At 42.3% G+C, this 144,179-nt stretch overlaps 1 protein-coding gene across 1 annotated transcript; it reads left to right on the forward strand.

The window, feature by feature from the left end:
• Nucleotides 1–7,825: 7,825 nt before the first annotated feature.
• STON2 (stonin 2) lies at nucleotides 7,826–115,711 on the forward strand. Its single transcript, XM_065871488.1, has 6 exons — nucleotides 7,826–7,943; nucleotides 9,768–10,052; nucleotides 35,562–35,756; nucleotides 106,927–108,765; nucleotides 113,799–114,001; nucleotides 115,628–115,711. Exons 1-6 carry the CDS (start codon nucleotides 7,856–7,858, stop codon nucleotides 115,709–115,711), a joined length of 2,694 nt encoding a protein of 897 aa, XP_065727560.1. The 5' UTR covers nucleotides 7,826–7,855.
• The last annotated feature ends 28,468 nt before the right edge of the window (nucleotides 115,712–144,179 follow it).

Below are 144,179 nucleotides of genomic sequence, written 5' to 3' on the forward strand. Positions count from 1 at the left end.
GCTTGATATTATTTTGTATGACTGTACTGAGCACAATTCTGAGTGCTTAGTAGATGCTCAGTGTAAGTTTGTTGAATGTCTTATTTTAGAAGAAAGTTCTAAAGAAATACAAAGAATTCACATAGTCTTATTTTTTCCCATTCTTCCTTTCTTCCCAGTTTTCCTTTTGACCTTTAGATGCTTTTCCTTAACCAGGAAAAATTTGAGGCTTTACTTTGGAGTTTGGAATTGGCACCAGGATCTAGTTTAAGATGTATTTGCATAAACCCCTGATAGCAGGCTGGATAGCATTTGTCAGTAACCTCAAAACCCAACAAGTGGATGCGGAGATTTTTAAAGTAACTGTCTAGTTGAATACATATGACAAAGAGATATAGAAGGAAGATCACTAAATTCTCAGATTTAAATAACCTCTAACCAAGCAAGAATTATTTTATGATATTTTATAGCATAGCTAACCTAACAAAATAGAACATTGTCCCAGCTCTGAAGGGATGGATTTAATCCATATGGCTATATGAAACCCTCCTTTCCTTCTCATATGATTTATAAATGTTCTGTAAAACTTCTTATTAATATTTCCAGGACATCAGTATAAAATCACCCTAGTATAGATGATCCGCACTAGTGTCTTTTTCTTTTTTTAAAAATGAGCACAAGTCAGTAAGGAATGTTTCAGGGGAGGACTTTCAGTTCTTGCTATAACTGGTTAACAAACTGGTCCTTCTGCAGTAAACAACCACAAAACCAGGCAAAATGTATCAGGCAACTGTTTTCAGGTATTGGTCAACAGAAAGCACGGTATTTCCGTCCTGAGTGAAGGAAAACTCATGAGGTGAGCCTGATGCTCACCTTGGCTGTCTTCCAGGGGAGGGTTTCCTGATGGCAGCGGAGTATGCTAGAGTCTCAGCTAAGCACAGCACTCCTGCTGAACTAAGGAAACACAGATCTGAGTTTGGGACAATTGAAGCAGCTAGAATCCACAGGGCAGTGCACTAGAGAGGAGAGGGTTGCATAGGGCGGGGGGCGGGGGGGGGGAACGGGACTCCCTGGGTACACTCTCTGGGTGTACCCAGGGAGTCCTTGGCCGGGCTAGAGTGCCCATGAACAGATCGAAACTATATGAGATTTACCAAAAATGGCGGCTCCAGGGTTGAGAATTGGACAGAGATACTAAAGGTCAAGCAGCTGATACTGAGGGACACTGGTGGTCCATCCCAGAAACAGTGGAAAACCCTTTTTAACACCTTAATAATATCCCAAGCATCCAGAAGAGACACAGAAAATCTGTGTCTTAGGGGCAAAAGTCTATGCTTTCAAGCAGGGTTGGTAAATTTTTTTTTTTAATATAAAGGGCTAGATGGTAATTATTCTAAGCCCTGTGAACCATTCAATATTTCTCATACCTACTCAACTCTGCTATTGTAGAGCAAAAGCATCCAAAGACAACATGTAAATGAATGGGCATGGTTTTGTTCCAGTGTCACTTTTTTTTTTTTTTAACAAAAAAAGGCAGGGCTTCCCTGGTGGCACAGTGGTTGAGAGTCTGCCTGCCAATGCAAGGGGACACGGGTTCGTGCCCCGGTCCGGGAAGATCCCACATGCCGCGGAGCGGCTGGGCCTGTGAGCCATGACCGCTGAGTCTGCGCATCCGGAGCCTGTGCTCCGCAACGGGAGAGGCCACAACAGTGAGAGGCCCGTGTACCGCAAAAAAAAAAAAAAAGGCAGAGGGCTAGACTTGGTTCATTGCTATAGTTTGCCAACACTTGCCAACAAAGGCCTACTTTAAATCTACCCTGACAAAGCTTAGAGCCAAGTGCTGTCAAGAAAAATTGCAAGGGAAATTGAGTTTGGAAGTTGAGTCCTGCGGTAGTTAGAGGAGGTTGGGGAACATCTTTGACTTTGCAAAGATTCATCCAACAAAGTGGAAGACCAAACTTATGCAAGCCTATGCAAGATCAAGGTGGGCAGACAGTTTGACTTCTGGCAAAAATCAACTCTGCAGAGGAAGATCAAATCTAGAATGTCTTCATGTATCCTCAACAATTGTTAGGTATGCAAAGAAACAGGAAAATATTATCCATAGTAAAAAAAAAAAAAAAAGTCAATAGAAACTAATCCCCAAATGGTCCAGATGTTGGATTTGGCAGACATAGCTTTTAAAGAAACTATTATAAATATGTTCAAAGAACTAAAGGAAAATATTGTCAGAATGAATGAATATAAAGGCATCTCAGCAGAGAAATAGAAACTATAAAAGAATTTAATTTAGTTTGGACTAACCACATTTCAATAGTTACCTGTGTCTAGTGGCTGCTGTTGGAATTGAATAGCACAGTGTTAGATCAAAGAGAAAGGGGAATGGACAAGTTGCCCTATATCCAGGTTGTTTCCCAAGCTATCTTATACATAGTGTTTATTTATTTTTTTAAAAATTTATTTATTTACTTATTTTTGGCTGCGTTGGGTCTTTGTTGCTGCGCACGGGCTTTCTCTAGTTGTGGCGAGTGGGGGCTACTCTTTGTTGCGTTGTGCGGGCTTCTCCTGTTGTGGAGCATGGGCTCTAGGTGTGTGGGCTTCAGTAGTTGTGGCACATGGGCTCAGTAGTTGTGGTTTACGGGCTCTAGAGTGCCAACTCAGTAGTTGCGGCGCATGGGCTTAGTTGCTCCGCTGCATGTGGGATCTTCCTGGACCAGGGCTCAAACCTGTGTCCCTTGCATTGGCAAGCGGATGCTTAACCACTGCACCACCAGGAAAGTCCTACATGGTATTTAAATTAACCTTTCTAAAACATTTGCCAGCTCAGAAGACCTGAAGAAGCTACCTACTATGTGGTAAAACAAGTTAATTTGTCCATTCTTTCATTCATTCGTTCAGCTATTTACTCAATAAACATTTCCTAAATGCCAGACCCTAGTCAAAGAGTTGGAGATATCCACAAGAACAAAATCCAGTCACTTTCCTCAGGGAGCTCACAGGCTAATTGACATGACAGCCATATTAGCAAACAGGTTCATTATCATTTGATAAATGAGAGTAGGTAAGATACTACCAGCATACAGAAGACATGGTGGATAAGGAACAAGTGGGATTAGTGGGAGTCAAGGAAGGGTACCGTGTATCAGAGTTCTTCATTGCAAACAACAAAAACTGACTCTGGCTAACACAGGAGGAAAGGAGCCACTGGGGACTTTTTAAGCAGAGCTGTGGCATGGGCATCTTCAGGTTTTAAGCAGACCACGCTGGCATAATTGTTTGGATAATAGGTTAGAGGGGATAATGCTGAAGGCAGGGAGAGAGGTAATAGACTAGTAACTGTCTGAATGAGAGACATTGAGGGGCTGAACCAAGGCAATGGCTGTGGGAACTGAAAGGGTAGTTTCAAGAGTTCAAACTCATCCTAAAATTGAGAACTGTCACTGTCCCAACCCCTCCTTTTCCAGTGCACTCAACTCACTCCCACCCTCTTCAGATAAACAGAGCGTAACTCACTGTGAACTAGACATGCCATTTCTGCTCCTTCTTCCTCGAATGCCTTTGCCCCTCTGCTCATTTTCTCAGAGCCCTCCCTTCCCATTTAAGATGCAGCTCATGACCACCTACTGCTCAAGCCCTTGGTAGTCTCTTAACACCCTAACTCTATAAGGTTGCTGTCATTGTTTTGATGGCTAACTTGTCACAATAGGTTAAAGAGCCTATTGTGTTATTATGTCACTGTCATACCTCCCTGCATTCTACTGTAAGCTACTAGAGGCTAGTGATGCCGTCTCAGTCTTCCTTGTACTGTCAGGCCCTAGAATGGGTCCAGCACAGAGTACCCAGTACATATTCCTGATGATGCTGGCCCCTGGCTCTGTGCGACACATTAGGGTCCTGTTGTGGCTGATAGCTTCCATCACCAAATTCCTGCTCAGTACAGTCTGAGGAATGTTTATCTCCCATAAGCACCTCTCTTGGGTCACTGTCTGCTCATAGACTTTCACCAACTTCCCATTTCCCACTGAACTCTTCTCCTCAGCTGTTAAGGTCCATCAGTCCATTCTCCCCACATTTCCCCAGTAGATACCTCAGCAATCATCAGACTGACCTCTTTACTGGTCCGAAAACAAGTCCCATGAAGGTCTGATTCTTAATTGTCTCTTAGACTAACCCCTGTCCCAAGGATGTCCTTACTCTTCCCTTCCAGTATTTCAGAACCAAGGATATCCTTCAAATCCAAAAACCTGCTTAGTCCCTTATGGTTCCAGCCCTTGCAGATCTATGACCATACTGTCACGGCATTTCTGGTGTGTCTTCCAGCAAGCAGCTGTTCCCAGATTTGTTGTGTTTGCTGTCCTGAGCATCTTCATCTCCACAGCTAGATTGCAAGCTGCGTGATCGCTCAATATCCCAAGGGTGCCAGATAGGTTTCTGGACACCTAGGGCTCCTGAATGCATATCAGAAGATTGGCATAAGGCAGAACTATTTCTCGGACTCCCATCTTATCAGTCAACTGCATTCTCCACCCGCCACCCCCACCCCCGCCCCATTTTAGCGTGTAAGGGAAGCCGAGGAAGTGGCAGCCCAGAGACTTTAGTGAGATTTTTAGTGTCTCGTGGTCAGCACTGCTACTGATAGTGAGTCACTGCTCGTTTGTGGTGATTCTAAGCCTCACTTTATGATTCATGTTCTAAAAACGGGGTGAGGTTTTTACAGAGAAACCAATTCCGTTGTGAACGTAGCCTCACAATGATCAGGTTCCTCTGAGGGCTTCCAGCTGCTCGCCCAGCACTCCTCAAGGTCAGGCATCTCAGGGTTCACTGGATATAGCTGTTTCATGGCAGATACCTAGAATCCATTTCACAGGGTTATGATAGGCAGTTCCCAGTGATAAATTTGTTCCCCCAGCCTTTCTTGAGACTTTTTATAGTCTGTAACCAGCCATGTCTGGATCTGGGATGGGCAAGTTGAGGAAGGGTAGATAAATCTTGGGGGCTCTTCTTTTGTTCATACTTCTGAGTAGTAGTCTTGGTTCCTCAGCCAGAAAGCGCTTGCATCTATAAAGAGGAAGTTGAGTGCGTGACTCCGTTTAGCATCTGGGAGAACTGCTCTAAAAAGCACTGAAAAGGGAAATCACTAAAATCAGAATGTGTAAGTGACAGAAACGGGGTGGTTTTGTGAAATTTGTGTTCTGGTCCCAAGACTTCGACTAGCAAACAGTGTACCTTTGTGTGAGTCATTTACCTACGGTAGCGATGACCATAGTTGACATTTATAAAGAGCTTGGATTGGGGCCTGGCATACAGTAAGCCCTCTGTAAGCTCACCTGCTATGATCATCATCATTGTTACATAGGGTTTTCCAGTCCCAGTACTAAGCACTTGGTGTATGTTATCTTATTTAATCCTTAAAATTATGACATGAGTTTTGCTGCAGAGGGGTGAGCTGAGGCTTAAAGACCATACAGTACTCAAATCCAGACAGTGGAACTCCCGAGCCCATTTCAATCTCTGTTGTTACTATGGCTGATTTCTTTAGGCCTCAGTTTTTTGGGGTTTTTTTTCCATCTGTAAAACTTGAGAGCTGGACTACTGGTCTTTAAAATCTTGGAGCTCTAAAATTTCTAGATATTTTCTCCATTATTTTCACCCTTTTCCTTCTCTCCTTCCCCTTCCCCTCATCCACCCACACTCATCCGTGAATTTCGCTGGATTCATCATCATGGGATGGGCAGGAATTTTTCCCCATTGAGCTATGATGCTGCGAATGTCAGCACGTGGACTTGTAGTATTGTGGCTTTGTGGTGGTTGTTGGAACTGGTTTGCATGCTGCTGTTGTTGGGAGAGGGGGAATCTGACTCTTCAATTTTACTGTCTTATCTTGGCCTGCAGCTATTGCCACATTGAGTGATGCTAACATTTGACGGGCTTGAGAAAGGCTTAATGGGAGAAGCCCGCTGGAATCAGCTCTTTGGGTCCGTGGGCCCTGCCTGGTTCTCTGGTGAGATCTGGTTTGGAGCACTCACTCTCCAGGCTGTTAGCACATGTCTGGTCCTGTGATTGGTAAGGATCTTAGGAGAGGAACTTGGAAGAGAGGTTTCTGGGCTTTCCATTCTGTGCACAGCTTGGATTCCCTGGCAGATTTCCAGTGAGGAGTTTCACCCATCATTTCATTATGGTTCCATTGTCATTAATGTTTGTAAAGTACTTTAGTTGGTGGTAGTCTATATATATTCTCTCGTATTTTTCTTTGTGGCTATGACCCAAAGATTAGAGTGTTTCGGCATCAGAAGACCTGGGCTCAAGTGTTGCATCTGTTACTTCCTAGCTTGGTGCATCTAACACACCTGCTTGTTATGACCTCTACTTGATCATTTTTTTGGTGGTCTCTTACTATAGAATAAAAAGAGTCCATTTGTCACTATCCTAGGATGTGTGAATTCTTCCACTTAGAAACTTGGGAGAAACATCTTAGAATCTTAGGGCACCAAACAAAGGCTTTGAAACAGCAAAAGTGTTGGATAAGTCACTTAAGTTCTCTCAGCCGAGATTTCTTCCTCTGTGAAAGAATTATAATAATACTTACCCAACTACAATAGCTATTCAGTCAAAGTATGGTATGAAAATAGGTTTCTGAAAATTATAGATTCTGTGGGAAACATTACTTGTTTTTAGGAAGCATCATGCAACAAAACTAATTGTTTTAATTACCAAAACAAAAGCTATTAAATGTTCCTATTCTCTTTATCGTTAGCATAGATTATTTACTGCAGATAGTAACCTGTAGTAAAATTTCAATGTTTTCTTTTTATTGTGCACCAGCTAGAAGGCTATAAGTTAAATTATTCTAGACTAAAGTGAATATTGTGAGTATTCAGTTAATAAGAACTGATGCTGTTCAAGGTGGATAGTAGCTCTTATGTGGAAACATTAATTCAGATTTTACTAATTCATTATAAGATCAAGAGTTAGGTTCCAGTTGTAAAAAGACATTAATTGTACAAGCAGTATTATGAGTCTATTAAGTATCCTTACATGGAACATAATTGCAATGTGGTTAAAGGCTAGACTTTTACATTCTAATTCAAACTGTCCTAGAGTGAAAATGTGTTTCTTTAACTCACATTTTCCACTAAAGTAAATATGCCCTACCCCCTTACTCCAAATGAATAAGATGACTCCTTTTCTGTTTTTCTTGATTGGTAAATCATGCTTGGAGATACCATCTGGAGATGGTTGGGTTTCTGCCAAAGATTTAAATCAGGCTTGCAAAGAGCTACCTGCCTAAGGCAACAAACTACACTGATTTAATAGGAAAGAACATGCTTTTATTTTGCCATCTGGTAAAGGAAAGTGAAAGCACTTTGAAAAATTTTAATATTTGTTCTACAATGATGGCCTTATAGATAAAAGTATTTCCAAAATATAGTAACTGGGAAAATTGGAGAATCTAATTGCCAAAATCTGCGTGATTATTTATGTCTGATTTGAAGGCACATACAGAGATCTTGATGCTAAAAGCAGATATTTCTGTAAGAGAAGTGAAGGCAAGACAGGGCTAGAGAAAGGTAAATAGGTTGGAAACGACCCAGACCTCCTTGTGGGCAGTGTTGAAAGCTCAAGACCTGTGTGGATTGGTTATAATGTGATGGTTATCCCTTTTAATTTTTATTTTTTAAACAGATTTCCACTTGGCAGATTAACCAAAGGCAAGAGAGGCTAATCTGTCTACGTTCTGAGTGCCACTCTCCGCAAGACCCCCATAACAGACCCCAGGCCCAAGTCCACTGTGCTACCAGACCCCCACCCCACCCCAGGCATTGCTCTGGGGTCTGCCTGAGGCCAGCAGTGTGAAGATGACCAGCACCTTCCTAGCATGACGACCTTGGACCATGTGATCGCTACCCACCAGTCGGAGTGGGTCTCTTTCAATGAGGAGCCGCTCTTTCCTGTCCCTTCTGAGGGTAAGGAGAACTTCCATCGCCTAAGTGAAAAGATTAACAAAGAACCACACCTGCTTGTTATGGCTTCTATTTCATCATTCTTTTGGGGGGGATCTTGATACGGGAAACAGAGCCAGTTTGTCACTTTCTTCAGGTCCAGATTCCTCCACTTAGAAGCCTGGAGGAAACATCTTAGAACCTAGGGCCCCAAACAAGGACCTGGAAACACCAAAAGTATTGGCTGCTTTCTTCCAATGACCATTAACTTCCTATTTCCAAAGTACTTTATGCTCAGTCTTTTCGGTTATTATTCCCAACAGCAATTCGGATTGTCTCAGTTTTTAAAGCATAATTGTCAAGAGTGACAGGAGCTGGAGCCAGATCCCTTGGACTCAAATCCTGGCTCCATTATGGATGAATGATGTGTCCTTGGGTGGATAATTGATTTAACCTCCCTGGGTGGTGGTTCATCTGTGCAGTACGGGTAATCACAGTACCTACCTCAGGGTGGTTGTGAGGATTAAATGAATTAACATGTAAAGTGCTTACAGCAGTGACTGGCACATGGAAAGAGCTCATAATTGTCACCCGTGATCATGATGAAGGTGGCTAGATTGACTTCTGGGGAACTGTGCTGAGGGATGAAGGTCAAGGTAGGATGCGGGAGCTATTTACAGAACCACGTCAGCTGCTTCTGTTCCATGGCCGCTGCTACTGCCACCTGAAATCGTCCCAGCTTCATTTACAGCACCTGGAAAGTGTGAGTTTACAGGTGTGCTGTCCAATACAGTAGCCATGTGGCTATTGAGTCTTTGAAACGTGGCTAGTCTGAATTGAGATGCGCTATAAATGTGAAATACCCACAGTGAATTTTGAGGACCTAGTAAAAGTTAAATGTTTTATTAACAGTTTTTATCAATTACATGTTGATATTACACATTTTCAACATGCTGAGTTGAAATACGTGTTATTAAAAGTAGTTTTGCCTGTTTCTTTTTAGTTTTAAAATGTGGCTACTAGAAAATTTAAAATTCATATATGGCCCACCTTTTACTTTTTTAGGACAGCGCTTATCTAAATAATTACATTCAGGTAGACCTGTTTGTTTGGCTAGTGATGGGAGAAAGGAGTTTCACATCAGTACTTTTATTTTTTAAACATTTTCATACAGTAAAATTGACCATTTTTGGTCTACAGTTGATGAATTTTAACACACGTATAGATTTGTGTAATCACCACCACAATTGGGATCTAGTTCTGTTATTTAAAAACAAATTTTTGAAGGCTATTAAATGTTCCAGGACCAATGCAGTGATACAAAAGCTAGAGGAAGGGCCTCTGTGCCATATTTAGCTGGTCATTAGTGCGAGGTTTGCACATGGTGGCCCGCAGATGTGTGTTGTTTGGACAGTGCAGAGTTTGAATTTGAATGTTTTTAGTCCAGACAGAAGCTCTCCTGTTGAGCCATAGTCTCCACCATTCCCCATTGCCTTTTGCTTTTCTAATTTGACCTAGTTCTAACTGTTGCTTGGCCTCTGTAGGAATTTTGTTTGTGACCCCTAAGCACTGGAGTAGATGGTAGGATAAGAATAGTGAACAAGACTCCCAGTCTCAGCCTGCATGGAGACTGCTATGGACATCTTAGGGTATAGTTTTTATACATTTTAAGGTAAACACTCTTTAAGCATAGAGGCAGGTGGGCATGGCTGTTTTTCTGCCCTCACACCCTGTAATGGTGAGTCCTTTGATCACTGCTTGCCTGTCCTTTGTTTTTCCTCCACGAGACAGTTCTGAAGAGTGGCCTTCCTCGCATGATGTGATGGTAGTTTCTGGGATCTGTTTCAGGGGGCACTGAAGAGCACCTCCCAGGACCATCGTCTTCCTCAGACCAGTCTGAGATCTCTTCTGGGGAGAACCGTGTGGTGGATGGAGGCTCTCAGGACCTTTCCCCCTCAGAGCACGATGACTCTTCTGAAAAGATGGGCCTCATCTCTGAAGCGGCCTCCCCTCCCCTGAGCCCTGAGCAGCCTCCACCTGACCTGGCTTCAGCCATCAGCAGCTGGGTTCAGTTTGAAGATGACACACCCTGGGCCAGCACATTACCACCTCATAAAGAAGCAGGTGGGACAGGTAGGACGGGTGGGGGGCTGTGCTCACCAGGGACGCTTTTTCATGAGAGGTCTGAAGGGCTGCCAGCATTCTGTTTTGCCTGCTCCAGAGCCCTGAAGCAGTGGAGGGAGCAGACAGAGATCTCATCTGGCTTAATTCTATGACACGTTTTTATTAACATAAGCATGTGGAAGGATTTATGTGTTCTGGGCCATATCCAGCCTTTTACCCTTGCCCTGGCTGTTAATTTCTCTTTGGAAGTATGCATATTTATTCATCTATTATGGACTAGAATTCTGTTTACTTAGTACCTAAATTGTAAGCTCCTGTGAGTAAAATGAATGTCTCTCAAAGTGTGGACCACCAGCCATCTCTAATAGAGTCACCAGTTATACATAGATGTTCTTGTGTCCCAGACCTTTAGAATCCAAATCTTCAGGGGTGGGAGCTGTCATTAATGGTCAGTCTCTTACTTTGTGGCATTTAAATGGCCAGAAGCTGCACTGGGAAGCTGAGTGAAGCCAAGGGAATGATTAGTTCCTAGCCTGGTGACCTGGGTACTTATTTTATTGTGCACTGAAGCATACCAAGGGTGATTGGGATAACCTTTGGGACTGTATTAGTTTTCGATTTGCTGCTGTAACAAATTACTACAAACTTAGTGGCTTAACCAACACAACTTTATTATCTTACAATTCCGTAGTTCAGAAGTCCGACATGGGTGTCACTGAGCTAAAATCAAGGTGTTGGTGGGTCTGCATTCCTTTCAGGAGGCTCTAGGGGAGAATCTGTGTCCTTGCCCTTTCTAGCTTCTAGAAGCTGCCCACATTTCTTGGCATGTGGCCTCTTCCTCAGTCTCCAAAGCCAGCAATGTTGCATCTCTCTGTGCCTTTCTTCTATAGTCAAATCTTCCCCTGACTGACTTCTGCTTTCTTCTTCTGTTTTTTTTTTTTTTTTTTAAATCTGTATTGGAGTATAACTGCTTCACAAGACTGCACTAGCTTCTGTCGCACAACAAAGTGAATCGGCCACATTCACACACATACATCCCCACATCCCCTCCCTCTTGAGCCTCCCTCCCACCCTCGCTATCCCATCCCTCTAGGTCGTCTCAAAGCACGGAGCTGATCTCCCTGTGCTATGCTGCTGCTTGCCACTAGCTATCTATTTTACATTTGGTGGAGTATATATGTCCATGCTACTCTCACTTCACCCCAGCTTCCCCCTCCCCCACTGTGTCCTCAAGTCCATTCTCTATGTCTACATCTTTATTCCTGCCCTGCCTGCCACTAGGTTCATCAGTACCATTTTTTTTTTTTATTCCATATATATGCGTTAGCCTACGGTATTTGTTTTTCTCTTTCTGACTTACTTCACCCTGTATGACAGACTCTAGGTCCATCCACCTCACTACAAATAACTCAATTTCATTTCGTTTTATGGCTGAGTAATATTCCATTGTATATACAGGCCACATCTTTACCCATTCATCTGTTGATGGACATTTAGGTTGGTTCCATGACCTTTCTATTGTAAATAGTGCTGCAGTGAACATTGTGGTACATGTCTCTTTTTGAATTATGGTTTTCTCAGGGTATATGCCCAGTAGTGGGATTGCTGGGTCATATGGTAGTTCTATTTTTAGTTTTTTAAGGAACCTCCATACTGTTCTCCATAGTGGTTGTATCAATTTACGTTCCCACCAGCAGTGCAAGAGGGTTCCCTTTTCTCCATACCCTCTCCAGCATTTATTGTTTGTAGATTTTTTGATAATGGCCATTCTGACTGCTGACTGGTATGAGGTGATACCTCATTGTAGTTTTGATTTGCATTTCTCTGATAATTAGTGATGTTGAGCATCTTTTCATGTGCCTCTTGACCATCTGTATGTCTTCTTTGGTGAAATGTCTGTTTCCTCTTCTGTTTTTAAGGACCCTTGTGATTACACTGGGCCCACAAGTATAATCCAGGATAATTTCCCCATCTCAGGGTTTTTAACTGAATCACATCTGCAAAGTCTCCTTTGCCATGTAAAAGGACATATTTACAGGTTCTGGGGATTAGGATGTGGACATCTTTGTAGGGGAGCATTATTTTGTCTACCACAGAGACCTCTTAGCAAAGCCAGGTTGATGTTTTTCTGTTGGTGGGTTAAATGTTTTGCTAGCTTTGATGTTTAAAAACAATTCCTTTGCTTTTCAAACGTGTTTTCAACATCAATAAAAATAATTTTAAGAAAATATAAGGCATAATTCTACTGTATAACAAACATTTCCATTTTTACATAACAATTTGCACATTGATACACTTTTTCACATTTAAGCATCAGATTTCTCAGTGAATTGTTGGTGAGAAAGCCATGACACTCAAAGCAGCATGGATGAAATGACAGGTCCAGACAGGCTTCCCAGTCTGGCTGGAGGGAGGACGTAACCTTTACTGAACACCTAACACAGTAAGGCAGTGGGCTGGCTAATTAAGCATTTGTGCATTTGAGGGAAAGTTACTGAACACAGGGCAATGAATCAGTACAGAAGTATGCTTGTTTTCAGTAAGTTACATTCATTAAATATTTATTCTCTCAGACACTGTACTCAGTGCTTTACGTCATCTCATGAACTCTCTACAACGATCATATGAGGAAGGTATATTTAATATTATATTCATATTACACATGAGAAGACTGAGACAGATAGTGGTTTGGGAATTTGCTCACAGTTGTATGCTAGGAAGTGGCAGGAGAGAGCTTTACTACCAGGCAGACTGGCCCCAGGATCTTTGAACAGCCTAGGGATGCTGTGTGTGGTATGTTTGCCTTAATCTTCCTGCTATTGCTATAGTTTCCTCTGCTTCCTCATTCCCCAGAGGCAGGGGAGGCGAGGGATGGGTTGTCCTAAAATGGCCCTGCTTTCAGATCACTGATTATATTCAAGGCATTCAGATTCTTTTACATATTGTTCATACCTTACCTTTAGTTTCAAAGATCTCCTAATTGCTTAGTACTGTTTATATGACAGATGGATCAATTTGCTTTAACTCTTCACTTATTTTTGCAAAACTAACTTTGGAGTAAGTCATAATTATGTTGCCCCCATCTGACTGAGGATTTTAGCTTGTTATTGATAATGGTTTTGACCTTTAATGGTTTTAACCTTTAAATCATTAAAACCTTATCCTTTAAGGCAGCAGTTTTCAAAGTGTGGTCTATAGATCTCTGGAGTTTCCCAAGACCCTCTCAAGGGATGTGTGGGACCAAAAGTATTTTCATAATAATTCTAAGATTTTTGGGGTCTTTTTTACTGTATTGGCATTTGCATTAATGGTGTAAAACTAATGGCAAGTAAAACTTATGGCCACTGTGTACACATAGTAAAAAAAAAAAGTCAATTTCACATAATATCCTTCATGAAGTAGTAAAGATTATTAATTTTATTAAATCTGGATTCTTTTTTTTAAAAATAAATTTATTTATTTTATTTATTTCTTTTTGGCTGCATTGGGTCTTTGTTGCTGCATGCAGGCTTTCTCTAGTTGCGGCGAGCCGGGGCTACTCTTCATTGTGGTGCGTGAGCGTCTCATTGCGGTGGCTTCTCTTGTTGCAGAGCATGGACTCTAGGCATGCGGGCTTCAGTAGTTGTGGCTCGCAGGCTCTAGAGAGCAGGCTCAGTAGTTGTGGTGCACGGGCTTAGTTGCTCCGCAGCATGTGGGATCTTCCGTACCAGGGCTCGAACCCGTGTCCCCTGAATTGGCAGGTGGATTCTTAACCACTGTGCCACCAGGGAAGCCCTAAATCTGGATTCTTAAGTACATCTTTTTAATATTTTCTGTGACAAATTGGGAAATATGCATAAAACACTTGTGTTCCATACCAAGATATAATGGTTGTCTTGAAGAAAAATGGCTATCTTGAAAAAAACTGGGTTTGAAAAATATTTTAATTTAAAAATTAAATTTAAAAATCAAAATTACTTAAAAATTATTTGAGAAAGTCAAAACAATGCAAAAAAAAACCTTGATGAGCAAAATATCAGCATTTTAAAGACAAAATTCAACCAATACCTTCATGACTGCCACCCTGCACCCTAATCCTAGCCCTGGTTCCAGTAAAACTCTATGTACAAAAATAGGTAGCTAGCCTGTGGGCCACAGTTTGCTGATTTTATATTTTTTAAATACTGTATTTAAAATGTTATTTGATTACTAAGTTTTTTGGTACCCTTTTAAATTTTGCACCCGAGGTGAGTGCCTCACTTGCCTCGCCCTAGTGCCAGCCTTGCACTGCACTAAGGATATGGGATTCATTGATATCACTAGAGAACAAATCAAGAAATGACAACTTCCAAATGTGTGAAAGCATAATTGTGGCCTGAAAACTGCCCAAACGTTCATTACAGTTCCATCTGTTTCCACATATGAACATTTAACTCAGCTCTGTGGAGATGGAGCTCTCTGCTGCAGGAAGAGCCTGTTGGCTAGTTTCCCAGCAGACGTGAGGCCCAATGTGTAGGGTCAGCCCCACCTCAGCAAGTGTTTCTAACCCAGGGACCCAAGAACCATAGAGGACTCTGCAGAGCATCAGGGTGGTAAAGAAAATGGTAATAAATCCAAGGCTCCTATCTCAACTCTCCTGCTGATACCCAATTGCCCATCAAGGAACCCCCCAAATAAAGGACTGCCGGGTACATCCCTCATACCCAAACTAGCCTCACCAACTAGGCCAGCTCCCTCATGGGTTTCCTCACACAGACTGTGTTTAACAATAAGGAAGAGTGAGTGGTTGGTAGAGCTAAGGCCAGGTGGTAAGCAGGAGAAACTAGGCTTCAGGTCACTCAACACAGAAAATGCAGGCAGTTCCATCCTGGAGGCTGTTGAGCAGCTCAGATTTTAAAAATTTGAATCCAAAAGGTTTGAATACCTGTGCTGTGTCAATGATATCACATACGTTAACGGCAGGCATTACACCAAACTAGTGCAGTGTGGACAGCAAGTATCTTCATGGTGATAGAGACAGCCTGAGGCTTCTTGCAGTCACCGCTCCCTGCTCTATTCTTTGGATAATGCTAAGTTTTCCTGGTGTGGCAGGCCGAATAATGGCCCCCAAAGACATCAGGTCCTAGGCCCCCCGGAACCCGTAAACTTTATCTTATTTGTAGAAAGGATCTTTGTAGATTGATTATGTTAAGGATTTTGAGATAGGGAGGTAATCCTGGATTATCTGGGTGAGTCCTAAATACAATCACATATGTAAGAGGGAGATAGAGGGAGAATTTGCCCTCACAGAGAAGGCAATGAGAAGGCAGAACAGAAAGGGATTTGAAGATGCTGGCCTTGAAGATTGGAGTCGTGAGGCCACAGCCAAGGAATGCCAGCAGACACCAGAAGCTGGAAGATGCAAGGAATGAATTCTCCCCTAGAGCTTCTGGAGGGAGCATTGCCTTGTTGACATCTTAATTTTGGCCCAGTGATTCTGATTTCAGACTACTGGCTTCCAGAACTAGGAGAGAATAAATTTCTGTTGTTTAAAGCCACCGGGTTTTTGGTATAGCAGCCATAGTTAATATATCACGTCTCCAAAATCTTAAAATGGAACCAGACTGAGAATGAGTCAGTCTGGGCTAGTGGAGCATCTCTAATAGTGCAGGCCATTTACCAAGCAGATGTTCTGTGCTAGCCACTATGCGTCATCTCCAAAGTTTGCAGCCCTTTACAAACTTTTTAAAGTTTACACCACCATGCATGCAGATAGTGAAGTTCAGCCAGAACAAAGGTTCCATGGAAACTGATTTTCGGCTTCAGCCCTCTTCCCAGTCACATAAGTATCACCCAAACAAACGGACTCTTTCCTATAACAGAGTTACAGTTTCTCAGTTTATTTCCATTTTCCTCACGTTTGTCCTATTTGCTTCTAGCAAATGCCTAGCACCCTCTGGTCAGATGTCTTTGTGTCAGGAGAAAGGGAAAAATGTGTATCTTGGACTCATCCCATGCAGCCTCTCTATGAGTATCCTTTTATGAGAAAATCATCGTGGCCTCAGAGAAATAGGTGGGAAGACGACAAAGGAGGACTGATTAGTGACATTCCTAGTCTGGATTCCTGGAAGCAAAAAGTGGAGCCTTACTCAGCCAGCTTTTTTCATACCTTAACATCCTGGCTTGCAAAGAGAAGGTGGGAAAGAAATGATCACACACACAGGAGTGCCTAGGTAGAAAAATGTTATCTGGGATACTCCTTTCCCCTCCCCCAGTCCCCATTCCTCCGCTCCTCCACAGTTTTCTTGACAGAAGAAAAGCAAAACAAAACAAAACACCAAAAAAACCCACAAAATAATTTATCTTTTAAGTTGTACCACCTAAGAATAAAGTCAAGGGGGCATTGGATTTCAGCCTGGAAGGGGAATGTGCAATTTGCCTTCATTAAAATGCAGGAGGCTGTAGGCATGGGGAGTAAGGGACAAAGAGACTGTCATTAGTGTTAAATCTCTTGTTTTTGTGGCATTAAATGCCAGAAGGTGCACAGGGAACTTAGAGAAGCCAGGGAGTAGTTAGTCCCCACCCTGGTGACCTGGCTACTTTTTATTGTTCACTGACACATACCAAGGGTGACTGGATAGCCAGGAGTAACAGTTAGAGGGGAAAACAACTCCAGAGATGCTTAAATCCATCAAGGGAACAACTTTCTTTTGAACTTCAACTAGGGCAGGGTTTGAAGTGAGTAAGTGCCATCATGGTTGGTCTGGGAAAAAAGGAGCTACCTGATCTCCCTCAGAAAAATATGAATAAAATCAATTGAGTGACAGAGCCTTTCTATAACTACATATATAGGAAAGAGAGCTGGCACCAGTTCTTTGGACCTGAGGATACTAGGAATGAGAGAGCATATAAAATCATGCCTTTTGATTCTTTTGTAAAAATTGTTTCTTCCATTAAGACCCCTGAAATTTGGTGAAGGCCAAATGTGGAATTCACATATCTGACTTAACAGGACCACTTTGGCTCAGGCTGTGTTGATAAATATCCTCTTTTGAAAGATTTTTATTAGAATCTTAACTGTCAAACACTTAAACTTTGGACTTAAATTAGCACAAGAATACTGTTCACACCTCCAGTTTGAAGATGCTGTGTGAACGATCTGGGTTACATGGTGAAAAATGTCAAAAAACTTAACTGAAAACTTGTTTGCCAAACTCTGAACTAAATGCACAGATATTCTGTTAAACCATGAACAGAACCAAAGTTTTTTTTTTTTTTTTTTTTAACCTTATGGTGGATCTATTCAAATTAAAATTGAATCTTTATATTGTTCTCTTAAAGAAGTATTTTTGAGAATGAACCTAAACCCAAGTGTGTTTTATTCACATTGGTTCCTTTAGCAATAGTGTTTCTGAGGTTGCTTAGTTGCACAAAGCTTTCCTAACTTAGTATTTTGCCTGCTCTGACTTTAAAATTCTACCGTGCACCAGGAATGTAGTAGTTAGCTTCCCTGTCACCTAAAATCTTTACAAAGATTCTCTCAGACCCAAGGCTGATTTCACAGATGTGCATTTTACAAGTGTATGAGTATGCTTAGAATATGTTTGCAAATGCATGCAAATTGACTGACAGAGCAAAGGTCATTCCCAAATTAAAACAAAACAAAAAAATTAAGGCCCTATTATCAACATGAGGCTTCCTGTTCACTCATCATGTTATGCGCTGACCTTCATCCAGGGACATGGCAGTTTTGTGGCAAGGCCAAGGCTGAATTGGACCCATTATGCAGATACCGCAGGATATGCATAATTACAAACATAAAAAAAAATTTGATTTCCGGAACATTTGTCCCACAGCCCAAGCAAAACACTAGTATTCGCTTGTCCTTCAAATGTCTTCCCTCACAACTTGGAATGAGGCCTTCCCATTGTGTCTGGGGAAGCTAATTATTTGGGACCAGAGAAAGAGCCACTTGTTTGGGGGAGGACCAGAGATGCCGTCAGCCATTTAAGAGGGAGGCAGGGGTGACAGCTGAGAGACTTAATCCTGAAGAAGACTAGTCCATTGGTTAATTTCTGTTATGTTTTTCATTCTGGCTACTGGGGGCGGGTGGGTGAGTGGTGGATGGGGGTGGGATAAGATCCCAGCCATTTGGTGAATACAGAGACCAGATGCCCTGCATTTGACATGCATATATATTTCTCTCCTCAACAGAGGAGGTCTTATTTTCTTTTAATACCTTAAATTATTCTTCTCTGCCTTTAAATGTAATTAATGACCTTTCTGGAATCCATCTCAGACCACGATGCACTCAGGAATGAATTTAACAGAGCCCTTCTTCCTCAGGGGTCTGCCACCTCTCTGCCCCTCTCCACTGAGCTCTCCACTCTGCTCCAATTGTCACCTCTCCAGCTGTTCCCCAAAGTGCATTTCTGCTCTTACTGTCCCCTCAGCCTTTAAAGCTCTTCCCCTACATTTTCACTCAAAGCTCTGCTCAGCATCACCTCCGTTCACCAACTCCCTGCTTTTTCTTTTTTTTTAGATAGATAGATAGATAAATATTTAAAAAAAAAATAAAATAAAAATGAACTTGCATCCTTCTGGGTGGGAAGTGTCCCTTTTTGATGGAACAGGGAGTTTCTCTGTGTTCTGGGTGAGACTGGGTGCTCTGGGAGCAGTGTTTTGGGGGGTCCCTCCTCAGACAACGTTCAGGGCCCAGCTGCCCTTGGGGAGGGGTAGCTGAGCTATCGAAAACCCCCCACTCACCCCATTTTCAACTAGAGCTGTTCCAGCCATGCTTGTTTCACATGTTGGACGTCTTAAATGATTTCGTTTGAAGAAAGAAATATTTGGGGTTTAAAAAAAAGGGAGAGAGAGAGCTGGAAAGCCACTCATCTGAGGAAGAAACACTAGGCTAGGAATCAGGAAGCCTGGTTTCTCTGCTTTTTCTGGCTTTATATGTCTTTACAGCCCATGTCTCTACCTTAAATTAGGTTGTATGCTTATTTGTTTACTGTCTCTCTTCCCCACTAGAGGAAAGGGACTTTGTCTCTCTCACTTACTCTTTATCCCAGAATACGGTGCATGGACCTTAGTAGGTGCTCACTTTGATTTATTGGATTAATGAATGAAAAGGTGAAAGATGTACATGAAATCTAAAGCAGAAACATTATTGTTTATGTGGGCAATGAGCGGCTAGTAGAACTTGAAGGATGGCTTCCTCAGTGAAGTGAATTTTTTTTTTTTTTAATAAGCAAACTATAACAGCCTCTTCAACATCATGCCTTTCTCTTATCAGCTGGTTGTTATCATCAGTTTTTGATTTTCCACTGTTATGCACATCGTGCATGTATAAACATACCACATACATATACATAGATACACACATACACAGACATACGCATGTAACATGTACTCATACACATACATTTACATATACGCACATATAACACGTACACTTACATATATACACATACACACATACAACATATACGCCTAACATAACATATACATATTTTATTAAAACTCCAGAATTCTCCTCTTCCAAAGAATATGCTAGCTCACCCAGGGAGCCGTGTGGCCTATCTCACCCTCACCCTCAGTGTGGGACACAAAACACAATAAGCTGCCCAAGCATGCATTAATTAACTGGTTCATTCATGCAAAGAATATTTAGGTGCTGGGAATGCAATTATGAGAAAGTTGGACACCGTCCCTCTTCTCCCCAAGCTGAGGTTAATCCAGCGGTCGGGCAATCTATTACCCATGAAGCCTTCTGGGGTGAGCAGACGCTCTTCTGAGCCAGTCCTGGGGCAGCTGCATTGTATTGCCAGCTATGAAATAGCGTGAAAGCCACAAATGAAGAGTCGAATTAGATCTATTTTGTATTCATGGATGGGCATGTTTACGGCATTGGAAAAATCACTTAGCCCTAGTGAGTAAACATCCAAGTATAAATAAAGGACATGACATCAAAATGTATATAAGTATTTGAAGTTTTAGTCTACCCAGGATTCCAAAGTATAAAAAGAGAGAACAGTATTTGCTGTATTGTTTCAGCTGACAACTTGTAAGTTTATTATTTATTCAATCAATGGCGCTTTGAGCCCCCACTATTTACCAGTCACTGTTCAAGGCACCGGGGATACAGTGGGATATTCCTGCCTCATGGAGCATCCATTCTGCTGGGGAAGCCACACCAGAAACACGATCAAGAAGTAGATGCAATGTAAGTGTGTTAGATAATGTAAGTGGGAAGAAGAGAAAAATGAGGCAAAGAAAGGGAATAGGGTGAGGAAGGATGTGAAATTTTACAGAAGGTCAGGGCATGACTCTCTGAACAGTAACTTTTGAGCAAAGACTTGAGGGGAGTGAGGAGTGAGCCTTGCAGAAATCAGGGAAGGAGCCTTCTAGGAGGAAGGAACAGCAAGTGACGGGACTCTGGGGAGGTGGTCGTGTTCGTGGGATGTGATTGGAGTGGAGTGAATTAGGGAGAAGTTCGAGAAGAAGATGAGACAGAGAAGTTGAGGGGTCTCAGACCATGTAGGTTCTTGAAAACACAATGAGGACATTCTCACCTTTACTGTGGGTGAGATGGGAAGCTGTGGGAGGGTGTTGAGCCAGAGGTGTGGTGTGATCCCACTAGGCTTGCACAGATAATTCTATTAAGACTGTGTGGCTGCTATGTTGAGAGCGGACTGAGAGGACAGGAGACCAGGGGACAGCCACTGTGATGATCCAGGAGAGGATGGTATCTTGGACCAGGGTGGTAGCTTGAAGATGGTGGGAAGTGATTGGATTCCAGGTATATTTTGAAGGTAGGACTAACAGAAGCTGGGATGGACCAAATGTAAGAAGAATCAAGGTTTCATTCTGAACATCTGAAAGGGTGAAGGAGCTGGTGTGGAAGGGATAGTAGGAACTTAGTTTCTGACTTGTAAAGTTAGAGATCTATGTCAAGATTTCAAGTAGATTTGGACATAAGTTTATGTCTGGAAGTAATAACGACCACTTAACGCTTTTTGAGTACTTCCTTTGTGCCAAGCATTTTTCCAAGGGCTCTGTCAGTATTAGCCTATCCCTTTATGAGACGGGCACTGTTTTCAGCTCCATTTTACAGGTGAAAACACAGAAGAACAGATGTATTAAGTAACTTGTCCCAGGCTACAGGGCTGAATGTGAACCAGGCAGTCTGGATCCAGAGTCCTTGTGCACAACCTCATAGGAAAGGAGAGAAGGCAGATTTCTATCTGTTTTTCACTTTATTCCTTGAGGGGTGGATACGGCTCTGAAGCATCGTGATGATAGCAGCCTGCTGTTCCGCCGGCCAGGCTGTCGGAGGTCTGGTCCCTGGGAGAAGAGTCAGCTCCAGACCCAGTACTTTCTCTCACCGTTCAACTGATCTTGTGGCCTGAGGATAATCAATTCAGAACCTAAGTAAAATGATTTATCCAAGATTTCTAAGCTGATAAATAAAGTGTATGAGACCAAATGAGAACAGTTTGTAGGATGTAGGGACTTTGCCTCTCCCAGCTGCATTATTCTTAGTTTCTCTTTCAAGGGAAACTTTGGAGTTTTATCTAAGAAATGTAAAGAGCTAATGTGAAAATACAAATAGTTAAAATAGCTTCTTTTCTTGAATAATTAGTCTTTTGATATGTGGTCTTAACAAGCTTTATTATCTACCAAATAAACACAAAGGAACATATTTAAAATGTGTATTAAATTAAAAGGACGACAGTACAACCCACCACCCAGTTTAATAAATAGAACACTGTCATCACCCAGAAGCTGCATATTTCCCTGCTGATCATGACATCCTTTTTCCAGACATCCTCTTCCCTCCCTCCTCTGTCACCCACTTCCTGGGTTTTGTGATAACTGCTTTACTTCTTCTTTAAAAAATATTTATTTATTTGGTTGCACCTGGTCTTAGTTGCAGCAAGCAGGCTCCTTAGTTGTGGCATGCGAACTCTTAGTTGCAGCATGCATGTGGGATCTAGTTCCCTCTCCAGGGATTGAACTGGGGCTCCCTGCATTGGGAGTGAGGAATCTTAACCACTGTGCCACCAGGGAAGTCCCTGCTTTACTTTTCTTAACAGCTTTCCTACCTACATATGCATCGAGAATGACATAAGTGAATTTCCTCTGTTTTTGAACCTTATGTAAGTGGAGTAACACTGCATGTATTATTCTGTGGCTTGCTCCTTTTACACAACATTATTTGTGAGATTTTTCCATGTTATTACCTATAGGTATAGTTCCTTTAGTGTTTATTGCAATGTATTCCTTCTTAGTAATATTCCACAATTCATTTACCCATTCTATGAGCGATGGATGTTAGAGTTTATTTCTACTTTTCCGCAATTAAGAACGTGCTTCTGGGCTTCCCTGGTGGCGCAGTGGTTGAGAGTCCGCCTGCCGATGCATGGGACACGGGTTCATGCCCCGGTCTGGGAAGATCCCACGTGCCGCGGAGCGGCTGGACCCGTGAGCCATGGCTGCTGAGCCTGCGCGTCCGGAGCCTGTGCTTCGCAACGGGAGAGGCCACAACAGTGAGAGGCCCGCGTACCACAAAAAAAAAACCACAAAAAAACAAAAAAAACGTGCTTCTATGAGCATACTTTTTGTCTTTTCTATGAGCATTCCTATCGTGGTGAACAAGTTCAAGTGATTCTCTTGTATGAAAAAAAGTTGGAGGGGAATTGCTATGCTAAAGAGTGTGTTTATTTTCCACTTTCTCAGATAACTTTAACATCAACTCTTTTACTACAGTGGTTCCAGTTTACTCTTCTACCAGCCACATATGAAAGATGCTGCGGCTCCACTTCCCCGCCTACACTGGGATAGTCATGTTGCACTATTTTTGTCACAGGGAGGCAGGGAGAGAGGGAAGGGGGAAGAGTAATGGTATCTCATGTGGTTTTAATCTGCATTTCCTAGATTACTAATGAGTTTGAGTTTCTTTTTTTTCCTTTTCTTTACTTTTTTTTTCATTTAGATTTTTTCTTTCATAAAATGCCTAGTGGCGTATTTTTTTGTTGAGGGTATTTTCCTTTCTCTTGCTGATTTCTAGGAGTTCCTTGTGGATATGATGTGTGGCAGATATTATCTCCTACCGTGTGGGTGGTCTTTTGACTCTGTGGTGCCTTTTAGTGAAAAGTTCTTAATTTTAATTATATGAAATTTGTTTATTTTTCTTGTATGCTTGGTACTTTCTTTGTCTTGGTAAAGGAAGTCTTTCCCTACCCCAAAGTCATGACCATATTAAGCTATATGCCATCTAAAATGCATCTTATGTAGCCTTTCACACTTCGACATTCAATCCACTTAGAACTGATTTTTCTGTATGGTGTGAAGTAGGAGTCTAATTTCATTTTTTTCCATATAGTAGTATTTTCCCAATATTATTTCTGTTGTTTTATTTATTTTAATATATATTTACAAATATATTTATATTATTAAACATTTGATTTCATTCATATCTAAATAGTGTATTCTGCTTAATATGACGAAAAAACCATGCTAGGATTGTGATTGAGAGGCAAAACTCTGTAATCCAATTTAGGGAGAATTAACATCTTTACCTCATTAATTCTTTCAGTCCCTAAATATAGTATATCTCTCCATCTAATAAGGTCTTCCCTATGGTCTGTTAATACACTTTACAAGTATCTCCTCTGGGGCCTTGCCTATCTTCTGTTAAATTTATTACTATATATGCTTCATATTTTTTGTTGTTGTTATAGATGCTCTCTTGTTTTCTTGCTGGTTAAAGACTTTTAAAACTTTTAATACTTTTGCTTTGCAAAAGACCCTGTTAAGAAAATAAGGAGACACTCATGTATGCTGGTGGGAATGTAAAATGGTACAACTTTGGAAAACAGTTTGGTAGGTTCTTATAAAACTAAACATGCAATTACCATGTAACTCAGCAGTTGTACTCTTGGGCATTTATCCCAGTGAAATGGAAACTTATGTTCATACAAAAATCTGTACATGAACATTCATAGCACCTTTATTTATAATAGCCAAGAACTGGAAACAGCCCAGATGTCCTTTAGCAGGTGAATGGTGAAACTAACTGTAGTACGTCCATACTATGGAATACTGCTCAGCAGTGAAAAGGAATGAAGTATTGATATGTTCAGCAACGTCAGTGAATGTCAAAGGCGTTATGCTGCGTGATAAAAGCCAATTGTAAAAGGTTACATACTGCATGATTCCATTTATAAAGCATTCTTGAAATGACAAAATTATAGAAATGAAAAACAAATTAGTGGTTGCCAGGGGTTTAGGAACAGGGCATGAGGGGAAGAGGTGGGATTGAATATAAAAGGGCAACAGGCAGGATCCTTGTGGTGGTGGAGCTGTTGTGTATCTTGACTGTAGTGTGGATACATAAACCTACATGTTGATGACATTACATAGAAATAAATACAACACAGACACGTACCACATGTAAAACTGGGGAATAGGAATAAGACTGGTAATCTTTTCTCTTTGCTAGCTCTTAAGATCTTCTGTATGTCTTTGGTCTTGCTGTCGAAAACTCAGCCTCTGTGCACCAGTGCCGAATCGAATTTCGGAAACAGAGTTTGGGGTGAAGTAGAAAAGAATAGCTTTATTGCTTTTCCAGGCAAAGGGGGACACAGTGGGCTTGTGCCCCTCAAAAACTGTGTGTCCCAACCTGGGGGGATTTGGTGACGACTTACAGCAATGATTCAAGGGCAGGGTTGCTGATAAGGATCAGGGTGTGCGCAGGGCCTGCACCCCTTTAATCTGGTCTCAGGTGGTCTCTTGAAGAGTTTCTCTGGTTCCTTTAATTGGAAATGAAGAATGCTAAGTCTTCCATTTGTAGGGGGTTTTAGTTCTGTAAAGAGTTCAAAGATATGTTTATGTGTATCCCTGCCCCAAGGCTGCAGTACTGTTTCTAGACTGTTCCTCCCTTGTCTCTGCAACCCCTCCCTTCCCTGATTAGCAACCATTCGAATCTGCCCTGCGGAACTCAGGGAAGGTCATGGAGGCTGGAATCTATTCCCTACAAACAGGAAATGGGGGACACTGAAAGGCTTCTGTGCCCAGGAGCCCCATAGGGTCCTGCTTGGTTTCAGTCTTATATAGTTTTTTTTTTTGTTTTTTTTGTTTTTGCGGTTCGTGGGCCTCTCATTGTTGTGGCCTCTCCCATTGCGGAGCGCAGGCTCCGGATGTGCAGGCTCAGCGGCCGTGGCTCACGGGCCCAGCTGCTCTGCGGCATGTGAGATCTTCCCGGACCGGGGCACGAACTGGTGTCCCCTGCATTGGCAGGCGGACTCTCAACCACTGCGCCACCAGGGAAGCCCCAGTCTTATATAGTTTTTTTTTTTTTTTTTTTTGTGGTATGCGGGCCTCTCACTGTTGTGGCCTCTCCCATTGTGGAGCACAGGCTCCGGACACGCAGGCTCAGCGGCCATGGCTCACGGGCCCAGCCGCTCCGCGGCATGTGGGATCTTCCCGGACCGGGGCACGAACCTGTGTGCCCTGCATCGGCAGGCAGACTCTCAACCACTGTGCCACCAGGGAAGCCCAATAGTTTTCATATCTACTTATGGAGTTATTTTTGGTTACCCTCCTTGAGATACTTTGTGATTTTTTTAATCTGACAAATAAAATCTTTCATAAATTCTGGGAAATTCTCAGCCAGCATTTTTTCAGATATTGCCTTCATTCTCTCTCTCTTCTCTTTAGGAACTCAGGTTAGATATCTATGGGACCTTCTCACTCTATCCTCCATGGCTTTTACTCTCTTTCCACTATCAAAGTGGAAATACTTCGACCAGGTTCTCAGACTGGAAGTTTTTCTGACCACACAAGCAGTTTTAGCTGCAAACCCCTATATGGGACAGCTTGTGGTTATAAAATCTCGGATTTTTTTTTTTTCCCCCTCTATCTTGCACCCTTAGCATGGGTTTACTAGTGGGGGTTATTCCTAATTTACCCTTTAACTGAGCCCTTTGAGAATTCTAGCTTTAGGCACCAGATCTTCTGTTAGATTTTCCATCTTGGGTAAGTCCTAGGTTTTTTTCCCTTTGCCTTGTCAGGGAGGAAGAAATTTTCCTCTACCCTTCTAGGTTCTTCAGACTGGTCTAAGAATTAAATTAACATGAGACAGATTAACAGGAGAAAATCAAACGATTTTGATTAATGACACGTATACATGGGAGAGACCCAGAAAAACTGAGTAACTCATCTTAATGGCTGAAGCCCTCACCTTATATACCATCCTTAGCTAAAGATGAAAGAGGATGTTGAGGGTGGTGAGAGTCTTTGGTGGGAGATGACCAGGAAAAGCAGAGTATACAAGGCTGATTATGATGCAGATTTAAGTCCAAACCTTCTCCACTGATAAGAGTTTCTGGAGATTTGGTCATCCTTCTCTTGGTATGAGGTACAGCCTGAGGGACAAACCCTTACAAATAAGATTTCCCTTACAAATGGAAATTTTTTTTACAAAAGGTTACCTCTTACTTGGTTTTCAGAGTACTTCTCATGTCTGCTGTTTCTTAGAAAATGATCAGTTTAAGACAATTAATATGCCACAGAGACATATTTTAGGGTGGCAAATTCTGTTCCCCTTCACCTTCACAAGAGATTGAAAAAACTCAAACTTAGGAGTCTCCCTGGTTTGTACAAAATCCTCAGGGTATAAAAATCAGGTTGTGTGCTCTGCTTACCATTTCTGGGTTCCAGCTTTCACTCGGCCTCTGAAAACTCTTTACTTTCTTGCTTACCCTGTAATGTATTGTAAATATTGTTGTTAACGTTTTACCTAATATTTTACTTTTATTTCCATAATAGTTAAGTGTCTAATCCATGATACTGTAGGAAATGGCAATCCTGTGATAAGCTTTTACAAGTCCAGCTTTGCTTTTTTAAAAAATTGTTTTATTATTATTATTATTATTGGCTGTGCTATGCAGCTTGCACAATCTTAGTTCCCCGACTAGGGATCAAAGCCAGGACCCAGTAGTGAAAGCACCGAGTCCTAACCACTGGACTCCCAGGGAATTCCCTTTGCTTTTGTTTTTTTTCTTGGTTGTTTCTTTTTATTTTCAGTGTTTAGATTTTTTTTCCTATGTTTGTGTGGGAGTTTTATTTTAACAGTCTGTATTTAATATAGAATGTCTGTGTATAGACTGTTATGGACATAACCAACAAATCCTTACTGAGTGCCTACTTTACACAAGGCACTATTCTAGAAATGGGGATTTGAAGGGGAGGAGCAATAATTTTTCCTCTACCCTTCTAGGTTCTTAGCTGAGAAACCCCTGTGATAAAAAATTAACAAGAGAAAAACAAGTTTTTTTTTTAACGTCTTTATTGGAATATAATTGCTTTTCCATGGTGTGTTAGTTTCTGCTGTATAACAAAGTGAATCAGCTATACATATACATATATCCCCACATCTCCTCCATCTTGCATCTCCCTCCCATCCTTCCTATCCCACCCCTCTAGATGGTCACAAAGCACCGAGCTGATCTCCCTGTGCTATGTGGCTGCTTCCCACTAGCTATCTGTTTTACATTTGGGAGTATATATATGTCCATGCCACTCTCTCACTTCGTCCCAGCTTACCTTTCCCACTCCCTGTGGCCTCAAGTCCATTCTCTACATCTGCGTCTTTTTTCCTGTCCTGCCCCTCTGTTCTTCAGAACCATTTTTTTTTTTAGATTCCATATGTATGTGTTAGCGTACAGTATTTGTTTTTCTCTTTCTGACTTACTTCACTCTGTATGACAGACTCTAGGTCCATCCACCTCACTACAAATAACTCAATTTTGTTTCTTTTTATGGCTGAGTAATATTCCATTGTATATATGTGCCACATCTTTATCCATTCATCTGTCGATGGACACTTAGGTTGCTTCCATGTCCTGGCTTTGTAAATAGTGCTGCAGTGAACATTGTGGTATATGATTTTTTTTGAATTATGGTCTTCTAAGGGTATATACCCAGTAGTGTGATTGATGGGTCGTATGGTAGTTCTAGTTTTAGTTTTTTAAGGAACCTTCATACTGTCCTCCATAGTGTCTGTCTCAATTTACATTCCCATCAACAGGGCAAGAGGGTTCCCTTTTCTCAACACCCTCACCAGCATTTATTTGTAGATTTTTTGATGATGGCCATTTTGACTGGTATGAGGTGATACCTCACTGTAGTTTTGATTTGCATTTCTCTAATGATGAGTGATGTTGAGGATCCTTTCACGTGTTTGTTGGCAATGTGTACATCTTTGGAGAAATGTCTATTTAGCTATTCTGCCCACTTTTTGATTGGGTTGTTTGTTTCTTTGATATTGAGCTGCATGAGCTGCTTGTAAATTTTGGAGAGTAATCCTTTGTCAGTTGCTTCAGTTGCAAATATTTTCTCCCATTCTGAGGGTTGTCTTTTCGTCTTCTTTATGTTTTCCTTTGCTGTGCAAAAACTTTAAGTTTCATAGGTCCCATTTGTTTATTTTTCTTTTTTATTTCCATTTCTCTAGGAGGTGGGTCAAAAAGGATCTTGCTGTGATTTATGTCATAGAGTGTTCTGCCTCTGTTTTCCTCTAAGAGTTTTATAGTGTTTGGCCTTAAATTTAGGTCTTTAATCAATTTTCAGTTTATTTTTGTGTGTGGTATTAGGGAGTGTTCTAATTTCATTCTTTTACATGTAGCTGTCCAGTTTTTCCCAACACCACTTATTGAAGAGACTGTCTTTTCTCCATTGTATATTCTTGCCTCCTTTATCAAAAATAAGGTGACCATATGTGTGTGGGTTTACCTCTGGGCTTTCTATCCTGTTCCATTGATCTATATTTCTGTTTTTGTGCCAGTACCATACTATCTTGATTACTGTAGCTTTGTAGTATAGTCTGAAGTCTGGGAGCCTGGTTCCTCCAGCTCCGTTTTTCTTTCTCAAGATAGCTTTGGATATTCGGGGTCTTTTCTGTTTCCATACAAATTGTGAAATTTTTTGTTCTAGTTCTGTGAAAAATGCCATTGGTAGTTTGATAGGGATTGCATTGAATCTGTAGATTGCTTTGGGTAGTAGAGTCATTTTCACAGTGTTGATTCTTCCAATCCAAGAACATGGTATATGTCTCCATCTGTTTGTATCATCTTTAATTTCTTTCATCAGTATCTTATAGTTTTCTGTATACAGGTCTTATGTCTCCCTAGGTAGGTTTATTCCTAGGTATTTTATTCTTTTTGTTGCAGTGATAAGTGGGAGTGTTTCCTTAATTTCTCTTTCAGATTTTTCATCATTAGTGTATAGGAATGCAAGAGATTTCTGTGCATTAATTTTGTATCCTGCTACTTTACCAAATTCATTGATTAGCTCTAGTAATTTTCTGGTAGCATCTTTAGGGTTCTCTATGTATAGTATCATATCATCTGCAAAACAGTGACACCTCTTGTTTTCCGATTTGGATTCCTTTTATTTGTTTTTCTTCTCTGATTGCTCTGGCTAAAACTTCCAAGGTATGTTTAATAATAGTGGTGAGAGTGGACAGCCTTGTCTTGTTCCTGATCTTAGAGGAAATGGTTTCAGTTTTTCACCATTGAGCATGATGGTGGCTGTGGGTTTGTCATATATGGCCTTTATTATGTTGACGTAAGTTCCCTCTATGCCTACTTTCTGGAGGGTTTTTGTCATAATGGATGTTGAATTTTGTCAAAAGCTTTTTCTGCATCTATTGAGATGATCATATGGTTTTTCTCCTTCAATTTGTTAATATGGTTTACCACATTGATTTGCATATATTGAAGAATCCTTGCATCCCTGGGATAAACCCCACTTGATCATGGTGTATGATCCTTTTAATGTGCTGTTGGATTCTGTTTGCTAGTATTTTGTTGAGGATTTTTGCATCTATGTTCATCAGTGCTATCGGCCATTAGTTTTCTTTCTTTGTGGCATCTTTGTCTGGTTTTGGTATCAGCGTGATGGTGGCCTCGTAGAATGAGTTTGGGAGTGTTCCTCCCTGTGTTATATTCTGGATGAGTTTGAGAAGGATAGGTGTTAGCTCTTCTCTAAATGTTTGATAGAATTCGTCAGTGACGCCATCTGGTCCTGGCCTTTTGTTGGTTGGAAGATTTTTAATCACAGTCTCAATTTTAGTGCTTGTGATTGGTCTGTTTATATTTTCTATTTCTTCCTGGTTCAGTCTTGGAAGGTTGTGCTTTTCAAAGAATTTGTCCATTTCTTCCAGGTTGTCCATTTTATTGGCATAGAGTTGCTTGTAATAATCTCTCGTGATCCTTTGTATTTCTGCAGTGTCAGTTGTTACTTCTCCTTTTTCATTTCTAATTCTACTGATTTGAATCATCTCTCTTTTTTTCTTGATGAGTGTGGCTAATGGTTTATCAATTTTGTTTACCTTCTCAAAGAACCAGCTTTTAGTTTTATTGACATTTGCTACTGTTTTCTTCATTTCTTTCTGATCTGATCTTTATGATTTCTTTCCTTCTGCTAACTTTGGGGTTTTTTGTTCTTCTTTCTCTAATTGCTTTAGGTGTAAGTTTAGGTTGTTTATTTGAGATGTTTCTTGTTTCTTGAGGTAGGATTATATTGCTATAAACTTCCCTCTTAGAACTGCTTTTGCTGTATCCCATAGGTTTTGGGTCGTCATATTTTCATTGTCATTTGTTTCTAGGTATTTTTTGATTTCCTCTTTGATTTCTTCAGTGATCTCTTGGTTATTTAGTAGTGTATTGTTTAGCCTCCATGTGTTTGTATTTTTTACAGATTTTTTTCCAGTAAATGATATCTAGTCTCGTAGCGTTGTGGTTGGAAAAGATACTTGATATGATTTCAGTTTTCTTAAGTTTATCAAGGCTTGATTTGTGACCCAAGATATGATCTATCCTGGAGAATGTTCCATGAGCACTTGAGAAGAAAGTGTATTCTGTTGATTTTGGATGGAGTGTCCTATAAATATCAATTAAGTCCATCTTGTTTAATGTATTATTTAAAGCTTGTGTTTCCTTATTTATTTTCATTTTGGATGATCTGTCCATTGGTGAAAGTGGGGTGTTAAAGTCCCCTAGTATGATTGTGTTACTGTTGATTTCCCCTTTTATGGCTATTAGCATTTGCTTTATGTATTGAGGTGCTCCTATGTTGGGTGCATAAATATTTATAATTGTGCTATGTTCTTCTTGGGTTGATCCCTTGATCATTATGTAGTGTCCTTCTTTGTCTCTTGTAGTAGTCTTTATTTTAAAGTCTATTTTGGGGCTTCCCTGGTGGCGCAGTGGTTGAGAGTCCGCCTGCCGATGCAGGGGACATGGGTTTGTGCCCCGGTCCCGGAAGATCCCACATGCCGCGGAGCGGCTGGGCCCGTGAGCCATGGCCGCTGAGCCTGCGCGTCCGGAGCCTGTGCTCCGCAACGGGAGAGACCACAACAGTGAGAGGCCCGCGTACCACAAAAAAAAAAAAAAAAGAAAAAAGAAAAAGAAAGTCTATTTTGTCTGATATGAGAATTGCTACTCCAGCTTTCTTTTGATTTCTGTTTGCATGCAATAACTTTTTCCATCCCCTCACTTTCAGTCTGTATGTGTCCCTAGGTCTGAAGTGGGTCTCTTGTAGACAGCATATGTATGGGTCTTGTTTTTATATCCATTCAGTTAGTCTATGTCTTTTGGTTGGAGCATTTAAGCCAATGTAAGTAAATAGCTACATTTAAGGTAGCTTTTGATATGCATGTTCCTATTACCATTTTCTTAATTGTTTTGGGTTTGTTATTGTAGGTCTTTTCCTTCTCTTGTGTTTCCTGCCTAGAGAAGTTCCTTTAGCATTTGCTGTAAAGCTGGCTTGGTGGTGCTGAATTCTCTTCGCTTTTGCTTGTCTGTAAAGGTTTTAATTTCTCTGTTGAATCTGAATGAGATCCTTGCTGGGTAGAGTAATTTTGGTTGTAAGTTTTCCCCTTTTATCACTTTAAATATGTCCTGCCACTCCCTACTGGCTTGCAGAGTTTCTGCTGAAAGATCAGCTGCTAACCTTATGGTGATTCCCTTGTATGTTGTTTGTTGTTTTTCCTTTGCTGCTTTTAATATTTTTTCTTTGTATTTTAATTTTTGATAGTTTGATTAATATGTGTCTTGGCCTGTTTCTCCTTGGATTTATCCTGTATGGGACTCTCTGTGCTTCCTGGACTTGATTGACTATTTATTTTACCCTATTAGGGAAGTTTTCAACTATAATCTCTTCAAATATTTTCTCAGTTCCTTTCTTTTTCTCTTCTTCTTCTGGGATCGCTATAATTCAAATGTTGGTGTATTTAATGTTGTCCCAGAGGTCTCTGAGACTGCCCTCAGTTCTTTTCATTGTTTATTCTGCTCTGTGGTAGTTATTTCCACTATTATATCTTCTAGGTCATTTATCCGTTATTCCCCTATTGATTCCTTCTAGAGAATTTTTAAATTCATTTATTGTGTTGTTCATCATTGTTTGTTTCCTCGTTAGTTCTTCTAGGCCCTTGTTAAACATTTCTTGTATTTTTTCCATTTTATATCCAAGATTTTGGATCATCTTTACTATCATTACTCTGAATTCTTTTTCAGTTAGACTGCCTATTTCCTCTTCATTTGTTAGGTCTGGTTTTTTTTTTTTTTTGTGGTACGCAGGCCTCTCACTGTTGTGGCCTCTTCTGTTGTGGAGCACAGGCTCCGCACGTGCGGGCTCAGTGGCCATGGCTCACGGGCCCAGCTGCTCCACGGCATGTGAGATCTTCCCGGACCGGGGCACAAACCCGTGTCTCCTGCATCGGGAGGTGGACTCTCGACCACTGTGCCACCAGGGAAGCCACTGGTGGGTTTTTACCTTGCTCTTTCCTCTGCTGTGTGTTTCTCTGTCTTCTCATTTTGCTTAACTTACTGTGTTTGGGGTCTCCTTTTCGCAGGCTGCAGGTTTGTAGTTCCCATTGTTTTTGGTGTCTGCCCCCAGTGGGTGAGGTTGGTTCAGTGGGTTGTGTAGGATTCCTGGTGGAGGGGACTCGTGCCTGTGTTCTGGTGGATGAGGCTGGATCTTGTCTTTCTGGGCAGGACTGCATCCATTGGTGTGTTTTGGGGTGTCTGTGACCTTATGATTTTAGGCAGCCTCTCTGCTAATTGGTGTGGTTGTGTTCCTGTCTTGCTAGTTGTTTGGCATAGGGCGTCCAGCACTGTAACTTGCTGGTGATTGAGTGGAGATGGGTCCTAGCGTTGAGACGGAGATCTCTGGGAGAGCTTTCCCCGTTTGATATTATGTGAAGCCAGGAGGTCTCTGGTGTACTACTGTGCTGAACTCGGCTGTCCCACTTCAGCGGCACAGGCCTGACACCCAGCTGAAGCACCAAGAGCCTGTCTGCCCCACTGCTGCCTGCAGTCCCAAGTCCCTGGGACGTAGCTCTGAGCAGCTCCCCAGAAGTTTAATAAACATGTATACTCCTATATACGTGGGAGGTACCCCGAAAAAAAATGAGTAACTCCCTGAAATGGCCCAAGCCACTACCTTAAATACTAGCTAAAGACAAAAGAGGATGTTGGGGGAGGGAATAGGCCAGTTTGGGTAAGTTACCAGGTTACCCTGGTAAACAAGGGTAAGGTTGTTTTGCAGGTTTAAGTCCAGGCCTTCTCTGCTGGTAAAGGGTCTCTAGAGATTTGGACCTCCTCCTATTCCTGGTACAGAGAGACAGCTTTACAAATGGAGATTTCCCTTATAAATGTAAATGTCCCTTACAATAGGGTAACTTTCACTGAGTTTTCAGAGCTTCTCCCTCATCAGCTGTTACTAAAATATAATAAACCTAAAATAATCCTTATGCCAAAAAGGCATATTTTGGGGTAGCAAATCCTTCTGGCCTTCAGGGCAGAAGAGTGAACAATAATCACCAAAATCCTTGCCCCCAAGGAGCTTGAATTCTAGCGAGGAAGACATGGGACATATAGGCTGTTAGAGATAACGTTAAGGAGAAATAAAGCAGAGAAGGGGACTTGCATCTTTGGAGAGAATAGCTCAGGAGAAGGTCACATTTTTACGGAAAATGGGGTGTGAGCCATAAGCATTCCAGATAGAGAAAAGATCTCTATGTTTTATAAATGCCTAAGAAAATAAAATGAAAATTATCTGTAGTTTCATATTTACACCATATCACAGATATTGCTGTTTATTTATTCATTTTCCTCTTAAATCTCAGTATCTCTTCCTGTTTCTGAACCCAACACCATAATTTCGATTCTCCAGCCAGGAGGCCTGACTGACTCTATGTTTTTGGACAAGCTCCTTAACCTCTTTGAGTCTGTTACCCCCTGTGTAAAGGAAGACCACTGTCTAACTCTCAGGACCCATGGGCAAGATGAGATAACATTGGTACGAGTGTCTGACATTTCATGGGTACTCAATAATTGCTAGTTTCTTTCTTTTTTTTTAATTCTTCCTTCCCTGTCCACACTCTTTTCAGCACTTGTTTTCAGTACTTGTCAGTAAATTTGCGATCAGATTCTTATGCAACACGGTGGAGAAACCATGTGATAGGCAATTAACCAAAGACAAATTAGGAACATTAGGAAACTTGATTTTAAAAAAAGAAACTTTCCGAAGTGGTTTTCGCTAAATTTGGTGCTCAAGGTTACAGAGATAAAGCCAAGCCCTGTGCACTTCCCCCTTAAAGATATTTTTCATTGTATGCCAGGTCAGCAGTCCTAGTAGATCTCAATTTGTATATGGAACAGTCTACAGATTCTCCAGTTACAGTCAAACTCAAGGCAAGCGGAGACATATCACATTCATATGCAAATACATCTATATTCACATTCTTATCCCTTAATCCAACCTAGCTCTAATTTTGCAGTGCAAATTGGTAAGTTTTCTTGAGAGTGTTGGTGTGCCACTAAAAATGGAGGAAATGTAAGGGTAAGGGTGAAACCGCATGTAGTTTAGGTCTGAAGGAAACCGAAACCTAGGTTTAGAAATAAAAGTAGAGCCTAGGGACTTCGCAGTGGCACAGTGGTTAAGAATCCTCCTGCCAATGCAGGGGACACAGGTTTGAGCCCTGGTCTGGGGAGATCCCACATGCTGCGGAGCAACTAAGCCTGTGTACCACAACTACTGAGCCTGCGCGCCTATAGTCCGTGCTCCGCAAGAAGAGAAGCCACCGCAATGAGAAGCCCACGCACCGCAACAAAGAGTCGCTCCCGTTCGCCACAACTAGAAAAAGCCCATGGGCAGCAACAAAGACCCAATGCAGCCAAAAAAAAAAAAAAAGTAGAGCCTAAAATCACTCATATTCTTTGGTGAGCTTATCTTTGATTTGAGGGTCATTAGACCTTAATTGTAGTACCGGTTTTGATACTGACTCACTGTGGGGTCTCAGTCAATTAGTTTTCCCTGTCTATATCATGAGTGACACTTCCTTGCCTTGTACGGCTGTTGAGATTTCATAGTGCTTGTGTTGTTTTAGTGCTTGTCTGACTTTCATAACATCAAAGTCAGACAAGCACTAAAGATAAACAAAGTACAACTATTTATACTGTATGTTTTTGGTTTTCCGTCTGTCCCCAGCCATATCATTGACCATGCCCTGCTGGACGTGCCCTTCCTTCAACTCCCTGAGGAGATGCCCTCTGCCTTCCGAGAGCAGCTGGACCACACATTCTGAAGACACCAGTAGTCCTAGTTTTGGCCCTTCGTACACAGGCCTGCAGCTCATCAGTGCTGAGGAGCAGAGTGGCCTGGCTTCCAGGGCCGACTCGACTGGTAAGATGGAGCCCCAAGCCAGAGGGCTCTGCAAATCACTTTTGGTGACCTGTTGCCACTCATCAAATCTCTGCAGCCAGCTTTGTTTGCAGAATGAGTTCAGGCATAGTCATCCAGTCAAAAAGCTAGAATCCTGAGTGGTTCAAAATTGCACTGGGGAAAAACATGCACACCGATTGGCTGGTTGGTTGGCAAGGTTATCAATACTGGGAAACCATTTGACAGTGTATCTTAAGGGGCTGTTTTCCGACTGTTCTGTACAAGTACGGTTCCCTGTCAGTTTATATTCTCCTTGGTTAACCGAACTATGTGTAATATGAACAAGGCTGAATCTTTCATCCTACCACCCACGCACCTTCCCTATTCAGCAAGAGGGAGGTTACATTTAAGCAGAGAAAAAGGAAATGTTATGTGAAGTGGAATGAGAATCAGGATGCAGCCACTGTGTCCAGAGTACAGATCATTTTGCAGTTCTGTTTTTTCTGTTGTGCCTGGATTGAGCTATGCACCAGTGTATAACATCCCATGTTCTCATTTATTACATTTCCGGTAGGTGTAGGGTGGAATGCTGGCTGGCTTTGCAGGTAGAATACGGGCCTGTCAGCAAGCACTGTATTATGGGTTGGGTTTAGGGCAGCATTGGAAAGATGTTGTGTGTGGTTAGTGTTTTGGTTATTTGGCCCAAGGGATTGCTTTCCTTTGAAAGTGATAGAGTTACTGATGGTTTCTCTGTAGATGAATTTACCCAGTGTGTCCAACAATATTTGTTTTTCCTTCTCAAAGGTGTGCTTTAGGAATTTGTCTCTGGATCCTTTTTCAAATTTGGGTAACATTTGTCCTCACGGTGTGTGCTACTGGGAGGTTCTACAAGTAAGAGTGATCCCTCTTGCAGACTAAAGGGTTCAGACAGGATTTGGTTTGGTATTTGATAATATTGCAAGGAATCCTAGTTTACGGTGGTCTCTCTCTCTCTCTCTTCACAAGCCACAGTTCTTTATTGCATTTTGTTTGCACTGACACACTCAGTTCTGGTTGATGCTCTGCGACGGCTGATCTTGATCAGCAGCTGAAATATGCCCTCATACCCCCCTCTCCACCCTGGGGAGCATTTCATGGATGGGAGCATCTTGTGGATGGGAAGTCACAAGCTGAGGTGGTGAGGAAGAGAGGCGGTGCTTGCCTCCCGTTTGCATCTCCTTGCTCTCAACCTCTTTGCCAAGCCTTCCCGTGGAGGAGGCTAAGAGCACGCAGACGCTGGAGTCAAGACTGCTCAGGTTCAGATCCTCCTTCTGCCATCGTGACCTTGGGCAAGATTCTTAGTATCTTTACGACTCAGTTTCCTCATCTGAAAAATGGCCGTAATAATAGTTCTTACCTCAGCCAAATTATTACTCACTCCAAGTGAGACAGTTTATGTACAGCGTCTTAACATAATGCCTGACACAGAATGAATGATCATCAAGGATGTGATTTCTTCTCTCTCCTGCCCCAGGGTTCTTATTGCTTTAGAGAAGTAGAGGTGGGCTCCTCACTGCAGCAAAAGTCAAGATCTCTAGGCTCAGGCTGTTCTTTCTGGTGGCCTCTTTACTTAGGTGAAAATTGCTTTAATTCCTAGAGGTTCAAATGATGAAGATCAGAGTCGTAGCCTGAACTGGACATTGTTAAGCTGTCCCCAAAGCTTATAATTATGTTTAGTATCTCCCTTTTCATTGAGAAAGCCTCCTGCCCTGTGTTGTTTTGGTCAGGTTCCTAGCAGGAAGCAGATGGTGCCCTCAGAGGGGTTTATCTGAAGAGAGTTTAATGAAAGAACTGCTTACAGAGGCAACAAGACCTAGATTCATGGAAGAGGGGCTGCCCCACAGGTGCTATGGCTATAGAAAGAACACCACCACTGCCAGAGACTTGGCATAGTGGGGAGAATAACTACCCAGATCTTGTGTTGGTCCTCGCATCAGCAGATCTTGTCGGAAACCAAAGGGCATGGAGCCCTGGTGACGCAGCCCGCAGCAGTCAGCCACCAGGCCACAGAGCAGGTGTAGAGAGGTGGAGAATGGCTTTGGAGTGAGGGGTGGTGGTGAAGCAAATGGAGAATAGCCAACACACTTTGGTCCCTACCAGGAACTCAATGTCCTGCAGGCTGAGGTCACTCCAGAGACACAAATGCAAAACCAGGACTAGAGAATGATGAGTGATGCTCTCGGTTCCCTCCTTCAGCAGGAGGCGGTTTCTGCAGCTACAGGGAGGCTAGAGGTGTGGCCTTTTAGCAACCGTCCTCTTTTGCAGAAGTAGTAATAATCATAGCCAGGACTTACTGAGTGTGTGCTGTGTGTCAGATGTGGATTATCTCTGCCTTTGCAAGAATCCTGCTGGCAGGCATCATTCTCATATCCTAGTTGACCCTGAGTCTGTAGAAGGTTAAGAGACTTGTCTAAGAGAACACCGCTAAGGAATGGACAAATCTGTGTCTTAGTCAAAGTTCCAAAGCCTTTTCCAGTGGCTCCCAAACCTGGCAGTGCCAGAGTCATCATGTTATCAGTTTGCTGTTACCTTCCAGACCTGCTGTACAGATAGGTGTAGAGGGAATACATATATATACCTGACCGGTGCCAACAGGGTGGAGTTCTGGCTTTGAAAAGCCTTTAACTCATCCTGGGTCCCAGGATAGAAGGAAGATAAGGAAAAACAAGGTTTAGGAGGACGACCAAGTATTTTTGAAGCCTGTGGCACTTACCCATCCACCCCAGCAATGGGGAATTTACAGATGCTTTCAGTTGAGCTATGGAGAGCTTCAAAGAAATTGATAAACATGGAAAAGTGCCCCCAGCCAGGTGGCTACCCATCCTCTGCCCAGCACCGGGCCTGTGGCACTGGCCAGCCTCTGGGAGAGCCCTACTTTGAGGCTGGATGTTTCAGTCAGGGTAAACTGAATCCCTCAGGCTGGGGAGCAGATTCTCATCCACCTCTGTCTCCCCTCCCTGGAGCTTCTCTTCCTCATCTGTGAAATGGGGCTGGGCACCCCTGCACAGGCAGGGTGACAAGGTGTGTGCAGAGGTGCTTCGTACAGTGCCCTAGGAGTAAAAAAAACAATCCTAATTGAATAGCCCTGTGCCTTATTTCCCTTTAGCCTGGGAAATGAGGGTAATTATTGCCTACTCCTTTATTGCCCCAAAGAGGACTGTAAACCATATGCATTGTGGGATGGGATCCGAGAGGGGCTTCGCGGTCCTCAGCAGTGAGCTGGGGTAAGTGGAGAGACGCTGCGGGGTTTCAGGATGATGGGTTCCTGTGCTGAGGGCTTGGGGGTCCTTGGGAGGACCTTCCTTGGGGAGACTTCTGTCATTTATCTGCCCACTTTCGACCCCCATGTCCTTTAGCATTGCGGAGGGAAGAAGAGGGTGAAGGGAAGTTGCCCCGCCAGCCCAGGGGTTTCCCTGTGGATGTGGCTGGGGCAGATGCTCCGCGATTCATCTCCTGTGTGGAGCGGGATTATGGTGGCCCAGGGCTGGCCTGTCTGCCTGGCTCTGTTGCTCTGTACGAGGCCACAGCAAGCCATACCTCCTCGCTGTCCTTTGCGGCAGGAGTCCTGCCAGAAGCTGGCATCCCCACAGGGCAATCCCGATTCCCAGCATAATTGTGCATGGAAAGACTCTGATCAGCCTACACTTTCTTCTCGTTTTCTCACTAAGGGGATAATTAGCAGGAGGAAGGCAAACAAATCCCAAATCCCCTCACCTTGGTTAAATCACGGGGTGTGGGCAGAGCTGGAGAGCAGTGTAGAGGTTTGCTCTGGGGTTCGGCTTTTCAGTGCAAATGGCAAAAGTGGGACTAGGCAAGATCCCTAATAGCACCCCCTGTCTCCCCAGGGTCCCCTTTCCCTAGATGACAGGCACACCCTGTCATCTTCACCAGTCACAGTAGCTCTGTAATGCCCCTAGTTTTACCTGAGTTGATAAATGGTAAGAGGGTCGAAGGAATAAAAATAAGCCTTCTGCCTTGGAAGTCCATTGCAACCAAGAGAAGAGAAAACACAAAAATGTTTACAGTAGCACAAGCTGCTGTTAAGTAGTGGGCCTCCATTTTGGTTGCACAGGCTCCGGACACGCAGGCTCAGCGGCCAAGGCTCACGGGCCCATCTGCTCCGCGGCATGTGGGATCTTCCCGGACCGGGGCACGAACCCATGTCCCCTTCATCGGCAGGCGGACTCTCAATACTGCGCCACCAGGGAAGCCCCTGGGTTTCTTTTATGCATAAGAAAGGTGTCGGTTTACGTGTGGGATGACGATGCTCAGGTGTATATGCAAACTGAGAAACTTGATGCTGGCTGAAGCACATAGCAGGTGTTTAATAGTTGTCTGTTGAATGGATCCTTGCATGAAAGGAGTGGGATTCCAGGTGGTGAGAGTCATCTGCATCCCAGACATCTGTATCCCATTTGGGTTTAAGAGTCCAGCATTTCTCCCAAGTGTGTCCCATGCAGCCGCCTAAGAAAAGCCAGGATGCTGGGGCCAACGAGTTAGGTCATGACCTGCCACCTTTGTTTTTTTAAAAAATATTTATTTTATTTTTTAATTTTCGGCTGCGGCAGGTCTTAGTTGCGGCACACGGGATCTTTCGTTGCTGTGTGCAGGCTCTTTGTTGTGGTGTGCGGGCTTCTCTCGAGTTGTGGCACGAGGCTCCCAGAGCACGTGGGCTCTGTAGTTGTGGCGCATGGGCTCTGTAGTTTGCGGCATGCGGGCTCTCTAGTTGCGGCACGTGGGCTCAGTAGTTGTGGGGCACAGGCTTAGTTGCCATGCAGCATGTGGGAATCTTAGTTCCCTGACCAGGGATCGAACCCATGTCCCCTGCATTGGAAGGCGGATTCATAACCACTGGACCACCAGGGAAGTCCCCCTGCCACCTTTGCTGAAGATTCGTAACATGTATTAGCTTATTAAAGATTTTGAAAAGTCCTGAAATGATATGGTATTTATGTATGTATCTATGTATATGTATAATTTATATGTGTGTGTGTATATATATATATATATATACACACACACACACATATATATTTATATACACATACACACATATATATATTTATATACATCTACAAATCATTTTAGTCTTTCATTAACCCATAATGCCTATCTGGTTACCTGGTCAGATCTCAAGGTATAGAAACCCAAACATACATAAATTAGCAAATTTGAGTTGGAAGTGCATGCCATTGCTAAAGTGTTGGGAAACCAGAGAAACCAGAAAGAAATATTTTGACAAACTTTCCTGGATTTACAAAGGTAGCTCTACTTTGTCTCATGCTCTGCTATACCTCTTGGCCTTATTTTAAAAATTCTAATTCAATAGACTCAGGAATACATTTTGCCAAACGTTCTTTGTATTTAAGCCCTCGTGGGCTTTAAAACAAATGTAGACCAGATGTTCTTGATTTATTTGCATTTAACTGATCACAATGGAATTCTGCCAGAGCAGTAGGAGATCCCCAGGGATTTGGGCCTCTTCTTTTTTTTTCCCCCCCTCAGAAACAAGTGTTTATGATGGGTAGAAACCTATGGACTCGGGAGTTCAATTTTTGTGACAAGCACTTTTTATATGCTTAGAAAGTTTCTGTTGTCATGATTGGTTAAGGATAGAATGAGAACAGCACCAGGGCTGTGTGCCTCTTTATAAGATGTAACATGTTTCTCTGTTGCCTGTTTTGTCATAATCCTGCTGCAGCTGGTAGAACACTAGACCAGGGGGCCCAGATTCCCAGTAAACAGTAATTATCATTGTGCATGATGGGGCTACAGGGGATTCTTGTTATTCTTAAGGCACATTTGTATTTTATGATTCTTTTTCACCTTGAATATATTTTGCTTAGAAAACAAAATGAGCTAACTTATTTTAAAATTTCTTTTGCCTAACTATGAATTTCAGTGATAATTTGTATCCCTCCTGAGTAATAGTGCCCTCCTCAAAATCGAAGAACAGTAGAACATATTTTTAAAACAAATTACATCTTTTTCTCTTTCATTAACAAATAGAAATTTGGCCCCATTTCTGTTATTAGGGTGCCCCAGGATCCTTGATGTTCTTGTTCCCATTAAGTTGTACATTTTGGATTTTTTTTTTTTTTTTGCGGTACGCGGGCCTTTCACTGCTGTGGCCTCTCGCGTTGTGGAGCACAGGCTCCGGACGCGCAGGCTCAGCGGCCATGGCCCACGGGCCTAGCCGCTCCGCGGCATGTGGGATCCTCCTGGACCGGGGCATGAACCTGTGTCCCCTGCATCGGCAGGCGGACTCTCAACCACTGCGCCACCAGGGAAGCCCTACATTTTGGATTTAAATCAGTATTTTAAAACTCTAATGATTGCTTTCTTTGAAAATTTCTTTTCAAAGAGGTTCAAAAGTTTCTCAGAAACACAAATTTTTATGGAGTAAAACTGGTATTTTGCCAGTCATTGCAAATACAGAAAAGAGTGAAGTGTATGACATCTGTCTATGAAGAACGGATAACCTACAAATTTTTGCTGTTAAAAGGATCATTATATATAACTTAAAAAATAGTTTTTAGCTATGAAACATCTACTGTATGCTAGGAATGTGTTACACACATGCACATACACATTATCTTCATAATCTTAAGAGTAGATATTACTACCCCATTTTGTAGAAGCAGAAACACAGCTAAGGAGATTAAATGATTTGGCCAAAGTCACACAACTGAAAAGGGTAGTGTTGGGATTCAGTCCAAGCCTCTCTCCTCAGTTTCCCTGCCTGGTGCCTGGTAATGAGAGGCTGGTGTTTGTGAATGCAGTGAGTTGTGGGCAGCAGTTATAGAAAACCTTCTGGGGGCCCAGCGCTGCTTCCTCTGCATCCCGGGAGCTATGTACAAACCTCCATCATGAGTTTATCTCATTGGGTGGCAGTGACCTGTTCAGGAGTCCCCACTACACTGAGGCCTTCTTGGAAGCAGGAACCACATCATATTCATTTTATATTCCCAGAACACTGCCTGGCACGTTGAACTTACGCAGTGGATATTTGTGGAATAAATTAACTATTCTGATATAGGGCTAGAAGACCCTTGTTCCCAATCCTGTTCTCCAGTTACCTAGGCTTAAGTGTATTTGCTAATTGAAATGTAACTTCATGACAGGGAAGAACTAAAAGAGAACAGATAGGTGCAGCCAGTGTGTAAATAAGACTTTTTTCCTGTGTTTTCACGTTAGCCATTTATCCAGTCGTGTCCGTTCATTTTGTTTTCCTGTTCTTATTTGGGTTTTACTATAGTCTTTTAAATTTTCTAAAAATCAATTGACGTATATGTGTGGGTGCAGTGGGGGGTTCTCTCTCTGTCTGGGTATCTCAGAATTTCACTTACCCTGTATATTCTTTGACCAAAGCAGCCATATTTTCCTTTCCTATTTATTTAGCTCAGAGAGTGCAAAGAAGGTAATTTGGAGAAAGCTTTTCTGTGATATTGAAATAGGTCCTTGTGATTATTGAACCATCTATGTAGACCAAAATCTGAGAAAGAGTGGTAGAGTTTAAGATGCTGTGCTCCATACAGATTATCTAAACTAGATATTTTAGAAGTACTTAATAAAAAAACCTGTGACCTCCAACCAGAGATTTTGCAAGTTCCTTTTAGAATTGCTAATGCACTAGTCCTGAAGAGGAGGTGACAACTGTAGTGCCTTTTATTCATTACTTTCTGTGGTGTTCTTTGTAGTGTTATGATCTTCCTTTTATAGATGACAACACCAATGCCCAGGGCCACACATTAGTTAAGGGACAGAATTAGGATTGATGTCCAGGCTTGTTGACGCTGTGCAGCTCTGCCCGTCCTGTGGCTGAGCTCTCTGCAAGGACCACTTCACTGCACCCAGTCCTACAGGGCGGAGTTTAAGAGGATGGACGTGTGGACACAGGGTGGGAAGGGGAGGGCGGGACAAATTGGAAGATTAGGCTTGACATAAATACATTACCATGTGTAAGACAGATAGCTAGTGGGAACATGATATATAGCACAGGGACCTCAGCTCGGTGAGAATGAAAATACTTCCACTTAGAAAATTAAATATGTTACTAGAGCATTTAAAAATTTCTTCTGTGCTATATGTGTTTGATTGGGGGCTGGCCTGTTTGTTTGGGGGTTGAGTGCTGGCCTGTTTGCTTTGTGGGGGAGGCCATTGTTTCAAACATTGCTGTCATGTACTTGTGATTTTTCGCTGGCATGATGCTAGTTGCTTACTCTTTGCAGGAAGTAGATACAGAGTGATGGAAAGCCATGATCTTCTGAGTTTGACAGACCAAAGACCACTCCTGCTACTCCCCTGCTTCGTGACATTCGGCAGATTATTTAACCTCAGTGACCTTTAGTTTCCTCAACTGTAGAATGGAAATAATAGTGATAATACTGAGCTTGCAGGTTTATTTTGAGGGTTCAGTGAGACCTGGAACATAAAGCTTCTGGAATAAAATAAGGAGTAGTCATTATGATGATAGCGATATAATGCGGTTTTCAGAATTCCTCATGTTTTAGAGCTAGGACTTAGTCAATGGGAGGAAAATTCTTTTAAGTTGTGGGAAAACGGCCAAGTGGAACTCCGAAGAGGTTCTCCTTTATGTCCTTAGGTGGCTAGTTTCTGTAAACCGCCTTTACAGAAAGGCAGTTTCTTTTATTCTTTCTGTTCTCATTGACTGAAGGGTGGGCTCACTCAGCGTGCTTTGTGAAACCACTTGTGTCTATGGCATTTTTCTGCAGAATTAGAATCAGGAAGAAAAGCTTCCCTGAGAAGAGGAGGGAGAGAGGGTGGGGGGAGGGGGAGGGCTGGATGGGGGTAGGGAGCCCATGCCAGGTTTACTTTCATGAGGTGCCTCGCCCCTCCTCCTCTTCAGAATTGGTTTGTTTGGACAAATTGGTTGCCTCAAGCAACACATTATTAGTTTGAGCCAGAATGTATCCCAGGAGACTTGCTGCTTTCCCTTTGCCAAGTAATTGTCCTTTTCCCAAAGAGGATGCTGGGACTGTGGAGGCATTTTCCACTTTGGCATATTTCAATCCAGTCCCCCCACCTCCCTTACACTGAGTGTCTGCTGCTTGCACTAGCATTTAGAAAGCAACCAGTTGTGAGCTGTTAATCTTTGTTTTCAACTCCAGGATTTTGTCGACCTTCCTTAAACCCTCAGTACTGGTGTCTAAGGAAAGAAGATTGTACAGGCAGACCTCGGAGACATTTCAGCTTCCCTTCCAGACCACTGCAACAAAGTGAATATTGCAATAAAGCGAGTCAGGCAAAGTGTTTGGTTTCCCAGTACATATAAAAGTTATGTTCACACTCTAGTATGTTATGTGTGCAATAGCATTATGTCTAAAAAACAAGATAGATACCTTAATTAAAAAATCCTTTGGGGGCTTCCCTGGTGGTTCGGTGGTTAAGAATCTGCCTGCCAATGCAGGGGACATGGGTTCGAGCCCTGGTCCTGGAAGATCCCACATGCCACGGAGGAACTGAGTCTGTGTGCCACAACTACCGAGCCTGCACTCTAGAGCCCACGAGCCACAACGACTGAGCCCATGTGCCACAATTACTGAAGCCCGAGCACCTAGAACCTGTGCTCTGCAACAAGAGAAGCCACTGCAATGAAAAGCCTGTGCACTGCAACCAACAGTAGCCCCCGCTCGCCACAACTAGAGAAAGCCTGCGTGCAGCAACAAAGACCCAACGCAGCCAAAAATAAATAAATAAAATTTAAAAAAAGCTTTGTTGCTAAAAAATGCGAACCGTCATCTGAGCCTTCAGCGAATTGTGCTCTTTTTGCTGGTGGAGGGTCTTGCCTTGATGCTGACTGATCAGGATGGTGGTTGCTGAAGGATGGGTTGCTGTGGCAACTTCTTAAAGCTAGACAGCCATGAAGTCTGCCACATTGGTTGACTCTTCCTTTCAGGAATGATTTCTCTGCAGCATGCAGTGCTGTTTGATAGCATTTTACCCACTGTAGAACTTCTTTCAAAACGGGAGTCAATCCTCTCAAACCCTGCCACTGCTTTATCAACTAAATTTATGCAATATTCTGAATGCTGTTGTCATTAAATACATTATCGCAAATGTGTTGTCATTTCAACCGTCTTCACAGCATCTTCACCAAGAGTAGTTTCCATCTCAAGAAACCACTTTCTTTGCTCATCTGTAGGAAGCAGCTCCTCATCTGTTAAGGTTTTATTATGAGATTGTAGCAATTCAGTGACGTCTTCAGGCTCCACTTCTAATTCTAGTTCTTCTTGCCCTTTCTACCACAGTTATAATAGTAACTTCAAAAATCACTGATCACAGATCACCATGACAAATGTAATAATGAAAAAGTTTGAGATATTGTGAGAACTACCAAAACGTGACACAGAGACATGAAGTGAGCAAATGCTATTGGAAAAAATGGCGCCGATAGACTTGCTAGATTCAGGGTCACCACACACCTTCAATCGGTAAAAAACAAAATATATCTGTATATCTTTAAATATGGTATTGGCAGAACTTTTTGTTATCGTATGTATGGTAGTGCTACCCAGAAGAGCCTGGATGAAATCCCGGGAGTTGACTGGAGTTCTGTGACTGGGCAGGTATGTGCCCTCTGCACTCCCAGTTGCTCGCATTTCTGTTCCTGAATTGCTAACATTCAGTGCGCTTTGAGGCTCCTTTTCCGGTAGTGATGGTTTGGGTTATCAATACACCTACCTTGCTTCACTCTCTTTGTGACCCTCCAGAAATAGAATTCAGGGCCACATCTTGGTAAAAAATTTATAAAATGAGAGAATATAAATAAAGTCCCTAATGTGAAGAAGAGCAGATAGTATTTTTATTTTTTAAAGGTATCCATTATTTGTGAATTTACATTTGAATGTATCTACCTATCCATTTCCCATCTTGTACCAGAAAGAATTATCCCTATGAATGGTTTTCAGGTCATGTCTGCTCAGATTATATCAAATATGAGGCACTTGCTAGAGCTGAGAGTCTTTCTGAGTTGGAACAAAGAAAAGTCATCTGGTCCTTGCTGGAAGTAATACTATGAATTTGGCCTAAGGATATCAAATATGGACATTTTTAATGGCAGTTAAGGTAATTCTGCTGTAGGTAAAAACACACTTGTTTTCAAAAAGCTTTCAAATACATACATAATTTTATTCACTCTTTATTATAGCCTGTGAGATAAGGAGAAAAATATCCTGCCTTTTCACAGAGGAGGAAACTAAGGCTTATTAATTTTCAATGATTTGTCCTCTGTTCTACTACCAATACTAATATCAGTATTAGGCATATTAATATACCAATTAATGTATGAATATGTATCGTAAAATACAGATGCTAATGACATATCAATATATTATACCTCACATATATTTAATACACTTTATATTATATATTGATATTAATAATATTGAAATAATTTATATAATGTCCTTATATAAATTATACATAGGCGGCTAGCTGCTTTAACAACTCCAAGATTTCAGTGGATTAGCACAGTTCAAGTTTATTTCTCATCCACTCGACTGTGAGTGCAGGGTGGCGACAGGGTGCTGTGCTCCAGAGTTCAGGGACCCATTGCTGTGCTCAGAGTCTCCTCTGTTCAGGTGGTGGGTGGGAAGTGGACGTGCACAATCTGTTGGCCAGAACGCAGGGCCTGGCCATGCCTTCCTGTCAAAGAGGCTGGAAAATGTGGCCTCGTTACATGCTTGGAAAGCAGAGAACACAAATGTTCATGAACACAAGAGGCTGTGCCACAAAACGTATAGAAATCTGTAGTGTTTATCTCCCCTGATTATAGGGACCCTGTTTAAGATCTGTAGACCATTATGTTTTTCCTCCAGCTTTATTGAGGTATAATAGACACACAATAAACGAAACACTTTTAAAGGGTACAGTGTGATGAGCTTTGAAACATGTCTACATCCGTGAAGTCATCGCTAGAATCAAGATAATGAACGTATCTTCCACCGGAAGTTCCTGCTATCTATTTGTAATCCTCCTTCCTCACTACCCCCTCATCTCCTGCCCCAGGCACCCACTACTCTGCCTACAAAGATCTGCTTGAGATTTTAAGAATCTTGTATAAATGGAATCATACAGTAGGTTCTGTAATTTGGCTTCTTTCACTCAACATTATTATTTGGGATTCATCCATGTTGCATAAATTCATTCCTTTCTATTGATGAGTAGTGTTTTATTGTATTGTTACACCACAATTTGCTTTATTTGAAAAAACAAACAAATCCAGCTTTTCAAAGATTGAGGACCTTCTTGATACTTCGCCTTACAGTTTGAAAAGTCTAAGAAAAGCCTTCTTTGGGCAGGTCTGAAAGAACAGCCCCAAGTCTCTCATATGGAGCATGAGTCCCAAGAAAAGAAGGACTAGACTGAGCAGGTGCTGTGCTTTTCTTGTTTCTGAACTTCAAATTGGGTGGGCTATTAATCAAGTACTGGCAACCTAATATAGACCAATCACTGTGCCCCGTGACCTTGGGAATACAGTCATCCCTTGGTATCTGCAGGGACCACAGGAGCCCCTGTGGATACCAAAATCTGCAGATGCTCAAGTCCCTTGTGTAAAATGACATAATACAATGAATACAGTCTGTGCTCCATATCCACTGTTTCTCATCCTTGGATGCAAAAAGGCCAACTATACAAAAGAAACAAGACGGTTAATCCCGTCACTTGGTAGTCTGAGGTCTGTACCATCATTTGCTTGTCCCCGACCCTGGAACCACACTCCACACTGTGTTCATCCCAGGGTGGCACAGTGCTGCCTATGTCCATCCTGTGTCCACAAACCTTCCATGACTTCCCTGCCTAAACTCTGACCTCCTTACTGTAGTATCCATGGCTCACTCTTGGGTTTAACCTAGCTTCAGTTTGTCATCTTTAGCATGAGCTTGGCAATGTGTATTAGGAGCTACTTACTAAAAGAAATATTTATTTTGTTTAATGGAAGAAATTTTTATTTACTGAAATAAATAATAACTAAGTGAAATCATATAAAGTACCTATCCCCATGCCTGATGGATAGTTCAAAAATTGTATGTTTCCTTCCCTTCTGCCCTTTCTCCCTCCCTCCACATTTTGGTCTTATCTTACCTTTCCTTCCTGATTGTCAACCACTGCCCTCTATCAGATGTGCTGTCCATCCAAACCAAATGGTTCTTTGTCCGCCACGCACGTCCTTTGCTTTTCTCCTTTTGGGCTTTGATTGACAGTGTTCTTTGCCATGGGTCCAAATAGTTCCTCCATCATGGTCCATCTCAGATGCCAGTACCTCCAGGAAGCCTGCCTTGATTCCTCATCATGCTCTCCCCAAATACACCAACACCCCAAGGCGGGAGTAACTTCTCTACCACAGCAGCTTCACTGTATCACTTACTACCTTCTGCTTTATCATATTCATTCAGAACTGGCTCATGTGCTGTTCTTTGCTTTGGGGCTTTTTCTCTTGCTATTCCCTCTGTCTGGAAGACTGTTCTTCAAGACTGTCACACATCTCACTCCCTTACTCCATTCAGGTCTCTGCTCAGTTGTCACCTCCTCATGGAGGCCTTCCCAGATCACCCCATCTGACACAGGGCCTTCTGTGCCCTATTTACTCTCTATCTCCCTACCCTGCTTTGTGTTTTCCATTGCACTTAACCCCACTTGATAATATTTGTCTGTTTCTAATTGTCTGTTTTGCCCACATGAACTCCTTGTTCACAGGGACTTTCTGTTGTCACTGGTGCATCACCAAGTGCCTGGCACATAATAGATGCTCAATAATTATTTGCTGAACAAGTGAATATTCACCATCAGATTACACTGTAGTCTCTCTCAGTGTGCCTTGAGGCTAAAAGCAGTGTCAATGTCTGATTCATTATTAGATCACCTCAAACACGTTGCTGTAATAGTATACAGTAAGTATTTGGCTGAAAGACAAAAGTCAACAGTGAGGAGAAAATTTCCTGAAGTCCACATGGCTTAACTTCAGTTTCAACCAAAGGTTATCAAGCACCTACTATTTGCCAGGTACCATCAGGTACTTTTATACACATTGTCTCATCTAAAGCTCACAGTGATGTTCACATCCTCACACTAATACTCCAGTTAGAACCCTGGGACTAGGACTTGGAACCTTGGGAATGTCCCACAGCTTCTGTAGCAACTACTCCTTTCCTGTCATTGTTACAGCCCCACCCCCTCCTGACCCATGGTCTCCCTCATCCTTGCTGTCGCTCATCATTCATCTGAGGCCAGAGCCCCTTTGCCCTGCTCCTTTGCCTTTCATTCATTCACTCATTCCAACCTGAGCCATATTGTATCTTTCAAACTCTTGTTGATGGTGAGAAAATAGTCTACGTCCTCTACCTGTACATTGTTCTCCTTATACTTTCTTGTCCTAAAGTCATCTGGCTTCCCTTCCCTGTGGCTCTAATTTCCTCAACCTTGGAAGCACTGGCATCACCTCCTTTCCCCCTGGTTACTTTCATGCCATTATGGAGCTGCCACTGTTCCACAATTTTAAATAAACCTCCATGTCCACTTCCACCATCCTCTGCCCAGGTTGTGCATGTGCATTGCTGACTCTGGCCCTTGACTGTCTTCTCCAAGCCCATCCTCCCCTTAATGTTATTTCCAGTGATGTGGAGTCCTTGGCTAGTGGAACGAGCATTGGACTAGTAGTCAGAAGAGCTCATTTGGAGGCCTCACTCTCCCACTTAGCAGTGATAAGATTTTGGGAAATCACTTGTGCCTCTCAGCCTCAGTTTCTTCATCTGGAACATGGCCATAATGATACCTACTCGATGTAACTACTTCCCAGGGTTTATTGAGGAATAAAATGAGGTATGCATGGTCAAGTTAACTTCTAAACCATGAATACTATGTAGAGGGCAGGTATTACGGGCAGTTGCCCTCTCAGCTGTCCAGTGGCATGCCAAACTTTGGGTCTCACTGCTGCCTGGAACTTCTCTCAGTGATCTTCTGGCTTCACTTTCCTTCCTACCCAGCCTGGACCCCAAGGGTAATTTTCTTCAGTGTTCTACCAACAGCCTTAGAATCTTTAGCTCTTTGACTTGCCACTATATCCCTTTGGCCAGTTCTCAATCCTGAGTAACCCCTACCACATATGTGTAACCTCTGTGCCCCTGAGCTCTACTGAAAACCAAAAAGTCTTGACTTAATCCTATTGCCTCTTCAAGAACCTTGCTCTTTCAATATCTGCCTTGCATGTTGTGTATCTGTCTCCACCACCCCCAAATTCTCTTTCTCCTAAATATGCTCCATTAACAAATAATACTCTTAACAGATAATTTATTTTGATCTTGCTTCCTCTCATGCTGACATTTTTTGATGACTTTCCTCAACTAGGTCACACATCCCCTTGTAAATTTTGGCAGGACTGACTCCATAGTAAATCCAAGAGTATTATTTATGAAACTTGCAGAACCCATAGCCGTGGTATGAATTCCTGGTCTTCCTTTAATTTAGACCTTTGTCTCTCCCTTCAGTCTCTCCAGCATGACTGACAGTCTAGCTGTATCCACAGAACCAAAATTAGAAACAGCTCTTGAGAGGTGAAGCACTGGATATTCCTCACTCAGCACCTAACTGTCCTGTCCATCTCTCTAGACCATCTCTGCACATCTTGTTAGATGGATATGACAGGAAGCATTTGGGGTGAAGAGGGACATGATTAGGGCTTGTAGTGAGACCTCTTCCTCCTCCCTTTTTCTTTCTTCTAGTTTCTTCTCTCTTCCTTTTTCCTTTCCATTCCATTAGCACACAGATGGTTATTGGGTAGTGTCTTGGAGAGTGTCTCTGGTCAGTCTTCATGCAGAGAATGGGTCACTGTCGTTAGTGCTGACTCTTGTATCTAAAATCGGCAGCAAGGGCTTCCCTGGTGGCGCAGTGGTTGAGAGTCCACCTGCCGATGCAGGGGACACGGGTTCGTGCCCCGGTCCGGGAAGATCCCACATGCCGCAGAGCAGCTGGGCCCGTGAGCCATGGCCGCTGAGCCTGCGCGTCCGGAGCCTGTGCTCCGCAACGGGAGAGGCCACAACAGTGAGAGGCCCGTGTACTGCAAAAAAAAAAAAAAAAAATCGGCAGCAAGTCTTTGTTCAGAAGAGCTGCCTGGCTCCCTGGGATGGCGCACCCGTTGCTGTAGGGTGTTCCCACTCCACGTGTCTTGCCCCCTTCCCCATCTTCCTTCTGCATTATTTCTGACTTAGGCTTGCCAGTGGTTCCTTGTGCCAGCCTCGCTTGTGGAAGTAACATCAGCCAAAGTGCTTCAGCTCCTGATAAACAAGATATGTCCCTCTTTCCTTCCAGGTGCCCAGGGAGGGTGTTTTGGCAAAGTTGAGAAAGACGTGGAAGTAGAAAGAGAGGAAGGTATGAAGAGCTTGCTTGAGGCCTAAAATCCTAGCTGTCGGCCCTCATAATAATAATAGGTGGTGGTTGTCACTGTTTTAGAGGTTCTAGAAAGTTGGTCAAGATTCTAAATTATTTCAAGCCTGGATGATGAAATTAGCACCTTCCCCAAGTCCTTTGTTTTGAAAGCTCCATAGTGTGTGGTGGGATTTGAATTGTGGCCTAATATTTAAGTAAGTGAAGTGAAGGAAAAAAGTAGTCAAGCCAGACAAAATAAGCAGTCTTTCAACAAATGGAATATTTCACTTCTCCATTATAGATGCTTCTAGATGCACACTTCAGCAGAAAGGAAGTGGGTATCAGATTTGGCCAACTACTAACGCCCTGGAGGTGGCACAGTCACTTCCCGAAGGCTGGCTGGCTGGCTTGACGGAATCGTCTCTGGCCTCACTGCCACGCGTGAACCTTGACATCCCTTCTCACCGGGGCTCGCTTAAGAGTAGAGTGAGCTGCAGGTGCTGTGTAGCATCCTTCTCACTGATGAGCCTCTTGGCTTTAGAACAGAAACTTTGACCAAGACATATTTTACCATCTGCTTCCAAGAAGGAGAAAGGGAAGTCATTTGGGAACAGGTGTGCAAACCAAGCTCTTTTCTTTAGACAGAAATGTGAATATCGTGTGACGACAAACGGATTCTCTGCTTTTTGAATGACGTACGAACTTCCTGATAAATGTGGGAAAATGGAACTAGAGAATCTGTTCAAATCTGGAAAATAAAATCATATTGATACTAAGTAGCTCAGTATCATGGAGTCTGAAGAACTGAGCATCACCGGGGACCAGAGCAGGTAGTTTGCCAAGGTCCCAGGTGAAGCTCTTTGTAAAAAATTATTTATTGGAGTATAGTTGATTTATAGTGTTGTGTTAGTTTCAGGTGTACAGATAGTGAATCAGTTATACATGTACCTATATGCACTCTTTTTAAGATTCTTTTCCCATATAGGTCATTACAGAGTATCGAGTAGAGTTCCCTGTGCTATATAGTAGGTCCTTATTGGTTATCTATTTTATAAATAATAATGTGTATATGAGTCCTTAGTATGGCAGTTCCTGCCTGAATACCTAACTTTGAAGGATGCAGTCACTAGAGATGCAGCCCATTCCATGTTCAAGCCATGTTTACTGTCTACCCACTAGTCCTTTGGCAACTAACTGCCTGGTTTGAATGCTGGCTTCCATACTTATTAGCAGTTTGACCTTGTAGAAAACACTTAACTTTTCTGAGCTTCAGTTTCTTTGTCTACAAAATTAGAACAATCATAGTAGTAATTTCATAGGATTGATAAGCTGAATGAGAAATGTATTTAATGTATTTAATACATTGCTTGATACTATAGGTGTGCTTAATAGATGTCAGTTCTTCCAGTATACTGATAACTGTTATTATCACCACGCCTTGGATCTATAAAGGATAAACCCAGTCTTTTTTCTGTATGACATCTTCTTCCTTATCTGAAAAGAGCTAAATATCCTCAGTCTCAGAAATAGTTTACAGTTCAGCTTAGTTCTACAAAGGTGACAAAAGAAGTTCAAGGCGCTGAGGTAGGTTTAATATACTCACGCCCATTTGGAGACCTCAACAGTAAAATATGTTTAATTTTCGAATAATGATGACTTTTTCCCTGGAATTTATATCCCCAGAAGAGCGATTTTAAAACGCATAAATAAAATAAGTCTAACAAGGCAATGGTTCAGTTTTCTTTGCTGGTTTAAAAAATAGTGCTTGCCTATGATGTATACAAAGTACTCTTTTTTTTGTCATTTATGTGCTTAGAATCTTGGACATTTTAGAGTGTAAATGTGACTTTTTTCAGAATCATCTCAAATCTGCAAAGCCAGCTGGATATCCTCATTTGCTAACAAATGATATCAGACAAATACGCCCATTACTTTGAGACCACAGGGGATGTGGCCTAAGAGAGCTGTTTGTGGCAGCAGCCCTGTGAGAGCCATGGACTCCACCAACCTCGCCGTCCCCAGTGGTGACATGGGGAACTTGCTCAGGAATTTGGTTTTGACAGACCCCGGGGGGCTGGGAGAAATGCAGCCACTTTAGAGTAGTTGGGGGGTTATAACCCCATACACATGTTTATGATCCATTTTATTGCTGACTTTTGGTTTTAAAGGAGGATCTGCTGTGTTGTTTGAGAATAAAAATCAATCTCAGGCAGCCATGGGGTTTGTTCCCTGGGAAGATGACAGGCCAAATCTTCATTAAGCTGTTGAGGAATGAAGGAGGGCGGGTGCTCCCTTTTCCCTTCCCACAGTGGCTGGCAGCAGTGAGGCGAGGATGTGTGGGCTCCTGGGAGCCTTTTGTTTGGTTTCTATGGCTGTGACCTCGATTAGCTGCTCTGTGTGGAGAGGAGGGAGGATGCAGCTTTTAACCCTCATTCGGCAGCTTCAACGAGGTCATCTTTTTCTCCTCTGTCCAAGCATAGAGAGGTGCATAGAGGCAGCTTTGTGGCATCATTTGAGGGTCTCTGGTCAGAGTTCATTGCTCATACTGGTGAGTGATGGATGCAAGTAGGGGAGAAAAAGGGCTAGGGACTAACAACTTTACTTAATACTTTTCTCTCCCCTCCCTCCCAATAGGGTGGAACTGTGGTCACGCAGAAAATCTATGCTGGGGTCACCAAGACAGGAGATGCATACCAGCTCTGCCCTTTCTAGGCAGCTTCCCAACCCCTGAAACAGGGTTAGTGCTACCTGAGGTGAGAGCCGCTGAATGGCGTAAGTAGAGGAGCAGATCTAAAGTACTTAGCACAGTAGCTTGCACATAGTACTCCTGTCCACATTTCCAAAGATGGGAGGGGCTAAATTATCCTGGTTGCTTCCAGCAAGCATCCAAAGCATTTGTGGCAGTCGTGAAGGAACAATAAAATTCCAGAGGCCTTTTATTTGCTCTAGCCTTCCAGTATTATACACATGGCAGTGTACACATGCGCGCGCGCGCACACACACACACACACACACACACATCCATCTCTTTTTCAGGTGCTGGTACCTCACAGGTGGCTCTTGCCATGTTTTGCCCTGTGGTCTTGGTGGTGCCATTTCAGGGTGAACCAATAGGAAATGAAGAAGCAGACCCTAAATGTGAGCAGAACTCTTAGTCATACTCTCTTCTGCTTCCTTCCTTGCCTTAACATAATCACTAGGCAACTTGTTATGGCTTGTTTTCCAGAAAGGTCCAAAGAAGTCTATTGCATCGTCTAGTTTGTAAGGCCAGCTAATCCTGGGGCATGGTGGGCTTTTGAGTGGGTGCTAACAGATGGTGTGAAAGGAGGTAATTCCTGCCCTGGGGGAACTAACCTGGGAAAATAAAACTAGCACACCTGAAATAATTAGCCACCAATTACGTGCTAAATCATGTGCTACTGACCCAGTGTTAGTGCAGTGGGGGTGAGGGTAAATTGGAGATTGGTGAGGGTACCCGTCTCCCGAGGTACCTAGTGCTGTGCCTTGTGGGAAGATTGAGCAATGTGTGTGTGTGTGTGTGTGTGTGTGTGTGTGGATATATACGTATATATATAAACTACATGCATATATACACATACACGTGTGGCAGCTTTTCCCACATCTTTTTTTTTAAATTAGATCAGAGTTTTAATTTTAAGTATTTCATTATAAAACATTATTATAAAATTAAAAGACATTTCAAGGGAAACAAAAAAAGGAGCCATCCCCAATCCCACATCCCCAACACAATTAACTTATCAAAAAGTGTAGCTCATTCTTAGTCTCTTCAGCGTCCAGCCCAGTTCCCCGGCACAGAAAAGGGGCTGAGTGGATGTCTGTGAATGGCCATACCACTAGTTCCTATACCAGGTATCTAGACAGTGACGTTACAGAGGGTGCCAGCCCAGCACGTCTCACAGGCTGAGTTCTTTACTGCATTATTGTGCTGACCTCTTCTCATAGTGTGAGGGGGGCAGTAGCAGAGGCTCAGCATGGCTAGGTAACTAGGGGAGTTCTTAGCAGCTTTTCCGTTAGGCCATCGAGCCTTCCTGAGATACAATAAATGTAGAGAGGTAGGTGCCTAGGGTAGAATGTTTCTCCCACTGCATCTGGGCAGTGTTTCTCCTTTACCCTGTAGAAGAGGATGTCACTGTTTCCCCCGCCAAACTTCTCAAAGAACATTCTCATTCCTAAGGGATCAGTGCCAACAAGTTCTGTGGCTTCTGTCTACCTGCTTTTCAAGTAAAGCAGGCTTACCTGTTGGTACTTGCACAGCTTTGAAGAGTCCGTCCTGGGCCTAGTTGATGTAAGATGAACTAAAACTGATTCAACTTCTCCTGTCTAGGACCCCCTCCCCTCACCTTTGCTCTCTTTATCCCACTAAACAGTTTGAGCCGCAAGTAGGCTGACTGGTCCAGATCTTTGGTCTGGGTTCACTGGATGTATTAGCTTCCTAGAGCTGCCCGAAAAAGTTACCACAAACTGGGTGGCCTAAAACAAGGGAAATTTATTCTCTCATAGTTCTGGAGGCTAGAAATCCGAGGTCAGTGTGTCAGGAGGGCCGTGCGCTCTCACAAGGCTGTGGGGAAGAATCCTTTCTTGCCTCTTCTAGTATCTGGTGCTATTGGCAATCCTTGGCATTTCTTGGTTTATGGTAGCATAACATCAATCTCTGAGTCCATCCCCACATGGTCTTCCCCGTGTATCTCTGTGTCTCCCTGTCCCTTATAAGGACACCAGTGATTGGATTTAGAGCCCACTCTAATCTGGTATGACCTTATCTTAAATAGATTACGTTTGCAAAGACTGTATTTCCACATAAGGTCATATTCACAGGTTCTGGGGGTTAGGATATCAGCCTACCTTTTGGGAAGATACAGTTGAACCCAGTACACTAGGTGAGCCTTCAGTGTACCTCAGGCCAAGTCAAAGGTAATAATATTACTGATTTATCATTCTTAGGGAGAAAATTGATTCTTTCTTACATCTCTAGTGATGTAATTGAGTTGATCCTGTTCCTCTCTCTTGCCCCAACCCTGTGGGTCACCAACAGTACTTATTTTCAAAATAGCCAACTGGAATAATTATCATCCTGGAACATATAATGCCCATTTCCATTCCTTTATACGATTAAATGTAAATTCATGAGCAGAGACTGTGTTTTGTTCACTTCTATGTCCCCAGCATCTTAAAGCCATCATCAGCTTGGGACAAAGTAAACCCAACGTCCCTTTATTTATTCACCCAGCATTTTATTAAGCAACTAGGTCTGGAGGAGACAGTGCTGCAGCTAGTAGTAACTACATTTTATTGAGCATCTACTCATTTTTTGGACACTGGAACAGGCTCTTTGCATACTTTATCATGAATCCTCACAGAAACCACAAAGTAGGTATTGTATCCCTATTTTATAGATGAGAAAACTGGGTGTCAAAATGTTAAACTTTGACCAAAATCATAGAACTCATAAGAATCAAGTATGAATCTGAATGATGTACTGTGGACCCGTCTTTCTCTACCCTTGGAGTGAAGATTTCGGGATGATGTTTCCCATTTGTTTTCCCCAGAAATCTAATTGAGTAGTTTTTTTTTTTTTAACTTGATCATCTTTTCAGTATAATAGATTTTAATAAAATATGTAGATAGAAAGGAACTCTGATATACTGTCTAACATAAAGCCTCATGGCCAAAAGCAGAAGTGGGAAATAGATGCTTTCATTTCAGGCAAATATAAACCTTTAATAATAATAGCATCCCAATTAATAAATGAAAAAGTAATGGGAGAAAATCACCATTTTCCAATCCGTATGAAATAATACCTAGGCACTGATTCTCAATGGCCGCTAAGAGGTAATCAAAAATCAGAGGTAATCAATATGAGTTGCCTCCTGATGGAAGTACACAATACCACCTATCAATTTGCTATTCTGTCCAGAAATCAAATATGAATTTCATCAAGCCTCTAGATCTAACTATGAATTCATGGAAACACGGGGGGGCAGAGGAACTTGTTAAATCACAACATCATTAAAATGTGGATCGTGGGACAAACTATATGAAAAAAGAACCAGGTTCTTTAACTAATAAATAGAAAGGACAAAAAAAGATGAAAAAAGAACTTTTATATTAAAAAAGACAACATTTATCAACTAATTGCAGAATTGATTTGAACAAAGTGCCAAAAAAATCTTTGAGACATTTGGAGAAATTTTAATACTTACTAGATATTGGATAATATTAAGTAATTATAGTTTTTTGCTGTAATATTTTGGTTAGGCTTATAAACAGAATCCTTATCTTTTGGAGATACATGCGGAAATGTTTTTGGATAAAATGATGTGATACTGGGAACTTGCTTCAAAATAATGCAGAGTGGGTAGGGATATAGGTGAAACAAGGTTTGAATGCGTTGATAATTAAGCTGGTGATACATATGTGGAGGTTTGTTACACCTTTCTCTCCACTTTTACATGTTTGAAATTTTCCATCACAAAAAAATTTTTAAAAACGTTTTATAATTATTACTAAAAGGAAGTAGTTCAGAGGGTCTGATAAAACAAGAGGAATGAAGGAAAAAAATCTGTGTCCATATGAAAAATAAGCTGGTCCATTTTCTACTGGAATTGTGTTCACCTACTAGTTAGTATTCTGATGGACCTGCTCTGGGAACAGCAGCTGAGTAGGCCATGGGCTGGGTGATCAGGAACAGCAGAAACAACTTAGTTCCTCTTTTAAAGCAATTGTCATGCTCTACCGCCAGCACATTTAGAACTGAGAGCAGTGATGGTCACTACTGATATTCATGCTGTTATCTGGAACTCTGCCGTTTAAAGAATGTTTCACATACTTCTTTAAGTTAATCGTCAATCACAGCCAGTGAGGTAGATGATATTATCGTCACTCGAGAGACCAGGAAGCTGGAGTTCCGACCTGTGAGTTGACCAGAACATAACGTAGCGGAGCTGGCACCCCAGCCCTGTCTCGGATGCCATTAGGCACTGCTGTTCCTTCCTTACTCCTGATCTCACAGCAGCCAAAGCAAGCATTTCTTTTAAACGTGTGCCTTTGTCAGAGCAGGGCTGTGCTACCTGACTTCTTTCTGGATGGACAGTCGTTACTGAATATAATTGAGAGTAAGAAACAATGCACTGGACATGAAGGTTATGCTAAATTAGAGGGCAGGACGGGGGACAAATACCCCCCACTTGAATAAGCTCCTACCATCTTCTAGGTGCTGTGCTGAAATCTGTCTTCTAGCACTGGGGGTGGGAGTCAAAGGGGAAGAGGGAAGGAGTTAGATCCTCCGTCCTTTTTTTTTTTTTTTTTTTTTAAACCCTTAGGGTAAAATGCATAGCATGCAGTCAACTGTAACCACATTAAGGGAATGAGAGTCTCTCCTCTTCCTCCCTTCTCTCAGTTGGCCCCTCTGTGACTTACCTTCAAGGCTTTCCTTGCTGGGGAAGAAGGATGGGGAATAAAAAGAGAGAGAGAGATTGGCAGGAGGACCAGGTCAAAGCATGGGCACCCCAAACCGAGCTAAGACCCTGAGTGATTTCCCAAACTATAGAGGTGTTCTGCAACTATGTTAGGGGGAAAAAACCTCGTGGACTGATGTTGAAGGTCTCTGGCTTTTTTAGGAAAACGTATTGAGAGGGTAAGAAGGTATTGATTCCTTTTTTCCCTAGACAGTTTTTCTAAGAGAAATGAGTCAGTCAAATCATTTCTCAAATGACCTTTTAAATTCTAAGGAGGCAAGAAAAGCTATTTCTAATTAAATATTTAATGCTTGTTCTAACTTGTGTACTAATATTATGTCAGGTTTGTGATATAATATATTCTGTGATACAATGTACGTATAGAATATGTTGGAGTCCCTTGTGTAGTCATATGGGGTTCAAATGTGTGCGCATTTAAAAATTGTTTCATGACTGAGACAGTGTAACAGGGTATGTGCCCAGAAGTGACCCACACATTTTCTGGATGTTATTTCATTAATCAGTAAAAAGGAAGGGTTGTAGGGACTAATCTCTCAAAAACTCTGAGGCATGGAACATCATTCTGCTATTTTAAATGAGATTTGTATCTCTGTTTTACAAGATCTTATTATATCTGGAATTTATAGGAAGCCAAGGTCAGGTGTTGGAACAGAACCCCCAATTATCAATACATTATCCTAAGGGAAAATGGCCCCCACTTTCTAGTGCTACTTTGAGGAATATATCGTGGCAAAGATTGGGGTTGCTGACATCATGTTTACTTTGTTGATAGAACTTCAGGCACTTACTGTGCACTCAGAGATGGCTCACTCAATCTGAAAATGGGGATAATAATAGCACATCTTCAAAGGATTGTTGCAAGTAAGGCTTCATCGAATTAATATGTACAAGAAATATGCTCGAGTGGTTGCTGCGGTGTCATTGTCATCATCGTTGTTGATCCTCACAATGGCTGGTAGTGTGGCTTAGGTCTTAGGGTCCTCTCCATCCTGTACACAAGGGTCAAGTGTGGGGTTAGACAGAGCTGGGAAGGGAATCCAGGCATTCTGACACTGAGTCACCAAGCATCCTGTGACCCACGTAGGGGACCCTTTAGTAAAGCAGTAATCCTATATTATAGATCTACCTTTTACTTTTTTTGACTCTGACTTGCTAGTAGCAATTCTATATGCTGATATGGAAAATCCCAAATACATTATTAAGTTTAAAAAAAGGTGCCAAATAACACACCCTGGTTATACTTTAATCCCAGTTGTGTTATTTTTAAAAGGGTATTCATATATGCTTTACAAACACAAACATTTCTGAAGCGGGTACATAAAAAATTCCTAACAGTGGTTACCCCTGGGGAATGGGAATGATTGCTAGAATAGGTAGATTTTTACTTTTTATTTTATATCCTTATATACTGTTTGAAATTGTTTGTCATGAGTTTTTTTATGTTTAAAAAATTTAAAAAAAAGAAAAGAAAAAGGAAGCTGTGTTAGTCTGTTCAGGCTGCTATAACAAAATACCACAGACTGGGTGACTTATTATATAAACAACAGAAATAAGTTATTTCTCATAATTCTGGAGGCTGGAAGTCTGAGATCAGGTAAGGGTCCTCCTTGTTGTATCCTCACGTGGTGGAAGGGCTCCTTTATAAGAGCACTAATGCCATTCATGAGGGCTCCACCCTCATTACTTAAGCATGTTCCAAAGGCCCCACCTCCTAACGCCATCACAGTGGGAACTGGGTTCCAGCATGGGCGTTTTGGGAGGACATCAACATTCAGAGTAGAGCACAGGGGGAGAAGAGTCCAACAATAACCCATTTCTGTAAGTGTTTCGCAAACCCAGAAGATCTCCTTGTCCCAAGTAGACAACCTTTGGGAAAGGAAACATGACACTCTAAGTCTGGAGCTAGGAGATTCACAATATATATATTAGCATACTAAGGGTTGTGAGGATCTACAGTAAAGAAACCTGCACTTTTTTTTCATCTTTATTACACCTATTAGTATCCTGTAGAATTACATTTCATGGCACAGCAGTTTTGGAAATGGTATAAAAATTTAAGAAAAGGTGACTTAGCCTTCTGTCAACTGCGAGTAGAAGAAAGGTGAGTATTTCTTCAGGAATGGTGGGAGAGGTGCCTGGTGGTCCAGTGGGACGATGCTGGGTCTTAGATTCAGACACACCTGGGTCCAAATCCTGAGTTTTCCATTCACTAGCTGCCTGAGCTCTAGCTAGGTTACCTAACCTCTGGGTCTAAGCGTGCTTGCCTGTGAAAGAGGACGAGGAATTCCTGAGGATGTTTTCAGGCATAAATGAGATAAGTACCTGGTTCTAATAGGTGTTAGTTCTCCTCACCCTTCTTCATCTCTCTATCTCCTTCTATTGTGATACCGCTATGCCTTTGTTCATGAACACCCACCTTTACCAAAACAAAATACTGAAGGATTCCCTCCATTTATATCAAAGGCCAGGCTCTCAGGTAACAAGTTCTTGCATTTTCAATGTGACTCCATTTCTAAAATCTTGATTTTCAGATACCTGTTTCAAGAATGTGCCTGATAGAGAAATTCATTCTCTAAATCGCATCTGGGTTTGCCTGCTCCGGGTCATTCCAGGCCCAGCACCAAGGTTGCCTGTTACTCTCATTTTCTGTGCCAGGATTAATGCTCAGAAACAGTGGAAACAAATTTCAGGGTTAAATGTAAAAGTATGTGCAGGAAAGCATGGCCTTTTCAGAGTAACCTTTGCATTGAGCTCTTGGAATCTAATTTCCCAAGTGTTATTTGCCTCCCCAAAGTACCCACGCTTGTGCAGATTGAGTTGAAAGTTCAGGAAGTATTAACAAAAGGAATCGGAAGCAAGATCTCTGAAGAATCTGCCTATCTGCGCCTGGCCTCTCCTCCTGGGTGTGCCCGCCCCCGTCTGGGAAGGCCAGTGAGTAACCTGCGCATTTTTTTTTTCCATCTTGGCCCTTCCCACCCAGACTAGAGAACTGAGTGGCAGACAGGCAGGCAGGCAGGCAGGCGCGGTGAGTCCTGTTCAAGCATGCATGGAGCATACCTCTACCTGCACCCAAGTCCTGGACCCCTCGCCACCCTTCCCCCGCCCCAGGAGGAGCCAGAGCCCCGGCCAGGGTCTACAGGGGGTTTTTGCCCCCCACGGTAAGGGTTGCCAGCAGTGGAACCACTTCATTTTATTTGCTTTGGTGTTGGCTTTCCTGTTCCATTGTGTTTAGATGGGAGAGTTTCTGATAGAATTGAAGGTGTTTTGTTTTGTTGATTGGCTAGTTCTCAGTGGTCCCAAGACAAAGGCATGTCTTCTCGAAGCAGGGTTTATTAGAATTTGTAATCTGATAGCCTGGCCTTGAGCAAAATTTAACCTTCTAATTATCTCTGGTTAGTATAGTTTACCCTTTGGCCCCATAGGAAAAAAATTACATTGCTTACCAGATGGGTTTTGGAGAAGGAAAAGTGGTAAGAATTGTGAGCATTTTAATACATGGGCACCTCTGACTAATTGAAAAGTAGCTTAATTGTTACCATAGCTTTAAAATAGACCAAGATGACATTTTGTCTCAAAACTAAAACTAGTCAACAGAAAGCCCTATTTTCAGTGTCCAGTGAAAGATACCAGCAGAAGGGTTTGAGTCAAAGAGTTAAAAGATAAGTTGGTTCCATTAAATATACAGGGACATGGAAGTATTGAATTAAATCTGTGGTGCTCTGGGAAGAAAAGTCAGATGTTCAATGTGGGATTCATGTGGCATTTAACGGAGAAAACTGAGATCTTTGTGTGGTGTGTGGAGAATTCTTTGAAGAGAGTCAGAAGGCAGATGGAGGAGGCTGGGAAGCAGGTTTTTTGCATGGAGCTAGTGCCAAGGACTTCTCCCTTGATTGCTGTGGGTGAGAGTAATTCAGAGCAATCAAGCGCTGCATTGTTAACAGGCTTCTGAGTTTCAAATATTTATTCTCAACACAAGCCGTTGATTGCACTGGCATGTGAAGGAATAAAACTGTTGCCTCTGGGTCCTGGCCTCACCCAAACTTTAATACCTAAGGAGATTTCAAGAAAAATGTCACAGGAAAGACAACATTTGTGTATGTGTCACGTGAATTTGGTACTATACCAGTATAGTACTGTATATTTGAGACGGCCCTATTCTTTTAACAGCCATGAGGAATTACATCGTCATTAGAGAGTGAAGATGATGCACTAAGCGATTTTGCAGGAGCACGGCCTGGGAAGCTGTAATAGAAATTGCCCAAACTGGAGGCACTTACAAGACACATGTGCAAGTTTGGCCAGTGCCCAGGTATCTGCAGAGGCAGCCCAGGTTCTTTCTTGGCACCGCTCTGCAGGCAACTGAAGGATTCTCTATAAGGAGCAACCTGTACTTCACATGTCTTGGTTTTTAGAGCAGCAGTAAACAATAGCCCTGAAAAGTACTGTACCCAGAGGGTATGAAGTCGCGGTATGTGTGTATTGAAGTGGGAAGGGGCACAGGCAAGGTGACTGTCCCCTTCTTAGATAGCATACCTCTCTTCTAAGTTTCAGGAAAGTACAGGGTGGCTTTTGCTGAGCAGAAATCAATAATTCTTCATCATTGTCATTATCACTGTTCCTGTGGTGATAATGCCAGTAGTTTGCTTTCTTACAGCTCTGGATTCCCCTTGGCTAATGAATCAAAAGCATAGATTGACTGGGGCCCAATCAGCCAGCTCATTAGAAGATGTCCAGGAACGCCACTTATTTTGTTGCCAAGTGAGCAAGAGATGGGGGTGGGAACCCTTATGATGATTTTGCCTAGAGATGCAGGGTTTCAGTTTGTGACTCTTTTCAGTGATGATTGAAAAACAAACAGATGCCGCTTCGGGCCACCTGTGGAGTTAACAGTACTGATAGCCATTCTGGGTCTCACAGGCACTTGTGCTTTGGATCCTAAGCATTACAGTATAAAAACATCGCCATTCTTACCAAACCTCCTTCTCTCCCAGATCCAGTGCTTAGGAAGAGAATAAAGTTCTGAAGAGTATGGGCAGCGTTTCTTCCTATAGAGGGCCTGTTCTAAATGTTTTCAGAACTTCCTGGAATTTCTACATAAACTAAAATGAATGCAATATCTTCTTGAATCTGGCTTTTCTGAGGCATCTTTATGGTAAATTTATCATTTCTTTTTATTTCATTGTGTTTTTCATCCACTCCTGTTTCTTAGTCTTTGAAGCAGTGATCCTACCAAGCAGAATGAAAACTGGCTGTATTAAACGGGAACCAAACCGTGCACTTGAGACAGCTTTGCATTTGAGCAGGGTCTGCTTTCTCCTACACTCTCTAAAGAGCCTTCAGGTACTACCCAGCCCTGGTCACTTCTCTGCCAGCCTGTGTTTTCTGGTTTCTGCAGCTCTTTTCTCTACCACCTCCTGCTGTCCCAGACCTCACAAGTAGGTATTTTAGGGAATTCAAGGGGAGTTAACCAAAAGGTCATGGTGATTTTTCCAAAACACAGAAAGCAGCACCTTAGTGGTAGGGATGCTGTAATAGCTGCTGCTACATCCCAGCCAGGCTGCATACATCTTAGGGCCTGGGGCAAGGAAGATAGTTGTGGATTCAGCCACTGTAGTTTAGTGCATTTCCTCAACAGTCACAGTCAGGGCAAGGGTGATGAAGTAGGGAAGTGGAATGAAGAGGGCTTTGCCAGCAGCTGGTGGCAAAAATATAATTAGCCTCAGCCTGTAATCTTCAGTGAGCTCCACCTTCCTGCTCCTCAAGACTATTTGCTACTTTTGTGTTATCTTTTTTTCTGTCATATATCTTCTGCGTTGCTTCTCCTCGTGTTAATGGTTTGGGGTCCCTTGGAGGATGTAGCCCTGGTAATCATTCAGTCACCTTTCATCTGTAGGCATATCTTCAGCCAGGAGGAGACATCACAGAGAGATCTGTCCTAAAACAAATCCTCGTAAGGGTGGCATGTCACCTAGCATCATCTTTAAAAACATCAAAGGGTAAAATAAAATGTGCTAATAGATTTCTTTTGCTTTAGTTTGAGACCAAGATCGTGAGGATTAAGATGTGTGTGTGTGTGTGTGTGTGTGTGTGTGTGCGTGCGTGCAGGCAGGAGTAGAAATGAGGAATATCAGATGAAATGTCAACCTGAGAATTTTATAACTTTGTGAGCTTAGGGTGAAAACTTTGGCCCACACGTAGAAATCACATTTGGCTGGAGCCGATATTTTTCTTCCACTAGGTTGTATAGTAAATTGATTGAAAAAATGGCCCCAATTATTTCCCTCTTTGAATCTAGACCCTTGTAATGTGATTTTGTAGCTTCTCTTACCAAGAAGTGGAGTCTGTTTCCCCAGCCCTTGAATCTGTGCTTGGCCTCATAACTTACTTTGGCCAACAGAATGTGCAGAAGTAAAGGTGTGCTTGTGTACTGGTCCCCAGCCTAGGTGTTTTTTTTTTTAAAACATCTTTATTAGAGTATAATTGCTTTACCATGGTGTGTTAGTTTCCGCTTTATAACAAAGTGAATCAGTTATACATATACATATGTCCCTATATCTCTTCCCTCTTGCATCTCCCTGCCTCCCACCCACCCTATCCCACCCCTCTAGGTGGTCACAAAGCACCCAGCTGATCTCCCTGTGCTATGCAGCGGCTTCCCACTAGCTATTTTACATTTGGTAGTGTATATATGTCCATGCCACTCTCTCACTTAGTCCCAGCTTACCCTTCCCCCTTTCCGTGTCCACAAGTCCATACACTATGTCTGCGTCTTCATTCCTGTCCTGCCCTGTCCTGTTGTACAGAACCTTTTTTCTTTTTTTTCTTTTTTTAGATTCCATATATATAATGTTAGCATACGGTATTTGTTTTTCTCTCTCTGACTTACTTCACTCTGTATGACAGACTCTAGGTCCATCCACCTCACTACAAATAACTCAATTTCATTTCTTTTTATGGCTGAGTAATATTCCATTGTATATATGTGCCACATTTTCTTTATCCATTCATCTGTTGATGGACACTTAGGTTGCTTCCATGTCCTAGCTATTATAAATAGAGCTGCAGTGAACATTGTGGTACATGACTCTTTTTGAATTATGGTTTTCTCAGAGTATATGCCCAGGAGTGGGATTGCTGGGTTGTGTGGTAGTTCTATTTTTAGTTTTTTAAGGAACCTCCATACTGTTCTCCATAGTGGCTGTATCAATTTACATTCCCACCAACAGTGCAAGAGGGTTCCCTTTTCTCCACACCCTCTCCAGCATTTATTGTTTGTAGGGTTTTTGATGATGGCCATTCTGACTGGTGTGAGATGATATCTCATTGTAGTTTTGATTTGCATTTCTCTAATGATTAATGATGTTGAGCATTCTTTCATGTGTTTGTTGGCAGTCTGCATATCTTCTTTGGAGAAATGTCTGTTTAGGTCTTCTGCCCATTTTTGGATTGGGTTGTTTGTTTTTTTGTTATTGAGCTGCATGAGCTGCTTGTTAATTTTGGAGATTAATCCTTTGTTAGTTGCTTCAGTTGCAAATATTTTCTCCCATACTGAAGGTTGTCTTTTCATCTTGTTTATGGTTTCCTTTGCTGTACAAAAGCTTTTAGTTTCATTAAGTCACATTTGTTTATTTTTTGTTTTTATTTCCATTTCTCCAGGAGGTGGGTCAAAAAGGATCTTGCTGTGATTTATGTCATAGAGTGTTCTGCCTCTGTTTTCCTCTAAGAATTTTATAGTGTCTGGCCTTTCATTTAGGTCTTTAATCCATTTTGAGTTTATTTTTGTGTATGGTGTTAGGGAGTGTTCTAATTTCATTCTTTTACATGTAGCTGTCCAGTTTTCCCAACACCACTTATTGAAGAAACTGTCTTTTCTCCATTGTATATTCTTGCCTCCTTTATCAAAAATAAGGTGACTATATGTGTGTGGGTTTATCTCTGGGCTTTCTATCCTGTTCCATTGATCTATATTTCTGTTTTGTGCCAGTACCATACTGTCTTGATTACTGTAGCTTTGTAGTATAGTCTGATGTCTGGGAGCCTGATTCCTCCAGCTCCGTTTTCCTTTCTCAAGATAGCTTTGGATATTCGGGGTCTTTTCAGTTTCCATACAAATTGTGAACTTTTTTGTTCTAGTTCTGTGAAAAATGCCAGTGGTAGTTTGATAGGGATTGCATTGAATCTGTAGATTGCTTTGGGTAGTAGAGTCATTTTCACAGTGTTGATTCTTCCAATCCAAGAACATGGTATATGTCTCCATCTGTTTGTATCATCTTTAATTTCTTTCGTCAGTGTCTTATAGTTTTCTGCATACACGTCTTTTGTCTCCCTAGGTAAGTTTATTCCTAAGTATTTTATTCTTTTTGTTGCATTAGTAAATGGGAATGTTTCCTAAATTTCTCTTTCAGACTTTTCATCATTAGTGTATAGGAATGCAAGAGATTTCTGTGCATTAATTTTGTACCCTGCTATTTACCAAGTGCATTGATTGGCTCTAGTAGTTTTCTGGTAGCATCTTTAGGATTTTCTATGTATAGTATCATATCATCTGCAAACAGTGACAGCTTTACTTCTTGTTTTCCGATTTGGATTCCTTTTATTTCTTTTTCTTCTCTGGTTGCTGTGGCTAAAACTTTCAAAACTATGTTGAATAATAGTGGTGAGAGAGGACAACCTTGTCTTGTTCCTGATGTTAAAGGAAATGGTTTCAGTTTTTTGCCATTGAGAATGATGTTGGCTGTGGGTTTGTCATATATGGCCTTTATTATGTTGAGGTAAGTTCACTCTATGCCTACTTTCTGGAGGGTTTTTATCATAAATGGTTGTTGAATTTTGTTGAGAGCTTTTACTGCACCTATTGAGATGATCATATGTTTTTTCTCCTTCAGTCTTTTGATATGGTTTATCACATTGATTCACGTGCATATATTGAAGAATCATTGCATTCTTGGGATAAACCCCACTTGATCATGGTGTATGATCCTTTTAATGTGCTGTTGGATTCTGTTTGCTAGTATTTTGTTGAGGATTTTTGCATCTATGTTCATTGGTGATATTGGCCTGTAGTTTTCTTTCTTTGTGACATCTTTGTCTGGTTTTGGTATCAGCGTGATGGTGGCCTCATAGAATGAGTTTGGGAGTGTTCCTCCCTGTGTTATATTTTGGAAGAGTTTGAGAAGGATGGGTGTTAGCTCTTCTCTAAATGTTTGATAGAATTCGTTGGTGATGCCATCTGGTCCTGGGCTTTTGTTGGTTGGAAGATTTTTAATCACAGTCTCAATTTCAGTGCTTGTGATTGGTCTGTGTATATATTCTGTTTCTTCCGGATGCAGTCTCAGAAGGTTGTGCTTTTCTAAGAAATTTTCCATTTCTTCCAGATTGTCCATTTTATTGGCATAGAGTTGCTTGTAGTAATCTCTCGTGATCCTTTGTATTTCTGCAGTGTCAGTTGTTTCTTCTCCTTTTTCATTTCTAATTCTATTGATTTGAGTCTTCTCCCTTTTTTCCTTGATGGTCTGGCTAATGGTATATCAATTTTGTTTATCTTCTCAGAGAACCAGCTTTTAGTTTTATTGATCTTTGCTGTTGTTTCATTCATTTCTTTTTCATTTATTTCTGATCTGATCTTTATGATTTCTTTCCTTCTGGTAACTTTGGGGCTTTTTTGTTGTTCTTTCTCTAATTGCTTTAGGTGTAAGGTTACGTTGTTTATTTGTGATGTTTCTTGTTTCTTTTTTTGTTTTTGTTTTTGCAGTACGCGGCCTCTCACTGCTGTGGCCTCTCCCGTTGCGGAGCACAGGCTCCGGACGCGCAGGCTCAGCGGCCATGGCTCATGGGCCCAGCCGCTCCACAGCATGTGGGATCTTCCCGGGCCGGGGCACGAACCTGTGTCCCCTGCATCGGCAGGAGGACTCTCAACAACTGCGCCACCAGGGAAGCCGTTTCGTGTTTCTTGAGGTAGGGTTGTATTGCTATAAACTTCCCTCTTAGAACTGCTTTTGCTGCATCCCATAAGTTTTGGGTCATCGTGTTTTCATTGTCATTTGTTTTAGATATTTTTTGATTTCCTCTTTGATTTCTTCAGTGATCTCTTGGTTATTTAGTAGTGTATTGTTTAGCCTCCATGTGTTAGTATTTGTTACAGATTTTTTCCTGTAATTGATATCTAGTCTTGTAGCATTGTGGTTGGAAAAGATACTTGATATGATTTCAGTTTTCTTAAGTTTACCAAGGCTTGATTTGTGACCCAAGATATGATCTATCCTGGAGAATGTTCCATGAGCACTTGAGAAGAAAGTGTATTCTGTTGATTTTGAATGGAATGTCCTGTTAATATCCATTAAGTCCATCTTGTTTAATGTATCATTTAAAGCTTGTGTTTTCTTATTTATTTTCATTTTGGATGATCTGTCCATTGATGAAAGTGGGTTGTTAAAGTCCCCTACTATGATCGTGTTACTGTCCATTTCCCCTTTTATGGCTGTTAGCATTTTCCTATGTATTGAGGTGCTCCTATGTTGGGTGCATAAATATTTACAATTATTATATGTTCTTCTTGGATTGATCCCTTGATCATTATGTAGTGTCCTACTTTTGTCTCTTGAAATGGTCTTTATTTTAAAGTCTATGTCTATTTTGTCTGATATGAGAATTGCTACTCCAGCTTTTTTTTGATTTTCATTTGCATGGAATATCTTTTTCCATCCCCTCACTTTCAGTCTGTATGTGTCCCTAGGTCTGAAGTGGGTCTCTTGTAGACAGCATATGTATGGGTCTTGTTTTTATATCCATTCAGCCAGTCTGTGTCTTTTGGTTGGAGCATTTAAGCCATTTACATTTAAGGTAGCTATCGATATGCATGTTCCTATTACCATTTTCTTAACTGTTTTGGGTTTGTTATTGTAGATCTTTTCCTTCTCTTGTGTTTCCTGCCTAGAGAAGTTCATTTAGCATTTGCTGTAAAGCTGGCTTGGTGGTGCTGAATTCTCTTCGCTTTTGCTTGTCTGTAAAAGTTTTAATTTCTCTGTTGAATCTGAATGAGCTCCTTGCTGGGTAGAGTAATCTTGGTTGTAGGTTTTTCCCTTTCATCACTTTAAATATGTCCTGCCACTCCCTTCTGGCTTGCACAGTTTCTGCTGAAAGATCAGCTGTTAGCGTTAATATGTGTCTTGGCATGTTTCTCCTTGGATTTATCCTGTATGGGACTCTGTGCGCTTCCTGGACTTGATTGACTATTTCCTTTCCTTTCCTTTCCCATATTAGGGAAGTTTTCAACTATAATCTTTTCAAATATTTTCGCAGTCCCTTTCTTTTTCTCTTCTTCTTCTGGGACCGCTCTAATTCGAATGTTGGTGCATTTAATGTTGTCCCAGAGGTCTCTGAGACTGTCCTCCTTTCTTTTCCTTCTTTTTTCTTTATTCTGCTGTGCGGTAGTTATTTCCACTATTATATCTTCCAGGTCACTTATCCGTTATTCTCCTATTGATTTCTTCTAGAGAAGTTTTAATTCATTTATTGTGTTGTTCGTCATTGTTTTCTCTTCAGTTCTTCTAGGTCCTTGTTAAACATTTCTTATATTTTCTCCATTCTATTTCCAAGATTTTGGATCATCTTTACTATCATTACTCTGAATTCTTTTTCAGGTAGGCTGCCTGTTTCCTCTTCATTTGTTTGATCTGGTGGGTTTTTACCTTGCTCCTTCATCTGCTGTGTGTTTCTCTGTCTTCTCATTTTGCTTAACTTACTGTGTTTGGGGTCTCCTTTTCACAGGCTGCAGGTTCGTAGTTCCCGTTGTTTTTGGTGTCTGCCCCCAGTGGGTGAGGTTGGTTCAGTGGGTTGTATAGGCTTCCTGGTGGAGGGGAGTGGTGCCTGTGTTCTGGTGGATGAGGCTGGATCTTGTGTTCCTGGTGGGCAGCACTGCATCCAGTGGTGTGTTTTGGGGTGTCTGTGACCTTATTATGATATTAGGCAGCCTCTCTCCTAATGGGTGTGGTCGTGTTCCTGTCTTGCTAGTTGTTTGGCATAGGGTGTCCCACACTCTAGCTTGCTGGTGATTGAGTGGAGCTGGGTCTTAGCGTTGAGACGGAGATCTTTGGGAGAGCTTTCGCCATTTGATATTACGTGGAGCTGCGAGTTCTCTGGTGGACCAATGCCCTGAACTCGGCTCTGCCATCTGAGAGGCACAGGCCTGACACGCAGCTGGAGCATGAAAATCCTGTCAGCCACATGGCTCAGAAGAAAAGGGAGGAAAAAAATAAAATAAAGTTATTAAAATAAAAAAATTTTTAAAAAGTAATTAAAAAAAGAAAAGAAAGAAAGAAGAGAGCAACCACACCAAAAAATAAATCCACCAATGATAACAAGTGCTAAAAACTGTACTAAAAAAAGGAAACAAAAAATGGGCAGACAGAACCCTAGGACAAATGGTAAAGGCAAAGCTATACAGACAAATTCACACAAAGAAGCATACACATACACACTCACAAAAAGAGAAAAAGCAAAAAATAATATGTATCTATATATATATAAAAAGGGAAGAGAGCAACCAAATTAATAAACAAAGTTACCAATGATAATATCCTCTAAATACTAAACTAGGAGAAACATAAGACCAGAAATAAATTAGATGCAGACAGCAAACCCCAAGTCTACAGTTGCTCCCAAAGTTCACTGCCTCAATTTTGGGATGATTTGTTGTCTATTCAGGTATTCCACAGATGCTGGGTACATCAAGTTGATTGTGGAGATTTAATCCACTGCTCCTGAGGCTGCTGGGAGAAATTTCCCTTTCTCTTCTTTGTTCGCACAACTCCTGGGGTTCAGCTGTGGATTTGGCCCTGCCTCTGCATGTAGGTCACCTGAGGGTGCCTGTTCTTTGCTCAGACAGGACGGAGTTAAAGTAGCAGCTGTTTCGGGGGCTCTGGCTCATTCAGGCCAGGGGGAGGGAGGGGTACGGATGCGGGGTGAGCCTGCGGCTGCAGAGACCAACATGACATTGCAACAGCCTGAGGCGCACCGTGTGTGTTCTCCCTGGGAAGTTGTCCCTGGATCACGGGACCCTGGCAGTGGCACGCTGCACAGGCTCCCGGGAGGCGCGGTGTGGAGAGTGAACTGTGCTTGCACACAGGGTTCTAGGTGGCTTCAGCAGCAACCTTAGTGTCTCATGCCCGTCTCTGGCGTCCGAGCTGATAGCCGCAGCTCGCGCCCTTCTCTGGAACTCACTTAGGCAGTGCTCTGAATCCCCTCTTCTCGTGCACCCCAAAACAGTGGTCTCTTGCCCCTTAGGCAGGTCCAGACTTTTTCCTGGCCTCCCTCCCGGCTAGCTGTGGTGCACTAGCCACCTCAGCCCAGCCTAGGTCTTAAATGGCCTTGTATACCTTTGCTTGCTCCCTTGGAATCCAGTCTAGTCACCATAGGGACAACTCCTGGACTCGCTTTCTGTGGCACTAAGACCCTTATCACCCCAGCTGATAGTGGTCTTCTACCAGACATGTGAGTGAAGCAGTCCTAGACCAGCTATCTGACCTTAGACACATGAGTGGATCCAGCAGAGATCAGACAAACTGATCCAGCTCCATAGACTCTTGAACAATAATTAGTGCTTATTGTTTCAAGCTACTGAGTTCTGGAATGGGTTATCATGCTAACAGTAAGTAATGGATACATGTGGTCATCTGGAAATAGTCCCTCTGTGTTCACTTTTGGGTCTTTTAATGTCATCACAAATGCTTAGTGCAACTCAACATAAGAGATTCAGTCATTGGATGGAGAGGTTCTATTAGGTGGGTGCATGGGTGGGGTCCCAGTGCTTATCACTATCGGCATTACTTTGAGACCTTTTTAACAACACAGACACCTGGGCCTTGTGCCAGAGTATTCAACTAAATATCTATAGATGGGAACCAGGAATCCATAATTTAGAAAGCTCTAGTGATTGGCTAAGATTGAAAACCAATAATCCAATGGTCTTGTCAATTCCTTCCATTACTGAAAGAGGTTATGATTCCAGTTCACCTGTACTTAGGCAAAGAACACTCAAGTGGTTCAGAGTTCACTACTGACTTGGTGTACTTCCAGCTGCATAAGTAAACTTTATAATCACCTTTGAGCTAAAGCACATTGACCTGGTCTTAGATTGGAAAAAATTCACAGGTGCAGACTGATGCTGGCTGGAATTGTGATTGTTCATCACTGCATCCCCTGGGATTTAGAACATGGTATGGACTCCATGAATAAATCTTGGGCATTAGGGATGTCATAGGACCCTGCTTTGAGGACCTTGTTGTGTAATGGGGGCAAAAATCAGAGATCCATTACTTGTTATGTGTTAAGAAAACAAAGCAAAAAAAAAGCAAACTGTTTAATAAATTACAGATTAATTTTTGCTATGGTGGATGTATCAGTTAGTTGTCAATACACTAATGCTGAGTTACAAGCAACCACAAAATCTCAGTGGCATCCAATAATATGCTTTTATTAACCCCCATGACTGTAGGTTGGGGTGGGGAGAATCAGCTGATCTTGACTGGAGTTACTCGGGGGTGGCTTTACTCCACATGTCCCTCATCCTCCCCCTGGGACCAGCTGTTAGCTTGGGCATGTTCTTGTCATGGTTGATGGCAGAGATACAAGAGCACAAGCCACAATGAGCAAACTCATTTCAGTCCTCTGGTTGTGTCATTAATCTGTTAACATCCTTTTGGCCAAAGCAAGTCACATGGCCAAGACCATTGTCAAAGGTCAGGGAAATATATGTTTGCAGGGAGAAACTGTAAAGTCATGTGGCAAAGGACATGGATACTGAGAGGGGTGAAGAATTAGGGCTATTAAAAGTAAGATTCCATAGTGGGGGAGTGGCATATGAGGGGGGTTGTACTTTTTCCTGCTTAGAAAAGCTGGTGAAATCATAGGTAGATCCCAGAGTAACCAAGAGGCAGAAAGTGTCCATCTTCTGAAACTAGCCTGTTCCTTGTAATGAGGAAGTAAGCATCAGACTCTTTGCTACTATGATCTAGCCAATGGAATTTTAAAGGGAAAACAATTCCTGCAGGTACTTCAGACTTGATAGATACAGACATGGCTCTGGAGTTCCAACAAAATGCTTCCATTTCCATTCTTGCTCTGTCCTCCAAAATGTCAAGGGTTTGGGTCACTGGGCTTGGCTGTGTATTTCCAGGATGGGCATTATTTGGGTGGAGTCATTAATTTATTGATACATCACACCATATCCCTTTGCTATCATCACTTTTTTCTCAGGCAAACAGAAACCAGTTTCCATCTAGTCTGAACACTTGGGACCTTTTCCTTTTTGACTGAAGTGAAAATGTACAATGTAAAAGTTGTGAGTTAAGTTTTATTTGGGGACCTTACTGAGGACTATAGCTTGGGAGACAGCCTCTCAGATAGCTCTGAGGAACTGCTCTGAAGAGGTGAGGGAGGAGCCAGGATATATATGACTTCTTTTGCTGGAAAAAGACTTGTAGTCGAACATCCAAAGATTACTGCTAATCACAAAGAACAGACATCTCAAATTAATGATTTTAGTGTTTTTCTATGTATGGGAAGATGCAAGAATCTGGGGTCATTAAATACTTTTCTTAAATATGCATCTTAACTATATAGGGGCCAGTATATCCAAAGCACAGAATGCTTCCTGTTTTTCTCCATTCTGAATTCCCCTCAGGGTTCACTGTCCGTGCATGACTAGAGTGGCCAAAGACTTGATCCTTGTAGAAGTGGATTGGCATGCACCATTCTTTTCTTTACGTCCCAAACCCTACTCCAGTGTTGCAGTGGTTAAAAGAGATTTGGGTGAATATCCCTTCCTGATGGCCCATTTTCCCTGATGTGTTTCGTGAAAGGCTTATACCCTGTGCCTCTGGTTGAAGCCAGTGTTCTAAAAGATGATTGAGGTTCTCAGGGCAGAAACCCTGTTTTACAGCGCTACTAAGAATGATAACAGAGTACTTTATTTCAGGCATTGCTGTTGATCCATGTGCCTTTGGATCTATGTGGTGTATCAAATTTACCTTTGAGGAAACTGAGGTACAAAGGTTTATGTGACTTCCCTGAGACCGCATCTTACTAGCCAATCGAAATTAGTTACCTGTCTTCTTGGTTTTTCAGCTTTTGCTTGGCAATCCAATCGATGCTGCCTTGTTTCACAAAAAGCATATGAGGATATCGTTACCTACCGAGTTCATCCTCCTAAGATAACCTGCCTTCCTAGTATTTGTGCTCCATGGGAAACAAGGAAGTCTAGCAGGAAGGTATTCAATAACATGAGATTTTACACCACAAAGTTAGGGAGAGTAGGCTGGATTTCAGGTCATTTCTAGATTGTATTTCCTGAGGTTTCTTTGTTACTCTCTCTTGACCAGAGAAATAAATTGGGGTGAAGGCTGTTTAGAAGTCCTCCCAGGGTTCTTAGGACTGTGCTTCTTTCATGTATTTTCTGAGCCCTAACCTGCTATTTCTGTTCCCTGGTGACAGGTCAGCAACTGCTTGCTATGTTCTCCAACAAACAATCCTGTTTCTATTTTATGTGGAAAACTGATTTGATTAAATAGCTCATTTAAACTAATGCTTTGTAGGAGGCATGATGTGATTGGAATATACATTACTAGTGGTATTTTTGTCAAATGAACACATGTAAACAATCAAATAATTGCAGTTGTCTGCTGCAACTAATGTATAAGCTGGTTTTCTTGGGTAGGTTGTTTCCATTCTGGTGATGGCTTTGCTGAAAACTGGTGCCTCCCATGTAACACTGATGTTGCATAGTATATTGTTATTTGAGCAGTGATTTAATATCTTATTCCTCCTCTTAACACCAAGAGCCATGTTTGCATTGTTTGCCACTGAAAACCTAGGAGCCAGCATAACAGAATCTAAATGAATGGCTGTTGGGTGAATGAATGAGTGAGTGAATATTAAGACTACAATATCCAGCTCCTAGAATAATTAAGGATTCGTCCCAGGTGGTTCTGCCCCTGAAAAGGGACAGCGAAGGGTTAATGTTCTCTTTGGGAGCTGGTGGGATTTGGATATGAATCTCTGCAGAGCTGCTGGAATCACATTCTTTCTGCTACTATAGCAACAGGTTGAGAATTCTGCTGGCATTGTGGCCTGCCTATTTTGGAGATGCCTGTGTGCAGGCGACTTCATTGTCTGGGGGACAACTGTTTTTTTTCTGTGATGTTTCAATGAAGCAGCTTCTTTGCAGGAACAAAGAGGCCAACACAAAGCAGGGGCTAAGAATCATGGAAAGGCAGAGAGAGATCTTGTTTTGATTGGAACATTTCCAATCTTTTGTCCCCTGAAGAGGTGTGAGGAGGGGAAGGAATTGACATTTAATCTGTACTCAGTAGAATCTTTTTCTCCCTTCTTAATGAGACCTCTCTTCTGAGAGATATCCTCACCCCACAGCATTTGGAAGTGAAGGAAGGACAAAGTAACTGAGAAAGAGAAGTGGCAGTGTTAGTTTTTCCTTGGTGTAGCGGTGTCACAGAGAGGAAAGAAAATAGGGAAGCTGCTGAGAAAGGTACTTAGGTGGTGTTGACTTCCCACGAGGCTTCACAGGCACTTAAAAAATGCTCCGTCTGTCACTCAGGGCTGCTGCTTGTCATCTCAGGGGTGGTGATTGAGTTTAGTGCTAATTGTAGTTCTCACTGGGTTAACGGATGAAATCACTAGACCTTAAATATCAACTTTGGATTGATTTATCACATTGCCCCATTGCTGTTATCACTTCTACATCTTGTTTTCACTTTGCATGCAGATGGGGAAATCTGCCTGGCTCACTCTTTGTTCCTGATTTACAAATAACTTTTGGTCAAAAAAACCTTGCACAATATCAAGCCATTCTTCAGAAGCAGTGCTGAGTTCTTTTTATTAAAAGTTAAATTTTTTTTTGTTGTTTTTGCTGTTCGCGGGCCTCACTGTTGTGGCCTCTCCCATTGCGGAGCACAGGCTCTGGACGCGCAGGCTCAGCGGCCATGGCTCATGGGCCCAGCCGCTCTGCGGCATGTGGGATCCTCCCAGACCAGGGCACGAACCCGTGTCCCCTGCATCGGCAGGCGGACTCTCAACCACTGAGCCACCAGGGAAGCCCTAAAAGTTCAATTTTAAAAACCTTTTATCCCCAGCCCATTACATACCATTTGAATATGGGATAAGCCCTCTATCTTTATGTCTCAGAGTCCCAACCATCACTGCCTTTAAGTCCATTGTGGTCACTGAAATGCCATTCTTGTTGCCGTGTAGTCCACAGCGTGCTCCAGGGAGCTCTGGGCTGGGAGCCAGGAGCCCAGGGTCTAGTTCTAGGTGGAGTGGCCTTCGGCAGCTCATACGAGGATTTGAATTCTATTACATGTTAAAATGAAAGATTTGGATGACATTCCTAAGATTTCTTTCATGTCTCTCCCCCACACAAAAAAAGTGGTACTCCAGTTGTTTCAGAAGCAGGAAAGCCCTTTGCTTTGCCGACCGTCTTATAATTTGCAACTCCCTTAACTCCTACTCAGACTTTGTATCTCTGTTTCAGTGTCCCTTCCTCAAGGGAGCCTACTCTGACCCCCAGGCTAGATCAGGACTGGGCATATGTTCCCTGATAGTGTGTTCTTTTCTTTCACCACACTTATCAAAGTTTGTAGTGATCTATTTCTCTCTTTCTTTCTTTTTTTCAATTAATTTTCTCTCTCATCATGAGTCTGAGGGCTCTCTGAGGCAAGCACCCAGTCTGTTTTGGTCACCACTGGTTCTGTATATTGAAGCCACTCACTAAACACTGTTGTGTGGCTGACTTAGGCTCTATGGAGAGTGCAAGGTGATTATATCACAGTCTCTGCCCTCAAGGGTCTTCAGATTTGCTCTCCCTGTTTTTCTTCTCTACCATCCCACTCCACACCCAAACTATGCTTCAAGAAATTAAAACGAAACCAAAAACCCTGGGTTCTGGTCATTGATCTGATCATTCGGTAGGTTTTCATTTTCCTTGATTGGACCGATTAGCCTCTTGTGTCACAATCCATGAAATGGAGCAAGGCCTTGGAAGGAGATATTAGAAGACAGTATAAAGAATGGAAGTGGTGGACCAAAAAAGAAGGAAAGAAAGAGAGAGAGGGAGGGAGAAAGAGATGAGGAGGAAGAAGAGGTGAAGGTAAGAAGAGCAGTGAAAACATGGGCTGTGTCTTTTTTTTTTTTTTTTTTTGTGGTACGGGGGCCTCACTGCTGTGGCCTCTCCCGTTGTGGAGCACAGGCTCCGGACGCGCAGGCTCAGCAGCCATGACTCACGGGCCCAGTCGCTCCGCGGCATGTGGGATCTTCCCGGACCGGGGCACGAACCTGTGTCCCCTGCATCGGCAGGCGGACTCTCAACCACTGGGCCACCAGGGAAGCCCCTGGGCTGTGTCTTTTTATTTAATTTGCCAGTAAGTGTCTTTCTTTTTTGACTGCCAGGCTTCACAAGCAAGGACAAGTTTCTTAAGCAGAATTCTTACCCGAAGTGTTGAGTAATGGTACAAAGAGGTTGCCACCAAAAGGTGATTATAAATACACGGAAAGATGACTGGACTCCAGAAATCTCTTTGCCTTAAAAACCAGAAAGGTACTAATTTTCAAAAGGATTGGCAGGTTCCTGTAGACCAATACTGTTATGATCAATACAGGCCAACGCATCATGAAACCAGAGCTAGCTATTACATGATTAAACAGCCAGGAGCAATTTGATTTTAAACAGCAAGCCTAGTCTAGATGACGCCAGGAGGGAAGAGCAAGAATTCCTTAGGTTGGAGGTGTGATGGATGCTCATCAGCCAGGTACAGGAGGCGTTGGGGGTGGGAAGAGATTGAATTAGAAGATACAACTCCTTTTGGTCTCAGTGAAATTTGCAGTTTGTAGGGGAGGCAGCTTCAGGGAGTTTTACTAATTAAGTTTCAGTAGGAAGCATGAAATCAGGAGCTTCAAAAAGCCAAAGCAGCCTCAGGTTATCTTGAGAACAGGTATAGAGAGAGCATATGGGTGGGTGAGACAGGTAAAGTTTCTCTTCTGATCCTCTCCCTTGAGAGTTCAGCTTTAATGGCAAAGGACAGCCTTTTCCTGCAGAGTTGTCCCTGCTTCCTTTTCTCACCAACACCCACAGACACAGAGGGTGTCGGTAGCCTGCCTTTATGCTTGGTCCAGTTGGGAGCTTAAACCCCAGCCAGACTGTATCTGTCCCAAAGCCGTTTCAGGAAGAGAAGAATGACTAAAACAATCACATGATCTCTCTTCTTTATGGGGAGGAAGGAATGTGCACGGAGAATGCAAGGAGTGCCTGTGGCTTTGTGCCTACACTGCATAAATCCTACACACACACACACACACACACACACACACACACACACATCCATTTTGCTCATTCACAGACTTAGGCGGAGATAATATGGTATATGCTGTGCTGGCCAAAGGAAATAACTGTGTTGGGTTATAACGAGCAGCCAAGCCGTAAGGCTCGTGTGTCTCACTGGGCGATATAAATTGACCACTCCTTCATTTACCAAAAATAGACACAACAAAGGTTATCTATGGATTATGGTGCTTTCCTATCTGATGTCTCCTGGCTAGTTAGTTCCAGAGAAGGTTGGCTATAAGGAGTCTCTTGGTTTCCTAGGGATTTGCCTTTTTCTAGAGCTGCTAGGAACAAATACCACTTTAACAAAATTCTTTACAAAGCAAACCCCTTGTTTTCAGTTTCGGTGTTTTCAGCCTCTCTTCAGTCTCAGCTCTGCCGCTTCCTAACTGGACACCGTGGGCATTTTATTTAACCTCTGGGTGCCCCATTTTCTTCCTCTTTTATGTGGCATTGATAATAGTATCGCCCTCATAGGATTCTTGTGAGAGGCAAATCAGATCAACTAAAAAAAGGTTTTTCACTGTGCCTGGCACATAGTATGATTTAAAAATTATTATTGTTTTTAATTCCATGAAGAGATATTTCAGCTTTTTCTCCTTTTTTCCCTCCAGAATTAGAAACACCCCTTGACATTTGGTGCTTCTCAGTATCCAGGTTTTATCCCAGTGTTGGGGGCGGGAAGGAGAGCAGAACAGAGATGGTTGGGCAGGAATGGGGGTGATGGAGACCTATGCCCATGTTTTTCCACTCTCTCCTATTCTGCTGCTCTGTCCAGTATGCTGTTCTACTTCTTTAACTTTTGATTGATTGGTATAAAACTAGGTGCAATATGTAAAGCAATACAAATTCAGCTCTATCTTCCAAGAAGTGGTAATCTCAGTTACAAGCTTGCTTTCTTCTGTTCCCCAAGTGCTTTACATGCACTTTCTGTTCCACTCAAATGCATGCACTAATGCCTGACACATAACAAGCACTCTAGGGACATCAGTGCTACCAGTTGACTTGATCATGGGAGACAGAGGTAGTCGCCGAACCATTTGGTGCTTAGAGGAAAACACTTTTAAAAAGTTAAAGAGTGGGACTTCCCTGGTGGCGCAGTGGTGGAGAGTCCGCCTGCCGATGCAGGGGACAAGGGTTCGTGCCCTGGTCCGGGAAGATCCCACATGCCGCGGAGCAGCTGGGCCTGTGAGCCATGGCCGCTGAGCCTGCACGTCCGGAGCCTGTGCTCTGCAACGGGAGAGGCCACAACAGTAAGAGGCCTGTGTACCGCAAAAAAAAAAAAGAAAAGACTCTGCGCTCCCAACACAGGAGGCCCTGGTTCAATCCCTGGTCAGGGAACTAGATCCCACACGTGTGCCACAACTAAGAGTTCACATGCCACAACCAAGGAGCCCAGGTGCTGCAACTAAGGAGCCCACCCAAGTGCTGCAACTAAGGATCCAGTGAGCCACAACTAAGGAGCCCTGGAACCGCAACTAAGGAGATTGTGAGCCACAACTAAGGAGCCCACCTGCCTCAGCTAAGGAGCCTGCCTGCTGCAACTAAGACCCAGTGCAACCAAAAAAAAAAAAAAAAGAGTAGATCAAGTATCAAACTTCCCAAGCCAGCCAATCTCTCAGGACTTTTCAGGCCTGAGAGGAAAGGATGTGAATTACTGGACCAGGAAAAAAGGCACAGGGGAAAGGAAATAGATTTCCTGTTCATCTTCACTGTGAAAGAGCTGTCAATACAATTTGGTTGAGTAGCATGGCCAGGACCCTGAGCTTCTGTAGCCCTAGTTTCCTGGCCCATAAAATAGGAGTGATAATCAAATATTTAGATTATATGTATGTGTGTGTGTATACACACACACACATACACACACACACATACATATGTACAGCACATGGCTTTAAGGCCAGGCATATAGTAAGTACTCAATAAATGTTATCCATGATTAGCTCATGAATAACACCTGGATAATTAGCTATTTAGAGGCCAGTTAGACTTCTCAGTCCTATATAATTTAAACCTCACCACCTGCCCCTGAGGCTGCCATTACTCACCTGTTGACCACAGAGGTGCTCTATCTGTCTGCAGCTCTGGTTAGTCTTGACAGTTCCTAAGTTGGTATTGAATGACCCTTTCTGAGGGTTCACAGCTATTTTTCCTTCATTGCCATAGATGAGAGAGAAAGAGCGTATGACAAGCAGGCACATCACACGGTGAGCAGACAGCTCTCTGGTAATGACTGCAGGATGGCACTGTATATTTTTATCTTTAACATGAATTCATATTTTATCATTTATTTGTGATCTCATCAAAGCAATGTCATATCCTTTGTTCTAGTCGAAGAGAGGTGGCTTACACTGTTCTCTTTCACAATAAAAAAGTAGAAGAATGGATATGAATTATAGGGTTTTAAAGACAAGACAAATTCAGGATCATCTAATGCAAACCCTTTACTTTACGGATGTGGAAATTGAGGCCTATGGGTATTAAATGGATTCTCCGAGTGGCAGAAGGACAGGTCTTCCAGCCGTAATGCAGGCCCTGAATATGTGGCCTCTTGGTTTATCACTCTTTCAAAGTGACCATGGACATAAAATGATTTGAGAGCCATAGTTTTGAAATGTGAGGGTGGTCATCAGTGGGGGATTCTCAAACAAGATGACACCTTTGACCCAGTCTCTTCCTGTCTTTGGCACATTATCCCTGACTCTCTGTAGGAAATTTACATTTACCTATTATGTGAAAGAGGCAGTGATGACAAAGTGAACAGTTCCTGTTTTTCCCTCTGAAGGATATCTCCTCCACAAACCCTGTGCCCTTAGATACAGTCATGATCAAAGCAGAGCCAGATCCCTGAGCTTCACACATGGTCCAGGGGATTGATGGTTCCACAGTGGAACGTCATCCTCCAGCTCTGCAACTTCAAGAAAGTGTCAGATCTGCAGAGCATAAGACCCAGATATTTATGAATAGATTTTCTCAAGGATAATTGATTAAGTGATTATTTTGTTCTTTTAACGAAGTAAAATTGTATGACATATGTAGATAGATAAAAAGGTATAGAGAATGTATTTTAAGAAAATATGCATTGAAGCTATAATAGCAATTGCTCAAAATTCAGGATTCAGAAAATTCTAGAATTATCCAGACTAGAACTAATTTTTCTCTCCGTCTATAGATTATTATCTTCCTTATAGTTCAGCTCCAAATATTTGGCATCTTTTTGTATAAAGCCAATAATAATAGTAATTTGCATTTATCAGGCAACTGCTATGTGCCAGACACTGTAATAAATGCTTTTTATGAGATCTCATTTAACTTGCATAGTACTGTGAGGTAGGCATGAGTTGCCTCATCTTATTGATAAGGACCCTAAGGCTCAGGGGTCAAGGTCACAAAGTTTTGTGGGTGTTTTGATGACCTGTTTCTGTTCCCACAGAAGCAGAGCAGAGCAAAATTTTAGGCAAACACCAAGGAAAGGTTGCTAATCCAGTTGCTGAACCAAATAAAGTTTTTCTACCAGAAGACCAGCCTGTTCTACCTGACTAGCACTACGCTAGAAACCAGCCCTTCTGAACTTTGAAATTCTGATTTTTGCTTATTAAATCAGCCTTTTTGTCCCTAATCCTCCCAGAGTCCCTCACTTTATATGTCCTTGGGTAAAACATGTCTCTGGGTGAATCTGGTTGTCCCTTGAGAATTTCTGTTTCCTCCATCAGTTCTTTCATTTTTCCCTTCACCACAGTTAACCTGTCTTCACGGCCTGCTTCACCTCCCACGAGTTGCTAGAGATGAACTTAGAGCATGAGTGGCTAGGCCTTGTCGGTCACCAAGAAGCCACCTGTGAATAAATATCCCAGCTTTAGTACATGGACTCTGTGATTGTGTGCTCAGAGTCCTTTTAAAAATAATTTCTGGGTCTGAGCTGGATTGAGACTGAGACAGTTTAAGTCTTGACACTCACAAATGACTATGCTAATGCATAAAAGTTGTAAACTTCTTTTCGGGAAGCCCTTTCAGAACCAATTCACATTCCATAAACAAAAGTCATTCTCCTTCCTTAGTCATAATAATAAAAGTTAAAGATATAATAGCTTCAGTTACATTATCTAATTTACCAGCCACACCCATCAGATAGACTGCTAGCCGCCCCCCCCCTTATTTTTTACTGAAGTATAGTTGATTTACAACGTTATATTAGTTTCAGGTGTACACCATGGTGATTCAATATTTTTATAGATTATACTCCATTTAGAGTTATTACAAACTAATGGCTATATATCCCTGTGCTATGGAGTATATCCTTCTTGCTTGTTAGTCCCTTCTGATGCATAAACAAATTGAGGCTCAAATAGACTGTTTTGTATTCAAGATCACACAGCAGCAAGTGTCAGAATCCAGATTTCTCTAAAAGTCAGTACTCTTTTTTTTTTTTTTTTTTTTTGTGGTACGCGGGCCTCTTACTGTTGTGGCCTCTCCCGTTGTGGAACACAGGCTCCGGACGCGCAGGCTCAGCGGCCATGGCTCACGGGCCCAGCTGCTCCACAGCATGTGGGATCCTCCTGGACTGGGGCATGAACCCGTGTCCCCTGCACCGGCAGGCGGACTCTCAACCACTGCGCCACCAAGGAAGCCCTAAAAATCAGTAATCTTAACTGCTATGTTGCATTGTCTCTTTTTTTAAAAAAGGAAATAAATTTATAGAAATTTACTCAACAGCTTTGACTCCAAGTGAGTTTTGACTGTTTTGAAAAATCAAACCCAGTTGACCTCGAGAAATAAAGATTTGCCACCACTTGAGTCACACTGAAGACAGCACTGCAGGTTCTGAAAACACTGCCCAAAGATGTAATCTGGAATGCCTAATGTTATAATTACTTCAGTGCAATATGTGTATGGCTTACCATTTTAGACTAATTTGTAGTTATAACTTCTGTTTCTTTTTTTACTTTAAATTAAAAAAAATTTTTTAATTTATGTTTTTAACATTTATTTATTTATTTGGTTGTGCCAGGCTTAGTTGTGGCAGGCCAGCTCCTTAGTTGTGTCATGTATGTGGGATCTAGTTCCCTGACCAGGGATCGAACCCGGGACCCCTGTGCCAACAGGGAAGTCTCTGTTTGTTTTTTTAAAATCTCTCTTATTAATGTTGGCCCGTGCTCATATTTTGTGAAATGTGAACGGTCTAAGAGAGCAATCGCTGAGATGATTCCCCAGACACCCTTCCAGTTTTCTTTTTTTTTTTTTGTGGTACGCGGGCCTCTCACTGTTGTGGCCTCTTCCTTTGCAGAGCACAGGCCCCGGACGCGCAGGCTCAGCAGCCATGGCTCACGGACCCAGCCGCTCCGCGGCACGTGGGATCCTCCCGGACCGGGGCACGATCCCGTGTCCCCTGCATCGGCAGGCGGACTCTCCACCACTGTGCCACCGGGGAAGCCCACCCTTCCAGTTTTAACAGTGTTTCTGTAGATTGGCTTTTCAGGATAAATTTGGTTTTTAGAAGTGCTCCTTATTCAAACAATATTCTACCCAAAGTATCGTTTGCTCTTCCATTTAAATTATCAGTGCTCGTTATTATACCTCCCAGCTAGAAGAGATAGTAATCAGCATGCTTAGGCACAGCTACAGAGCTGCCTTTGCTTGATAATTTGTTAAGGGGTTCATGCCCTATTGTACCTTTTTATTGTCAGCTTTACTGGAGAATGTCCAGTTTTAGCTAGATTCCCCCTTCTTCATTTCCCTAAGAGCCAATGAGTTGAAAATGCCATTGTTTTTCCTAATGTGGTGAGTGTCAAGGCGGAGCCAGCTCTGGGATGCCAGAAAGCTCATAGCTTTCAAAAATTATACTGGAATCATGAAAGTGTGTGAAACGGATCAAGCTATACTTCTGTGCTTAGCGGCATATATAAAAAGACAGAGAGCGAAGAGAGGAATAGATAGGATTTTTTTGTTTGCAAGAAGTAGATTCTGCCTAATTAGAAATAAAAAAGGAGGGTTTATTGAAAGGATATGGGGATTGGGGAGGAGGGTGTGCTCACAGAATTGAAGGAAAGGCTAAGAAATCAAACCGAAAAGCCAGCCACAGAAAGGACAGGAGCTAGAACAGCATTTGGGTCTTTGACAAGGACTTGCAGATGGTTTCTTCCAGTGCTACCATTGTCACGAGTGAATGATAACCATCTTCAATTTTATTTTCAAAGGAGTCGAATTCCAGGGAAAGAGCTTTGCAGTGGCTTAGCTTAGCTCATGTGGCTCCAGGAAGGCAGAGAACCTTGACTGCTTAGTCCCTCTAGGGAATCGCTAATGAGGCAGTCCCTAAAAAAAAAAGCACATGTTAAACAAGACCCCAAAAGTACTAACTATAAAGGGAAAAAAACCCTGATAAATTAGACTCCATTAAGATTGCCTGTTAATCAGTAGATACTATTAAGAGAGTTAAGGGTGGGCTTCCCTGGTGGCGCGGTGGTTGAGAGTCCACCTGCCAATGCAGGGGACACGGGTTCGTGCCCCGGTCTGGGAGGATCCCACATGCCGCAGAGCGGCTGGGCCCGTGAGCCATGGCCGCTGAGCCTGCGCGTCCGGAGCCTGTGCTCCACAACCGGAGAAGCCACAAAGGTGAGAGGCCCGTGTACCGCAAAAAAAAAAAAAAAAAAGAGAGTTAAAGGTAAGCCACAGCGTGAAAGAGGATATTTACAATAGATACATCTGACAAAAACTCATATCCAGAATATATAAAGAACTTCTACAAATCAACTTCTACAAAACAGCAGATCACTCAATCAGCAAAAGCCTTGAAAAGGTACTTCACAGAGAGGATATCCAAATGGCCAATAAACATATGAAAAGGTGTACACCGTCATTTGTCATCAGTGAAAGCCCAATTAAAGCCACAATATGATGCAACTACACATCCACCAGCATAGCTACACTGAAAAGAATGGACAATATCAAGTGGCAAAGATGTAGAGCAACCAGAACTCTCAAACACTGCAAATGAGAATGTAAACTGGTGCGGTCACTTTGCATACTCAAGGACAGAACAGTTCCACACCTGGGTATGTACCCAAGAAAAATACATGCATATGCCAAAAGACATTAAGAATGTTCACAGAAGCACTAGCTACAGTTATGCAAATCTAGAATCTATCAACTGTCTAATAACACCAGAACGGATAAATTATGTCACATTCACACAACTGAATACAATACCACACTACACATTAATCATACCACGTGCAACAGAATGAATGACTCTCGTGAATATAAAGAGGACATACTGTATGGTTCATTTATACAGTTTAAAAACAGGTAAACTAATATATGGTGTTAGGAATCAGGACAGTGGGTACCCTGGGGGGGTATTTAGTGACTGGGATGGGGCGTGAAGGGGTCTTCCGGGCTGTTGGCCATGTTGTCTCTTGATCTAGGCGTGAGTTACCTAAGTGTCTTCACTTTGTGAAAACTTGTTGAACTTTAAATGTGTGATTTATGGGGTTTTCTTTCTACATGTGTTTTATACTTTAGGACACAATTTATGAAAAGGGGACAAAATCATGAGAGGCCTCCAATCCATGCATGCCCTGGAGTAATGATGCCTGAGTTTGAACCTTACTCCATCCCTCCCTGTGTGACCTTGGGCCAGTTACTTCTTTATGCCTCAGTTTTGTCATATGTAAAAGGGAGATGATTGGGTTGTTGGGAGGATTAAATGAAATCAGGTAGAGTGCTTAAAATAGCATCAGATGTGTGTAGAAAGCAGAAAATAACTGTTAGGTACATGTATTTTGGAGTAATTGTTTCATACTAGATGTGCCAGGGGGATGTAAAAAAGTATAAAAACCCTGGCCTCAAGGAATTTATAGTAATAATTAAAAAGACAAGATACGTAAAGGAACAAATAGTTGACACTACAAGAGAGTATTGGGAAATTCCAGATGGGTGGTACACATAAGAAAAACCTAAGGATTCAGTGGGAGGAGAGATTGTCGTCAAGTGTTCTGGGTAAAACTCATATAAACTTGTGAGTGTATTGGCTACCACTGGAGCGGGGGAGTGATGAGATAGGAGTACAGGGGACTTGTTTCCTATCTGGGCGGTGGTTACATGAATGTGCTCAGTTTGTGAAAATTTAGTTATACACTTATGCACACCTTTCTGTATGTGTATTCTACTTCAGGTATGTGAAAAGGGCATTGGTTTGAAACCTGGTGAAGTATTTGACCTCAGGCCAGTTACTTAACCCCTGTGAATTTCATTTTCTTACCTATCAGCTATCACTATTACCTCCCATAGGGCTGTCCTGAGGATTAATGGGAACAGTGTATACGGAACACCTAGAACCGGTAAAGTATTTAACGCGCCTGATCTGCTCATTAGCGAAGAGGGTGACCTGTGTTAGGATTTGGAGCCTCCATCTGGGGTTTATTGCTTTGTTGGGGGAATGACCTCATGTCATTATTGTTGTTGTGAATGGAACCTGTCACAGTGCTCCAGTGCGGTGGTACAGTGACTCAACCGCTGGGACAAAGAGCACTTCTGCGTGTCAGAGCCACCGCTTGGCAAGTGTCCCTCACCACCACCGCTGGCTTCCTTTTCCTGTGTTCAGTCACAGCCACGCCTGCAAGTGAGAGTGCAGTGCCTGGTCCGGGAAATGTTTACCGAGTGCCTGCTGGGTGCCAGGCGTTACGGTAGATTCTGATGGAGCATGGAACAGTGACTAAAAACAGGGCTGAAGGTGAAATAAAATAAAGCAGAGGCCTTGCCTTCAAATAGCTTATGGTCTAGGAACAAGACGTACGTGTTTCTTCTCAAAGCTCTTTTTCCCTTCTCTTCTGATATCCTCCACTCACTTAGTACATGTTCTCATATTCTCTCTCTCTCTCTCTCACACGCACACACACACACACACCCTTCACTGAACTCCATGTACACAGGCTAAAAGCCATTTAACATGGCCTCTATCTAGTTTGTCAGTCAGCTGTGCACATATAAACCCATGTGGTTAGGAGAGGTCGGCACTCTGGTTGCTCTTGCTGTAATTACTCCACTCTGACTGGAAATGTCAATAAAGAGCTGATCAACCTTGCAAACAACTTCTGAGCTCTTGTTTTGTAAATGCCTCAATGTTCAGCCGCACTAACCTGTGCGCTGTGCCACCAGGAAGGATACTGGGCCTATTGCATTATCTATATTAAAATCTTGGATGCAGGCACCACGGGAAGAGCCTCTGTGTATCGAAAAAGTTCTGCCATTTTGGTCCTTCCTTACTGGGCTGTCTCTCTCAGATTAATTTAATACTTATTGCTAACCCCTGTTCTGGAAATTTGTAGACCGATATGGGTATCTGATACAGATTAAAGTGAGTGTTGCCGTGAGCTGGGTACAGAGGAGACAGCTGATAAAGTGCATGTTCTGAGCGGTTTTGTGCAAAGAGGCACAGTGCAGAGTGGCTGCTACTCCCACTGGTCCGAATGTTTCTGGGTCCCAGCCTCTAACCTTCCATAAGCCAGTCTAACTGAGACAGCCAACTCTACTTTACCCACAGTCTCATATATTGGGGCTCAGGTTATGTTCAGATGAGGAGAAAGGTCAAAAGCCAGCAGATTGCCATGGGTTTAAGATATAGTCTTAAGCTTTTCGGCCTCAGAAAGTGAATCATATTCTTGTATTGAGAGGTGAGACTTTCTGGGATTGACACAAATTTACAGCAGGGGATGTATATTAGCAAGATGACTGTCACCAGTGATTTGTTCCAAGACTAAAAGCTACTGTGAATTGAGTGTCTTCTGCGTGTGCTTGGATCTTTACAGGTATTATTTCCAGTTCTCACAACAACCCTTCAAGTTGTTGGGTATTCACATTTCACAAATGTAAATCCTGAGCAGGCATCTTAGCCAGGTGTATTTAGTTACAAATCAAGTCCTTCCACTCTACCTCAGTGCCTGAAGGCATTCTGTCTGTTGTTACATTACCAGCTCAAATGTTTGCCAGGTTGGCTTCAATCAACTCTGCAGAATTATCAGTCATTTCCCTTTTTGAGTACACACAGCACTTTGCATATACCTGTAAGAACACTTTGTGTTAATTTGTAATTGCGTTTACTGCACCGTAAATGGTTATCTGCCAGTTTCTTCTGCTAGATTCTGAACTTCTTTAAAAAATTTTTTTTTTCTAATTAAAGTATAGTTGATGTTGTGTTAGATTCTGGTGTACAGCTGGACTCTGAACTTAAAGGTAGTGATGGTCTTATTTTTTTTTTCATGACAGGCCCATCGTATTACCTGGCAGTATTGTGTAGAGGAAGGACTGGGTCTAGTTTTGCTAACATTATATCCTCAGCACATGCTCCACTGCCTGTCGGCAAACAGTATGTGCTCAGTAAATATTGAATGAACTAATATAATCTTGGAGATTACTTTTCCTCTATGAATCTTTTTCATTATTAAAAGAGGGATAACAGTATCTACTTTATAGTGTTGGTGTGAGATTAAATGAATGAAACCAAGGTGAGCGACGGTGTGATAGGACTCTTAAGATTCAGACGGTGGTTTAATGATTCATTATGCTGCTGCATGTCTAAATAATCCACTTATGTTTATCACTGTAGTGGTGTTCTGTTATCACACTTTCTAAGCCATTCTAGTGGATGTGTAGTATCTCATTGTAGCTTCATCTACCCTTCCCTGGTATCTAATGGTGTTGAGCACCTTTTCATGTGTTATATGGCCATTCATATAGCTTCTTTTATTCCCTTTCATTACCTTGTTGCGATGCCTAGGGACTCTAGTACCATATGGAATAGAGTGGCGAGCTTGGATGAAAGCATTCAATATTTCACCATTATGATGTTAGCTGAGCTTTTTGCGATACATGCCCTTTATCAGACTGAAGAGTTCTCTTCCATTCCTAGTATGCTGAAAGTTTTTATTACTAATGGGTATTAAATTTTACTAGATACCTTTTCTTAATTTTTTGAGATGGTGTCACAGTATATTCTTGTACAACACTATTCTGTGCATGTATGGATAAATTTCATAATATTCCTGAGAGGTGAAGAGGGGTTGCCTAAGAGGACAGAAGTCCAGGCATGTATATGAAAGTGACCACCAGATCCCAGTACTATACATGGTTTAGTGTCACATGACAGTTAACTTTGGAACACTCCTGGCTGTTATTTTTCATTTTCTCCTTCATCAACCTTCATAACAGCACAGATGTCTCATATTTTGGTGGTAAACGTGGAACTTTGGGTGCTTTTTATTATTTTTTTCACTTTTCTGTATTTTCTTCAATGGACATGGATTATTTGTGTTTAAAAAAAAAGTTTTTTTAAACTTCTATGTAATTAGATTATGAATAGTAGACTTTAGACTCACTCCTATCAAATCTTTCTGAAATTATATCCAAGTCACCTTTGATTGGTTTTAGGTGTTTCCTAAATCTCTGAGAGCAGCACATTCACAAACCATTTAATGGTGGATGACTAAACTCTTCTTTGTCGATCCTTTTATCATTTAATTTCAGGAGAGGCTCATTTTACCCTCTGTCCCAACATTGGGTTCCTAGATGAAGTCCCTAGTGCAATTCAGTTCAAAAGGCTTTTATGTAGCTTCTCTTCTCTAGGAACTTACTGGCCATATTTGGAAAATAAACACAAAGGGATCTGCCTGTGTGTGCTGTGATAGAGGTATGGACCAGGGACTCCAGGCCTGCTTGGGAGTTGAATGACTTCCAACAGATCAAGTCTGAGTGCAGCGTGACTTTGCCCAGAGGTAACTCTTTCTAACCTTGGCTTTTAAATTCTGGCATTTTTGTCTATCTCTGGAATAGTGAGGCTTTAGAGGCCTGGAGCTGGAGAAGCCTCCTTCAGACCAGACTAAGAATGGCAGCCCTAGGATGTTGAATAGGGACCAGAGATAGGTTGTTATTTCAGCAGCTGGGCTTTGTTTTTGTGGAGCAGGAAGTCATTATCTGGAGAGTCACAAATCCTTGAGAGTTCATTTCCATTTCCAGAAAGGGAAGTGTCACTTGTCCGCCAGCAGTTAGAGGAGCTTTATCACCAGAGCTACCAAGCCCCACAAGGAGCTATTCTAAGTCACTGTCCTGTCAAAATAATCACTGTTTTTTTTTTTTTTTCTTTCTTAATCACAGGTTCCTGATACAGGGAGTGTTTTCTGCTTTTTATCAAAACTTAATGTACCTACTAGTGCATATCAGTTATTTTCATTGCCTTATGTTGATTGTTAAAATTAAAACTTTTATACTAAGCCAAAATAAAAAACCCAAACCCTCAAAATGAAGAAATCAGTACTCTCTTTCTCTTCCTTTCATCAGTAATAATAAAAATAATTTAAACTGTAGAGCATGCCATATTCTACAAATGGCAATCGCGTGCATTCACCTGTCTTATTTGATCCTCACAACCGTACTGTGGTAGATAGACTGGATTATTATTATCCTCTTTAAAAGCGAGGAAACTGAGACAGAAATTGGGTTACTTGTTCAAGATTAGATAGTTCTAAAAACACTGAGCTGCAGTATACGGGAGGGGTCAAGCTGAGGGTTGTGAATTCGAACCTCCAGGGTTTAGATCCTAACGCCACCACTTGCTTGCCTGTGACATTGATTTAGTCATCTAACCTCTATGCCTGTGTCCCCATCAATAGAATAGGGGTAATGGTAGGAGCTACCTCATGTAGGTGTCTCCAGGATCAAATGAGATGGTTTTGGTACAGGCCTAGGCAGAGCACCTGACAGGTGATACATGACATGTGATACGTGACTGGTGAGTGTCAGCTTTGCCACTGCTGTTGTCTTGGAGGTGGTGGCCATGGTGAGCTATTATCCTCTCTCCTTCCAGCAACCTCTCCTGCCCTAAAACCCAAAGTCTGCTCCTGAAATCACCAGAGTACTCCAGACACACTCCAAAAGTCCCCATGGGCTCTGTAGGGTTAGATAATCCAATCCCAAATTAAATGCTTTGAAGAAAAACTAACACCATAAAGATCTCTTTCCCTGACTCAGTTTCGCCCTGATTCTAAAGACAGTTTGTAACTATCTCCTCATACACACTCCTAACCCCTCTTAATCTTAATCAGAAATCTTAAGGATTTAGAGTACATTCTTCCTCTTTAAATGTTTTTGGGACTACTTATTCTTTATTTGCTAACAACCGTTATTAAATCCATGCTGACTAGTGTATTTACCACAGTCTGCTCTTAAAGATAGGATGGCAATTCCTATGCTATATGGCATGCTTTTAAAAAGTCTTTGAGGCAGCAAACCTCCGTGTTTTAGGTTGTGCGCCCCACCCTATGATGTAACTGAGGTTCTGGCTTAGAGGTGGGCTGATGCTTCTGGCTTTATGTCCTTCACTTGACTTCTGTCATACATGCAAAGAAGAAGAGGCAACAAGTAACCATGTGTACTGATCAGCCGGCTGTGTGTCCAGCTGCAGAAGAGATTCATTATGACCCCCAGGAAAGGCCCTCCGTGAGGACACAAAGGTTACTGTTTTTACAGAATGGAAGGCAGCATGTTTGTCAACATCTCTGTGTGTCACAGCGGGGCAAGAAGCTTTAGGTTTGGAGATAGAAGTCCTAATCCCATTACCTCATCCCTGTCTACTGCAGTCCCTGATTTTAAATGTCAACAGGAGTCAAATTTACTTCATGAAACAAATCATCAGCATTGATCATCCTTCATCTGGTGTCATACTTTCTTATTACTTTACTGCATATCCCCCCTGATATGGAATTTCTGCATATCCCCCCTGAGGCGGCTAGACATTGAATACATGAACTGGAATTAATATATTTTCATGCTCTGCAGTCCAAACTCTTTTAGCAAACATAATGCTCATACTAACAGCTCCGTCAGATCCTGCCAACAATTACCGGCACTTACTTGTTTTGAAGGGTGTCCCATGAAAATCCTCATCTGAGAACATTAAGCCAAAATACCTAGGCCCTAAAACTGCATATGCAGAATAATCCCTACTTTGTAGAGAGGTGTGTGCTCGTGAATGTGTTATGTGCAGAGTGAGAGAGCTTGAAGGAAGCACACTATGATGGTGACATCAGTCATCTCATGTGGCAGCAAGATTCAGGTGCTTTTAATTGTCTGTGTTTCTGCACCATCCAAGTTTTCTAAAATACAACTTCTTTCTTAAATTTATCAAAACGTTTTACCTTCTTTGTATTATAGAAACAAAATTTATTTACTTTAGAACTTGGTGACTGGAACATTCATGAAAATGGTTTGTTTTAAAATGAACTCACATGGGAGTACATTAGGTTCTGTGGGCCTTAAACCTTGAGTTGTCCCCAGCTGAGGCAAAGAACACTCAACCTTGGTCCCTGGGACAGTTGGGGAGCAAGTCAATTAAAGGACATCTGTCAGTTCAGGATGTATAAAGGTATGAAAGTGTTCTTGTCCTTCTACTTTCCTCTGTTCTCTAGTTACTTGATTTCATTTCCCTTCTTAGAAACACTTAACAGTTTCTGGGAGACTTTTGAAAAGGCCATGGCCTCTTCGATCTGATATGTAACCAAGCCTCTCAACACACAAGTTTTGGTTTAATATCTTTGTAAAGAAGTCTTTATTCCAAGACTGCTTTCTGCACTTTTATGGTCTTCTATCTCTAAAATGCAATAACTGCCCACCTCAGACCCACTCACACAGCGTGAAGAATTGTAGGACTCACTTGGAACCTAAAACTACCTCACTATGTGAAAAGTAATCACAGGCCTTACCAAACAGTGGTTGAGCACTTCTGAATGTTTAGAAGCATGCTTACATGTGTTATTTCATATTTGCTTCCAAACTAGAACGGGGATTCTGATTATCCCATGTTAAATGGGGAAATGGCACAGAGAGACTTACCCAAGACCACAGGGGGTTTTCGGCAGAGCCAGGACTAGAAATAAAACCTTCTGTTCTGTGGCTTTATCAAAGTTCCCACAATGCCAAATGTCTCTTTTCAAAATCTTCCCCAAGGGTACCTGGACTCTAAGGAATAATTGTGATAATAACACTACTAAATATTTATATAATGTTTGCTATGCAAACGTTAAATACATTAACTCAGTCCTCACCACAACTTAAGAGGTAAGTACTATTATTATCTCCATTTTAGAGTTGAGGGAACTGAAGCCTGCATTAAGTAACTTGCCCAAGGTCACAGAGCGAGAAGGAGTAGCCAGGATATGAGCCAGCCTGAAGCTGGAGTCCGTACTCTTGACCACTTGACAATGCACTCAGGGCCTATCCACTTCCTACCTGTTTATGCCTAGGGTGACCTGGGCCAAAGATGACAATTCTAGGGATGAGAGTCTTAAAATTCCTTCCTTCCAAACTTACAGAGTTTGAAGTAAGTGTCTTGTATTATATAAGCAAGAAGAATACTGTTCTATTTCCTTGTGAAAAGAGCAAGGGAGAGTAAAGAGGAGCAATAAAATGGAAATATTTTTGCTCAATAGCCAGATGAGTTTGGAAGGTTCTAGGAATTTATGTCTGCCCATGGTTCCTACAAAGATCTTTTCATCTGTCTTCTGCCTGGTTGCTAAGGAGCTTGGATTGCAAGGAACAGAAGCCAACTGTACTACCTTTAAGTGACAGGAATTTATTTTAAGGATATAGTTGTTTACAGAATCAGAAGAAAAGCTGAGAACTCAAGCTTCAGGAAGTTGGTGTATCAGCTTTTACTATGTTACAAACCACCCTGAAAACTAGTGGTCCCCCTAAACAACCCTTTGTTTATTAGCTCAAGATGCTGCAAATCAGCAATCTGGGCACGCTTGAGCAATTCCCCGTCTATACTAGGCTGAGCTGATCTCCTTAGGCGCTCACTCGTGTGTCTGCGATCAGCTGCCTGGTTGGCTAGGGCGCCTTACATCTCCATGTGGTCACTCATCTCCCTGTAGGCTTGTTTGAATGATGGTCTCGGGGTTCCAAGTAGAGCAAAAGAGGGCAAGCCGCAGCATGCAAGCACTTTTCAAGTTTCTGCTAGTGATGTATTTGATCTTGACTAAAGCAAATCACATGCTGTAGCTCAAAGTCAATGTAATCACATGCCCTAGCTCAGAGTCAATGTGGTGCGGGTGTGGGGGACTGCCCAAGAGCACGGATAGAGAAAGGAAGAATCTGTGGCCATTTTTGCCGTCTCCCACAGATGGCCGGGAACCTTAGCATCCTTCAGGCTCAAGTCAGCAAGGACCTATGTGCAGACTCTTCAGGGTGCCTCCATCTGAATAACTTGGCTCCCACCACTTTCTTGCACTTGAGTTAGTCCATTCAAAATTTCCAACAAGAATCTGACTTTTCTTGGGTCATATACATCCTGGGTGGGGCACCTTCACTGACACTTCAGAAAGACATGCATGAGAGGAGAAAAGTTCAGTTGTGTTGCTGTTACCCCAAGGAGCAGGGGAGAGATGCAGGGAAGGTAATACAGTATTCCTTCCCTGTATATTGTTTGCTGTATCGACTTTGTTCTTCCCCTCTGAATCGTGTGGGTTGACTTTTCCTCTAAGACTCATTGAAAGCAAAAGTAACAGTCTCAACCTGTTATTTGAGCAATAGGAGAGTTAAAGCATTTAATTCAATAGATATTTGCTATAAAGCTAGTGATGACCCTGGCATGAGTCAAGATCTCACAGACAGACCCTCTTCCTTCCATTGCTATGTATTTATTGGACACCAAGAGTATAACCAAGAAAGGGACATCAAAAGACCTTTGTTGTGATAGTGAGGTCGCATAATCCTTGGCCCTGGCAGCAACTCCAATAGTTATTTGTTTCGGTCAGTTTTATAATTTTTGCAGAATTGGAAGACTGGTTTTAAAACTTTCTAGAGAGCAAGGTGGGTGGTGGTCAAGTCATGCTTAGCTAGATTCAAAGCAACATGGAAAGGCCAGGATAGGTTGTTAGCATGGCCACCAGGGAGCTGGAGCATGTATGAGTCAATTATTGCCCAAATCATGGGAGAGTTTAAGGGAGTAATAGATCCTTCTTATTTGCCAAAGCACCTTTCCCTTTGGACTGACAACCACGGCCATTTTTCTGGTTATAATGGCCAACTCTTACAGACAGAGGACAGGGAAGAGGTGAGAGCTTTGTGTGTGTGTGCACCCATGCTGAGTATTTGAAATATGCCTAGTGCACTGAACTAGCCTTCTCCAAATGCTTGGTCGTGATCTCCAAAGGTTTGATTGTGAGCCTCTAATATTTGTATGTTTATAAATATACTATATTATAAATATATTTATAAATTACAAGCAAGTATTTTAGTATATGGTTTCTAACATATAAACAAAAGTTAGAAACGTTTAAAGGATGGGTTAAAAAGTCAACAATCCAGAAAAGAGGGGAGATATATATATATATATATATATATATATATATATACATATAGCTGATTCACTTTGCTGTACAGTAGAAACTAACACAACATTGTAAAGCAACTATACTCCAATAAAAATTAATTTAAAAAAAAGTCAACAAAAATAGAAGTTCTGATATTTTCTCCCTCCACCCCAGTGGGTCATCCTGTACCTCCTTGGGTGCGCTGCTCTCCTTTGGGGACTGCTTCTCTGGAATACTATAACATCTTAGACCTGCCCAGCAATTACAAAGGCAATTCTTAGGGGTAACAGAAAGTTGTGTGTCCTATCTTGACCAAAGTGTACTCATGACTTAGCACTTCTGTTATGTGGTAGATTCTAGTGCTGTTTTGTTATAATCACAGTGACTTCACGAACGCAGACTCTTATATCTCTTGTAATTCCCAAGCCTTTGCAATAATTATGGAAAGATTTGGATTCATGGACTCATAACCTGAGACAAACATTCTTCTTTCTTTCTCTGTCCCACTTTCCCTTGATTCTAATGAAACTTCAAAGGCATTTTTTCCTCCCACTTCTTCCCCTCTTTCCTCTTTTTTGCTTCCTTAAGAATTCTGAAATAATAATTACATATTTTTTATTGTGATAGCTAACATTTATTGTGCTACAGGTTAATTAAATTCAGTGTCCTTTAACGATCTCTGTTACCCTCACAACAGCTCTACAAAGTGGGTACTGTTATTATTCCCCCTTAAGAGGTGATAAGTATGAAGTTTAGAGAGGGTGAAGTAATATGCCCAAGATCACACAGCTTTCTAAAGCAGGGCCAGGTCAATCTGACTCCAGAGCCCAAGTCCAAGCTTTCCCCTCTGCTGCCTGCAGTGGCACAAAATAGGTGGTGAAGACAAGCATGGGGCCTGGAGCTCAAGCCAGCATTAGTACAAGCCACTTTTAAGCCGTCTTTTCTATTATGGGCCTTGTGTCCACCCAGGAGACACTGGTGTATATATGCTGGATGGTGAGGGTCCTGGAGCAAGTGAGGAAAAGTACTGAGTCTGTGTATGAATCATCTGGAAATAGCTTTTCACTCTGTTTGCCTTATGAGTTCTTCTGAAAAACTTGACAGGTTCAGGAGTACAAAGAGATCTCTACCTGTTAGAATAAATCTGTTGTCATGCTAGAAATTACTTGTTTTCCTACTAGGTTATTTTAACTTGGTATGTTTACAGTTTATAAATCGCACCTACTGTCAGTCTGTAAGAATGTCTCCTTTGATCTTGGTAACGAAAAGGGAGCTGGACAAGTACTGAAATGAAATCGAATTACCTACTCGAAATTCAGTAGAAAAGAAGTGGCTTACGGCATACAGGAGCTGTTTGGTTATTTTGTTGTTGTTGCCATCGCTGGAAAATCCACATAAAGAGCAGTGAGCTTTGGGTAATATAGGTGAAAGGAGATCATTTGTACGGATCCTTTCAGCTTGCAAGAATTGCCCCTAACCTTTCTATGGGTGAGCTTAGCCCAGCTGACTATACCCCCATCCCAACAGACCTTTGGAATTCCTCCTGCAGGGTGTGTTATAGCCTAGCCAAGTTAACAAATGGAAGATAGGCCTGATACAGACTCAGTCAGAATGCCTGCTCTTCTCATTCCCAATAAATACACATGTACACAAGCAAATGTAATAATGCATGAGAGCCCCCAGCGCTGTTTCTTTGCCGCCTGACCAAATTTACAGAATCAGCTGTGGAGAAGTAGCACTTCCCATCGCTAAGGTTCAAAATGATCAGACTTTGAATCTGGTCCACAGTAGAATGGCTCTGCCTGTAACTGTTTCAGGACAGTGAAGGGAAAGAAGGCATTGCTGTGTGTGCTTAAAGTGTGTAAATTCATCAGGGTTAGGTGAGACTCCCAAGCTCCACCCCCAGAATAAGTAGGCAGGGGTCCATGCCCATGGTGCAGGTGCTCCATGACCCGTGCAGTGGACGTCAGAGTTAGAAGTATTATATGCAAAGAGGATGATGAGTCCCAGCTCTGTAGACTGATTGGCAGGACATTAGTACCAGTTAAAAGTAGACCCGTGTATTGAAGGGAGCAGAGAGGGAGATGACAAAGCCATTGGTGAGACTGAAACCTCTAGGTGAATTCCATTTGGCCGCTTTGACATGCTCTCTGAGGCATAGTTCTGTTTTCTGTTACTCACCAACATAACCAGGAGGACAGTCAAGCCCTTATCCTTGGGTGCTCCCTAATCCTTCATAAGTCTGGTCCTTTTCTCTGTTTCTTACTATTGCAGTTAAGAAATGGTAAAAGTAGTAAGATGTGTCTTTACCTTCCTCAGAAGTTCCAGGATTTGGGGGTCATCCTGCCAAACGTGAAACCTGATTTTACCTGTTTATGTAAGAGTGATGAGGCTCTTAAAAACTGAGATCTCTGGGCTTCCCTGGTGGCGCAGTGGTTGAGAGTCCGCCTGCCGATGCAGGGGACACGGGCTTATGCCCCGGTCCGGGAAGATCCCACATGCCGCGGAGCGACTGGCCCCGTGAGCCATGGCCGCTGAGCCTGCGCGTCCGGAGCCTGTGCTCCACAATGGGAGAGGCCACAACAGTGAGAGGCCCGCGTACCGCAAAAAAAAAAAACCAAACAAAAACTGAGATCTCTGACCAAATGTAACAGCATGTATGGTTTAGTCCCTTTTAACCCTAATTTAGGGCATACTGATTCACCCTAGTTTTTCACTCAAGTCCAGGACCTTGTCTGTTCCCTCACCCGCTTAGGGGTCCAGTGGTTCCTTGGAGCTTACAAGCATCCTGGCTTGTTGCTGCGGTGTGTCCTCACGTGGTGACCAGGTGAATAGTGAGTAAGGACCTGGGGGCACACGCAAGTGAGACTTCCACTGTGGCAGTGGGACAGGCAGTCCTGGGGAGTGACTTGTCCTGGTCACAGTAAGGGCACGAGCACTGTAGGCTTGCCACTGTTTCTAGGAACTTACCCAGTGCCCCTCCAGGCAGTCGTTTTCCCGGTCCCCAGCGCTGGCACTTCCTAGGCATAAGAACTATGCTCAAATCAGAGTCAGGATGAAGACCCCTTTTTTCCCTTGCCTCTACCATACGTTCTCCCTGACAGTAACATCTGGCTGCTACTCCCTTCTCTTTTAAGCTCCTGAACCAAAAGAGCCCTTTCCACTCTCTTGTCACATCATAGAAGAGTTTGACGGGCCATTAAGCAGAGAGTTTCACAGTCCATCCAAAAGGGCTCAGACCCTAGAAACTCCTCTTTGTTTACTCCTCTTTGGTGGGCTCGGAAAATAGTTTAGGATGGGAAGGAAATGCAGGGGGCTTTTTGCTATGGCAACAAAAAATAAATAAAACACAGGTTAGATTAGGTCAGCAGGTATCATCACTAGTTAAGCCTCTGAGATGCCCTGATATATAAAATGTCAAGAGATTGATTTATGTTAAGAGATTAATTTATTAAATGGATTGCCAGTTTTTCAATTTACCGTAGATATTGGAATCCAGCCCTGCCCCTTGCCTATGACCTCTGCTGGGGAACTGAAGTTGGGCCTGTCAGACAACAGCAAGGGGTTACAGTGGGATCTCTGCCCAGGTGGGAGAATACAGCCTTCATCTAAGACAACATAAGAAGCTGATATCAGAAAGGCAAATTAAGCCAGGGAAACCAGTAAGCCAGTTGAGTGGAAGTTCAGTTGTTAGAGGAAGAAGCCAAAAGCAGGGATCCAAAGGTTGACTATTGAAGAAGCCATGGGGAAATGGGCAATGGTAAAACAGGCAAAAGTTTAGAACCAGATTTTAATAATTTAGAACAGACTCGGAACACAAGATATTGGGGATGTTCCTGTGCCATTCATCAAACTTAAAGTCTGATGCTTGCTTTTATGAGAGAAAAAAAAAGGGTGATGAAATGTATTAGGTCAGTCTTGATAAGCAGGGAGGGAGTTGGCAGGGTGAGCTGGACCAGTCATTTGAAGGTGCTCAGTACCGCCTCTTAGGTCCTCTCAGCAAATAAAACCCAGAATGCAGTGTAAAATGTTCTTGATCGGGATTCTGTCAAGTAGTGGTTAAGTGGTAGTTTGATGAATTGACTTCTTCACTTTGGGGATATCTCTGACCAGCATCAAAGCATCCCCTCTCCATGACAATGCGGAAGGACAGATAAATAGACTCAGACCCTGTGACTCTCCTTTTTATCAGTGTATTGTGATGATTAAGCAGGTCTCAGCTTATTTTATCCAAGTTAGAAGCTCCCTTGATAAGGTTCAAATGAGTAACTCCTTGCTCTTACCCATACACATTCACATTATCAGGGGAAGACTTTATGCCCAGAGGCTTCCCTGTATAAATGTCAATCCTGTTTAGTTAACTTCTTTTCTACCACTGAACAACTCCTAAAAAGTTGTGTGTCAAGATGACTCTTCCACCATTTCTCTATAGTTTGCATCAGTAAAGGCATTAAGGAAGCTCTTAGGTACTGGAAATTCTCCCTGTGGTGTAGAATAAGAACCTAATCTTCATCCATGGCTTTTATTCGGCAGAGGCCAACTCATAATGCTAAAAGCAATATGGAAGAGAGAGTAATTAAAATGATGCTGGAGTTTTGGTTATATTTTAATAAGTCAGTAAAACGGAATTGTGGATGCTAGTTAATGTTGTTCTAAAGATCATTAGTTTTTGCCGATTTCTTAGTGGAGAAATTTGCCAGACTTTTTTCCCCCTTATTGTTTCCCTTACCAGCCACACCAGTCATAAGTGTCTTAGGGATCTAACTGCTGCATTATCAACATGGACTACAGTGAAGCTGTTGGCTTTCTTGCTCTAAGGTCAATCAGTGGGAGGAATAAAGATAGGTTTTGACCTCTTAATATTTCTTTATTTTGTAAGCAATACAGCATTTTTAAAAAAAGAATACAGATTTAGAATTTTAAAAATCACCTCTTACCCCACATGAGACATTTGTTTTCACATCAAAAAGCTTTTTAGTACATATTTATACTTTATATCATGAATATGTATCATTCTAGCAGCAGTAGCAACAGCAGCAGTAGTTATAGCAGCTAACATCTACTGAACATTTATTATTTGCCAAATACAATTCTAACGTCTGTATTAAATTTTCACAGCAACCCTGTTAGGTAGGATTTAATATTCTTCTAGTTTCATAGGTGGGAAAGCTGAGACGCAGAGAAATTAAACAACTTGCCCAGTCACATAGCTAATAAGCTGCAGACATGGAATTGAAACCCAGGCAGTCTGACTCCACACTGTAGGCTCTTGTTATTCACTCAACAATATATATCATGATCAGCTTCCAGTGAATTAACATCATCCATAGCATTGTCTTGATTGATGCATGAGATTCCATTTAACCAATCTCCCATTATTGGACATTTGTTTCCAATTTTTCCATGATACAAATACTGCTATGATAAACATACCACTACATACATCATTACATGTCTGTCTTGTTCTTTCCTTAGATAAAGCCTATAAGTAGAATTCTTGGATTATTTTTTTTGAGACTTTTGTACAAATTTTCAAATTGCCTTCCAGAAAGATTTCTTTTTAACACTTACATTATAGAGTGTAAATTTCCATGTGCCACCAGTAATGATTATTATTCTTTCTAAGTCTTTGTCTCTCTGACACAGGGAGAATTGTATTTATTCTTTTTTTAAAAAAAAAAGTTTAGGGCTTCCCTGGTGGCGCAGTGGTTGGGAGTCCGCCTGCCGATGCAGGGGACACGGGTTCGTGCCCTGGTCCGGGAGGATCCCACATGCCGCGGAGCGGCTGGGCCCGTGAGCCATGGCCACTGGGCCTGCGCGTCCGGAGCCTGTGCTTCGCAACGGGAGAGGCCGCAGCAGTGAGAGGCCCGTGTACCGCCAAAAAGAATGTTTACTTAATTAATTAATTAATTTTTTTTTGGCTGCGTTGGGTCTTAGTTGTGGCACGTGGGATCTTTTGTCGTAGCGCGCGGGCTTCTCTCTCTCTAGTTGTGGCACGTAGGCTCCAGAGCACATGGACTCTGTAGTTTGTAGCACTTGGGCTCTCTAGTTGAGGTGCAGGGGCTTAGTTGCCCTGCAGCATGTGGGATCTTAGTTCCCCGACCAGGGATCAAACTGCATCCCCTGCATTGGAAGGCGGATTCTTTACCACTGGACCACCAGGGAAGTCCTGTATTTATTCTTTTATAAGGTTAAACTCTTTTTTCCAACGAGTTATTAGATATTTATATTTCTTCATTAGTGAATAGCCTGTTTTCATCCTATTTTATTGTGAGGGTGTATGATTTTTATTAAGGATATACTGTCATTATATATTAAAGAGGTTGAATTTTTGTCTTATACAAATACTTTCCCCAAGGAATTTTACATACAGATTGTCATTTTTTTTATACGTGAAAGTCTCAAAGACCATTCTTTAATAAAAAGAGGCTCAGAAAATATATGACTTAACCTTTATAAAAACAATTGAGGATGTCCTTCAGTCAGTGATAAATGAAAAAAAAAATTAGAACTCACAAATAGGAAAGTCAATGTTAACGGGATAATTTTTAAAAGTACTATTTGGTGGTCCTTAGGTTCACCTCAAGAAATGCTTTATTTTCATATGAAAATATGAACCACTATGACCTATATGAACTATGGATCACTTTTGCTTTTCATCTATAAAAGTGTCTTTTTTTTTTTTTTTTTGGCTGCGCTTCAGTAGTCATGGGGCGGTCTCAGTAGTTGTGGCTCGTGGGCTCTAGAGCGCAGGCTCAGTAGCTGTGGTGCACGGGCTTAGTTGCTCCGCGGCATGTGGGATCTTCCCGGACCAGGCATCGAACCTGTGTCCCCTGCATTGGCAGGCGGATTCTCAACCACTGAGCCACCAAGGAAGCCCTATAAAAGTGTCTTTATTAAGATATTTTTTCTTTATAAGTGATTTTGTAGAAAAACAAATTCTCATTTTCAGAAATTTGACCTATACCCCACTATCATCCCAAAGGATGGATTTTTAAAACAGGTTGTAATCATGGAAGATGAAAATGCCAAAGGAGAGACTTTATAAGTCTTTTGAAACTTTTTGATGGCTGTCTAAGAGAATGTAGAATCTCTAGAAATTAATTTAATTCAAAAAATTTCCCCCCAAATTTAAAGATACTTCATTTAAATTGTATTAAGAGTCAAATGCTTCACAACTGTGTAGGACTTGGTGTGATCTCAAGTAACTTGGCTTAAAAACAAATTTATTGTAAGAAAATTATCTTCAGTGGAGACAGAGGCCTTTTCCCCCCCTTTTTTTGGTTTGGGAGAGGAAGATGAGAAGTGCTATTTTGGGGACAAGTCTCCCAACAGAAGAGAATCCTTTAGCAGCAAGAATAAACAGCTTTGGCAGAAAGCCACCCTCCAAAGGAAAAGGACTTAGGGCACGTTTTGAACTAGGGAGTAGTAATGAGCTCCAAGGCAAAAAGGATATCTCTGGCACAAGGGGTGGGTCAATACCAGACTGTCTGGGTGGAAATACTGCTTACAAAAGCTCCATAGAGCTGCTTCATTAGAAAGTGATGCATTTTGCGATACACCCCTTTTGCCAGTTCTCTAGGGAGGATTAGTTACTGTTCCAAGGAAGTGATTGTATTTTACTCAGGGCCACATTGTTCCCTTTAGGCTTCATTACAACAACAACAGCAGCAGTTATAGTAGTAATAAAATATAAGTCCTACAAACCTGGATTGTTTTCTGACCCTTTTCCCTTCATTTTCTAGAAAATAAATCACTTATGCATCTACAAAAGTGGATTAATGATTAATTTGAAGGAGAGTCTCATCTTTCATTTTATAATGCTTTGAAATTCTTTTGTGATGCTGCATATATAGAAAATACTTTTTGTTCATTATATTTCTGGGGCGAATGTGGGTATGTATATATGCTCACTCATGCACGCATTTAGCTTATATTTTCAAACTGATTTTTTCGGTAGAGGTAATTGCTATTTGTTTGAATAAATATACTTTGAGAGATGGATGAGAGGCAGCCATCCCATCCATGTGTAATTACATGTTTAATTATATGTGACATTGCTCATTTGGTGTGGTTGGATACGATATTCGTGAAGATTTAGCAGGATGGTAAGAAAAGCCAAGTATTTGACTTAACCATTTGAGTATTCATTTCTCTTTGATTCCAAATTTCTGGCAGTAAAAACAGTGGGTGGAATGGCAGCAGAGATCCCCATACACATTCCTGCAGAGACAGAGAGAATAGAACTGCTCCAAAGCAAAGTTTCTTTTCTCACTCATTCAATTAACAGTCCTTCACTGAGCATTTACTATATGCCAAATACAGATTTGTTTTCTGTGCCATTCCTTCCTCAGAATCCACTCCTTGCTTTATAAAGGCCTCATTTCCTCCTCCTTCCCATAACCCCAGCAGACACACAGCGTCTTTACTGAAAAGGTCTGGGTCTTCCTGCATCGAAACTCAACTCCTGTATCTCCTTCCTCGAAGGCCCTGCTAGGGTGGAGTTTTATTTGTAATAATCTTTTTTTTTTCCCATAAATTAAACCCCAAGATGGAAAAGTATTTTAGAGAAAAAAGAAGAGATTAATGTCAGGAGCATTTTCTCATGTTATACGAACTTGTAAACATTTTAATGGCTGCTTGTTATTCCACTGTATGCCTCAGTTAACGTTCACCCAGAACTTGGTTCCTAATTTGGATTTATTTCCTTAGGGTGAGATTACTAAGTCATTGTTCATGAATATTTGTAAGACCCTTAATACAAATTGCCAAACCATTTTCAGAGAGTTTGTAGCAACTTATGGTCCCATTAAGGGTCTATTTACTGTTCATATTATAGCACCTTTACCCTCGTCGAATACTAAAACTTTAAAAATCTTCACTGATTTTGGGGGTTTAATTTACGTTTTTCTTATTACTAGTGAGACTGAACATTTTCTACGTGGTTATTAGACATTTTTCCTTTCTCTTTCCTGGGTTGTCTGTATGTGTCCTTTGCCTGTAATTCAAGATTTTGTATTTTTGTTATTCACTTGTATAAATTTATTTCATATTAAGGATGTTAACATTTTGTCTTTAATATTTATTTACCATATTTGGGTAAAAATCTCTCCGATTACATTATTTACAATCATATTATCACTTAGAGCATATGGCTTATTTTGTTCAATGAGATCAGCTTTATATCATTTTATGTAGGAGGTAGTTTTCAATGTTTAAAAATATAAGAATACATACTTTAGAGTCAAGGAAAAAAAATCTATTCCAGAAACTTCGATAAAATAAAGGGAGAATGTATAAGAGTTAAATTGCAAGGGACCTGGGTCCTGTCAGTGCTTCTGTATTGACATTTGTATTCTTACTGCTTATTACAAAACTGTGAGAGCTGTGCCCAGACGAAACACTTGAGGACAAGTAATGAAATGCTTTGGAATTTACTGGGTTCCATATAAAATTCTAGTCATCCCTCATTCCTATACCTCTAGAGGCCCTGAATAGCAGCCCTTCATATGTTCTCCTTTTCCTTTTAGACAATTCTTCCTCTCTTCAGGAAGATGAAGAGGTAGAGATGGAGGCCATCAACTGGCAGGCCAGCAGTCCAGCTATGAACGGACACCCCGCCACTCTAGTGACCTCTGCTCGTTTCCCTAGCTGGGTCACTTTTGATGACAATGAAGTCAGCAGCCCTTTGCCACCAATCACCTCTCCTCTGAAGCCGAAAACACCACCTCTTGCATCTGTGATCCCAGATGTACCTTGTAACTCAACTGGGTCATTTAAGAAGAGGGAACGTCCCAAGAGCACTTTGATGAACTTCTCCAAAGTTCAGAAGCTGGACATTTCCTCCTTAAACCATCCGCCTTCCGTGCCTGAGGCTCCTCTTTGGAGGGCAACCAATCCTTTTCTGAATGAGACTCTACAGGATGTACAACCCTCCCCTATAAACCCTTTCCGCGCTTTCTTTGAGGAGCAGGAGAGGCGCTCCCAAGACAGTTCCATGTCTGGTACCACAGGCAAAAGCCAAAGAGATTCTCTCATTGTCATCTACAAGGATGCCATCAGTTTTGATGATTCAAGCAAAAACCAGTCACACTGTGATGCTGTTGAAAAACTCAAACGACTCCAACTTGAGGATCCCGATCGCTTAGGGAGTACAACACTCCCTGATGATGACCCAATAGCCTGGACTGAACTAGATGACCACCCACCAGGTTCTGCACTGTCCCAGCCCAAGGATGGGTGGCCCATGATGCTTAGGATCCCTGAGAAGAAAAACATCATGTCCTCTAGGCACTGGGGACCCATCTACATCAAACTGACAGACAGTGGGTATCTGCAGCTGTATTATGAGAAGGGCTTAGAAAAGCCATTCCGTGAGTTCAAGCTGGAGATCTGCCATGAGATTTCAGAGCCCCGGCTCCAAAACTATGATGAGAACGGCAGGATCCACAGCTTGCGGATAGACCGCGTCACCTACAAGGAGAAGAAGAAATACCAGCCTAAACCTGCCGTGGCCCACGTGGCCGAGAGGGAACAAGTGATTAAGCTGGGCACCACCAATTACGATGACTTCCTGAGCTTCATCCGTGCGGTTCAGGACCGTCTCATGGACCTGCCGGTGTTGTCAATGGACTTGTGCACAGTTGGCTTGAACTACCTTGAAGAGGAGATTGCAGTGGATGTCCGAGATGAGTTCTCTGGCCTTGTGAGCAAAGGAGACAACCAGATTCTCCAGCACCGTGTCTTGACACGGGTCCACATCCTGAGTTTCCTCTCTGGCCTTGCCGAGTGCCGCTTGGGTCTCAATGACGTTCTCGTCAAAGGGAACGAAATCGTTTCCCGGCAAGACATCATGCCCACCACCACCACAAAGTGGATCAAGCTCCACGAGTGCCATTTTCACAGGTGTGTGGATGAGGATGTATTCAACAGCTCACGGGTTATTCTGTTCAACCCTTTGGATGCCTGCCGACTTGAGCTAATGAGGTTCAGGACAGTATTTGCTGAGAAGACCTTGCCATTCACACTCAGGACTGTGGCAAGCATCAGTGGGGCAGAGGTGGAGGTGCAGAGCTGGCTGAGGATGTCATCTGGCTTCTCCTCTAACTGTGATCCTCTCACTCAGGTTCCCTGTGAGAATGTGATGGTTCGCTACCCTGTGCCCAGTGAGTGGGTGAAAAACTTCCGCAGGGAAAGTGTCCTGGGGGAAAAGTCTCTGAAAGCCAAAGTGAACCGGGGGGCAAGTTTTGGCTCAACTAGCTTGTCTGGCTCTGAGCCTGTCATGAGAGTGACTCTGGGAACTGCGAAGTATGAGCACGCCTTCAAGTCCATTGTGTGGAGGATCAACCGACTGCCTGACAAAAACTCAGGTAGGCAGAGCTTCCTCTTCTGTGAAAACCGCCACGTGGCTGTGAAAGAGCTGGGGTCAAAGTTCCACATGCTCTCGCCCTATGAAGTGCTGGTTTTTGTTATGTGATAGGAATGATGATGGGGAGGGATGGGGGAATGGGGGACCAGAAAAACAAAAATATTTGAGCAAAGTACTTAACAAACACGCGTGACCCAGTTCACTCCATCTTTCTACTCTCTTACTATCACAGTTCTTCCATAAAACTATGCATTCTTCTTCCCAGCTGGGCTGCTAAGCAGATTTCCAAGGCAGCTTATGATTCTGTATTCTTTCTGACTCATTGAAGTTTTATCTGGTGTTGGAAGCGATCCTTTTCCAGATCCTAGAAGGCTTCTGGGCTTTGAAGAGATGTCTGTTGCCCCAAGTATAGGTAAAAGAGCCAGTTTATGGCCAATCATGTGTACAGTACAGGCCAAGAGTTAGATTTATGATTCCAGTCACCCTGTGCAAGGCCTGTCAATCATAACATCCCAAGTTCAGAGCCAGGATCTGGAGATGGGGAAGGGGCTTCTGATCAGACTGAAGATCCAGCCAGGACATGAAGGTCCAAAAGGACTGAAATCCAAAAGGACAGAAAGTAAGGGAAGGGATGTTTAATTTAAACAAAGGAGACAGTTTACCAGCCCTAGCTGGCCTGCTCACAGCTAGCAGGGGTTCTTCTGTGCTTGAGTGAGCCTGAAGGCAATGACTTTCCTCATGGCTCCAGTGAGATCTGGTGAAATGACAAAACTAAGGAGTAATCAAACCAGCTCTAATAGCTTTGTTTCTTAGAGTAAGTCTGGGTGACCCCAGTGGTAGGCAGTAAGCCCATGATCCTGTGACCCTTTAAATCACTTTTCTTCTTGTTTATAATAAACTTCGCTCATCTGTTAAAAAAGTGGGTATTTGGGCCAGAAAAAAAAAAAAAGAAAAAAAAAAGAGAGAGAGAGGTTTGGAAAAACTGTTGGTTAAAGTCTTTCTCTTATGCAGATATTCTTTTTTCCATTCTCACTATTAAATCCTAACAGTATGATTGGAGTCTTCATTTCCTGTTCTGAGTGTGGAGTGGCTGTGTTACCCTAAACGTAAAACAATGTGAAGCCAAGAAGCAATACGATCTGGCCAACTCCCTAGGCAGGCCAGGCAGTGGACACACACCAGGGCTTTCTTGTCAGACACTGGGTGTAGCAGTGCAAACTGAAAAGACAATTGGACCTCTGTGTTTGAGGCTGGATTTGCCACCCCCTATTTCTAAACTGACAGAATTTTTGACATAAAGTCCTCCTCTCTGAGCTTGCTTATTCATTTCCCTAAAATCAGCGCTGTGTCCTCCTGGTGATAGCACTGTGATTTCTGCCTCAGCCACGGGGCCGATGTGAATTGATGGCAGGAAGGAGAAACCCTCAATTCCCCTTTGGCACGGATGCCCTTGAGAAGAGAACTGAGGTAACAGGGGAATTACCGTTTAACCCGCAAGAGGCTTGACATGAGAAAAGACCTTTTTTGTGAACCTTATTTGTGAATGATTTTTAAAATACATAAGGACAGCATAAGGATATTTGGGGATATTTCTCACTTAAACCTACCCCCCACTCAATTACTGCTTTTGCTGTCATGGTTGTATATTTTTAGACATGAAATCCCCCCAAGAGCTTCTTATTTCTACTTCTGGCCAATGGTATATTTCTGTATCAGTTCAGGAAATTAATAGCACCCTTTTTCTGGAAACTTGAGATGTACAGGATCTGAATTCCAGTCAGAATGCAAGTTCTTACCATTGCTGGTATTCTCTGTGCCCAGCCCCTGCCCTCCCCATCCACTGCTCCATCCGTGAAGCCAGAGAATTGACGATGATCTGTTAGTAACTGTCCCTTTTCTGAGCTCTTCTTAGTCTTGAGATAGCTTTGGGAAGGTGCCTTTCATAGGCCATTTTTCATAATCCTCACACCTCTATTTACAGTGAAAGAGGACTGAACCTCTGCACATCTGCTCCCACCTGCAGTGGCCCTGCAACCCTAGCCCCAACAGGTAGGATGGTCAGCAGGGCAGCATGGGCCAGCAGGTTGGCATCCTGGGCTTTGTCGGCACCTCAAGTCTGCAGCCACGGCAGGCTTATCCCAATCAAGCCATCAAAAGGCTAACAAGCTGCCACTGGATTCCAACATGGCTCCCACCAGCAGGGTCCCTCTATCTGTGCTCTCCCAGGACCCCTCCCGTCCTAATCCCAAGAGCTTCCCTTTAATCCTAGAAGGCACCAGAACAAGTTTCTGTGCTTTCCCAGATTGTCTGCCAGGAAACAAAACATTCTGTTCTGCATAGGTAGCTTTCTTTGCTGGAATTCCAGTTCTCATTAGATCAGGTGAAGGGAAAACAATTCTAATATGATTCCCCTTCTATGGAAAATAGAAATCTGAATTTTAATATTAAATTTTCTCAGCTTCATCAAGGAAGATGACATAATGTGAGCTCATTAGTTCATTAACATGAATTAAATTATACTAGCTTTCAAAATTGTACTTCCCTATCTGTCCACTAGCCCTACACATGCATTAGCTGATGCTAGAACTCAAGAGAGAATGTTGCTTTCATAGAATTTTCTGTGAATATGCTTTGGTGGGGTGAGAAGAGGGGGGTCAGTTTTGTGGAAAGTTATGATTTTCAGTGTTCCAACCATGTGTAAATAAGGGTAATTAGATAAAACTGTTGTTCAGGTTGCTATTGAAGTAAATTAAGAAACTCCTCTAAATACTTTGTAATGATCTAAATCTATAGCAATATATTGAGAGGAGTGTAGGACATAATTTGGAGTCAGTTAGATAATGAGTCTTATTCCCAGTACTACAAGTTAATGGCTGTGTGACCTCAGGCAATTTACTTAAACCTTTCAGAGAAATCTCAAGTTTCCTCTTTTATAAAATAGGGTTATTAACACCTAGCTAATTAAAGAATGGAATTAGTAATGTTTTTAAGTGTTTAGCACAGTCTCTGGCCTGTAATAAGTGTTCAGTAAGTGACAGCTATATAATTACATCTGTGGTACACAATTTAAAAAAATTGGATTCATTTTCAAATAATGTAATTTTTACTACTACATATATCTTAAATTCCTTTCCTAAAAAACTGCAATTTTTTCAATTAATTTTCCAAAGTATTACTCTTTAGAAAGACCCATTGAAATATGTTACATTTGTGAAACAGAGCAAAACAAATACTTCACTCTGTTTGTTTTCCTTGGAGAGCGGGTGTGTATGTCCTCAGGCTCCGAGATTAAAAAGTCCTGCCCAGACCAATAAAGGAAATTGGAACTGTTTATTTGGGGAAACTCGGATAACTAAGGGCTGTTTCAGTTACATAATGAAGTCAGAGTCACATGGTTTATCCACAGTGAGTTACTTTATGGGTTTCTTACAGCTTCCTTTTTCTCCACCCCTGTCACCCTGCAAACCTGTCTTGAGGTTTGAGGACTGTGAGGTTATGACTCAGACAAATGGGTTAAGAACATCTGGGAGTCAGACTGCTGGGTCCAGTTCTTGGCTCTGCCACTTTCTAGCTATGACCTTGGGCAGTTGACCTTACCTTCCGAAGCCTTAGTTTCCTCATTTCTGCAGCGTAATAATTATGACCTCAAGGGACTGTTATGAAGAGAGAGAAGTGAGAGAATCTGCATAAAGCACAGTACTTGGCTTAGAGTTATCAATAAACATTTCCTGTTACATCCGATGAACGAGGAGGAGGCTGCAGTAGTGATCGCCACAGAACTAAGTTCTGACTCTTTTCCCTCAAATAATCTAATAACAATCCTCAAATGAAAATCAAACCGTAAGTTTGCCTTCCAAATACAGTAGAACTAGCCATAGATTTATAGAGTTAAATAGCAGTAAGGGACGATGCCTGGCATTATCCAGCCTACCCTTTTCCACCACCGCCCAACTCGCCACTTCACACGTGAGGAATTGAGGCCTGGAGAGAACAAAAAGGACTTGGGTGTGGGATCTCTGCACTTAAGGAGAGCTGCAGGTCAAACCCAGGTATCCTGACTATTAGTCTGTATTCTCTCCAGCGTTCCACATGCTTCCCTAAAGCATATGTGCTGTTTCTAAGCGCTTTGTCATTTTTATATGCCGTTCACCAAAAAAACATGCCAAAAGCATTTTTTAAAAAATAACAGGGCTTCCCTGGTGGCGCAGCGGTTGAGAGTCCGCCTGCCGATGCAGGGAACACGGGTTCGTGCCCCGGTCCGGGAGGATCCCACATGCCGCGGAGCGGCTGGGCCTGTGAGCCACGGCCGCTGAGCCTGTGTGTCCAGAGCCTGTGCTCCGCAACGGGAGAGGCCACAACAGTGAGAGGCCTGCGTACCGGAAAAAAAAAAAAAAAAATCAAATGCTGGGCTTCCCTGGTGGCGCAGTGGTTGAGAGTCCGCCTGCCAATGCTGGGGACATGGGTTCGTGCCCTGGTCTGGGAAGATCCCACATGCCGCGGAGCGGCTGGGCCCGTGAGCCATGGCTGCTGGGCCTGCGCGTCCAGAGCCTGTGCTTCGCAGCAGGAGAGGCCACAACAGTGGGAGGCCTGCATACCGAAAAAAAAAAAAAAAAAAATCAAATGCTATTAAGAAAATTCATCTTCCAAAGGAAATTGATGATTTTGCTCCAGGTGACCGTCTTTGATGTTTTATTAGGTGCTAAGTGCTGATCTCTTTTATTCCTTTCTGCCAATCTACAACCTCTATTTCATAGTATTTCTACTGTGTTCACAGAGCACTCTGACCTGAGCAGGCAGAATGCACTCCATTTCTCAGGTCATGGGTTTTATTGCTAGGCTACCAGGCTACTGTAGTCACATAGTGTTACGTCAAAGGGTCTGAAGCACATGCAGTGTGATTTCTGCCGAGGCAGATCCTCTGCTCAGAGCTGGATGCTCTTAAAGACTGCCAGGCCTCCTTTTGTTTGTTACTGAGGCTCTTCTACTTCCTCCCCAAAGAACCCGAACCCTAGATTCTTTGTCTTTCTTTCATAGCTTCTGGTCACCCACACTGTTTCTTCTGCCATCTTGAACTTGGCTCTGACCGGGAAGTGCCTTCCAGATTCGCCAATCACATTAACGTCGAGTTCAGCATGCCTACAACTTCTGCCTCCAAAGCTGCCGTAAGATCCATCTCTGTGGAAGACAAGACCGACGTCAGGAAGTGGGTCAATTATTCTGCACACTACAGCTACAAGGTAGCCTCGGGAGGCATCTGGCTCATGTTTCCAAGTCTGTCTGTGCACCCCCATGCCCTCCCCCTTCTCATTCCTTTTAGCAGTGCCTGCCCAGGGTGCACGGTATTCTCCTACCACCTTGCAGGCGGTTTACCATGCATAGTTGTGGTTGAGTCTGCTCTGAGTTAAATGAATAATCTCTCTAGCAGGCAAGAGAAAGGTTGGAAAGAGAAGTACAGGCTGATGAAGGAGGAGTATATAATATATAATGTCTTTCAGTCATCATGAACAACAACAGAGTAATGGGGTAATGGGATTATTATTACTCATTTGTCATATAATTTATGTGCAGGGGAGTGAGTTTGGAAGTGGAGAGAGGGTCAGGAAAATGCTAACGCAAAGCATATATTTCAGCTACAGGTGTTGATGAAGTGGATCTGAATGAAGTTTACATAGTGAAGTATGACACAATGTATGACAGTATGTCATAGTGAAGTATGACATATACCAAGTCATACAACCTGGTCACTGGGCCATAACTGGACAAACTCAAAAGGCAGGCAAGCTTCTATAATAGTAACAGGATCAGGGCTGTGAAGGAGGAAATGAAGTTGGAGATTTCCGACACAAATAGTGATTGTATCCTGAGTAGTTAGAAATTCAATAGGAGATTATATGCCAAAGATGGAAAACAGGGGGTTACTGAAGGATTTGGCAAAGTGGTTTAATAATTTTCTATTCGTAATAACATCCTTAGATTTATATGATCATTTAATTGTTCTTTAAGTATTTCCTTACTTGTGTGATTTAAAACATTAAACTACCAAAAAGAACAAATACTCCATCTTGTGGCCAGGAAAAAACCCAGCACTTTCCTCAAACATGACCCTAGTCAACTGTTCTGTCTTGGATTGTTTCCCTCATCATAAATATCCAAGTGGTATTGAGAAGAGCGGCTTTAATTATGAAACTCCTTCAGCTCAAAGGATTCCCTGCTTGATTTATCAAAGGCTTCAGATGAGGTATATCACTCTCAAGGCAAGATTAATTTATTAATCTCTTTACAGTTATAGCTACAGTATTTTCCAAAAGATATAGGCAGAACCGTAAACACTACAATACTTATCCATTTGGAGACTTTTTAAAGGGATAAAATAACGGAGAGTGTAAAGAACCAGCTGCAAAGGAATTCATTCATTTGATAAACCTTTGTGATTGCCTGCTGTATGCCCATATTATAGGGGTACAATAGTGAACAAGGGCCTGCCCTGTCCTACGAAGTCTGTGGTGTAGCGGGTACAGGGTGTAGTGGGAATATACACAGAGGAGCATCTGACTCTACCTGGTGAGTCAAGAATAGCTTCACAGAAGAGGTGACCTTTGAGTAGCTGTGTAAGGCAAAGAATAAGAATTTTCCAGGTGGACTGAGAGGGAGAGGAATTCCAGACCAAGCAAAGGGCATGTGCAAAGACAGAGCCATAATATACACATGGCCAGTAGCTTGGTGTGACTAAAGCCCAGAACATTAACCAAATTACAAGGACTCTCAAAGAACCTAGTGAGCTTTTCTCTTTTGGTTTATTTATTTGTTGGGATGTTTTCCTGATATTTCTTCTGATATTTCTCTCCAACTTCTATTCTTGACAGGTGGAAATTGAGCAAAAAAAGAGTTTGAAGCCAGACTTTGAAGGAGATGAAATGGAAAATCCCAAGGAGTGTGGGGTCCAGTGACGAAGCCCTACTGCAGGGGGCCCTGACCTGAGCATCACGACAGGATGTCTTCCTGAATAGCTGAAGTTCAAGGCACTGCCTCCCGTGGCTACTCCACGTTGGGAACAGTGTATTGGACCTCCCTGTTTGTAGTTACCTGTATTCTAACAGGAAGCCCTAAGGTGCTTGCTTTGGAGAGGCTCTGATCATGCCTGAAGCACCTGCGTCACCTGACTTTTTGGAGCTTACTGTATAATTAAGCCTCCTCTCCACTCTGCTTATCTCACAGCACTTGGGTATGGTTTGTGACTGATAAAGTCAGGAAAAGAAACTCCCAACATCATTGTTGGCGTGATTTCCTTCCGATGTTCATCTGTCACTTACATCAGTTTCTGGAAAACAATCTTGAGAAGTTAATTAAGACTCCATCCCTGTCACTCCCCTTAGAAAAAGTTGAGAAAAGGTACAAAACCGGTTTCCTCTTTGGGTCTGCTAGACCTTTCATAGGTGTCTCCATTCTTCAAATGTTAACACTGCAACAGAAGTTTTTGAGATGCTTCCCTCCTGGTTCTAGATAGTGTTGACTGAAACACTTCTTCCATCTTTCTAAGGCATCAGTCCCAGGGTTCATCACCCTGAGTCACAGTAGACAATGGAAAAAAGGCACAAGAGGACACTTCTAAATTCTGTGAGTAGCCCCACATTCTGCGAAGAGTGGCTATTGAAGGGAAAGCAAAATTGAGCTTTTACTTTTCTTCACTCTGGGGAAAAAGAACGTTCATTGTAAGATTATCTTCAATTCAGGAGACAGCTTAAACCTCAGTGAATTTCCAAATTCACACTGAAAAGTATAGGCCATTTTTGATTCCTGAAACAGATGGATACATGTATCTCAGGCATCTGTCAGGGGCATTTGGGAACTCTTTATACCTCATAGCCAATAGACAGCTGCGTGTGTCTCTTTAACTCAAACTTTACAGGGATTGTAAGTTGAAAAGATCATTTTAAAAGCCGTTTCAAAACTGAGCTTGTATGAGCTTTTCCTAAAAATGCAGAGTTTGATAATCACAGTATTGTAATAGATCTAAAAGGCAGAAGACTCTAGGGTAGAGATGAGGGAAAGCCATATTTTTCTAATGTTGGGAACACTAAATCCTGATTCCAAGAATCTAGGACACTCAATATTCTTTCTCTTCATCTGTTCCAGCTCACATTCTGTACCTCTGCATCCCAAAGAGGATACGAGCTCAACAATTTAAAGGCAGCTTTAACCTGCCTTCCTGTTTCTCCCATGAAGAATAGAGTAAGGGTTATCTGATTTGTAGATGACATAGAAATAGACATATAACTTAGTCTGTTGACTGGCAGATTTGGGATTAGTTCATTCCATGAATATTCACTGAATTCTATGTATTGACATTAGGATATAGAAATCATTGTAATTTTTTGAAATACCTGAACATAAGACTGAAACTAAAAGGATGAAATTAAATAGGCATTAATGAGAAACTCTATATTCTGAGTTTCTTAAATGCAGCCCACTAAGTACAAAATGGGGTACCTATGTGTGTACGGATGTATGTGTTTACCTGTGTGTGTTAATGGGAAGGGTGTTGGAAAGTCCTGGTTTCACAGCAGTTTTTGTATAAAATGTTTTCTTGGGGGAAATGAGTTCAGTTTTGAATCGGGAGTATATCATAGCTATTCACAAAACTAATGCATTCAGCCTGTGGTAACAGAAGTCTAGGGAGTCCTGCATGCCGCACTGGTCAGTCCACATCTGGATGAAGGGCTGGGTTCAATTCTGGGAACCACATTTTAAAAGAGATGTTAATAAATTGATTGTGTCCAGTCAGGTGGCCAGGGTTGTGGAGAGTGTGATTATACATGGAATAGGGGAATACTTCCTCTGAAGAACAGAAGGTATAGCTGGAAAGGGAAAAAGAGGGAATGATACAATAGCTGCCTTGAAATCTCTGTTGAGCTGTAAAAGGGGAGAGGAACTGGACTTTTCCTGTGTTGCTTCAAAGGGCAAAAAGAGGAGCTTTATAGATGACAGATGTTTGCTTCAATATAAGAAAGAACTTTGTAATGAGTTGTTCTAAAGAGGAATGGACTCGAACAGTAAAACTTCCAGTTGCTGCAAATGCCCAAAGGCTAAAATAACCCATCCTAAATGCTATGAAAGGGACTCTTAGATTGGATTTGGGCTAGATTCTTAACAAGATCCCTTCTACATATAGGTTTCGTTTCAACAGTATTAGGACTCTGTTTTTAGTTTGATAAGTGGTTTTTCATGCTCTTTGAAATACAGTGGAGTCCCCTAGAGGTCTTTGTCAACTGAGGACTCCAAGGCCTAGCCCTTCCCCTGTTGTGCTAAAAGCACATGAGATTCCTTATAAAAACATTGAAATGGGTTGAAGAGTTGGCAAGGTGAAGGTCATTCTACCACCTTCTTTACCCAAGGTTAGCACCTGTGCACCCTCTCAAGATCTGTGCTTCACCTGCTAGCATCACATGTGTATCGGTGGTTGGACCCTTTTTTCCTGTTGGTTAATTCTCATTGCCTTTGTACTTTCACCTGGACATTTTTTTTTTTAAACCAAGGGATGGGGAAATCCCTTCCATGCTATCTACATTCACCAATCATATTAGCATTCATTTTTAAAAACCTACCACCTTGATTTCATCAGATTTGTTTTCCCTCTACTGTTTTTTGGAAGTTGATTATGGGTAGCATTTAGGGGGGTGGGAAATATAATACCATATATTTTTAGATGTAGTTTCTATGTAGTTTTGTTAATAGCCTACATAGAAAACACTGTTGGGCAAATACCTTTTTGATATGCAGATGCTAAGTTTGCCACCCTGGACATGGATTTTGTGTGTGTGGCCACAAATAATCCTTGTCTATGTTATCAGTAATGTGAAAATATTAGAAGTGAGTTCATTGTACCAATACATAGTCTTACTATTACTATTAGAATATAAATTAGATGTCCCATGATATTAAGAGCTGTGCTTTTTTTTTTGAGACTGGTGACTTCCTTTTTTGACTTTATAGTAAAGGAGGATGAGAGATGTACTCATGATACATCAAACGAGACTGTGAGGTACTTTGTGGGTGCACCATTAAACTCCCTTTGCCACTCTTGTAAATATACTAGTTATGCCTTATCAAGATTGTGTTATTTTACTTATATGAAATATAATCTGGACAGTTTTTTTCTCTTCTATTTTCTTCTCCCCGCCACCCCCCACCCCATGCAACCCTCCTGCACTATTGGCAGGGCTCATAACCCTTGAGAACATTTTCTTTCTTTTTGGCTGTGCTGCATGGCTTGCGGGATCTCAGTTCTCTGATGAGGGATTGAACCCAGGCGACTGCATTGAAAGCGCCGAGTTCTAACCACTGGACTGCCAGGGAATTCCCAAGAACATTCTTTTAATGTAAAATATTTCTTATTTGAAATTAGAGCGATTTCCTTTCAAATCCTGTAGATGAGGGCAGGAGCCTATTTCCCTAGAAATTCATATTCCCAAGAAATGTGATCCATGGAGGCAAGAAATGGCTCTTATTCTTTGTTTCTAGTACCTACCACCAAGTTAGTTTGGAATATAATAAGTTTCAGCTACCTTAAATCCTGTGCTGATAGGACAAACAGATATTAATGAAATAAAGGAAAATTACTTAGGTATTCAATAAATGTTTGCTGAATGCATACTGACGCTTAGACTCTAAGGCTACCTAACCCTTACTTATCATCAAACACATTAAAGCACACAAGCATGCTTCTATTTCCTGGAGAACTTAAATAATTTTTCTTTCCTTGCCTCCACTGTCAACTAGTGATAACTGTCAGCACTTAAGCACTTAATGTGCATCTGAACTTAAACTACAGTATATCTTATTCATATTGAAAAACATTTTTATGCCCAAAGATAACAGTAGCACAGATGCTGTCACAGTCCAGATTATTGATTCAGTTCTTGTACGTCAGACAGCTCTGTGAGCCTAAGCCTTGACCATTCGAATGGTGAGAGGGAGAAGAAAGCATTTAATAGAGTACATGGACAGTCTTGGTGTGCTAGGTCTTTGTTTTCCCCAACATTAACCACTGACCAATGTTACCGCGCATTTATTTTGTCACCATAGTAAGAAAGATGGAGGCCTGGGGTAGTAAGGCTGAAACGTGTGAAGTGACATCATGATTTCAGAGCTGCTTTAAATCTCATAATAAGTTTCGTGGTGGGAAAACAGAGAATGATCTGAAATTTTTCTTAAAAACCTTTGAAATATTAAGTTGATTTGACTAGGAAGCACTGCCATTTAGCCTACTTTAAAAATTTTTCCCAGGTGGGAATGGTAACTTTAACTCTTCTACGAATGATGATTATAAGTTAATTCTAGCATATCTAGAGTTTAGGTCATGTTAAGAATGCAACAGGAAATTCAAACAAAACTGACCAAAAAGCTAAATCCACAGAAAATATTATCTAGTAAAGGAATTATCTCTTAACATTTCACTAACAAGTGTCATTCAAAACATGACAGCTCTTATATAAAATTAGTCATAGCATTTTCACCAACTTCTAAACATATTGTCATCACCAATGTCTAAGTGCCAATTCCCTACAAGTCACCATCTCTCTACCATTTAATTATGTTCTTTTTAAATGAAACTTGCTTTGGATATTGTGACTCATATTTATGTATTTAAAGAATTAAAAGTGAAAGAGACATAAATGTGTGTGTCAGTAGTATTTTCCCATGTATTAACTAAAGTAAGAATATGGAATTTTTACATTTCTTTTACTGTGCCTTAGCAAACCTGATTTAGAGTCTAGTCCTTTTAACAGTTGGGGAAAAAAAAAAAAAAAGTATCTCTGAATTTGCAATTCCAGGCCTGTAAAGGCAGAAACTATCCATAGCAATGTGTTTGGTAGTGCCTGGAGAGAGGCAAATAATAACTGCATGTAATGAAAAGCTATAAAAGAACAGAATCAAAAAACAGAATGGCAATATGAAAAAATATAGAGAAATGACAAATACAGCACTGGCCACCAAACCTCAAAATACTTGAACTAGGGGCTTCCCTGGTGGCGCAGTGGTTGAGAGTCCGCCTGCCTATGCAGGGGACACGGGTTCTTGCCCGGGTCCGGGAAGATCCCACTTGCCGCGGAGCAGCTGGGCCCGTGAGCCATGGCTGCTGAGCCTGCGCGTCCGGAGCCTGTGCTCCGCAACGGGAGGGGCCGCGACAGTGAGAGGCCTGCGTACCGCAAATAAATAAATAAATAAATAAAAATACTTGAACTAGAGGCCATCCCTTAAATGTAAGGAGCTCCAGGAATAATAAAAGATTGCCTAGCAGGGATAAACAACAGAATTAATTCAGTTCAGTAAGTATTTGGTCAAGGTGCTGTCCCAGTAACCAGCTTCCCTAAAGGGGGCTAAGGCCAAACACAAGGACACGGAGGACTGTTGATGTAAAGACATTGGTGGGCGAGCCCTTTATCCAGGGAGAATTGGGGTTTCTCTGAATCCTTAAAGGACACAGTCATGAAGACGATCGTCATGTTAAGTCACTTGCAATTTTCCCAGTTGGGCTTCAGAAACCTCAGCTAAAAAAGTGAGGATGCTGGACTGACTGTTCCCTCAGATCCTTTCCAGCTCCAGTGTTACGGATTATTTTACAAACTGTCTTTGGTGCCACTGTCTGTCAGTGATACTTCATGTCAATAGGACTCTTCATATAATCTTAAGAACCAAGAAGTTTAAAATTTGAATACTGGGAAAAGCAGCTGGCCCATCTTTTCTCTTTTAATGTCTCTATCCTTTACCATCTGCCCAGACAACCCTGCAGTCCTCTATTTTGTAGTTGCCTTCAAAACACAGATAAACATGGAGGATCAAAAGGACGGTGAAGATCAGTTGGAACACTACTCTGGAAGTTCCTCTGGCATCACCCAGCACAACAGTGGTGTGAAGGTGAAGAGGAACTGATAGGATTTGGGTACTACCTGAAGTAGAAGTCGGTCTAACCCTCCAAGGGGCTATGTCGGGATGATCAACAATTTACAGATATATCCTTTTATACAAAAGACTGCAGAAATCGAGGGAGGAAAGCAAACTTAGTAAACATTCTGGGACTATCTGTAACACAGTATGGCAAAAGGAGATGAAAGGGTCGGTCCTCCCTATCCTCACAGTCTCTTAGTAACATGAAAATGTAATTATTTTTTTAAAATGTGTACAAGCTACAAAATAGCATCTCTTTTGTGGTATGTGTTAGTTTGATTTTAGGTTCCTATACTAAGAGTTGCTCAAATATAATGGCTCAATTCCAGCCGGACAAAGTAAAGGAATTTTAGCATCCTCTTCCTGTTCAGTCCCACCTTCTGCCTCGGATCAAACCCTCAGTGCTGGCTGTGGACACCATCTAGCTGCACTGTGACTGAAGCCTTAAGCATCGCTGTCTGGCCTCTGTGTGCTTCAGGGTCAGCACCCACACGTGGTTTCCAATGGGAGCGGTTCTGGGAAAGCAGATGTGCAATCAGATCCTGACAGCAACCTGTCGGACCAAAGCATCTAAGGGTTTTGAAGTACTGGGGTGACAGAGGGAAGAATATGAACTCCTCTGACCCTAAGTCAGCATGCATTTAACCTCTGTGTCAGTCAACCTGCCAAAAGAACCTGGAGAAAGTTTACCATATTCAAGAAATGAAACAGAATCAATCAGTGTTTTAAGCCAGGGAGCGCTAAAAGAGCACCCCCTCCTCACTCTCCATTTTTGTAACGCTCCTAGAGCATTTCAATGTGTCAGGATGGAGGGACCCAAGATCCAGTGAATGATTCAGCTGATCCAAGGCTTGGCTTTTCCTTCCTTCATCATCTATCCTCATTAAATGTAACTTCTTGTACTATGTGATTTATTTTATGTTAAAAACAGCTTACTTAAAAAAAATGTGCCTATGTAATAAAGTCTACACACTGGCTAACTCTATAGAGGTGAGGTTTTGTTTTTAATTGTTCTGCTGATTATCATCTGTAATACCCTTTTTGAGCTAGGAAAAAGAGCTGTTAATAAAAATTTTTAAACAATATCTGTCACTATGTAAGATTTAATGAGGTCAAGCATAATAAAAAATATTTATTATTAAGAAGATTCATCACCCTGTTACTATAGTGATCATAAGCTGACAAGTTAACAAGTGACCTGTATCCTAGTTAAGTTTATCATGAATATACTTTAGTCAATTCAAGACATATTTATTGCATTGATATTTTGGGTCTAATTCTGTGAGAAAACAAACAGTTCCTAAGGTGGTTTGTTTTTGGCAGTAAGTACATATACACATAAGTAAGTGAGAAATGTAACAGAGCACATAATCAATAACAGTATTTGCATTACGTTCTTGGCATACTGTCAGCACTCAACAAATAACTGTTCAACTGACTGATGAATCCAAGAGACCAATGTCAACATACACAGAAAAAAAATCAGTATGAACTAGAATACTTGGGAGATTTTCACAAGAAAGATGGCTTTTCAGTGAGATCTGGAGGTGGGGGTAAAATTTAGCTCGGTGGCAAGAGGAAGGGAGTTTAGGGTTGGGAAGAGGCAGGTGTAAAAGTGGTTGGATTAGCAGGTGAGCCTGACCTGGGTGAGGGGTTCATGCACATCAACAGGTAAGAGTGACAGTGAGGCCATGCTGTGGAAGAGCTGGCCTCCAGGTTGAGCGTGGACTCAATCTAATAAAGGCTATGAAGCCACTTCAGAATCTGGGCAACAGAGCATTATTCTAGAAAGACTAATCTGTCTACAATGTGCAGGGTATTTTGGTCTAGGGAAAGGATTGAACACAAGGAAAACAAAGGTTTTTTGGAGTAAACAAGAAAGAAACAGAGCTTTGTGTTTTGTTTAGTTCAGACAGACCACAGACATTGCAAAGTACAGTTATCTACAAGGGGATAACTCAGGCCAGTTCAGTGGCCCCCTGCCATTGAGAGAACTCTATCCTGAACACACAGAATTTTATAGCCTATTTGGTACAAAATTAACTGATACTAGTAACTGTTATCAGGTGCACAATAGTGTTAAAAGCCAAACAAGAGCATAACATTTTCTTAAGTTGTGGATTCTGAAGAATATTCTACTCCTTCCCCCTATTCTTCCATCCCTATCTGCCCAGCGTCCTCTTGAACAAGTTTTGAGACTTAATTGTCTAGGTCCCACATTATCACAAGGTTTTAGCCTCTAAGGTCCCCCTTTCCTTTTAATATCCAAGTGGAATAACTACTCAAGTAACTGTTTGAAGCTAAGTATGCTCCCTAATGTTCCTCAGGATTTGGGGGAGGGGGAGTTGAGAATGAGGGGAAGTGAGGATGAGGATTGAAATGTCCTCAGTGTCATTTGTCAGCTCTTATTCTAAACTCCCAACCCAGCTCCTCTCTGATCACCTCCGACTGCCTCCTCTGTATTTCTCCACACTGGGCAGCTTTCTGTATTCCCAAAGCATAATAATATGCCCTAACACTTAGGTAGTGCTTATACTCTGGTGCCGCGACCTGTAGTAAATATTTTAGATGCATTATCTTATTTAATGAAGGCAGCCCCCCCCCCTCCATTCTGCAAGGCACTAATAACTCAAGGCTGGTGGTACAACCAATGTTTACTGAAGGTTAGCAATCAATGGTATTTACAGCACAAAACAGGAAAAGAACTTAAAACTGAATATCAGATATCCCTGTTTTTAAATTTCATTACCCATACCCCATGGAGGAAGTCCTTATTAAACATCTTTCTTGCTCAGCTCTAGCCTGAGTAAATGGAACCAATCCCTCAAGTCCCCAAACGACTGTCTCACTGCCAAGGGAAAACTCAAAACTCTTCTTAAAAATCCCATCTTAAATAAGAATTAAGTTCTAAAGTTCAACACTCTTGAAAATCACTTAAATTGTCTATAAAATAAAGCAGACTACAGTGTCAGTCTTCTTTAATGAAAGTCACTCTATGACCCTCAATTAACTTTTCAATTTCTTCATTGAGGATACCAACAGGAGTCATCACCACCAAAAATGCCGGCCACCTGAACAATGCCTTCCAGTGCATGGTCAATGTGGGGAAGTCATAAAAATGAGTCGCACAATTATTCCGAGTTTTACCAACATGAATTGACTGTTTCAGTCTTGACAGCATCTTTTATCTGCCTCACAGACCCACTGAGTGGAATCGCAGACCAAATAACTTGAATAGAAGTATAATATCTCCATTGTACTTCACTTTATTATGCAAAGCAATTTTCAGTTCCACTCTATCACATCCTGTTATGGACCCACTGAAGTATCTTTCCAAACTGAAGAGAATTATATCTTAGCTCTCCAGAAAAGAACTTACAAAAACTCACAATTTTTCTCTAGTGGAGTCAAAATTACAGATAATATTTTTCAAAAGGAGTTAAAATCAAAATACATGTACTTCCCTCCTCAGCACAGTCTAGGTCAACAGAAAAGAACAGGATAAAATCTATTCTCCACCTGTCAAGAGCACACCCCAGGGGTCAAGACTTTTCTCTCATCACCCTCTTGCTCTCCTCCCCTCTCTTCTTTTCACTAATAGGCATAAAGTCCTGACAGCCTAGACTAATCTGGTGGCAGTGGCACAGAAAGGGACATACCTCAGAGACTGGGACAGTCTCCAGTTATTTCTTCCCGTATTGAACTCTTTTGAACAAACCCCTATTGTACATCTCTTCTACTGCCTTTATCACTTGTGTGCTGCCTTTTAATGTTTTATATTTATTAGGTTTATCCTCCTCATTAAAAAGCAATAGAGGGCTTCCCTGGTGGCACAGTGGTTGAGAGTCCACCTGCCGATGCAGGGGACATGGGTTCGTGCCCTGGTCTGGGAAGATCCCACATGCCGCGAAGCGGCAGGGCCAGTGAGCCATGGCCGTTGAGCCTGCGTGTCCGGAGCCTGCGCGTCTGGAGCCTGTGCTCTGCAGTGGGAGAGGCCACAACAGTGAGAGGCCCGCGTACCGCAAAAAAAAAAAAAAAAAGCAATAGAGAACTGGCTTTCTCAGCATGTGGCCAAAAGGCACCAAAAGCAATAAGACAGTCTCTTCAATAAGTGGTGCTGGGAAAACTGGACAGCTAGCTACATGTAAAACAATGAAATTAGAACACTCCCTAACACCATACACAAAAAGAAGCTCAAAATGGATTAAAGACCTAAATGTAAGACCAGACGCTATAAAATTCTTAGAGGAAAACATAGGAAGAACACACTTTGACATAAATCACAGCAAGATCTTTTTTGATTCACCTTCTAGAGTAATGGAAATAAAAAACAAAAATAGGACTTCCCTGGTGGCGCAGTGGTTGACAGTCCACCTGCTGATGCAGGGGACATGGGTTCGTGCCCCGGTCTGGGAGGATTCCACATGCCGCAGAGCGGCTGGGCCCGTGAGCCATGGCCGCTGAGCCTGTGCGTCCGGAGCCTGTGCTCTGCAACGGGAGAGGCCACAACAGTGAGAGGCCCGCGTACCGCAAAAAAACAAAACAACAACAACAAAAAACCAAAAATAAACAGATGGAACCTAACAAAACAAAAGTTTTGCAAACCAAAGGAAACCACAAATAAGATGAAAAGACAACCCTCAGAATGGGAAAAATATTTTCAAATGGAACAACTGACAAAGGATTAATCTCCAAAATATACAAGCAGCTCATGCAGCTCAGTATTAAAAAAACAAACAACCCAATCAAAAAATGGGCAGAAGACCTAAATAGACATTTCTCCAAAGAAGACATACAGATGGCCAAGAAGCACATGAAAAGCTGCTCAACATCACTAATTATCAGAGAAATGCAAATCAGAACTACAATGAGGTATCACCTCACACCAGTTAGAATGGCCATCATCAGAAAATCTACAAACAACAAATGCTGGAGCGGGTGTGGAGGAAAGGGAACCCTCTTGCACTGTTGGTGGGAATGTAAATTGATACAGCCAGTATGGAGGTTCCTTAAAAAACTAAAAATAGAACTCCCATACGACCCAGCAATCCCACTACTGGGCATATACCCAGAAAAAACCATAATTCAAAAAGACACATGCACCCCAATGTTCAATGAAGCACTATTTACAATAGCCAGGTCACAGAAGTAACCTAACTGCCCATCGACAGACGAATGGATAAAGAAGATGTGGTACATACATACAATGGAATATTACTCAGCCATAAAAAGGAACGAAATTCGGTCATCTGTAGAGACGTGGATGAATCTAGAGACTGTCATACAGAGTGAAGTAAGTCAGAAAGAGAAAAACAAATATCGTATATTAACGCATATATGTGGAATCTAGAAAAATGGTACAGATGAACCGGTGTGCAGGGCAGAAATTGAGACACAGATGTAGAGAACAAATGTATGGACACCAAGTGGGGGAAGGCAGTAGGGTGGTGGTGGTGGTGGTATGAATTGGGAGATTGGGATTGACATGTATACATTATAATATGTATATAATAGATAACTAATAAGAACCTGCTGTATAAAAATAAATAAAATTTTAAAAGAAACATTTATGCTGACTAAAATATATTTATGCTGTTCTCTCAAAGAGAGAATATAGTATATGATTCCAATTTATATAAAACTCTAGGAGCTGCAATTTCATCCACAGTGACAAAAAGCAGATAAATGAACGTCTGGCAGAGGGAGGTGGATTAGGAGTGGGAGGGAGGGAAAAAAAAAAAAGGATGTGTGGAGCTCACTTCCTCCCACAAATACATCAATAATACATCTATATCTGGAAAAATTCTCACAGAATACCTAGTGAACACTGGCAGAATTTCTCAAATACCCCAAATCACAAGAAAGATCTCCATGTAACCAGGTAGAATGAAAGAAAGAAAAAAAAAAAAAAATCAGGAAAGGACTTGCACTCCTGGGAGGGAGCTGTGAAAGAGGAAATGTTCCTGCACCCTGGGAAGCTCCTTCACTGGCGGGGAGGTCAGCTGGACAGAGAGGGAGTTTCAGAGGCTTGGAGGAGAATGCAGCAGTCGGTTTGTGGCAGGCAGAACAGAGAGAGACCTGCACAGATGATCTGGGCCCTTGCCCTCTGCTCCTGAGCCTGAGACGTGTGTCCACTGCTGTGGGTGGGGGCTGGGTGCTGAAACTCGGGCTTAAGAGCACAGACCTGAGGAGAGGACTGGGGTTGGCCGTGTGGAGACAGCCTGAAGGGGCTGCAGCATGGTACAGGCCGCAACCAGGGGTGTATGCGGAAGCCTGGGCCCACCATAGAAGCGAAGCACCTTTGTTAAGGAGCGTGGAAGGAAGGAAGGGGGCACCCATAAAAACCTCTTTCTCTCTTTCTCTCAGATGACTTGGCGCCACCTCTACGAGTTCTGGGAGTGCGCCAGCGGGTTGGCCACACATGGTAGGGCAGAAATCTGAGTTGAAGATAGAATAATGGAAATCACCCAATCAGAACAGCAGATAGAAGACCAGATTTTAAAAAATGAAAGCAATATAAGAGCCTATGAGATAATATAAAGCTTACCAATCTACACATAATAGGGATTCCAGCAAGAGAAGAAAGAGAAAAGGGGATCAAAAATGAGCTTGAAAAAATTATGGCTGAAAACTTCCCAAACCTGAAGAAGGAAAGAGACATCCAGGTACAGGAAGCAAAGAGGGTCCCAAACAAGATGAACCCAAACAGACCTATACCAAATATTGTATGATCTCACTTATATGAGGTACTTAGTGTAGTCAAAATCATACAGACACAATGTAGAATGATGGTTGCCAGGGGCTGGGGTTAGAGGGGAATGGGAAATTATTTTTTAATGTACAAAGAGTTTCAGTTCTGCAAGATGAAGTGTTCTGGAGACAGATGGTGGTAACAGTTGCACAATATGAATACACTTTGTACACTTAAAAATGGTTAAGATGGTAAATTTTATGTGTATTTTACCCAAGTAAAAACCATTGAAAAAAAATCAATCGACCTCTTTAACCCCACCAAATACAATCCTATTTCTGTGAGCTAACAACAAAGCTTCTCAAAAAGTTGTCTATATTTGCTCTCACCATTTTTTAAAATTTTCTTCTCAATTCACTATAATTTATCTTCCATCGCCATCACTACACTATAATGGCTTTTAAAATAAATAAATAAATATTTATTTTTGGCCACGGTGGGTCTTCGTTGCTGCGTGTGGATTTTCTCTACTTGCGGTGAGCGGGGTTACTCTTCATTGCGGTGCGTGGGCTTCTCACTGCAGTGGCTTCTCTTGTGGCGGAGCACGGGCTCTAGGTGCGCGGGCTCAGTAGTTGTGGCTCGCAGGCTCTAGAGCACAGGCTCAGTAGTGGTGGTGCACGCGCTTAGTTGCTCCATGGCATGTGGGACCTTCCCAGACCAGGGCTCGAACCCGTGTCCCCTATGTTGCCAGGCGGATTCTTAACCACTGCACCACGAGGGAAGTCCCTATAATGGCTTTTGTCAATGTCCTTCAACTTGATAAATCCAAGATCTTTTCTATCATTATCTTATTTGCTTCTCAGAAGCAGTGGACAGCAGTAACCACTCTTTTTGAAACATTCTCTTCCCTTGGTGCCTGTGTCCACCCCTTATCCTTACTCCTATTCTCCTGGTTCATACGCTACATCATTTCCTGCCCCTTCCCAGTCTTGTTTTTTGGCTGTTCCTCCTTGGCCCATTTTCTGAATATCAGCATGCTTCCCTTTTCTCCCCTTACACTCCTCCCATGATCTCATACATTCCATAGCTATAAATACCTATACATGCTAAGTGATGCACAAATCTTTATCTCCAGGTCAGCTTACTGAGTTCTAAACTCATATTCAACAGTTTATTATCGTCTCCAGTTGAATGTTCAACAGATGTCTAAACCTAACCAAAACAGAAATTTTCTCACCCAAACATGTCTTTCCCTCAATTTTCCCCAACCTTAGCAACATCCTCCCACTTACTTAACAGAAACTTGAGGGGGTTTTTTTGGCTGTGCCGTGCCTGCGGCATGCAGGATCTTAGCTCCCCAACCACGGACTGAACTCGTGCCCCCCGCAGTGGAAGTGCAGCGACTTAACCGCTGGACTGCCAGGGAAGTCCCAGAAACCTATGAGGTATTTTTGATAGTTCCTTTATCTAAACCTCATGTTCTACCCAAAGCAAGCCTAACTTGATCTCTTTTCAAAACATATGATGAATCTTTCTTTCCATCTCCACTCTTCTCACCTGAATTTCTACAATTACCTAACATGTTATATAATATTTACTTAGTTATTTCGTCTATTATCTCACCAGTCTTATGAGCTTCAGGAGTGAAGGGAATTTTGTCTGTTTTGTTCTGTGCTGTACCCTCCTGGCCTAGAATAGGACTTGATGTGCCATAAATATCTGTTGAATGAATGGAAGAAAAGTCTAGTGGGAATCAGACAAAAAGTAATTATAATGCTTTTTTAAAAAAGGAGAAACTATGTACAAAATTTAGAAAAGACAATATTTCCAGGCCTTAGAATTAGGCACAGCTTAATCTTTCCCTTTGTATGAAAGAAAAATAAGTACCAGAATAAAGAACACTGGGGAAATGTTTTAGTTTTCCCTTTAAAATGTATGTTGAAACAAAATGCACAAGTAATTATATCAAATATTATTACTTTCCAAATAATTAAAAAAATATAGAGAAATAATGATAGGGGAAATGATGGAAGGAATTAAAGGTTTCAAGAGCTGATTTCTCCAGAAAGGAAGAAAGGATAGATATGTGAAGAAAAACATAAATGTGTAGTATGAAGAAAGATACAGAAACAAATTTTAAAAGGCAAAGAACTTTTTCTGGAGGAATGAGAAAGGAAGTTGGTCTGAACTTTATAGGACAGCCACATGGGATCTTTATAAAGTCAGAGATAGGAGGGACAACCTATAGGGTGGGTAACTTGTGACTATCAATTAATACTTAACAGGTGGAAATCCTAAGACTCATCAACTCCATTTCTTAGAATCCACCCTACAAAGATAGTAACAAAAGCATATATAGGGGCACGCACAAGGATATTGTTGCAACAATGTTTAAAATAGCAAAAAAGGAAAGAGTCTAACTGCACTTTCAAGTTAAATAAATTATTGTATACTCATACTATGAAATTCCATGCAGCCACTAAAAAACACCTGAGTCAGCTTGAAATTTACTAGCCTAGGAAAAGATAGACTGGGTCTATGAAAAAAGCAAGTTGCATATAAAATTTAAAGCATGATTCCATTATCTAGAGATAGGTACAGGGAAAACACAGGTGTGATTGAGAGGTGTGAGTAGAGACAAGAACACAGGAGTTTCATTTTTATTTTCTATAGTTTTCCTTTGATGGTTTTGGTAATTTAATTTCCCTTATTTTGTGGTCCCCCCCACCCCCAATAAAATATTTTTTAAATGTTATGATTGGTTAAGGTTAAAATTAAGAGGTCTAAGTATGGAGACTCAGAACATACTGAGACTTTCAAAATGGTCTGTATTTGATAATCATCCAATCACATTTGTAATAAGTCAGACAGAAATTCTGATTTCATTTTTTAAGCCAATACTGGAATGATGAAATTACATCAAGGTCACCGAACACAGGCTATGTTTGGTATTCTGTAACTACTGCATTAGAAAGGAAAAATAAAAGCAAAGGAAGAAAGGGAGACTGAGAAGAGAAGGGAGGGAGAAAGGAAAGTACATAAAGGGAGGTTAAGCGAAAAGGGGAGAGAGACAGAAAGAAGGGATTTGGACTTGATTGTGTTGTCGTTTGCTAAAATTAGAACTAAGAAGCAAATATGTGATGAATTCTATCGTTTGAAAATAAAACCATTGTTAGTGGTAAATGTCACTAAGCAGGCAGCAAAATATATGAAGAGGAGATGAAACAGCATTCTAGGGACTGTGGTTTCCTAGTCCTGTATTCTATCTGGGTTCAGGTGTATTTTGCCATTCTGTGGCCAAATAACAGTATTGATTTTTATCACACACTACGACATATCTGAAGCCTGAAAACTTATCATTTTAATTTGAGATTTACTGAGGAATGGCAATGCATTCTATACCTCACAAATGAGCAATTATAACTCTTGACTAGAGTTTATATAAAGCCTCAGTTTTAAACAATCTGAGTCATTTCAGGAAAGTGATGATCTTCAACTATGTTGAGACAGAGAAATCAGTTATTCAAATGATCTATCCTCAAGAACTGGTATTAAAAAATGTACTTATCTAGAGTGTAGTATGTGTTTTATCTCAAACTTGGAATTGCTTTCTTCTTTGATTCTAATTTTACCAATGGAAAGAACTTACACATGCAAAAGACAGATATGAACTTGCACTATCACAACACTGTTAATCAACGATACTCCAAGATAAAATAAGGTTAAGAAAAGCCCAAAAGATATGTGTGAGCTTGCTTAATTGGTGAACTCAGTTCAGAAGTGTTCTGATTCCTAATTTTTGTTCCACTCCACTGCTTACCATAATCTAGACAAAGACAAAATAGAACCCATTTTCATTACCATCAAAATTATTATTATTATCCCTGATCTTTATGGAGGACCTACTATGTGCCAATCACTGTGCTAAGTGGCTTTACATGTATTATCTCTTAATTCTCCCACAACTCTCTAAAGTAGAGAGAGTTACTAATATTACTGCCATTTTACAGATGAGGTAACTTGCCTATGACTGGAACAAGGACAAGCATCTTGGTCTATCTGATTACAAAGCTCATGCTCTTGGGTACTGCTGTACCACTATCCCTGTCAATACACATGGCCTCTTCTAATTTATTGTGCAATGACATAGGCACAGGCCCAATTTCATTTATTTTTTTATTTTTAATTTTTTTGCGGTACGCAGGCCTCTCACTGTCACGGCCCCTCCCGTTGCGGAGCACAGGCTCTGGACACGCAGGCTCAGCGGCCATGGCCCATGGGCCCAGCCGCTCCGTGGCATGCAGGATCCTCCCGGACCGGGGCACGAACCCGTGACCCCTGCATCGGCAGGCGGACTCTCAACCACTGCGCCACGAGGGAAGCCCCTCATTTATTTTTCTATCTACACAATGGGAGTTATACCACTGGTCCATGAGGTAAAATAGAAAGACTTCCCCTTCCCAATGTTCTACCACTAAAAATGGTAACCCTCCATTTTCTTGTTTTATGAACGCATTTAAAATATAATTATAAAGTTAGACAGAAATGTTTTGATTATAGAGACTCTTGCTAGAAAAATGACAATTCTCACCAAATTCAATGATTGAGTAAGTGCTATTTGGAATGGCAAATGGATGATTTTCAACTAATGTAGAAACAGAGACATCAGTTATTTAAATGATTTAATAAATGCGTTTTGATGATGCTTTTACAAAGGTAATCATTTTTAATCGGGACTAATCTCACTTTCAACTCTCCAATTTTTATGTTATAGTTTCTTTTCCCAAATGAAGTTTAACACATATATAATTAATATATATTTGACAAGCTTAACTACCAACATAATTTGATTCAAAACCTTCACATCCTCCTGAAGGGCTATGTTCTACTTTGGTAGAAATAGGACTGAATTGATGCCCTGCCGTTAGGCCGTAGCGCTGCTAGGATTGCATCGATCTTCCTGTTTGTACTGTTTGTAACTATGGCCCCATCTTAAGTATTTCTAATTGAGAAACAAAACCTCAGGAAACCGAAACTTAACCAGCCGCTCTCGCTTCTGTAACTATGCTTGCTGAACCCCCTTTTGCAACCATCCAACCAATCAGACGGTGACTAGTGTCTTTGTTTAAAAGTTAACCAATCAGTGACTAGTGTCTTTGTTTAAAAGTTAACCAATCAGTGACTAGTGTCTTTGTTTAAAAGTTAACCAATCAGTGACTAGTGTCTTTGTTTAAAAGTTAGCCAATCAGTACTCCCCACCCCTGGAAAGCCCCGCAGAAGGTCCCGAGCTTGTTTGTACCTGTCTATAAAAGAGCTGTACTAAACTCCATCGGGACCTCTTAGCGTCACCGGCAACAAGTGCGCGGAGGTCCAGGTTCGAACCTGCAATAAATGACCCTTGCCGTTTGGCTTTGACTCTTGTCTCTGGTGGTCTTGTGGAGGGGTCTCGCGACCGTGGGCATTTCATTTGGGGGCTCGTCCGGGATGCCCCCAAGCCCACCAGACATCAGGTCAACGGGTCATCGCTGACAACCAATCGGTAAGTAAGCTGGCTCAAGGTACCTTCTGTTTTGGGGACTAGGACAGTCCTGGCGGACGCGCTATAGGACACCTAGTCGGGCGTGGTTGGAGACGTCCACCGCGACCCATCTGGGGGTTGATAGCCCATCTGAAGCGCGCACGCGATAACCTCCCTCCCTCCTTTTACAGGCTCCGCTATTGGGACTGCTCTTAATCACTTTCGTTTTCAGAATAACCTTTTCTAACCAATCTCTTCCAGGACCTAAACATGGGCCAAACACAGAGTACCCCTCTCTCCCTCCTTCTCACTAATTTTGGGGATGTGAAATCCCGAGGACACGACCTCAGTCTGGACATCCGGGAAAGAAAACTTATTACCTTCTGCCGCTCTGAATGGCCAACTTTCGGGGTTGGTTGGCCCACCGAGGGTACCTTTTGTCTTCCTATAGTCCTAAAAATTAAATCTAGAGTTTTCTTACCAGGGAAAGAAGGCCATCCGGACCAAATCCCCTACATCTTGGTATGGCAGGACCTGGTAGAAAACCCACCTCCCTGGATGGCCCCCTTTTTGTCATCAGGGACATATAAGATCCTTACGGCCCGACCAACTAAACCTCCCAAGCCTCAGACCTCAACCGCACCCATACTTTCTGACAGCCAAGACCTCCTTCTCATAGAACCCCCCCCATATCAACATCCTCCTTTGGCCCCACAACCGGTCCCCCTTCCTGCTCCTGACCCTGCTCCTCTCCCCTTGGAAGAACCTCCTGTGGCCCCTCCCGAGGGGCCACCCAGGTCAGAACCGGAGGACGGAGAGGCAGAGGCACTGCCGGCCCTCCTGCCCAATGAAAATAACTCCCCTGGGCTGGCTGGATACACCCGTGGATGCACTCAGCGCGACCCAGGGTTCCGCCATCCAGATTCCACCACAGCCCTACCCCTGCGAGAAATAGGCCCTCCCGATGAGACAGGGAACCCCCGACTCCAATATTGGCCATTCTCTACCAGTGACTTATATAATTGGAAAACCCAGAATGCTCGTTTTTCTGACAATCCTAAAGACTTGATAGCTCTTCTAGATAGTGTTATGTTTACTCATCAGCCCACCTGGGATGACTGCGAACAGCTTCTCCGGATCCTGTTCACTACCGAGGAACGAGAACGAATCCAGCTGGAGGCAAGAAAACTGGTTCCTGGAGATGATGGTCAACCCACCGCTAACCCTGATCTTATTAATGCAGCCTTTCCCTTAACTCGCCCCCCGCAGGATGACTGGGACTATAACACCGGAGAAGGTAGGGGACGACTGCTCATTTATCGCCAGACTCTAATGGCGGGTCTCCGGTCTGCCGCGCGCAAGCCCACTAATTTGGCCAAGGTATATTCAATTGTACAAGGTAAAACAGAAAGTCCCTCCTCTTACTTAGAAAGATTAATGGAAGCCTTTAGGCAATATACCCCTATGGATCCAGAGGCCCCCGAAAATCAGGCTGCCGTTGTAATGTCCTTCGTTAACCAGGCAGCCCCTGATATTAAAAAGAAACTCCAGAAGTTAGAAGATCTGGAGGGCAAACAGATACAGGACCTACTCCGTATTGCTCAGCGCGTCTTTAATAACCGAGACGCCCCAGAGGATAAACAACTTAAAGCCACTGAGAAAATGACTAAGGTCCTGGCCTCCACTGTTCAGAAAGATCAAGGGGGCCCCCCAGCCACTCGACCTCCCAGGCGACCATTGGACAGAGATCAGTGTGCCTATTGCAAGGAAAAAGGCCATTGGGCTCGGGAATGCCCCAAAAAAAGGCAGCCGCGCCCCAACCAGGGGCAATGGCAACCGAAGGCCACCACCCCAGTCCTGTTTACACATGATGCAGAGTAGGGGGGACGGGGTTCGGACCCCCTCCCCGAACCCAGGGTAATCCTACAAGTGGAGGGGAAACCAGTCCAATTCCTGGTGGATACAGGGGCACAGCATTCGGTCTTGGTTAAGCCCCACGGGAAAATTTCTGACAAAACCTCCTGGGTCCAGGGAGCTACGGGAGTTAAACGTTACCCCTGGACCACTCAGAGAACTGTGGACTTGGGCACGGGAAAAGTAACCCACTCCTTTCTGGTCATTCCCGATAGCCCTTGCCCCTTACTGGGGAGAGACTTACTTACTAAAATGGGAGCACAAATTCATTTTCGGTCAGAGGGGCCGATCATAACAGACCCTCACAACCAACCCATATCTGTGCTCACCCTGAACTTGGAAGATGAGTACCGACTTCACCAGGAACCACCCTCCCAAAATCAAGATATAAAGTCATGGCTTCAGCAGTTCCCCGAAGCATGGGCAGAAACAGGTGGGATGGGACTAGCCAAACATCGCCCAGCCCTATTCATAGAAATCAAACCAGGGGCAGATCCTGCACATGTCCGACAATATCCCATGCCCATAGAGGCCAAAACTGGTAACACTCCACATATTCGCCGGCTTCTTGACCTAGGTATACTGCGTCCCTGCCAGTCGGCCTGGAACACACCCCTGCTGCCAGTCCGCAAACCTAACAGTAAAGACTACCGCCCAGTACAGGACCTGAGGGAAGTTAACAGACGAGTCATAGACATTCATCCTACTGTACCCAATCCATATACTCTTTTGAGCGCCCTTAGTCCAGAAAAACAATGGTATACTGTGCTGGACCTCAAAGATGCCTTTTTTAGTTTACCCTTAGCACCCAAAAGTCAAGAACTCTTTGCCTTCGAATGGTCGGATCCTGAGAGAGGCATAAACGGACAACTCACCTGGACCAGACTTCCCCAAGGATTCAAGAACTCACCTACCTTGTTTGATGAGGCCCTACACGAGGATCTCAGTGAGTACCGGAGACAAAACCCCAATATAACCCTCCTGCAGTATGTTGATGATCTCTTAATAGCTGCTGGGACCGCTGAAGCCTGCCTGCAGGGAACCAGAAACCTCCTACAGACTCTCGGCACCCTGGGATACCGGGCCTCTGCCAAAAAGGCGCAGATCTGCAGGCCTGAGGTAACTTACCTGGGATACCTACTGAAAGGGGGGCAACGATGGCTCACAGATGCACGGAAAGAGACTGTCCTCCGCATCCCCAGACCCACCACGCCTCGACAGGTGAGAGAATTTTTGGGGTCAGCTGGTTCTGCCGTTTATGGATACCCAAATTTGCTGAAATGGCCAAACCACTATACTTAGCCGCCAAAGAACAGACGCCCTTCGAATGGACAGAGGAGGCTGAGCAATCGTTTCAGCAGATCAAAACTGCCTTGCTATCCGCACCCGCCCTGGGTCTCCCTGATGTCTCCAAACCCTTCCACCTCTTTGTGGATGAAAACAAAGGCATAGCTAAGGCCGTGTTGACCCAACCCCTCGGTCCTTGGACCAGGCCTATCGCTTACCTATCAAAGAAATTGGACCCCGTGGCTGCAGGCTGGCCTCCTTGCCTCCGGGTGATCGCCACCACAGCCCTAATGGTAAAGGATGCCAACAAACTAACTATGGGACAGGAATTACATGTCACCACCCCCCACGCCATCGACGGGGTTCTCAAACAGCCTCCCGACCGATGGATGAGCAATGCTCGATTGGTCCACTACCAGGGTCTACTGTTAAATCCTCTCAAAATCAGCTACACTCCACCACGGGCTTTAAACCCTGCCTCTCTATTACCTGACCCAGACTTAGACTCCCCACTCCATGATTGTGCAGAGGTACTGGCTCAGATCCATGGGGTTCGGGAAGACCTACGTGACCAGCCCCTATTAGATGCACAAGTCAGTCACATGGTTCACTGACGGCAGCAGTTTTGTCCAGCAAGGTCAGAGGTATGCGGGGGCAGCGGTAACATCGGAAACTGAGGTGATATGGGCGAAGACTCTCCCCCCAGGGACCTCAGCCCAAAAAGCTGAATTAATTGCCCAGACCCAAGCTCTCAAGATGAGCAAATACCAAAAAGCCACCATATATACAGACAGCCGGTATGCTTTCGCTACCGCACACATACATGGGGCAATATACCGAGAGCGGGGACTACTCACAGCAGAGGGCAAAGACATCAAGAACAAAGAGGAAATCCTGGCCTTGCTAGCGGCCATATGGGAACCCAAAAAGTTAGCCATTGTACATTGCCCGGGGCATCAAAAACCCACAAATCCAGTCGCCCAGGGCAACAATTTGGCAGACCAGACGGCTCGAAAGGCGGCATACACTCCAATACCATTACTTCCCCTACAACTGCCGGATCCAGGGCCCCGGGAATTACCGCCCCAACCCGACTACTCGGAAGATGACATTAGATGGATAAACAAACTCCCTCTAACCCAGGTTAAAGATGGATGGTGGCGGGACGCTAAGAACAATATCCTCCTTCCAGAAAAACTAGGAACCTTGGTCCTTGAACAGATCCATCGTAGCACCCACTTGGGCGCCCGACAGCTACAGGATCTCATCAGACAGACTGGACTTAAAATTTAAAATGTCTCCGAAAAAACTGAACGACTGGTTGCTGGCTGTGCAGTCTGCCAACTCCATAATGCTAACACCCACCCACCAACCGCTGGCATCTGGGAAAGAGGGAACCAGCCCGGAGCCTACTGGGAAGTGGACTTCACGGAGGTAAAGCCTGGCAAGTATGGATATAGATATTTACTGGTGTTTATAGATACCTTTTCAGGTTGGACCGAGGCATTCCCGACCAAGAATGAGACAGCACAAATAGTAGCTAAAAAGCTACTAGAAGAAATCCTGCCCAGGTATGGCTTTCCAGTTATGATAGGGTCAGACAACGGGCCGGCCTTCGTTTCTAAGGTAAGTCAGGATCTGGCTTCCATACTTGGGGCTGATTGGAAATTACATTGTGCATACCGCCCCCAGAGTTCAGGACAGGTAGAAAGAATAAATAGAACTCTAAAAGAGACCTTGACTAAATTAACCATGGAGACTGGCGCTAACTGGGTAGTCCTACTCCCCTACGCTCTGTTTAGGGTGCGAAATTCCCCCTATAAGCTAGGATTTACCCCCTACGAAATAATACATGGTAGGCCTCCTCCTATTATCCCTAACCTAAAGACTAACCTTATCCAATCGGACCCAGAAGATAATCTCCTGTCTTCCCTCCAAGCCTTACAGCGGATACACGAGACAATCTGGCCCAAACTAAAAGAGCTATATACAACAGGACCCCCGCCTACTCCACACCAGCTCCGACCAGGTGACTGGGTCCTTGTCAAACGCCATCGACAAGAGACCCTAGAACCCAGGTGGAAAGGACCTTACCAGATCATCCTGACAACGCCGACGGCCATCAAGGTGGACAGCATAGCTGCCTGGATCCATTACACCCACGTCAAGCCGGTGGACCCACTTTCTGACCTCATCAAGTCCACTAAAGCTGACGTCACCTGGACGGTTGATCGGAGTAAGGACAATCCCCTCAAACTGACCTTACGCCATACCCTCCCCCATGAGGACCAAGGTACTGCTGATAGCTCTAATGATAATCCTAACCCTCGGGCCACGAGGGGAGGATTCAACCCCCCCCCCATAAGAATGCTTTAATGCAACAACTATATGGTGCACCGAGCTATTTGCCCCTGTTCTACTTTTCAGGAATCAATGCATAGCACGTGCTATTCCTCTTACTAGCAATGTACAGGGACCAATAACAAGACTTATTTCACAGCCACACCAGAATAATAAAAGTCCCACCATTAATGATAATAATAAATACCTTCAGGCTGGATGCATTGGCACTCCCGGGACCCCGGTGTGCTGGAATACCAGGGCCCCCATACATATGTCAGACGGTGGAGGGCCCCAAGACGAAGTGCGCCAGATAGAAACCCGAAGACAAATAGAAAAGGCCTATCAGAATCTGTACCCACAGCTCAGCTACCACCCCCTAATTCGCCCTAAGGTCAATCCCTCTGAACTGGACCCCCAAACCACGACTATACTAGAAGCTACTTTTGCGCTTTTAAATACCACCAACCCCAACTTAGCACAATATTGCTGGCTCTGCCTTCCTCAAGGACCGCCCCGCCCTATAGCCATCCCCATTTTCGCCAATTTAAACATCAGCAAACAATGTAACCCAACTTTACTCCCTGAGCCGTTTCCCATACAATTTTCAAAGTTTTCAACTACCTTTAATACCTCATGCTTTGTCAAGAATGATTCCCTCTCTAACGCCAGTATTGACTTGGGAATCCTTTCATCTACTGGATGTAGTCAGTATATCCCCGTAAACTCCTCCCTCTGTAGTCCTAACACCACTGTCTTTGTTTGTGGAAATAACCTAGCATACACCTATTTACCCCAGAACTGGACAGGGGTCTGCAACCTAGCCACCCTCCTCCCTAATGTAGACCTGATCTCGGGAGACACTCCATTGCCCATTCCCAGCTTTGACCTTTGGGCAGGAAGAACCAAACGAGCCATTACAGCCATACCCCTCCTGGTAGGACTAGGAATTACAGGAGCCGTGGCCACAGGGAGTACAGGTCTTGGGGTCTCCCTTCACTCCTATAATCAGCTGTCTAGACAATTAATAGAAGATGTAGAAGCCCTCTCTGGAACCATTCAGGACTTACAGGACCAATTAGATTCGCTGGCCGAGGTGGTCCTACAAAATAGGAGGGGCTTAGACTTGCTGACAGCTGAACAGGGTGGGATATGCCTCGCCCTAAAAGAAAAATGTTGTTTTTATGCAAATAAATCAGGCATTGTAAGAAACAAAATTCACCAGCTCCAGGAAGACTTAGCCCGCCGCCGGAAAGAATTAGCGGACAATCCCCTTTGGTCAGGATTTCATGGGATGCTTCCCTTCCTCCTCCCCTTCCTGGGCCCTCTACTGTGCCTCCTTTTCCTCCTCACTATAGGCCCCTGTATATTCAACAAAATCATGGATTTCGTCCGAAAAAGAATAAACACAGTTCAGCTAATGATATTAAGATCACAATATCAGCCACACGAGGACTTAGAAAATGAAGAAACTGAGCCTTGAGGACCCAAGATTGGCTCCTCTGGTTCATGAAAGAAGGGGGAATGAAGGGCTATGTTCTACTTTGGTAGAAATAGGACTGAATTGATGCCCTGCCGTTAGGCCGTAGCGCTGCTAGGATTGCATCGATCTTCCTGTTTGTACTGTTTGTAACTATGGCCCCATCTTAAGTATTTCTAATTGAGAAACAAAACCTCAGGAAACCAAAACTTAACCAACCGCTCTCGCTTCTGTAACTATGCTTGCTGAACCCCCTTTTGCAAGCATCCAACCAATCAGACGGTGACTAGTGTCTTTGTTTAAAAGTTAACCAATCAGTGACTAGTGTCTTTGTTTAAAAGTTAACCAATCAGTGACTAGTGTCTTTGTTTAAAAGTTAGCCAATCAGTACTCCCCACCCCTGGAAAGCCCCGCAGAAGGTCCCGAGCTTGTTTGTACCTGTCTATAAAAGAGCTGTACTAAACTCCATCGGGACCTCTTAGCGTCACCGGCAACGAGTGCGCGGAGGTCCAGGTTCGAACCTGCAATAAATGACCCTTGCCGTTTGGCTTTGACTCTTGTCTCTGGTGGTCTTGTGGAGGGGTCTCGCGACCGTGGGCATTTCACTCCTGGATTGATAGCTTCTTATTTCTAAGACAGGTGGAAAGAGCCTTGAACCTGGAGCTCTAAAATTTCATGAGTAAACAGCAGTATATAACCTTGGGCAAGTCACTGCTTAACCTGAGTCTCAGTTTCCTATTCATAACAAAGGGATAATATTACTCGTCTCATTGGACTGTTACAAGTTTTAAAGGAGGTACATTGTGATTATAAATCTTTTAGACTAAGTCCATTATAATTATTATTGTCTCTCAACTTGGCAGGGAACACAAAATGGCAAATTCCTCTTCTTTTTTAAATCTCCATTTTTCCCGTTTAAACATCCTTTTTTTCCCCCTAGTTGCTATCTCCTTACTTTGAAGAACCATCCTACATTAATGCAGATCCTTGTTCTCAAGGAGGTATTTGAACTGCACCTCCTGATTTTCTCCCAGAAACCCTTGTTAAATCAAAGACCAGCCCTCAGTATTTATGCAAATTCCTTACTTCCATTATGGCCTGGAAGCTACAATAATCTTTCTGCCACCTCCCCTTTCATAATCTCTACTACCTTTACTATCAGAGGAAGGTAGGTTCTGGAGAAGAACTGAAATTGAGCCATCTACTTCCAGTTTCTATAATAATTCTCTAAGATATAGTTTGTAGATTAACTCAGATTTAATTTATCCACTATGATATATTTCATTAGAAAATTGTCTGTATAATTATCTTTCATATCAGAAGCCTCTATCAAGTTAAAGATATATGAGTAAGAAGGTAAAGTTGGTAGGTAAATCAAAGATAACTTGGCCATTAGAAGAATATTTTTATAAAAACATCTGAGCAAGCACCTTACTTTTCACCACTTTTAACTGTCCCAAATCACAGCTGTTCAACTTGTAAATCAAGATAAGGCATATGTAGCTAAGATGTAAGAATCAGAGAAAGAGGAAACCCACGTAATTAAACACAATGCTTAATATTAATTATATTTATAACACAATACCTACCAGGCCTTCTTGGGAATACCAACGGTCTTTCCACCGGAAGACAAGCTGTATGGATAAAGAACTGCTACTGATTGTAAATAAGGATCCATTGGCTTATTTTTAATTTTTTAATGGAAGATTTCATTTAATTCAATAATTCTTTAATTTCATCATATATCCAGTAAGTGTTTGAATTTCCAATTGTTTCATAATTGTCATCTTTCTTTTGCAGTTTATTTGAATTAGGATCTAAATAAGTTCCATATACTGTGATTGACTGATATGTCTTTCAAGTGTATTTCTCTGTAGGCTCCTTTCTCTTTCTGAATTTGTTTGTTGAAGAAATTACATCATTTATCCTGTGGCTTCCCAGGGTCTGGATTTTGCTGACTGCATTTCTGATACATAGATGAAAATGTCCCTGAAACCTGTGTATTTTTTGTACATTGTTAGTTGGATACAGAAGCTTGATCACATTCAGGGTATATATTTTGGGGTGGGAGTGTGGGTAAGACTACCTTACAGGTGGTAGCATGCTCTTCATCAAGAAGCACATAATACCTGGGTATTTTATTTCTTTTTTTATGATGTTGGCAGATGTCAGTGCTTAACACCTCCATTTCTTAATTCATTAGAGGTTGCAAAATAGTGACATTCTATTATTCTTCATTCACTTATTAGGTGTAATACTTCTTTAAAGAGAAACTTCCTCTTATCTACTGTATTAGTTTCTTGAGGCTTTTGTAATAAATAACCACAAATATGGTAGCTTAAAAACAACAGAAATTTATTCTCTCATAGTTCTGGAGGCCAGAAGTCCAAAACAAAAATGTTGGCAGGGCTATACTCCCTCCAGATCCTCTAAGGGAGAATCTGTTCTTTGCTTCTTCCAACTTCTGGTGGCTGTTGGCATTCCTTGTTGCTGCATTGCTCTAATTTCTTCCACTATGGTTACATTTCCTCTTCCTCTTCTGTTTGTTCACCTCCGTGTCTCTTATAAAGATACTTGTCAATAAATGTAGGGCCTAACACAGTAAAGATTTCATCACAAAATCCTTAACTTAATTATACCTGCAGAGACTCTTTTTCCAAATAACATTTACAGTTTCTGAGGATTAGAACATGAACGTATCTTTTGGTGGGCTACCATTCAAACCACTACATCTACTATTTGATAATTGGTAAAATTCATGTTGGAAAGGCTGGAAATGCTTGATTATATTTCTTTATTTACCAGTCTTCAAAATGATGAGTCGTTTCCCTACCATTCTCCAATGGTGACCAATCAGAATTTTCATGTTTTTTTTTTTTTTCGGTACGCAGGCCTCTCATTGCTGTGGCTTCTCCCGTTGCTGAGCACAGGCTCTGGATGCGCAGGCTCAGTGGCCAAGGCTCACGGGCCCAGCCGCTCTGCGGCATGTGGGATCTTCCCGGACCAGGGCACAAACCCGTGTCCCCTGCAGCGGCAGGCGGACTCTTAACCACTGCGCCACCAGGGAAGCCCTAATGTTTTGTTTTTTAGCAGCATTATAAATTAATGGATTTAAATATTTGATGCAATTCAACTTGCTGCACGTACTATCCTATTGATACTCAAAAGTGTCTCATCTTTGGCCAGTGGGAGCCTCTTCATGTTGGCTCCTAAATTCTTTTGACATGACACTAGAAGTCT

The sequence above is a fragment of the Phocoena phocoena genome, chromosome 2 (assembly GCF_963924675.1).
Source record: "Phocoena phocoena chromosome 2, mPhoPho1.1, whole genome shotgun sequence".
Classification (NCBI taxonomy): Eukaryota; Metazoa; Chordata; class Mammalia; order Artiodactyla; family Phocoenidae; genus Phocoena; species Phocoena phocoena.

Bases quoted from the DNA above. Each gene is read 5' to 3' on its own strand.
- STON2 (XM_065871488.1), top strand. From the start codon at position 7,856: ATGACGACCTTGGACCATGTGATCGCTACCCACCAGTCGGAGTGGGTC. The intron at 7,944-9,767 runs GTAAGGAGAACT...GATCTGTTTCAG, and splicing joins CTTTCCTGTCCCTTCTGAGG to GGGGCACTGAAGAGCACCTC. The intron at 114,002-115,627 runs GTAGCCTCGGGA...TATTCTTGACAG, and splicing joins CTGCACACTACAGCTACAAG to GTGGAAATTGAGCAAAAAAA.